Source organism: Phocoena sinus, chromosome 10 (assembly GCF_008692025.1).
Source record: "Phocoena sinus isolate mPhoSin1 chromosome 10, mPhoSin1.pri, whole genome shotgun sequence".
In the NCBI taxonomy this organism is placed as follows: domain Eukaryota; kingdom Metazoa; phylum Chordata; class Mammalia; order Artiodactyla; family Phocoenidae; genus Phocoena; species Phocoena sinus.
In genome coordinates, this window is record NC_045772.1 from 65153973 (window position 1) to 65289728 (window position 135756).

Here is a 135756-nt window from a genome sequence, read left to right on the forward strand (position 1 = left end):
GAGAAGGGAGCTGAGGTAAGGTTTCTAATGCTGTCACATCAGTGATGCACTAAACTTGAGCTTCACACTTTCCTACAATTTCTTGTCTCTTCTCCCATTTCTTCCCACCTTCTAGCTCCTGGTAACATTGGCATGGCCAATATTAAAACAAAATGTAATGGTGAATCATCTGAAGTATTTCATTCCTTTGCCTTTCTTTCTTACACTGTCCATGACTCCAGGAAGAGGGAATTTTTATCTCCCCTTAATCTCTCAGCCTTCCTTCTAGGGTTGTTTATATTTCCATTTAATCCTCTCATTGCCTGTTGACTATCCAGGCCCCTCAGCCCTGATCCAACGTAAACCACTTGAGACTTGCTACTGGATGTACACTCCTGATACCTCTGTCACTGGAAAATAGATCACTAGGCAGTCCCTTCCCCAGGACTGAGCCACTTGTGCTCTTTCTGCCCACTGATTTTTTTTTCTGTCTTAGCATATCTTGTTCCTATTTTCTTGCGAATGTATCTTAACATAAAAAAACACAGATTACTTTTTATTGGCATTAGCAAGAAGCAGAATAGTATAATGAATGATTAAAAGAACAGAGTCTGGAACCATACTTCATAAATTTGAATTCCAGCTCTGTCACTTCCAGCTGTGTGACCTTGAACAAGTTACTTAACCTTTCTTTGCCTCAGTCTCCCCATCTGTAAAATGAGGATGATAGTGGTGTCTTCTTCATAAGGTTGTAAACTGTTTAGAGCACTAGCATGTAGTAATTACTAAGTAAGTGCCTATTAAATAAATAAATCAGCAGTTTCGACAGCTTTTGAGGCATCCTCAAGGTGCACACGCTGCGGCACTCATCTGAATCACACACGCCATGAAGCTGGTGTGCAGGCCCCAGACACAGTGGTCGGTAAGCCTGCTGCAGCCCCCCGCATCCTCACCTCCACACCGCCATGTTGTTCTCTACTTGTCATTAACTATCCCGTAACTTTTATGAGTGACCCTGAAGTGAAAGCCAGTGATTAACGTCAATGATAAAAGTGGTGGGGGAGGCAGTTTTTAGCTAAGTAGAAGGTTGAACTCAAATATGGCAGGGGTTTATTTTTTTTTTAGTGCCTTTCATGGGAGAAGATAATTCGCTATTTAAACCTGGGATCTGAAGTCTTTGTAGCCTTCAAAAATTATAGGTGATGCTGAGTTTTAGCAAGCCAGCTGCTCTTCCAGCACTGGAAGATCTGTGTTCTTTCCTCCACATGCTTTCCTCCAGGCTCTCTTGTGACCTCACAGCAGATGTTTGCAGGGGGCTGACTTGGATGAACAATCTGAGCTTCTCTGGATGGTTAAAGAACACAGCAGAGCTACACGGGCAGAATCTTGACCTCATTATTTTTCAGTCTGGTTGCCGTTAGCCACGGGATACAGAGTGAGTCAGGATAAGTAAAATAATCCAAACCCTTTTCTCTGGCCAGTATATGCAAGCCGCTTTCCAATAAACATCTTTCAGAGTAGTTACGAGGACTTAGACTTCATCTTCTCTTTCTTTCCCCTTACTCTGTGGTAGAGGTCCTAGTGAATAGTAAATAAGAACGTGGAAGCAAAACCCTAGATAATGCAGGCCAGCTAATCGGTGGACATCATAGTGTCGGTTGTCTGGGGACAGTTGTTTTCCTATTTGCTCCTCAGCTCCTGTCATAGCTCCATCCTGATCACCATGACTCCCTGGGAATTACTTGTTGACCCTCATGTTCAGAATGCTACATAGCAAAGGTAACGGATAGACACATGCAAGTGTCTTTGCCAGCCTGTCGTCCTCTCAGTCGTCTATACACTGTAATGTAGTTGCTCCCCCTTTACAGGTGAATGCCCTGGATGGTTATAACCGAACAGCCCTCCACTATGCAGCTGAGAAAGATGAGGCTTGTGTGGAGGTCCTGTTGGAATATGGTGCAAACCCCAATGCACTGGACGGCAACCGAGACACCCCACTTCACTGGGCAGCCTTTAAGAACAATGCCGAGTGTGTGCGCGCCCTCCTGGAGAGCGGGGCCTCTGTCAATGCCCTGGATTACAACAATGACACCCCGCTCAGCTGGGCCGCCATGAAGGGAAATCTTGAGAGCATCAGCATCCTTCTTGATTATGGTGCAGAGGTCAGAGTCATCAACCTAAAAGGCCAGACGCCCATCTCCCGCCTGGTGGCTCTGCTAGTCAGGGGACTTGGAACAGAGAAAGAGGACTCTTGCTTTGAGCTCCTCCACAGAGCCGTGGGACACTTTGAATTAAGGAAAAATGGCACCATGCCACGAGAAGTGGCCAAAGACCAGCAGCTATGTGAAAAACTGACTGTTCTGTGCTCAGCCCCAGGGACCCTCAAAACCCTCTCTCGCTATGCTGTGCGCCGGAGCCTGGGACTCCAGTATCTGCCGGATGCGGTGAAGGGCCTTCCACTGCCAGCTTCTCTGAAGGAATACCTGTTACTCGTAGAATAGCCCAGAGGAGACGAGTGCACCGTCAGGCAGGCAACTCTGGGTGAGGTTTTGCCCTGCAGCACTGTCTCTGTCTTGGAAAACAGGGAAAGCAGTTGTTCCTGCTCTGTGGTTTCTATTTTGAGGCAACATGTCACAACAGTAACCTCCACATCACCTCCCCTCCCCAAACCAAGCAACCAAAAACGTCCCTCACTTTTGTTTCTGTTTCTTACTTACCTGGCCTTTCATATTGCACCCTGAAAAGGAAGAGGCCTCCCTAACCCTCCCTTTAGGGAAAAAGTCAACAGTGAGACTAAATTTGTCTCGGAAGATGAAGCGTATTTATAGAACATGTGTTTGGTTTTCCTTTGGGGACCTGACTAACGTTTTCAGAAGAATCCCTCTTAGAAACATTTTAATTGATCTGTGAAGAAGTTTAAGAAAATTCCAGCTAACAATTGCAGCCCCCAAATGAAGATACTACAACCTCAGATGGTGTGCAGGTTCAGAATTGGGCTGGATGATATCCCTAGAATCATCCTGGGGCATTCAGAAGGGACTGGTCCCCTTTCTCACCATCGAAGGGAAGGGCAGCCTTTGCTTCTTTTCCATGGGTGTGCCCAAGGGTCACAGTAGTTCAGCAGTATTATTTTAGAAAGACTGTCTTGCTGCTTTCCATATAGTAGAAGGGATAGGAGGTTCTAAGCAGTCCTAAGAACTAACAGTCCTCAGAACTTTTCTTCTAATGCAGTTCTTTCTCCTCCTGACAGCCAGTTTGCTCTAGTGGGCTTGACAGGCACTTCCTGCGCCGTAGGCAAAGGTGTTTGCTGTAGCACAGGAGGACGCGGGCTGGGCTGCCTTTTCTCTCTGGTCTTCTTCATTCACTCTGCTAAGAGTTTGGAATTTGTTTTGTTTTGTTTTGTTTTCAGGTGTTTTGGAAACTTTACTTTTTACTGATCTATACTAGACATTGGTGGAGGGGGTGGAGAGTTGAGGAGTGGGGGAGGAGCATTATAAGAGCTTCCTCAGAGATGACCCACCTACCCAAAAAAGATCTGTTTTAGTGAACAATACTTAGTCTACAGTACTCTCCCTTTTCATGTTCCTAAACTAGATCAAGTTGTTATTGATCCTAGATGACCTTATGCAAATGTGGAAAACGTTTTTTTTTAATTGATTGGGAACTATAAATAAAAATGAACAGAATCTGCTGACACAGCTAATTTGAAAAAGTTTGTCCGCTTTTGTCCTTTTGCTGTTGGTGTTTTTTGCTCACTTAAAAAAAAAAAAGAAATAAACGGTTCTAAAAGCTAGTTTGGCAATTTCTACTGTTCCTACTTTTCTGTACATTATTTAATTACCGTGAGCCTCAGTGTCCTCATCTCTGAAATGGGGCTGTCACCACCACCTGCATTGGCTGCTTTGAAGAATCAGTGATAACAGTGCTTGATACTAATTTTTCTTCCCCTTAAAGAACTGTACAAAGAGCATTTGGCTGCTTTAATGCTGGGCTCTGACAAGACTTCTCGGTCATTTTTTGTTTGCTTTATAAATTATTTTATTTATTTTTGGCTGCATTGGGCCTTCGTTGCTGCGCATGGGCTTTCTCTAGTTGTGGCGAGCGGGGGCTACTCTTCATTGCGGTGCGTGGGCTTCTCATTGCGGTGGCTTCTCTTGTTGGGGAGCATGGGCTCTAGGCGCGTGGGCTTTAGTAGTTGTGGCACGCGGGCTCAGTAGTTGTGGCCCACGGGCTTAGTTGCTCCGTGGCATGTGGTACCTTCCTGGCAGGGCTCGAACCCATGTCCCCTGCATTGGCAGGCGGGTTCTTAACCACTGCGCCACCAGGGAAGCCCTCGGTCATTTTTTAGAACTGTTTTTAGGGTATAGCAGTTATACTTTGGACAGCCAGCAAAAGTGAAGTACTACAGATAATCCTTTCCTCCATCCCTTGTAAAACCTCAAACTTCCGTCCTGCTTCAGCAAGCAAACGAGGAAACTGTGTAGGTTGGGAGGAATATGTACACTTGTGCCAAGAGCCAGGATCTGATTATTGGAGACTAATCTCAAGCCTGGCATTGACAGGGAAGCATCCTATCAACTGGGGGAACAGTCTGTAGTCCCAATCCTAAGAACCAACTGTATTACATGGATACTTGCTCATGAGGCAGTATGGGACAGAAAACAAATTGAGCTGAATAAGAACTGACAATTTTTCCTAATCAGTATTTCAACCAACCCACCAAACTAGGTCCAGGACTGGGTGTCTCTACTTCCCAGGCATTCAAGATGTACCTGTCTCCCCACCGATGGTGTCTGGCTTTCATCGAGGAAGGAGCACAGGGGAAAAGTTGAGAAGGAAGAACCCTGTATTGTCAGAGGAAGAGTAGAGATTGGGGGATGGCTGGAAAATAGCAACGCTGGGTAATGGGTAGATGATCAAGAGGTGAAACACAACTTCATGCTTAAGGAAGACGGGAGCATCCTGTTGGCTGCAGAGGACGCGGGATGAGGATAAGGACAGTGTCCTGTGTTTTAGGACCCTGTGTACAGAGTCAAGAGATGTCCAAGAACAGAGAGACGTACATGGGGTTAGCGCATGGGCTGCATTTTCCTAGGTGTCCGCTGGGCAGAATCTGGTGCTTGAGGCTGACAGGAATGCACTTGTGAAGATGGTAACAGGAGAACCAAAAGCACAGTGACCAGTTGGCATTTATTAGTGTAGTTATGGTTTGTCACTGTCATAAACGTAGTAGAGGAACCAAGACTTCGTTATCACAAAGAAATAAATAAAGCTTATTTTTAGGAAAATTCTAACTGAGTAACTGAAATCGAGCAGTAGCACTAGAGGAGCCCAGCCTCGTGTGACACATGAAGCTGGGGTAGAAGTCAGGATAAATTCTAACTACAAGGAGCTTACGCTTACTTGCCCCCTGCCCCAGCTCCCTGGCCAGAGCTGACCATGGCTGCAGTTACAGAATAAAAGGAAACCTAATTGAAAGTGAGCTGAGCTGAAACACTTGAGAATGCATGGACTTGGATCTATCAGGGTGAGCTGACCATGATCAGACGATCCGTTCCTCTCACTGCAAAGAGGTTTAGATGGTAGCTTCTCCGGACCGCTTCCGACTGACATGCTCAAAGTGGGCGTGCTCTGAGGTATCCAAGTCAATCTCATACTTGGCTAGGATTTTGAGGATGGGCCTCAGCTTCAGCCACCACTGTTCCTTGGGGATGCGGTGCCTACAGGGGAACGAAGTAGATGATGATTTAATCTTTAGCACCCCAATCAACTTCTATCAAAGCCTATGGGAAGAAGTTGAGCAGAAGAGGCTGGATTTGGGGCCTGGGCATCAGATCTGAAGTAAGTACGACTACAGGTGTTACTCCTAAAAGAAAAGGACTGAAGAAGGTGAGTAGCTTGGGAAGGGCAGATCTCGAAACTACCGGGGAGGGAACCACTGCAGGAGGTAGAGGTACTCACTCAAAATCTGTCTGTTCCTTCAGCTCAGTCACGGGTTGAAAGACCAGGGCCCTCTTACGCATCCCCAGAACACAGCCCGAGTCTGGGGTATTGGCAAAGATCCGCCCTGCAACAGGGATGGTCAGTCAGCTTCTATACTGGGAACCAGCTTCTAGGAAGGGGGCTCACCCTCTTACCCCACCTACCATTACGGTAACTCTCTTTGATTTTCCCAGACATCCAGTTCATAGCCTTTGCACCCATCTTAGTGGCAAAATTCCTGTCAAATGGAGTTGGGCTCCCACCCTGGAAAAAGAATCATAAAAATTACACGGGGAAGGACTCTAATGAAGTGGCAGAGAGATGGGAATACACAGAGGAAAGTTTATAACCAGAAAGAGGAATCCGGAAGTCTAACTGTGAAAGGAAATCCTGAAGCAGGGCCGGGAGCCAGGGCAAGCTGGCCTGGTGTATTTGGCCGGTCATCAGACTTCAGAGTAACTAATCGGTACAAGGGGATGACTGGTCTCACAGTCGCCTCTTCCAGCTCCGTAGCTGCATGACCCTGTTCATTTCCTTCTAGTCTTACTGGCCATTCAGTCAATTCCCTGCCCCTCTTTAGCTTAGCAGCTTCTGTCAGTCACCATCATTGATGACACGAGTGTTCCTTGTGACCCAATTTGGATGCTTTTGGTAGCACCTCAGAACAATATAAAACATGGTGCAGGGTTTCTCTGAACAAAGCAGAAGTGGGAAAATGGGAAGGAAGGAAAAACAGAAAATAGGTCGTCATACTTTATCCAATAGTACCCCATTCCTGCAGGAGCTGCTAAGCCCATTCAAACTGAGAGAATGTGAATTCATCTGTGGGTATAGAAAGGTCAAAGGTCAATGCTTAAGAGGCATCTGTGGGGACATTTGGGATGGGGTAGGCCTCAGACCACTAGTGTTATCTGTGAGTGAGGCCTGCCTTGGGTGGGGATTGAATGTGGGTGATAGAAAGGGATTCCTTTCCCCTTGAAACTCCACAGACGGAGCCCAACCCTAGCAAGGTGCCTGTCCCTCATCTCACAGGTTCCCCACAAAAGGCAGCATGCTGTGGTGGCGAAAGCACTGGACCGGCTCATTCTGACCTCATTCCAGCTTGACTAGTGGCCCTGAAAAAAGCATTTCTCCTCTGTGGCCTCATTTTCTTCATCTGAACCAGTGGTTCCCAACTGGAGACGATTCGGCCCCCCAGGGGACATATGGTAATGTCTAGAGACATTTTTCCAGTCGTACAAGTGAGGAGGGTGTGCTACTGGCATCTAGTGAGTGAGAGTACAGGGATGCTGCTAAGTAAGCAACCTACACCACACAGAACAACCACAAAGAATTTTCCAGCTCAAAATGGCAAGAGTGCCAAGGTTGAGAAACCCTGCCCTGAATAAAGAGGATGAACCACAGAATGTCTAAAGCCATTTCCAAGGTAAAGATTTCTGATTCTGTGACTGTAAAAGCCTGCAGGCCCACGCTCTGTGGCAGCCCCGATAGCCTCCAGCGGGTCGAGTCTACTGGGAGATTCAGTGACTCTTGGGGGTTATTTATGGCTGTCTGGTGACAGGCATGGCGTGTCTTCCGCACCTGCTGCATGTGGCCGAGCACATTCTTCCTGCTGTCGAAGATGCCCTTCCCCTCCTCAGAGTACAAGTTGAAGATGAAGTCAGTGGTATAGTTCTCATTGCACTTCTCATTCCTGCAGGAGAGACCGAAGCCTGTGCCGGGCATTGTCCCCCTCCCTCCACCCGCCTTCTGCCTCGGTCAGCTTTGCCCCTCCCGGTTCCATCTACCCCCGCGGCCAGGCGCTCTCCATTTGTATCCAGACTCCTCAGGGTGTCCCAGCCACGGATGCAGTCTGACTAGGGCCAAAGCCTGACTATTGCTTCTCTTCACTTAGGAGCAAACCGGGGATGAGGTACCTTAACACCAGTCCCCTCTTCACAGTTGTTTTCATCTTTTGTACCAGATGTTCCACATTCACCTGAAAATGAAACAGAAAATCCAGAGCCCGGCTGAGAGTGGATCCGGCTGGGCAGGCTCATAGATCCCTTCTTCCCCGCCAGGCATCTGCAGGAGGGAGAGGGACATGAAGAGGGCTATTTACAGCCCAGGGCCTGAACCGTGCCTAAGCCCTTTAAGAAGGTCAGTGCAGACTGAAATTAAGACTCCAGATGCAACAGGCAGGACAGGCAGAGGGAAAGTTGGACAAAGCGTGGCAACTGTCAGTTTTTGGCTCCTTCAGGGGTTTCCAGTTCTCCCTCCCTCAGAGGGCTGACCCTGCTCTCCGTGTAGGTCTCTAAACGGGTTGCGTCCGGGTCCGTGTACAGCAGTGATTCACCCAGAAGCAGTCGCTTCATTGGGCTTTGCGTTGGGGGTGAAGGAGGGAAAAGGTCACCCTCCACTGCGGGCAGGGGTTGGCTGGGCCCTTGGATTAGGGAGTTCCCTCAGCCGGCGGCCCTCCACTTTGTGGCTCTTTTTCCTTCCAATGAACGGGGATCTTGGAAAACGAGGATCATAAAGGTATCCCCTCAAAAAATGGAATGAGGACTCCGGTTTGGTAGCAGGGGAAATCTGGCGGGGGTGGGGGGGTGGGCGTGTGACTTTCTCAGTCAGTTAAACCACCCACTCAAAGTTTAGAAAGGTTTTGTAACCTCACTAAACCTTTCTGATCTGTAATATGGAGATAATAGCCCCCTTGCATGTCTGTTATGAAAATAAAATGCAAAAACGCACGTAAACTGCATACCACCCTTCAAACAAATGCTCCGGCAACAGGAGCAGCGGCCACGTACAGGAGGTTACACCAGAGAATGCCCGCCTGGTGCTCCTTCTAGGACTCCACACACAGACCACACGTCAGCTCTGTCCTCGCCTTGGGCTCTCACAGCTTAGGTCGCCATGGGGACAGTGGGGAGAGACTGGGGCGGGGAGAGGGGCTCTGGGTAGCCGTCTACCTGCAGGTCTCGAATGGTGAAGGGCTCCTCAAAAATATAGGCAGCATCGGCCCCGGCTGCCAGGCCCGCCATGGTGGCCAGGTAGCCGCAGTAGCCACCCATAGTTTCAATGATAAACACCCGGCGCTTGGTGCCTGCCGCTGACTGCTTGATGCGGTCACAGGTCTGCAAAGACAACAGGTCATAGAAAGACACGGTCAGGGGTGTGATTCTTGTCACTTTGCTGGCCCCTGCCATCACCGAACTCTGGAGCGACCTCCTCCCCAGGCCAGCGGGGCCCCTACGCCTCATCGAGTGCTTGCCTTCCGGGACGGCAGGCACGTCTGCTAAGCACAGTGTGGAACTCCTCCCCTGGAAGGAAGCTGTCCCTACCCCTCCTGTTGCTCGGAGTAGGGGAACTAGGCTGTAGGACCTCAGAAAGGAAAAATCATTTGATATGCAGAGTACAGACGCCTTTCTAGGTGACAGGACTCACAAGGCGTGGAGGATGGACACCATATGCATGGTTAAAGGCAGTGTGTGTAAATGCCGGGGCTTGAAGAAGCATTCTTCTAACGCTGTGACTTGGTTGGTACAAAACAAGTGGCTCACTTCCTAGGCCCAGACTCGGTCCAGGGATTAGAGTCCTGGCCAGAGGCTGGGAAGCAGTGGTGGCCCTCACCATGCAGATGGTGTTGAGAGCCGTGTCGGTCCCCACGCTGAAGTCCGAGCCGGGCACGTTGTTGGAGACCGTGGCAGGGATGACCACAAACGGGATGCAGAGCTCGTCATACTGCTTCCTGCCCTCCATCAGCTCGAGGCCCCCCGTGTAAGCCTGAGAAGATGAGAGCAGCGGGGGCGGGAATGAGGGGAGAGGGAAGGTGGGGGCGGGGGGAACGGGGGTGGGGGCACTCACCTCAAAGCCCCCGATGATGACAAGGCCCTGAATGTTGAACTTGGTGATGTTGGCACTGATCTGTTCGAAGCTCTTCTTGGGTAGAGTTCTAGTTGATTAGGGCAGGGGGAGGGGAATAGAATTTGGGGAAGAGACAGCAAAATTGAAGGAGAGAAATGCTAGAGTTAGAAGGCACTTTGTTTATAGTTTCTTAACTTGTGCCCCCTTCCCTACCCCACTTTCTCATCCCCGTCCGAGGATACACGCTGGGGCTCTGGGTTGCCAGAGATGCTAAGAGATGTCTGGATTGGCTCGTCTGCCCCCATGAGGCAACTGTGAGCTTGTGGGGAGCGGACCCAGAGACAGCACTGGTCAGGCAGAGCCCGACTGGATGAACTGACGCCCGCGTGCCGAGGCCCGCCTTTCAGGGCGACGAGGAGGAGGCGCTCCTGTAATGCACTGACCTTTTAGTTCCAAGTTTAGAACCACCTTGGCCAGTCCAGCCCCCAACATAGCTCCAGCCAGCCTCCTCGATCTGCAGGGAAAGGTTGCACAGGTCCGCACGGTGGCCTGACACAACTCCCTCAGCTCTGACCCCGCCCCTACACCCACCTGCCCGGACAGAGGAACGCCAGGCACCAGCTTTTCCCACCTCACTCAACTTCCTCCCCTTTCTGCTCGTTCACAAATCTTAAGTGCCTTAGATTACGCCAGGCCCTGTGCTGAACTCTGGGACAGAGAATTAAATCAGACGCGTTGTTTGCAAAGGGTTCATTTCAACGGCCTGTTCCCACTGCCCTAAAATTAAATACAGTAGTCCCCCTTTATCTGTGATTCCACTTGCCAAGCTTTCAGTTACCTGTGGTCAACCTCAGTCCAAAAATATTAAATGGAAAGTTCCAGAAATAAACCATTCACAGGTTTTAAGTTGCATGCGCTGTTCTGAGTGGTGTGATGAAATCTTGCACCATCCCACCCAAGACGTGGGTCATCCCTTTGCCCGGTGTGTCCACGATGTATATGCCACCCACCCGTTAGTACAGAAAACACACATAGTATACAGCTGACCCCAAACAGCATGGGGGTCGGGTGCCAACCCTCTGCGTAGTCAAAAGTACACGTGCAACTTGACAGTCAGCTCTCACGTCCACCGCTCTGCACTCGTGGATCCAACCAACCCCGGATCATATAGTACTGCAGTATTTGCCACTGAAAAGTTCTGGGGACTTCCCCGGCGGTCCAGTGGTTAGGACTCGGTGCTCTCACTGCCGTGGGCCCAGGTTCAGGCCAGGGAACTAAGATCGCACAAGCCGTGCAGCATGCCCCACCCCCACCAAAAAAAAAAAAAATTCTGCATATAAGTGGGCCCATGCAGTTCAAACCCGAGTTGTTCCAAGATCAGCTGTACCTAGGGTTTGGTGCTATAGTGGTTTCAGGCATCCACTGGGGATGTGCCCCCAGCAGATAAGGGGGGACTACTGTATCTACTTCTGCTTGAACCCCAAGAGGAGAAAAAGGCAGTGAGGGATGGGGGAAGGTAAGAGAACAGGCAGGTCAGCCACTACACTTAACCTCTGCACCACTGCTCCTTGGCCCCAAAGTAAGCGCCCTCCTTCCTTGTATCCCTGTACCTGACCCTTGGCCAGGCCCTCGAAGCCGTCGTGTACAACCAGCACTCGGTTGCCCTGGATGAGACCGATTCTCACGGTGGAGCGGACGGCGGCATTCATGCCTGCGGCCGGGGCCCCCACGTTCATCACGGCCACTGTGTAAGAGCCACTCTGGAGAAGGAAGCAGAGGGGGAAAGAGGGGACAGCAGTGGGGTGGGGGGACAGGTCAGTGAGGGGAGCTACACTCTGAGTCCCTTATGGTCCTGACAGCACACCCCTCCCCCAGGGAACGCCAGCACAGCCTGTCCCCTCCCCCATACGAGGGAAGAAAAAGTCTTCATCACAGATCAATAAATAAAGCTGTGCTCCCTGATCCCAGGTATCACTGCAAAATGAATAGGAGACCCTCCAGAGCAGTGTTTCCCAAAGTGGGAAACCACCTGGACCACCTGCTGTGTCAGATCCACCCAGCGAGCTTGTTAAATCTGCATATTCCTAACCCTACCCCCGATCTGAATCCCCTCTGGGGGGGGGGGGAATATGCATGTTTAATAAGCAACCCAGATAATTCTGGTATATGGTAAATATTAAGAACCACTACACCAATGGAAGAGGTGGCTCAAATACATTTAGATGTGATTATTCCAGCTTTGCCCAGAGAAAATAATACATGAGCCTTCTTTCCCATTCCTTGCATGCTATCTTGTCAGCCTTAAACTGGATGTGGGTCTTGGCTCAGAGACCTTCAGGGCACTCTAAGAACACGGGCTTACATCTGGGGTGACTGAGAGAAAATTATCTTAGTGGGGTCTAGGACTCAGCACTGAAGATTACAGGCGGGCAAAGAAGTAGGTTGTGTGGATTGAAGGTAGCACTTCATAATGGGAGAATAAGGGAAGAGAGCAACTTGCCAGTACCTTAGATACTGGGGGTCTGACATGAGCCAGAAGCTTGTATACCTCCCAGTTGTTCATGAAGCTCCTAAAAAAGTACAGAGAGAGAGAGAGAGAGAGAGAGAGAGAGAGAGAGAGGGAGGGAGGGAGAGAGGGGTGGTGTCTCCAGGCCATTCCCCAAGGCCAGCAGCCAAGGGGATCTGGTCTGAAGTTTTGCTCCCAGCGTGAAGTTCCACAGGGCAAACCTCTAAGGACATAACTGGGGCCGAGCAGGGATTGGGCGGGGCTGCAAAGAGGCCACTAACTCACCAAACACTCCCTGAGCACTCTTCCCCCCTCGCCTAGAGAAACTTATGATCTAGCTGGGTCCACATATAGAAATGACAGACTATGAAAGGCTAAGGCCAGGGAGAGAATCCCTGGGCTGAACTGAGCCACCTGGTCATCTCACAACTAATTCTCAGAAGAAACTGTTGCAGAGACAATAAGAAGAGGAGAAAGCAGAAGCTCCTATTTTGGGTCTGGAGCTACGTCGATTTTTGGCTTCATTCTGGCATCTGATTTCTGTAGCTAGTGAGCTCCTGGTCATTTCCTCACCGGCCTCTCAGCTTCAAGGCTTCATCAAATCTCCTCTCAACCATGGCCTTGGTCACGTCTTTGGTCTGGGGGACAAGCATGGCAACAGTCAGACTCTAGCAGCGCTGGATTCCCATCCCACACTGAGACCCTGCTCATCTCTGGGCTTGTGATTGGATCCTGCCCATCCTGTACCCCACCTTTTCTATGCCCCCCAAACTTTCACAGAAGAAGTATCTTTGTTTTTCCTTAATTTTCTGAGTAATGAGCAGCAAAAGAAAAGGGCTGATTCTATGCTCTATTTATTCGAAGATGGGCAGAGTGGAGGAGTACACACATAAGATAGCATCTTCCTCCATTCCACACCCAGGGCCCCAGCCTCAGAGTAGCCTCTAAACTAATGACTAAATAAAACGATCCTGCAGATAACCAGTTAGGAGGAAAGGCTGATCCCTGCCATGTGCTTCCCAACTACTGCTTTCTGCTCTGCGAGCCACGGCTTCAGCTTGGGGCTTTTAGAGATACGGTTCCAGGCAAGGCTGGAGCTTGTCTGGGCTGTAGGTCATTAGGACTCCCAAGTCTCAGAGAGAAGCAGCCAGGAGACGGAGAGCCAGCCCTGAGAATCAACCGGACACCTGAGCTTCCAGCCGCAGCATCTGCCCTGTGGTATCAGAGGAGCGATTCCTCCGTAACTAGAGCCACCACTTCCTGAGCACTCAGCATCTTCCAGACCATTTACATGCCTTCTCTCCAGTCCTTATACTCACCCTCGAGGTGAGTGTTTCTTAGTAACCTCATATTGGTTCAGAGAAACATGTTCAAGGGAGAAATCAGAGAGAGGGATAAGCTACCCAGCCAGACCTTAATAGTATTCCCCTGCTTTTAATAAGTTTGGAGAGAGACTGCATGGGTCTCATTACTAGGTAGGATGCAGAGTTTCGCATCTTCTTTAGCAACATCTGGAGGATGGGAAAACTGAGGCTTAGTTAGACAGGTGACAGCTCCTGCACAAAGCCCATCGTTTGCCTTCCCCACACGCCTCTTCCTGTGCTGCGCCACCTCTCCACCTGCCCCCGCCCTGGTAGCCTCGGCAGCTACTCTCTTTCCCCATTAGCTCTAGCTCAGAGACGGGTTTGGGGCTGGCAGGAAGGCAGGTTGGGGTCAGTACTCACCACCTGGACACACTCCATGAGGGGCAGGCGCACAGCCTGGTTACCAGAGAGGCTCACCACACAGGCTGGGGTGTCCGGGGTCCCCTCCAAGAGTGCCATCACTGCTTCCACACCCATCCTGCTGCCCTGCAGGGAGCAGAGACAGTCTGGTTCAAGCCTCTCCATCTAGTCTTGGCCTAGAGAACCTGGGCATTCAAGGCCCTTTCCAAATCACGAGTTGAGTTCCGCATTTAAGGACTGTGGCCAAGAACTCACTGGGCTTTACCTCCTGACCCAGATTTTGTCTAAAGCTTGATGACTCTTCATCCTTTTGCCACCTGAACCCCAAGGATTCTACCTGGTTCCAGAGAAACATATCCACTATAGTAATCAAGGGGATTACTGGGGCTGAATAATACTCCCTTCCTGATGAAAGTAGGATAAGAGGGTACAAACTGAGTATCTGAGGTTAGATCTTAATACTTTCACTCATGCTCAAAGCTCTAAGATATCAGACCTTAGGGGAGCATATCATTTCCCAACATTTTCTGCAACAAAAGAGAACTCTTGAGCACATGGGAATGGGTCAAGGGCCACTGCAGTCGAGTCTGGTGGCAGGGTGGCATGAGCAACGGTTGAAGCCCCTGTGCTGGTGAGGCACTGTCCTGCTGGGAAAGGACAGCAGGTTGAGGGTTCCAGAGCCCCACGACTTACCAGGATTCTGTCAAAGGCCGACGGTGTCCCACCCCGCTGCACATGCCCCAAGACGGTGACCCGGGTATCATATCCCAGACGCTTGACCACCAGCTGAAGGGATCAAGGGAGGGGCAGAGAGAGATACAGAGTCAAGGACCTAGACTTAAAGTCAAGGTCCCTAAACAAGCAGGGACCTAGATAAACCAAGGATGACTTAGCCTCTTATCTTGTAATGATTCCTGGGTGGGAGGAGACCAGGGGGCAGGAAAGCTGGGGAGAGACGTGCAGGACTCGGGGGAGACTCAGAAACCACCCGGCAGTGGGGCCAGGATGAGTAAGGCGTCAAGGCCTCTGTGGCTCCATTCATACTAACATTTTTGATGTCTTCTGAGCTGATTGGTTTCCCGTTCCTGTCAATTGCACCCTCAGCCACAATGATGATGTTGAGACGAGAACCACGGTTCCTTGTCTGGTCAAGAACAAAGGAAAACATGGTCAGTGTTACGAAACTGCTGGACAGGAAAGGGATCAGCAGCAGAGCAGGGCGAGGGGTTTCAAAGGGCGAAATAAGGCGCCGGTACCTCGCTGAGCCGGCGACACAGGTGCTCCTCCCAGTCATCATCTGGCGGACACTCAGGAATAAACACCCAGTCGGCCCCACAGGACAGAGAGGTGACAAGGGCCAGGTATCTGAGACAAGAGCCAGAAGCGTCGCGCCAGGAGCTACGCTCCACCAACAGCCTCTCCCGTTCCTGACGAGGCCTAGTCCCATAGCCACTGAAAGGTCTGAGGAGCCCCGTTTCATTCTTGGGGCGAGGGGAAGAGCCCCACTGGTCCCGCTAATCAGCGGGATTCTGTCCCTGAAGAGCCCCTCTATCCACGCTCACCTGCCACAGCGGCTCCGCATCTCAGAGCGCTGTCTGCTCTTTCACACGTGCATGTGTGGGATGTAAGGGAGGCTGGGTGGAGACGGGGACAGGCAGCCACCCCAAGAGGAGTGTGTACACCTCCAATCTGCCACCACTGGGAGGCCTCCCTGGACTCCCCGGGGAAGAGGAAAGGGCTATTGCCTGGTCCATGGCATAAACGAGCCAAGGTGGGGGATCTTACCCACAGTGCCGGCCCATCACTTCTAACACAAACGTCCTCTGGTGGCTGTAAGAGACAGACATAGGGCTTGCACAGTCCAAGCGGCCCTACGGCCAGGACCAAGCCCCCACCCACACTGAGGCCAAGGAACCTCTCCGCGAGATGCATTTACGCCGTGGGCTTTCTAGCAGGTCTCCTGAGACACTTGGAAGATGCAGGGTAAACACTTTAGCCACAGGGTGTCCCTGGCCTGAGAAAACACCACAGAAAAAGGTGACAGCACTGAGGCTCTGTGCCTGGGAAGGAGGGGGCCTGGGAAGGGAAGGAGCGAAGGGAAAAGAATCGGAGGGAGGACTCCACTAACCTTGAACCCTCCAGGACCAACCTGCAGGAGACTGTCACCCGCCCCGCCCTCCCATTCTCCTGCGCTGCTTCCCGAGTCCTGCCCTTCTGAGCAGCGGCGTAATGGCCACTACTATCTCTGTGACACGGTTGGAAAGGTTTGGGGCTCCCTGGATTTGTCTCAGTCTGGAGACAGATCATTTTTAATCATTTAGGAGACCGCACAGGTATTGAAGGCCTCAGAGCGACACATTTGGACAGTGGGTAGATAGTGGCCAGAGGCAAGTCTTACGGCATCTATAGAGCAGTGCAATTCAGTGCTCTAGGGATAATTTTTAGTTAAAAACAATGTTCTGGTCCCAGAAAACTGGTCGCTGTAGTCACCATAGCTCAAGCACTTTCACCTTCTCTAGTCCCCAGCTGGTTGGTCTGTCCCAGCGCCACCCTCCCACGCCTCCTCCCACTGGGCCCTCACCTCTGAGCGGTAGTGGTGATGGCATCTACAATCTCCATGATCCGGTGCAGGGCAGAGTCAGTACCAATGGTCATGTCAGTGCCGCAAAAGTCGTTGTCGATTGAGCCAACCAGACCCACAATGTTCAGGTACCTGGACTTTGCAGCCTCCTCCACTGTGATCTTACCTGACAAGGGGAAGCAAAGCAGGAGGCACTGGGTGAGGTCCCTGGCATGCTAGGGAGCAGGTGACTGGAGAGGAAAGGGGCTGCAGCCAATGGCAGCTGTTGACAATGGCAGATAAAAGAGGGCAAAGACGGCCCTCTGTGTCTGGGCAACAATTTTCTTCCATGGGAGGGAAAGGCGGGTGTGTGTGCCCATACGCAGAAACCACACTCACGAGAGCAACGTCTCACCTGATTTCTGGAGGTCGCTCAACAAGTCACTCCACTCAGAGCGGAAGGTGTCGGCCCCGGTGAGGCTGCCGTCACCCCCAATGACGCACAGGTTGGTGATCCCGCGCTTCACCAGGTTGTGGGCAGCTCGGAGCCGGCCCTCTCGTTCCCGAAAGTCCTTGCACCGGGCGCTTCCAATCACCGTGCCTCCCTTTGGGGAAGAGGTGGGAGTCAGCTCCCCAGGTGACGCGGCCAAATTCGGGCTCAACATGCTAAGACTGCCCTATCCCGACAGTGTGATGGGCTGGCATCACCACGTGGCTCCCTGGGAAGTCCCCTGACATCCTGAACAGTCACTGGCCCCTTCTTGTGTGTGTGTGTGGTTTTAAAGTTTTATTCTTCATGAAAAGGATGAATGAAGTTCACATGAGTTTCAAATTCCGGAGTCATGAATACTGATGTTTAACTCTGTTGTCTGAGGGTACATGATTGTACAAGCTTAGCCATTGATAGAAGACATGCGAGTCTTGATTGCCTCAGACACGTGTCTACTTCATCTGCCTAACTCCTCTGACTGCATTCACGATTGTTCACTTTATCTTAGTTTTCAGCTTGGTTTGCGTGGGCCTACCCAGAGCTTTCCCTGTTTTTAACCTCCCTGTAGTTCACTGAGTTGGTTTTTGTTTTGTTTTGTTTTGTTTTGTTTCTGGCCCCTTCTAAAGGAAGGCGAGATGGCGCTGGCTGAAGTATCACAGGGTCATTCCCATGTTCTGCTACACTTCTTAGAAGACTGCTAAGATGGGCCCATTCCACTGAAGGCTTTGTCACTGTGACTGTCCTAAAGAGACCTAGGGATACACACGTGTCTGTAGGCTTCTGAAATAATCTCCATCTTTCTCATCTTAGACGTGTAAGAAGCAGCAGCAGTGACTTCAACAGGGACAAGGCACCGCTAATCCTCTTTCCCCTTTGCGCCTGGGGATCTGTGTGCTAGTGGGAGGAGCCACAAGACCCAGGCATTCACAGGAAAAACCCGCTCTGAATATGGAAAGCCCTAAATCCCCAGGAGCTTGTAGACACCCCAAGAGAGGAAAGTACACTTAGGGTTTTCACAAATCATATGAACTCCTGGCATCCATGACTTCAGGGGTATTGATGGGCAATCCTGGCTCGTTCTCAGACCACTTTATGAAGGCACCATTGCCTGTACAAAACCTTCACAAAGTGCTGCTCATTAAATTTCTTCCCATGGATTTTTTTTTAGGGGATTGAGGTAAAGAATGAGGATACAAATGTAATGTGCAGATTTTTCAGTAAATCAGAAGATGAGTATAGAATGACGTAGAGAAAGTAGCAAAAAGGGCTGTGGATACAATAGAAATCATCTTAGATTCTTCTTTAAACTCTAAAACGCTCTCTCACTTCCTTCCTTCCTTAAAAGGTTTGGTATCAGGTCACCTCATCGCCATCACATGAGGACTGGCAAACTTCAGCTCTACTCTGGCTCTGGCTCCAGTACTCTGATGAGGTTATTTTCAGGGCCTGACCTTCCCTGTGACCCCAGAGCAGGACCTGTTACGTGCCAGTTCCTCAAGTCTTGCCTCTGACCTTTCTATAAAGAGCAAAGTGTCCCGTGATCACACCCCCAATCCTCCATCCCGCCCCAGGAAACCAGGGTGATGTTTTCAAATGTAAAGAGTAAAGGACAAACATAGCCCCTCTCTGGTCACAGAATCCCTTCTTATCAAACCACATGGCAGGGAATTCAGGAAACCACGAGCCCCAATCCAAGTAGGGGTGAGACAAGAACAGGACAAACACGGGACAGGAATCCTCTGCAACATACCAGCTGAAGCATCATGGAAACACTCTCCCAGGTGGCTTCCCTGATGTTATCTCCACCATCCACCAGGCCTTGATAACCCTGTGGGGTACATTACACCCATTCAGCCTCTGCTAGGCTTCCCCCAAACCCCCAGGATTAAGACCAAGTCCCTGGGAAGAGGTTCTCTGAGAATCAAGTCACCCATCCCGCCTCCCATTACTGACGCCTGGGTGCTCCTGAGAATAACACAGTCCAAGGAAGGAGATGTCAGCTTTTTCAAAACCCTCTTCTAGTTTCTCTCGCTCTCTAAACATCGGAATGCCCTTCCTAATATTTGATCTTGATTCCTCTTATTTTTGGTTCATCCCATTTCCTCCCAGGGGAACTAGATGACAGATGGTTTTGATAACCAACAATGGAGGAAGAAAAGAAGGGTATGTTGGAAGGAGGAAGGGAGATAAATGTGACTTGAAAAGATAAGAGACTATAATGTTTGAGAGAAGAAAGGCAGACAGACCTTATGGAAAGAAGAGTGGATAAAGGATGAGAGGAAAAGGAGAGGAGGGAACCAAAGAGGACTTAGAACCTCAGAAAGTAAGGCAAACTGCAGAAACACAGTGGGACTCTAGGGCTCTGTCCCTCCTAGGGCTCTGTCTCTGGATGTATTGAATTTGCTGTGAAATACTAACGCATTTCACCTTCTCTTCTCTTGGGGGAAGTAAAGGGAGGACAGAGCCACTTCTTACTTTAAATCGAATAGGCAACACGAGGACCCAGCTTGCAGATCCCTGGGACCCACCATCATTACTGGAGCCCCGAGTGGGGAGGGGTGACTTGTGAAGACAGGGAACCAAGACTAACCAGACACAGCAACGTAACTGGGAGGTAAGGAAAGAGGGTGGGGAGGGGAAGGAGAAACCAGAGAAACCAAAGAAAGCAGAGCAGAGAACCAACCTCATGGACAAAGAAGACACGGGCACCAGTATAGATGCCAACTCGAACCACAGCCCTGACAGCAGCATTCATACCTGCAAGGAGGAAAGTGTCAGAGAGAGGTTATCCTAAGAAAAGCAGCCCTGGACTCTAGGATCTGAGACAGTCCTTTTCTAAGGCTTTTCTCTGAATCTAGAATCCTCTCATCCAATTCTTCTGGCCTCACCACTAACACTGAATTACTTCATTCAATGTTAATATAGCACAAGTTACCTCCATTCCTCTCCCCTCCCCCCCAAACCCCATCTTTCCTAAGACCTTTCCTTGCCAGGGCAATCTGGGGGATAATAATCCTGAATGCTTATTGTGGGGTTAGCTGCTGCTAGATGCTTGTCGATCGCCAACTCATTTAATCCTATCCACAGCTCTGGAGTTGCCTCCATTCTACAGATTTGGAAACTGAAGTTCAAAGAGGTCGAGGTCACAGAGCTGGGACGAGCTCAGCTTCTAATCCAAATCCTAAATGTCTCAACCAACACTGCTGACCTCCATGCTGATCCCAATGTCTGTACGAGGCTTTTCCTTGCCTTCTGCATTGAATCTAGGTATCCAGCTTGTATAGGCTTTTCAGGACAAAGACATGGCTCTCTGGGGCTCAGTGACCTGACCATTCACAAGCTGTTCTTGAGCACAATTACTGGCTGGTGGATTCTCCCAGTCTCCACACACACACAGCTTTTTTTTAGTGTCATTGAGTTGGTGTATGTTCCAGTGTACACCACATACTGAGATTCTCTGGCTCCCAAACTACCAGAAGAGGTTGTGACCAAGTGTGCAGACAGAATTTGTGGAGACTCTATGCTCTCCTTCTCCCGCACTGATCTTCTCCTGTGACCCTGTGTGTAACATGTGTATGAGGAACTTACAAATCACACTGCCAATTATTCTGTTTCCACTGGGAGAAACAATTAGGGCTGAAACAGAGAGGAGAGCCTTTCCTCCTTTTCCCATGTGAGTACTATCCTTCTCCTGGTAGCTACTCAATGACAAGAACTCTCTCCCAAGAGTATGGGGAGGAGCTGACCTGTCTCAACACACAACACACGGTTGTGAAGACCTCCACAGTAGAAACGATGCCACTGCTTACTGTGCTCAGCACAGCCTCACTGGTGAGACATTCCTGGGTCTTGATCCTGGTAACCCTGTCTTACCTTGTAATGTGAGGAGGTGATGCTGTAATGGATCAGCTTCTTGCGAACCACTTTAATCACCCTCCCTCAGATACCCCTGTATACATTACACATTTTTGTTTCAATCTAAAATCTATTCATAGGGTCCTTAACCCTGCCTGGGGAAATATCATATACCAGCGAGCACTAGAGAAGTCAGTAACTGGAAAAGTCTGCAGCAGCAGACTAAAATCCACAACAAACTATTGCATTATCCAAAGCTATCTGGAATGGAATAGAATCAAAAAGACCAGAATGTCTGTTTTGGGGGTTTGTTTGTTTGCAGGCCGACAAAGGTTGGTATTACATGGCGACAAGCTCCAAATTAAATTGGAGGTTCATTCACTTGCTGAACAAATATTTATTAAATACCTCTCATGCTCCTGACACTATGTAGGCACTGGGTACGCATCACGGAATGATAGAGAGTCTGGGGATACAAAGATAAAGGACTCAGGAATGGTCCTCAAGACTTGGGAAGAATTATAGTGTTATTCCAAATTGGATCCATGTGGAGGGGATTTATACAAAGTGCAGCGGGGACAAGGAAAAGGAACATCTACGCTGCCAGGAGGAAGCCAGTGAAGGTGATACAGAAAACACAGCATTTGTCTTGAGGCCTAAAGGATAATTTCCTTTCAAATCTTTTTGCTAGGTGGATGAATTTGGGGAGAGTGTTATAGACAGGAAGAATAGCACAAATAAAGGTGAGGGTCAAGAAATAACCTTAGGAAATTCAGTATTATAAAGAATAAAATGTAAAATGATGGCGAGATGAAGCTACACAGATGGGCAGGCACCTGTGTGCCCAGCGAGGAAGTCTGGCTTTTATTCTGAAGGCCAGGGCTTGACTGGGGATCCATGGGTGATAGTTTCAGGGAGTCCATGAACCCCATGAAACTATATGAAAAGCTTTGTGGGCACAGGCATTTCTTTTGGGAGAAGGTCCACAACTTTCATTTGATTTTTTTTTTTTTTTTGGCCGCACCGCATGGCATGTGGGATCCTAGTTCCCCGCCGGACCTGGGATCAAACCTGCAGCCCCTTCAGTAGAATTATGGAGTCTTAACCACTGGACCACCAGGAAAGTCCCTCACTTGATTCTTAAAGGGGTCTGTAACCTTAAAAAGAAGTTGCAAGCAACAGGGAATTTTTGAAGAACTTTGAGAGCGGTGGGACATGATGAGATTTAAGTATCAGAAAGATCACTCTGGCAGCAATGTGAAAGACAGAATGAAAGAGGTGACACTAGGGTTAGATGGCAGCCTAGACAAAAACGATGAGGGCCTAGACTGGGAGAGTGGCATTTAGGAAAAAACAGAGATATTGGACAAGAGACGCCTAGGAAACAGAAGCAACAGGACTTCCATCTAATCGGCCATGTGATTAGATTTCAAGGTGTTGGAGAGGAAGGAGGAGATGTCCCGTGACTGGCTTAGGCCACGGGGAAAACGGTGGTGCGGTTAACTGAGCAGAGGCGGCTTTTGGTTCGGGAAGGTAGGGGTAGGGGTGATATATTTATATTTGGATCTGTTGAGTTTGAAGTTCTTGTGGAACATCGATGTGGAGTTGGAAGAGACTGCCTCAAGAAAATACGTAAAATTAGACGGGAAAAGGGCAAGGAATGGAACCCTGAGGAAAACCAACATTGAAGGAATGGGCAGAGAAAGAGGAGTTCCATGATGAAAACTAACACTAACACTAATTAACATTAAACTAAAACTAAAACTAACATGATGAAAACTAACAGGGGTTCCATGATGAAAATTAACTAGCAAGAAAGGCAAGAGGAGAACCAGGACTTAGCAATGTCTTGGAAGCCAAAGGAGACAGTTTTAAGAAGTGGGAACATTGCCAAATGCATCTGATAATTGATCTAAGGTGAGGACGAGAAGGTTGGGCTTGCCAACAAGAGGTCATTGGTGAGCAATGATGTCAAAACTTACCTCACACAGAGTGAAGTAAGTCAGAAAGAGAAAAACAGATACTGTATGCTAACACATATATGGAATCTTAAAAAAGAAAAAAAGAAGGTTCTGAAGAACCTAGGGGCAGGACAGGAATAAAGACGCAGACGTAGAGAATGGACTTGAGGACACAGGGAGGGGGAAGGGTAAGCTGGGACGAAGTGAAGAGAGTGGCATGGACATATATACACTACTAAACGTAAAATAGATAGCTAGTGGGAAGCAGCCGCATAGCACAGGGAGATCAGCTATGTGCTTTGTGACGACCTAGCGGGGTGGGATAGGGAGGATGGGAGGGAGACGCAAGAGGGAGGGGACATGGGGATATATGTATATGTATAGCTGATTCACTTTGTTATAAAGCAGAAACTAACACACCATTGTAAAGCAATTATACTCCAATAAAGATGTTAAAAAAAAAAAAAGAAAACTTACTTATGACATCACTAAGGCAAAGCCCCATGAAGTCTAGAAGTCTAATTGAAGGACTTAAACGAATCAAAACAAAAATCTGTAAAGGAAGGGGGCTTCTCAGAAGCTTTAGGAAAAGCCTGTGTGTATGAAAAGGTTAGAGTCAACACAAAGCCATCAGTGCTTTAGGAAAGATGAATAAACTCAACTTAAAAAGATCAGAACAGATACGAAACTATTGTTTATTTATTTTCTAGACTTTCACAAGGCCTATGGAATTCTCTTTCGGATACCTGGAGTCCCGGAGTATAAATCTGTAATCTTAAGAAGTAAGGAAAAAACCTTCTGAAACATATAGGCTGGAATGCTGTTTCCTGCTCCGTAGGTGAGCAAGAGTAGGGGAGAAAACATTTAAGGAAAACAAATCACGTAAAAGGTTTTAAGTGTAAAGCAAACAGATGGTGGACAGGAAATATCCAAATCCATTGGGCAGAAGAGAAATCCCATAAGAAGATTCTCTTTTCTCCTCCCTCTGCCTTCTCACTTCAACCGTATCAACCTCCAGAGGTCATCCTTCCTGCCTCTGAATTGGATATCTGAGTGTTTCCCTAGAAATCGAGTTTTAGGACCCCTTTTGTGCCTCTGTGCCTGTGTCTCAAACCCCTAGTTCCCTAGAAATCACAGACTGGGCTGTATAGATAGCTTACACTAGAAAGTCCCAGCAATTCTTTTTTTTTTTTTTTTTGGCAGTTCGCGGGCCTCTCACTGTTGTGGCCTCTCCTACCGCGGAGCACAGGCTCCAGACGCGCAGGTTCAGCGGCCATGGCTCACGGGCCCAGCCGCTCCGCAGCATGTGGGATCTTCCCGGACCGGGGCACGAACCCATGTCCCCTGCATCGGCAGGCGGACCCCCAACCACTGCACCACCAGGGAAGCCCCCCCAGGAATTCTCTGGGCTCTCCTACTTAACATCACTGGCCTCTTCTGGTCCCAGGCCAGTCTTTGGCTGCTCCATGTTGCCCTAAATAACCCTCTATGAGCAGCTGTCTGACTTATTAGAAGCAAGATGAAGGATAAGATTACAGGCACCATCCAGTGGGTACTCTGGGTACAGCCAGGAGGGGCTCTGGAGAGGATCAGACGCACATACTTTGGAGTCTCCAATTACAGCCTGTTGGGAAGAGGCTTTAGGGAGAACTAGGGGTGATGGGTCTCTATGACATGAGATAGAAGAAGAAACAATGTATGACTTGGTCACTACCTTTTTGCTGAAAAGTTTCTTTCTACCCTAACTGAACATTAAATAACAAATAAAGGACATGAGGAGCAAATATTTGTTAGATGTGAATTATACTTTCTGATGGATATGCAATTAAAAATTGTAAATCCTACAACAGCAATCCAGAGAGGGAATAGAATCCTGTTCCTGTGAACCTTTAAAAATAGGATAAACATGCATTTGGAATGGACTGCCTGTCTGGAGACAGAGGAGTAGAGTAGATGACTGAGGTCCTCTCCAGCAGAATATGCCGATTTCATAAGGCCAAATGTAGCATGGTTTTAAGAGGACTGGACCACTTCTGGGCTGGAAAGGGAGTTAGGATTTGGTATCTAATCAGCCCAGTTTCTGAGTTCAGGATGTCTGATTCCTGGCCACTCTTCTACTTTAAGAGGTTACTAGCCTTGCTAAGTTCAGGGAATGACAGAGCTGAGGCCCCTCTTGATCTTATAGAGCCCAAACTCACTTTCCCATGTGTCCCACAGCCTCTAGGGAAAAACCTTTCTGTGCCCTTTCCCTGTGAGAACTAGGGCCCCTCAAACCCATCTCCAGGAAGGTCACTTCTGCATTTGAGCTGCTCTCTCAGTTGGGACCTCTCAGCTCTACTTTGAGTTTTCTGTTTTGCTTCCTTCCTCCCTAGAATTCCATCCTCTACCACTCTCAGTCCCTACTGACATGCACCTGTGATGTTATGGGGATTCACAGTGGGGTGTTTCCCTGGGTACACTGTGCCTGTCACAGAATCCCATAGGTGTCAGTCCAGTTGGGCCCTCCAGAAATGAGCTTATCAATAGCCCCTGCCTCCACAGAAGACGATCCTTCCCTTAAAGTGGGTGATGGGCATCTCTAGAATAAGAGGGTCTCTCTGCTCAGGATCAGAAGCTGAGAGGGCTCTGCTGCTCTTGGACCCATGTTAAATCTTAGACCTTTTTTTTTTTTTTTTTTTAACCTCTTTCCCTTTCCAGGAAGCTCTACTTTTTCATAAATGCAGAACTCTGTGTGCTTCATCTGGAATTTTTAGCAGGCTCTCACTTCCCCTAATCTGACAATACAATTCCACAGGCCATCCTACCAAGGTTTTAGGATCAACACTCAGAGTTCCTGTTGAAGAACTCATTATTGGCATGGGATTCTTTCCAGGAGAGGAGAGAGAAGCAACAGAAGCCAGGTCAGCAGTCTCTACAGCCTCCAGGAGGGCTCTGCATTCCTAATCTGGCTCCTATTCCTAAACTCAGGCCTCTGTGCCCTCCTTCCTGTTTCCTCATTAGAGCGTTCTCCTGTTCATAATACATCACAGTTATAAACATTAGTTTAAAATATACTTAAAGTCTAGCTTAACCAATATACTAATAAGAAGGGTCAGAAGAGCAAAGATGGTGTGTGACTTTTCCACTGATGTAGCCTTAGTGCCTACCATCCTGTTTGGCACACAGCAGATGCTCAACAATTCACTTTTTATTTAATTAGTAATGCATTTATTGCATCATGTACTATTCTAAGCACTTTACTTAAATGACGAGTTCAGTTTCTTGAAATCTATCTTTTTCATGAACTTTTCCCTGGTTAATCCAACCAACGCCTATCATTTCATTACATAAGTGGATTCTACTTGGTTAAGACACACTTGATTATTTTTATTTATGTGCCTTACGTAAGAATTCTAGTAATGTATGATATCTTTCCTCATTAAAGTTCCCGAAGGAAATCAACTTCCCCACAACACACAGGACAGGGCACTAAACAAAGTGGGTGCTTGACACAAAGTCTAGGAAAGCCTAGGGAGAGTGGAGCAGAGGGAAGGGGAGGCTAGCTGACATCCCCTTCTTTCTCTCTTTTCCTCATCACAGTCTCCATGTCCTAGTATCCCTTTCAAAGAAATTCTGCCTCTCTTCAACACATCACAAATTACGATATACAAGAACGTACATCAAAGAGGGAAAACAGTAAAAATAAATAAATAAATAATAAATTGAGAAAAAAACACCACATCCCCTATCTGCCACTTCATCTTTCCATATACCTGATATTTCTGACTCCTAGGTTTCTTGGACTCAACCCAGAGACGGGTTCTCTCTGGCTTTGCTTTCTGCCCCACCCCCTTGGATATGTACTGATTAACTGCTGCTGTTCCCGTCTGTTCAAGGGTTAAAGGAATGGAAGGGGAAGAAAGGCCAGAGAATGACAGAATGACGCAGAAGTGTGCCTAGTAGAAGGAACTGTGCTGTAAGAGTGAGGCACCTAACCCTGGACAGTGCAGGAGCTCTGCAGACATCAGAACTGGTACCTGAAGATTCACTAGGGCCCACCAAATACCAATGCCAAATCTCCTCCCTTCCCCATCATTTCCAACGTACTTGAAGTGAATCCACCTACTGCCCCCTCAACAATTTTATCTCTTTAGTCTATTTCTTTCCAATGTTGCTTGAGAAAACACCAGTTTTCTAGGTACCAAAGGACCAAATGGTCCCAAATCTTCAGAGAAACTTGGAAAGATGATTTATGGAGACTTAAGTAAATAAAAGTAGAGCAAATGAAATCCAAAAGCACTGTGGACTTAGATCTAACGGAGTTTTAGGGAAGCCCAATATTCCAGCGTGAATCTACAGCAGGAGGATCTTCAGGAGGATAGTTCTGTTCTACAGGCTAGGGAAGTGAGGAAATTCAAGGCAGCCTCCAAGCCACGGCTTTCGTCTCCCCCCAAGCTGGGCCCTCCTCCTTACCTTGGGCATCGCCACCGGAGGTTAACACGGCGATGGCTTTGCCAACCCCCAGGGTTTTGGCTTCATGGTGCTCTTCATGGGTCATGATCCACTCTAGAATTCAAGAGAATGGCCAGTTAAGACACAGCGGGATCAAGGTGCTATGAGCTCAGGGAGTGATGGCTCTGTTAGACTGGCTACAGCCACCTCAGTCAGGCTCTCCCACTGCACCGAGTCTGAGCTTGGCAGCCTGGGATCTTTGGACTTCCTCCAGAAGAGAGCCACACCCCACAGAGTGACAAGCTGAAATGTCACAGAAATCAAGCCCAAGACTGCAAAAATCCTCGCTAATGCCTCCCACCCCAATTGGAGCCTACCTGGAGAATGCGCTAAGGTCAAGGAGAAGGGTGGGTGACTGAACAGAAGTGAGAAAGGAAAAAGTTAAGTTAGCCTCAAAGATTCCTCCCTTTTAATGAAGGGAAGGGCTGTTGCAGCGGATAGGAATCAGATGAGGCTTGGGGCACTGAAAACTAGCGAAGTGGAAGCAGAAAAGCAAGGGCAGGGTGGGTTATGGTGAAGATTAGGGTCGGGTGTGATGGAATTGGGCTAAGCTAGAACAGGAGTTTGAGGTTATAGAGGCACATTGGAGCTCGGGCAAAATAACGGTTCAGGCTCAGGAGTGGTTAGGGACTTTCTCTGGCTTTTCCCATCCCTCTCAGGGTCTCTGCCTCCTAAGCATCTCTTGATCCTTTATCTTCAGGCCTTGTTCCTCACACTAAATACTATCAAATGGGAAGAGTAACACAAAATCACTGCCACATATACACAGATATGTACACGTGACATGTGAACACCTTCCTATTTTTGTCTTTAGGGCTTCTCTCTCTCAAAGGAAAACAAAAGACCTACTTTCGTATCCATAAAAATGCCAATGGAACCATCACTCTCCCAGTTATCCGGGCTAAAATCTGTTATTTTTTAAATTTATCTCCTCTTTACTCTCAGAATCAAAACGGTTACCAAACCCTATTATTCTTCCTTCTTATTATCTTCCCTTATCCTTCTCTTCCTTTCTGTCCTCATTGCCTCTTTCCACCTGAATTCCTTACTACAATAGCTGGTCTCCCTCTGCTTGTGCTTCCCTTCTCCACTCTATTTGAGACACAAAATAAACCTCCATGGGAAGGTCATAGGCCCCTGAGGCCTCGGTGGAGGGAGGATTCATTCACACGAACAGGAGCTGATGACCTTTAAATACAGCTCATGTTTCTGCTGTGAACCCAGGGCAATCAGGGTAGCTGCTGATAAAGACATGGGTCACATCCACATACAGATCCACACACATGCCAATAAAATACATGCAATGAGACACTCATGAAGAAAAACATACAGAAACACACATAGTGCTGTTAACAAACACAGATTCACAGACATGCTACATATAATCAGTGCTGGCAGATAAACCCAAACTTTTTGGGTTGGCATTCAAACTTCCATGATCTAACTCTTGCCTAGAGTTTCAACCTTTGCTCCCATGAATCCCCTGCTCCGTTATCACCTGAACATTTCTTTGTTCCTCCCCACTTTTGTGCCTGTGCACACTGCATCACTTGTCCGGAAGGCCACCCTGGTTCTTTCCACAGATCAATATCCTACTCCATTATTTAAGGCCCGTCCTAGTCACATCCCTGTTAAACCTATTAAGCCCTCACTGATTACCACAGGTCAAGGAGGGCTTCTTTCTGGACCTCCTCTAATCACACATTGTCTGAAACCAGATCATTCACTTAGCACTTAATTACTACTTTATGCGATAGTTTAATTGCTTCTTACTTACTGAAAAGGTTGGACTAGATAAGGAGTCAGCAAACTACAGCCCACGGGCCAAATCAAGCCCTTCTAATGTTTTTGTATGGCAGCAAACTAAGAAAAGTCTTTACATTCTAAGTGGTGGAAAAAACAATTCCATGACATGTGAAAATTATATGAAATCCAGATTTCAGTGCTCATACCACTCACATTCTTTCGCATATTATCTATGGCTGCTTTTGTGCAGAAGAGATTATTGTGACAGAGACCCGATAGCCTGCAAAGCCTAAAACATTTACTATCTGGCCTTTAACAGAAAAAGTTTGCAGACACCTAGACTAATGATTGCTAAAGTCATTTCCCCAACTAGACTGAAAACTCCTTAGGGGGTAGATAATGTTCATTTTTTAAACTCTCCCACGGCCTACCAAAGCCTAAAGAAGTCTATGCACATAAGAACAGGAGTTCAATAAACTCTTATGGAAAGCATCAGTGAACTGACAAACAACAGGAAATGCACACAAATATAGAAAAATTTTTAAATATGCTTGGATACAGATGTACCTCTATATTCCCTCTACTTCTAACACATACAGATACAAATGGGACCTAAGAAAGAAGATAGTGACAAACAGTGAGAGGAATACAAACACACATAGATAGAAACACTCTCCTATTTAACCAGAGTTAAATAGTTAAACCAGAGTGTTCCTGTGCAAATTTCTGCAGTTCTCAAAAAAAAGAAAGACTAAGTGGTGGCAAATAGGAAGGCAAAATTTTGGAAAGAAAAGAACAAAACATGTGAGTACTATGTTGATCCCTTTTTCCCTGAGTTTTTTTCTTCTCAGCCACTCTGGGAGCTCATCACTGGCAGAAACCCATACAGGGATCTTCCACCCACAGAGGCTTCAGTGAGGGAGAGAATTCATCATAAACGGGGAAGGTTAGGAGTGCTGACCGGCAAAATACAGCTCAAATTCTTCTTCTGCATCTCTATGTTATAGAAGCACCAGTCACAGATATGCAAGCAGATTCATGAATAAACAGATCAACAGTGACACACGTAGAAACAGATATGTTAACACCTATATATAAAATCACAGGCGCGGAGATAAGCACGCGGGAGGGAGAAATACTGGAGTGGCAGCATTCTAGGTGCACTGATTTCAACTGGATGAGTGCCAGGGTAGGAGTCGGGCAGCCGAGGGCCACGAAGTCCGAATACCACCCACCCATCCGTGATTTCCAGGCAAAGGGGCAGTGCGCGCAAGCCGAGCGAAGGGGCTAGGATTCTTCACCCATCCCCCGCCTCAGCCCCTTCTTCTGATGCTATGCCACCTCTTTTTTTCCCTTCTGCTCCTTTCTGTTCTCCCCACCGCCTCCTCCCAGCACGTTCATTCCCACCTCGCTCTCAGCTTTCCCCCTCGCTCTTTACCCAAGGGCCCCTCTTGCCTTACAGCCTCAGCTCTCCTCCGCCCGGTCTTCCTTGCAGATTGTCCTTGGGGAAGGGGGGGAGGGGAGCTTGGCGAACACGGGGAGGAGCCAGGTGGAGGCAACAGGGGAGGGGAAAGAGGAGAGCCTTTCCAGCCTCCACTAAGCTGATGCTGGCCCGGAGGCTCCGCCTCCTCCTTGTCGCTTTTCTCCTCCCCTTCCCCCTCACGCTAAGAACACAGCTCAAATGTGACACCGGCTTAGTCTCTTCACTCCGCAGAGGGTTCTGGAGTCCCCGCATCTATCTCGGGAGCCATCAGCTCCTGTGTACAGTGGGAATCAGAATTTATTTAGTTACTTCCCTTGTCATCAGAGACACTTTTTTTCCGAGCGGGGGCTGCCTGAGACTCCTTGCATTCAAACATCCTCCACAGTCAATGATAAGCCTCCCTCTCTGGCCCTATCCATTGTCTCCCACCTCTATCACTCTTTGAACAAACATTTATTGGAAGTCTGTGTGCCAGGTTTTGTATTAGGTTCTGAGAGATGAAAAGACAAGTGAAACAGAATCCCTGCCCTTGAGGAACATTGATCACTGGTATTTTCTATGGAGGGACCTCAAAAACTCCTTTTACATTTACGTACCTTTCTCAGAGAAAATACGGAGAAGCTACCTAGGAATGAGAGTACTAAGAGGCAAGACCCCTGCCTTGATAGCCTCATTCTCAAGACTGCACTAGAAGCGGATGCAGGATTCTGATAGTGAACCAAGCATATCTGTTGGGCTACAAAGCAAACAGAATCCATTCTGGGAACATAGGTCCAATACTACCACAGCAAGAGGTGCAACCTTTACTCAGATCCTCTTTACTCTTTCCACTGCTCCACCCATGCCTTGTTTCAATGCCTCTCCACAGTCATCTCTCATCTCCTTGCTGTTTCTACTGCCCTTCCTCTCGCTTTCTTTCGTCTCTGCACCTGAACATTCTACAAACAATAAGAATGCAAGTGACTAGGAGATAAAACCATGTGACTACACAAAATTAACTTTTGTACTGCAAATGATACCATCAAGAAAGTGAAAAGACGGGGCTTCCCTGGTGGCGCAGTGGTTAAGAATCTGCCTGCCAATGCAGGGAACACGGGTTTGAGCCCTGGTCCGGGAAGATCCCACAAACCGCGGAGCAACTAAGCCCGTGCGCCACAGCTACTGAAGCCTGCGCGCCTAGAGCCCGTGCTCCGCAACAAGAGAAGCTACCGCAATGAGAAGGCCGCACACCGCAACGAAGAGTAGCCCCCGCTCGCTGCAACTAGAGAAAGCCCACGCGCAGCAAAGAAAACCCAACACAGCCAAAAATAAAAACAAACAAACAAATAAATAAATTTATAAAAAAAAAAAAAAGAAAGTGAAAAGACAACCCATGGAATGGGAGAAAATATTTGCAAATCATATATCTGATAAAGGACCACGTATCGAGAATATGTAACTCTGGCAACCCAACAATAAAAAGATAACGGAATTTAAAAATGGACAAAAGATCTGAACAGATACCTCACCAAAGAAGACAGATGATGGCAAATAAGCATATAAAATGATGCTCAACATCATATATCATTAGGAACCACAAATTAAAACAGAGACACCACTACAATCTATTAGAATGAAAAAAAAAAAAAAAACTGACAATACCAAATACTGACAAGAATGTGGAGCAACAAAGAACTCTCATTCTTTGTTGGTGCAAATGCAAAATGGTACAGTCACTTTAAAAGATAGTTTTGCAGTTTCTTACAAAGCTAAATATAGTATTACCATATGATCCAGCAATCACACTCCTAAATATTTACACAAATGAGTTGAAAACTATATCCATACAAAACCCTGCACATGAGTGTTTACAGCAGCTTTATTCATAAGTGCCAGAAACTGGAAGCGACCAAAATGCCCCTCAAAAGGTGAATGGATAATCAAACTGTGGTACATCCATACAGTGGAATCTTGCAATTAAAAAAAAAAAATGACCCGTCAAGCCAAGAAAAGACATGGAGGAAGCTTAAATACAAATTGCTTAGTGAAATAAGCCAGTCTGAAAAGGCTACGTACGTATGTATGATTCCAACTATATGACAGTCTGGAAAAAGTGAAACTATAAAGACAGTGAAAAGATCAGTGGTTGCCAAGGGCTCAGAGTAGAGATGGAGCAATAGATAGGCAGAACACAAGGGATTCTTAGGGCAGTGAAACTATTCTGTGTGATACTCTAATGGAGGATACATGACATTATGTATCTGTCAAAAGTTATAGAACTGTACAACACAAAGAGTAAACCCTAGTGTAAACTATGAACTTTAATCAATTATAATGTATCAATACTGGTTCAACAATTGTAACAAATATACCACACCACTGTAAGATGTTAATAATAGGGGAAACTGAGGAGAAAACAGAGAGGATATATGGAAACTCTCTGTGCAATCTGCTCAATTTTCTGTAAGCCTAAAACTTCTCTAACAAATAAAGTCTATTAATTTCAAATATATATTCTGTTCAATGAAATATCAAATAAAATTGTGATATTAAAAAAATGGGCAAGGGTTTGAAAAGACATTTATCTAAAGTAAATATACAAATAACCAATAAGTACATAAAAGGCACTTTCTTTTTTTGAAGATTATTATTAATTCCATTTCTTTAATACATATAGGCATATTCAAATCATCTGTTTCTCCTTGTGTGAATTTTGGCGGATTGTGTCTTTCAAGGGATCGGTCCTTTCCATCTAGGTTATCAAACTTGTAGGCATAGGGTTGTTCATCGTATTCCCGTATTATACTTTTAATTTCCATGGCATCTGTAGTGATGTCCCTGCTTTCATTTTGGGTATTAGTAATCTGTGTCCTCTTTCTTTTCTTCTTAGTTACCCTAGCTAGGGATTTATTAACGTTATTGATCTTTTCAAAGAACCAGCTTTTGGTTTCATTAATTTTCTCTGTTGATTTCTTGTTTTCAATTTTATTGACTTCTGCTCTAATTCTTTTGGTTTTTTTTTTTTTTCCTGCTTACTCTGGATTTAATTTACTCTTCACCTATAGTTTCCCAAGATGGAAACTTAGGGAACTATAAGAGATTTAGATCATCTTCTTTTCTGATATATACATTCAAGGCTATAAATTTCCCTCTAAGCACTGCTTTCTCTGTATCTAACAAATTTTAATAAGTTGTTTTTCATTTAGTTCAAAATATATTTAAATTCCCTTGAGATTTTTTCTTTGACTCATGCGTTATTTAGAAGTATGTTGTTTAATCTCCAAGTATTGGGGGATTCTCCAGTTATCTTTCTGTTATTGATTTCTAGTTTAATTCCACTGTGGTCTGAAACCAGCCATCGTATAATTTCTGTTCTTTTAAATTAGTTAAGATGTTTTTTATAGCCCAGAATGTGGTCTAGCTTGGTAAATATGTTATCATGTATGTATGAATGTATGAATGAATATGTATGGGTGAATCATGTGACCCTGAGAAAAATTTATATTTGGCTGTCGTTGGATGAATTGTTTTTTACGCTTTTTTCCTGGTAATTGATTTCTAACCTCATAGCATTGTGGTCGGAAAAGATGCTTGATACGATTCCAATTTTCTTAAATTTACCAAGGCTTGATTTGTGACCCAAGATGTGATCTATCCTGGAGAATGTTCCGTGTACACTTGAGAAGAAACTTTAATCTGCTGTTTTCGGATGGAATGTCCTATAAACATCAATCAAATCTATCTGGTCTATTTTGTCATTTAAAGCTTGTGTTTCCTTATTAATTTTCTGTCTGATCTGTCCATTGGTTAAAGTCTCCCACTATTATTGTGTTACTGTCAATTTCCTCTTTTAAAGCTGTTAGCATTTGCCTTATGTATTGATGTGCTCCTATGTTGGTGCATATATATTTATAATTGTTTTATCTCCTTCTTGGATTGATCCCTTGATCATTATGTAGTGGCCTTCCTTGTCTCTTGTAACATTCTTTATTTTAAAGTCTATTTTATCTGATATGAGTATTGCTACTCCAGATTTCTTTTGATTTCCATTTGCATTTTCTATCCCCTCACTTTCAGTCTGTATGGGTCCCTAGGTCTTCAGTGGGTCTCTTGTAGACAGCATATATATAGGTCTTGTTTTTGTATCCATTCAGTAAGCCTGTGTCTTTTGGTTGGAGCACTTAATCCATTCACATTTAAGGTAATTATCGATATGTATGTTCCTATTACCATTTTCTTAATTGTTTTGGATTTGTTTTTGTAGGTCCGTTTCTTCTCTTGTGTTTACCACTTAGAGAAGTTCCTTTAGCATTTGTCGTAGAGATGTTTGGTGGTGCTGAATTCTGTTAGCTTTTGGTTGCCTGTAACGTTTTTGATTTCTCCGTCGAATCTGAACGAGACCCTTGCCGGGTAGAGTAATCTTGGTTGTAGGTTCTTCCCTTTCATCACTTTAAATATATCGTGCCACTGCCTGTGGCTTGTAGAGTTTCTGCTGAGAAATCAGCTGTTAACCTTATGGGAGTTCCCTTGTTGCTTTTAATAATTTTTGTCTTTAATTTTTGTCAATTTGATTACTATGTGTCTCGGCGTGTTTCTCCTTGGGTTTATCCTGCCTGGGACTCTCTGCGCTTCCTGGACTTGGGTGGCTATTTCCTTTCCCATGTTAGGGAAGTTTTTGACTATAATCTCTTCAAATATTTTCTCGGGTCCTTTCTCTCTCTCTTCTCCTTCTGGGACCCCTATAATGCGAATGTTGGTGTGTTTAATGTCCCAGAGGTCTTTTTGGCTGTTTTCATTTTTTTTTTCTTTCTTCTGTTCCGCGGCAGTGAATTCCACCATTCTGCCTTCCAGGTCACTTATCCGTTCTTCTGCCTCAGTTATTCTGCTATTGATTCCTTCTAGTGTATTTTTCATTTCAGTTATTGTATTGTTCATCTCTGTTTGTTTGTTCTTTAATTCTTCTAGGTGTTCGTTCTTTAATTCTTCTAGGTCCTTGTTAAACATTTATTGCATCTTCTCGATCTTTGCCTCCATTCTTTTTCCGAGGTCCTGGATCATCTTCCCTGTCATTATTCTGAATTCTTTTTCTGGAAGGTTGCCTATCTCCACTACATTTAGTTGTTTTTCTGGGGTTTTATCTTGTTCCTTCATCTGGTACATAGTCCTCTGCCTTTTCATTTTATCTGTCTTTCTGTGAATGTGGTTTTTGTTCCATAGACTGCAGGATTGTAGTTCTTCTTGCTTCTGCTGTCTGCCCTCTGGTGGATGAGGCTGTCTCAGAGGCTTGTGCAAGCTTCCTGATGGGAGGGACTGGTGGTGTGTTTCTTTGGTGGGCAAAGCTCAGTAAAACTTTAATCCACTTGTCTGCTAATGGGTGGGGCTGAGTTTCCTCCCTGTTGGTTGTTTGGCCTGAGGCAACCCAGCACTGGAGGCTATAGGCTTTTTTGGTGGGGCTATCCAGGAGGGCTCATGCCAAGGAGTATTTCCAAGAAATTCTGCTGCCAGTGTCCCTGTCCCCACGGTGAGCCACAGCCACCCCCCATCTCTGCAGGAGACCCCCCCAACCCTACCAGGTAGGTCTAGTTCAGTCTCCTGTGGGGGTCACTTCTCCTTCCCCCTGGGTCCTGGTGCACACACTACTTTGTGTGTGCCCTCCAAGAATGGAGTCTCTGTTTCCCCCAGTCCTTTGAAGTCCTGCAATCAAATACCTCTAGACTTCAAAGTCTGATTCTCTGGGAATTCCTCTTCCCGTTGCCAGACCCCCAGGTTGGGAAGCCTGATGTGGTGCTCAGAACATTTACTCCAGTGGTGGACTTCTGTGGTATAATTGTTGTCCAGTCTGTGAGTCATTCACCCAGCGGTTATGGGATTTGATTTTATTGTGACTGTGCTCCTCCTACCATCTCATTGTGGCTCTCCTTTGTCTTTGGACGTGGGGTATCTTTTTTGGTGAGTCCCAATGTCTTCCTATCGACTGTTCAGCAGTTAGTTGTGATTCTGGTGTCTCGTAAGAGGGTGTGAGTGCATGTCCTCTATTCCGCCATCTTGAACCAATCTTTCGATGAATTGTTGATGTCAGTAATATTCAGTTCATTGATGGCATTGAGTTTAACTATGTCTGTACTTATTTTCTGTATGCTACGTCTGTCCACTCCTGAAAGATGCTGAAGTCTCCATTTCTGATAGTCAATTCATCTATTTCTCCTTTTAGTGCTATCAGTTTTTGCCTCATGTAGTTTGTGTGGCGCCTTTAGGGACTTTCCACCCCCTCACTTGTTCCCGTAAACCAACCTCTTGCGCCACTCCTTCTCCCTATCGAAACCAATTCTTCTCCCTATCGTGTGCCACTCCTTCTCCCTATCGAAACCAATTCTTCTCCCTATCGAAACCATTCTTGGAATTTTTCAGTTGACCGGGACTTTCCAGCCAGCGGGTAATTTTCCAGTTGCCCGTAACAGGTATACGCCCTAACCGCCACAATGAACGAACAACTGTAACGGCCAGAAGGTGGGGCAAAAGTTCCTAAGCCAATAAATTCAAAAGTCACCACATTTACCCAATCATTGTGAGAATATACCCGCCCTATGAGTAAATAAACCTATAAAAAGTATGTGATTCCGCTTTTAGGGGTTCCCCATCGGCCTCCTGTGTGAGGTTCAGGGAACCCCGGTGCATCAGCTCCTAATAAACCTCTTGCATGTTGCAGCGGCTCTCGACTCTTGGCGGTTCTTGGGCGAGTTGGAATCCCTCGTAGACCGTTTGGGTCTAACATTTGGGGGCTCGTCCGGGATCCCCACTCGCTCCCGGGTCACAAGAACATCGGGAGTCGGAGGTATCAGGTAGGCTTAAGCCTAATTGTCTGTTTGTTTGTCGTTTGTTTGTTGCTAGCCGCCATTAGGAAAAAGCTGTGCGAACCGGCTTGCTGTGAAATCTGTATTGGACTCCTGGCTAGGCAGACGTGCGATAGCTGGTGTCCACGGGCCCCGGGGGACGCCCTGGTGGTCCATCTGGAAGGAGAAACAAATTTTGTCTCCCCTTCATCTGGTTCTGGCAGGTTATATAAGCTGCCATCTGAATTTGAGTTGGTTTCAGTTTTAAGTTCGCGGCGGCAATATCAATGTGTGTCTTTTGAAATTTTATTGTTTTTCTGTACTATTATCTTTCTTTTGACGGACGACAATGGGACAAACTATGACGACTCCTCTTTCTCTTACCCTAAGCCACTGGACCGAAGTTAGGGCTAGGGCCCACAACCTTTCAGTAGAAGTAAGGAAAGGAAAATGGCAAACGCTGTGTACCTCTGAGTGGCCTACATTTCAGACAGGGTGGCCACCCGAAGGATCTTTTTTGTTAGATAAGGTCGGGCCAGTCAAGTCTAGGGTCTTTAATACAGGACCCCACGGACACCCAGACCAGATACCATATATTCTGGTCTGGGAAGATCTAGTTCTCTCCCCGCCTCCGTGGGTCCGGCCCTTTGTTTCCTCAACAGGCACGTCTGCATGCGCTCCAGCACAATCGGAGATATTGGCCCTGAAGAAAACCCCAGACACGGAAAAGTCACCTGCTGCCCCGGACCCGCCAAAGGCGATATATCCTCACCTGCAGTCTGATTTGCTTCATTTAGATCCCCCACCTCCTTATCCTCCGGTCCTAAATCCCATGCCGCCCCTAGGACCCCCAGCTTCACAACCCTCCGCATCAGTAGGGCCACCTGTTATGGCGGAAGGGGGGGTCCCTCGGCGGGCACCAGAAGCAGGAGGGCTGTTTCCCCGGATTCCACTGCTTTACCCCTTAGAGAATATGGCCCCCCCGATAACCACGGGAATAGGCCCCTTCAATACTGGCCCTTTTCCTCTGCAGATCTTTATAACTGGAAGATGCATAACCCTACTTTCTCTGAAAACCCACAGGCTCTTACTGCTTTAATAGTCTCTTGTCTTCTCCCACCAACCCACCTGGGATGACTGTCAACAGCTCCTCCAGACTCTCCTCACAACTGAGGAGAGACAACGAGTTCTCCTGGAAGCTAGAAAGAATGTGTTAGGCGCCAATGGACAACCTACCCAGTTGCCTAACGAGATTGATGCCGGTTTTCCACTCGTCAGGCCGAATTGGGACTTTAATACCCCGGAAGTTAAAAAGCCAGGAACTAATAATTACCGACCGGTACAAGACCTACGAGAGCCTTACTTTGCCTTCGAGTGGAAGGATCCAGCCTCTGGGATGTCAGGCCAGCTGACATGGACTCGCCTGCCACAAGGATTCAAGAACTCCCCCACCATTTTTGATGAGGCTCTCCACCAGGATTTGGCATCTTATAGAGAATCCAATCCCCAGGTAACTCTACTTCAATATGTCGATGATATTCTTTTAGCTGCTGAAACCCAAGAGGACTGCATCAAGGGAACTGAGAGGCTGTTAACAGAACTGGGAACATTGGGATATCGGGCTTCAGCAAAGAAAGCACAAATATGTCAACGACAGGTTAGTTACCTGGGGTACTTGTTAAAAGGAGGACAGAGATGGCTTTCGGAAAGCAGGAAAGACACTGTTGCCTGGATACCGGCCCCCAAGAGTCCCAAACAAGTTAGAGAATTTTTGGGGACGGCCGGATTTTGTAGGCTATGGATTCCGGGGTTTGCTGAATTAGCAGCCCCTCTATATCCTCTGACCAAAAATGGCATCCCTTTTGCTTGGGGGGATAAAGAACAACGGGCCTTTGACCAAATTAAACGAGCCCTGCTATCAGCCCCAGCTTTGGGGCTACCAGATATCACTAAGCCTTTTCATCTGTACGTGGCCGAGAATAAAGGTATTGCAAAGGGAGTACTAACTCAGAAACTGGGCCCCTGGAATCGCCCGGTTGCGTACCTATAAAAGAAATTGGATCCTGTGGCAGCGGGATGGCCCGCCTGCTTAAAAATAATCGCCGCAGTGGCCGCCTTGGTCAAAGATGCTGACAAACTGACTTTGGGGCAGAACTTAACGATAACAGCCCCCCATGCATTAGAAAGTGTGATTCGCCAGCCACCCGACAGATGGCTAACAAATGCCAGAATGACTCATTACCAAGCCCTGCTGTTAAACTCAGATCGTATTAAGTTTACATCAGCCACAGGACTCAACCCGGCCACCTTGTTACCCGACCCTGACCTGGAAAGCACTACCGTCATCCATGATTGTCAGGAAGTACTGGCTGCAGCACACGGTAGCAGACCAGACTTGATGGATCAGCCCCTCCCCAACGCCGACGTTACCTGGTTTACTGACGGAAGCAGTTTCCTAGAGGAAGTTTTTATAGATACCTTCTCAGGATGGGTAGAAGCTTTCCCGACGAAGAAGGAGACAGCTACTGTGGTGGCCAAAAAGATCTTAGAAGAAATTTTCCCCCGGTTCGGGGCACCAAAGGTAATAGGATCAGATAATGGTCCCGCCTTCGTCGCCCAGGCTGTTGGGACTCCAGTTGGTCCAAAAGGAGGTGTGGTCCCAGCTGGCAGAGGCTTACCGACCAGGAACACCAGCAGAGGCTCATCCCTTCCAAGTTGGAGATTCCGTGTACGTCCGTCGGCACCGAACCCAGACTCTAGAGCCTCGGTGGAAAGGACCATACATCGTCCTGCTCACCACCCCCACGGCTATAAAGGTAGACGGCATCGCTGCGTGGATCCTCGCTTCACACGTGAAGGCCGCACCAGCATCTGCATCATCGGAATGGCGAGCCCAAAAGACCAGCAACCCGCTCAAGCTCAAGCTTCTGCGATCATCAGACTTATAACTTTAACTTTGTTACCCCTACTGACTATGAATACGAAGGCAAAAGAAGGTTTAAGAGAGAGCCCATAACCCTCACCCTGGCTGTACTCCTAGGACTAGGAATGGCAGCCGGGGTAGGAACAGGTGCAACAGCCCTCATTCAACAACCTCACTACTATGATGCCTTGAGACAAGCAGTAGATGTCGACCTCCGGGCGTTAGAAAGTTCCATAACTCAGTTAAAAGAATCCCTCACCTCGCTTTCAGAGGTGGTAATGCAAAACAGGAGGGGATTAGATCTGCTGTTCCTTAAGAAGGGCGGACTATGTGCTGCACTAAAAGAAAAATGCTGTTTTTATATTGATCATTCTGGGGCTATTACCAAAACTATGGACAAACTTAGGGAGCGCCTGGACAAAAGACAACAGGAAAGGGAAAATCAAAAAAGGATGGTTTCAATCATGGTTTGATAAATCTCCCTGGCTTACTACTTTAGTTTCCACCTTGTTAGGGCCCCTCATTATTTTATTGTTGCTCTTAACTTTTGGACCATGCATTCTGAATCGCCTGATAGCCTTTATTAGAGAACGCATTAGTACGGTACAAGTTTTAATGCTAAGGCAACAATACCAAAACTCGCAAAAAGAAACTGAAATTCCATGATTGAAATTAGTTACAAAAAAACAAAAGGGGGGAATGTGGGGCCTTTAGGGACTTTCCACCCCCTCACTTGTTCCCGTAAACCAACCTCTTGCGCCACTCCTTCTCCCTATCGAAACCAATTCTTCTCCCTATCGTGTGCCACTCCTTCTCCCTATCGAAACCATTCTTGGAGTTTTTCAGTTGACGGGGGCTTTCCAGCCAGCGGGTAATTTTCCAGTTGCCCGTAACAGGTATACGCCCTAACCGCCACAATGAACGAACAACTGTAACGGCCAGAAGGTGGGGCAAAAGTTCCTAAGCCAATAAATTCAAAAGTCACCACATTTACCCAATCATTGTGAGAATATACCCGCCCTATGAGTAAATAAACCTATAAAAAGTATGTGATTCCGCTTTTAGGGGTTCCCCATCGGCCTCCTGTGTGAGGTTCAGGGAACCCCGGTGCATCGGCTCCTAATAAACCTCTTGCGTGTTGCAGCGGCTCTCGACTCTTGGCGGTTCTTGGGCGAGTTGGAATCCCTCGTAGACCGTTTGGGTCTAACAGTTTGATGCTGTGTGTTAGGCACATAGACATTAAGAATTATTATATCTTCTTGGAGAATTGAGCCCTTTAACATTATGCAATGCCCTTTTTCAACCCTGGTAACTCTTCTTTGAAGTCTGCTCTGTCTAAAATTAAAATTATCCTGCTTTCTTTGATTAGTGTTAGAATGGGATATTTTTCTCCATCCATTTACTTTTTATCTATAGATATCTTTATATTTAAAGTGGGTTTTTTTGTAGATAACACATAGTTGGGTCATGTTTTCAGATCAACTCTGACAATCTGTCTTTTAATTGGTACATTTAGACCACTGACATTCAAAATGAGTATTGGATTAATATCTACCATATTCATTACCATTTTCTATTTGTTGTCCTGTTCTTTGTTCCTATTTTTGTCTTCCACTCTTTTTCTGCCTTTTGTGGTTTTACCTCAGTATTTTATGTGACTATTTTCTCTCCTTTCTTAGCATATCAGTAATACCTTATTACTTCTTTTAGTGGTTGCCCTAGAATTTGCAATATACATTTGCAACTAATTCAAGTTTCAAATAATACTATTTCTGAAGATTTCCATCTCTCTGCTTACATTGCTTGTCTATTCTTACATGCTATTTTATCCATTAGAACCCTTAGCACATTAATCATAGGTGTTCAAAATTTCTGGTCTGATAATTCCAACATCACTGCCACGTTTGGTTCTGATGTTTGCCCTGTCTCTTCAAATTGTGTTTTTTTGCCTTTTTATATGCCTTATAACTTTTTCTTGGCAGCCAGACATGACATACTAGATAAAAGAAAATGGACTTGAGGATATGGGGAGGGGGAAGGGTGAGCTGTGACAGGGCGAGAGAGAGTCATGGACATGTACACACTAACAAACGTAAGGTAGATTGCTAGGGGGAAGCAGCCGCATGGCACAGGGATATCAGCTCGGTGCTTTGTGACTGCCTGGAGGGGTGGGATAGGGAGGGTGGGAGGGAGGGAGACACAAGAGGGAAGAGATATGGGAACATATGTGTATGTATAACTGATTCACTTTGTTATAAAGCAGAAACTAACACACCATTGTAAAGCAATTATACTCCAATAAAGATGTAAAAAAAAAAAGAAAGAAAGTGCTGTAAATAGGCCTTAATGATGTGGTCTTAAATATGGAGGGAGGGAAAGCATTCTACAGTCCTACGGTTAGATTTCAGTCTTTTACAGTGCCTATGCCTCTGGACTATGAATTTCACAAGTGTTTCTTGCTTTTTTTTCCTCCCCACCCCCCTTAGGTGGGATAGGACAGCTAGAGTGGGCTGGAGTTGGGTATTTCCCTTCCTCAGGTCAGTTAGACTCTGATAACTTACCCCAGTAAGTTAGGCTCTGGTTAACTAGTTTCTCCTGAAGGCAGGCCTTGTTAAGAAGAATAAAGTACTCTTGTAACAGGCAGGAACAAATCTGACTCCATATTGGATCTATTTCTTTTACTTTAACCTTTGTAGTCTATTCCTTTTGCTACAAGTCAGTCACTAATGGGATGTTGCCTATAAGCTTAAATTATACATAATGGTCCATCTCTGAGAACCCTGCCTCCCATATAATGAACGTTAAGCTAATATACTTTGTTTACCTTACAGGAAACCTTCTGACCAGGTCCACCTGTGAATGGCTGCAGGGAGGAAGAAATGAACATATGTAGGAACCAGGATTTTACCCCCCCTTTTAGTATAAAAGAAGCCTGAATTCTAACTCAGGGAAGATGGTTTTTGGGGACACTAATCTACCATCTTCTCAGTCTGCTGGCTTTCCAAATAAAGCTGCTATTCCTTGCCCCAACAACTCATCTCTCAATTTACTGGCTTGTCATGAGTAAGGCAGTACAAGCTTGGACTTGGTAGCACTCTGGTTTAGTTCAAAATGGTTCCTCTTCTCCTCTCCCTGCTGGAAGCCCAAGGAGATTTTTCTCTGATATTTACTGTGGGAATCTGGTCAAACTCTTGGAAGTAAATCTCACAATATTATGAGGTCTTCCTTTGATTAGATCCTCCTATAGTTTTTTACTCCTAGAATTGTGTGCACTGAGCCTCCAGTAATTTATCAATTACAGTTCAGGCTTTCCTACCCCTTCACTGGTTCCCGAGGTTTCCACTCCTGGGTCTCTGCTCCAGTAAGCTGTGATAAACTGTATTCACCTGTTTGTCTCTCCAATTTTGGGGTCAACAGTTTGCCCTTTGTCTTTCCCTCTCTTACAGATTCAAGAAGAGTTGTTGGTTTTTCAGTCTTTTTACTATTACTTGCTGTTAGCACGGAGTATGACTTCTAAGCGCCTTACATGGGGAAACTGGAAGACAGAAGCCCAAATTATACATATTAAATGGGTGAATTTTATGATATGTGAATTACATCTCAATAAATATGTATTTAAAATTTGAAAAAGGAGAGGCTGGAAAAGCTCCCCATACATTCTGGGGTTTTTAACTCCAAAAATTAATCTAAAGGCTGAAATTTAAAAATCAATCCACCCCTTCCCCTTTCTACCCACTACAGACTCCTATATCTTCATTGAAAGTGTTCTTAATGAATTGCTACATTAATGAGTCTACCTTAATTAGGTAAAGACAAGGAAATGTCACTCACTCATAGCCTTATCCCAAGATACTTGATCCTTTAGATCCCTTTTTCTGTCCAGGGATCAATCATCCCTAGGAGTTCCTAGAAAACTATATGAGCACAATTCAAAGGAATATCATCTTAAAAGGCACCGAGGGAACTTTCAGGTCAGTTGGAGGTTGGAATCACAGAAAGTACTTAGGCCTTGCCTATGGTCATCCTGGTGTAATACCCAAATTTGAAGATGTTACTCTCTGAGAGCTAAATTAGTAAAAAAAACCAACCCAAAATAGAGAGTAGCTAATGGAAGAAATACATCATATTAAGAAATGGCTGTAAATGTCTTGTTGATAAGAATTTTGAGAAACCCCTATTCATTATTAATTTATTCATACATTCAACAAATATTTATTGAGGACTCATTATGTGTCAGCCACTGTGTCAGGTACTGAGGTATAATAAGCTCTCAAGAAGCTTATCTAGAGGGGCTATCAAAGGTTCATAGGAAGCTTATATTTCATTGGACCTGGGATATAATTGAAGAAGTCAATAACCCAATTAACAATTATAATATATCAAATTCTTATGCCATAAATATATTAGTTGAGGGAAAATGGAGTAAGAAAAAAAATGGGACCTGGATAGTAAGAATTTGGCAGTGTTTATTTAGTACTGTTTGAGAGAAGAACACCAATGGATATACATATTCCAGTATTAGAGAGATGGATGATATGATAAGACCATGACAGCTCCTTATATGGATTTTCCTTAATTTTAATCTTAAACTCCAAGACCATACATTTCACTTTTTCATAATTTTCTGTTTATCAAAAAACTTAAATTTCAAATATAGTTTCCCAGGAATCTTAACAACTTGGAAGGGGCATTTTAGTGAGCTATGGTTGACTTATGAATCAAAATTTGGATGTATAATTTGATGGTGGAATGATGACAGAAGGGAATGTTTGAGATCTGGGAAGTTCTAAAAACTATGGTATATATCCAATCCTCGGGCCTCTAATAGGGGAGTCTGAGAAGCATCCCTCAGGGCATGGTGCTGGTATGTGACGCCTACAGGTAAACATAGTATGGTGACTAAGGAAGAAGAGGTTGAGAAAGGGGTCTAAACATTGTCATACAAGCTAGGGTGCCTAAGGAAATTGTCAGGAGTAAAGCACACAGCTTAGCAGAGTTAAGGACCAGGAGTCACAAAAACAAAGCAGCAAGTTAGGCAAACAAGAGATGGTACCCCCAAAAAATCTTGAGGCGACGAGACTAAGCCAGTAGCTGAATTTGCCCTATTACAAGATTATTTTCATTACTGGTATGGTTTAATGGGGCTGAAAAAGGACAGACACCCTGGACCCCTCTTCCAGAGGAGAAAGCTAAAATGTCCTGGGTTTGCACTGGAAAAAAACCTGGGGTCCTCAAATAGGCTTCTCAAGGGGGGCTTATGCCCATTCTAATGACTCAATGATATGAATTAGCTAGGGTTCTGCTGGAAATCTAGAACTTTGTCCAAAATATAATCAGCTTTCTTCAGTTGTTGAGGTTGGTAGCTAGAATTCAGGCTTTAGGGGACTTGGCAGAGAGTGAGGGGAAAAAAGACTTGAACCCAAAAGAAGAAAGTCAGTTGGACCCAGAAGGCCATGTGGTTAAAGTCTACTATTTCTTCTACCTTGTACTATCTGTTGGTGGTCTTCTTGTTTTCAGCACATTGGGTAAAGCTAATGTGCACAAAGGAGAGCCACCTTATACGTCATACGCTGGTACCAAGCAATGAACGACATATTGTTTACATAGATCCTCATAGTACAGGAAGACATTTAGAAGGTCCTCTTAGACTCCCCAGAGCTTTCTAGGTATTAGACAGCTATTTGGGATATTGGCATGAAGTCCAGGCTAATAATAGGGGCAAAAATTATAATTATCACGAAATAAGGCATTCTGGGGGAGAGAAGTACAAGAAGATGTTTAAAGAGAATTCTGCAACAGCTAGATAGGAAGAGCACTTGAGTAAACCAGCTGAGGTATCCTAAAGTACTTGGTTCATATGCTCTGCCCATTAACCCTGTTAAGTAATGGTAGTTAAATAAACATATAGAGAGCTTTGGAGAGGACCCTCTAAACTAGGATAAAATTAGACATTACTGCCAGGAAGTTGAGTAGTTCATGAAGACAGAAGATCTCTTTCACAATGATTACTAAAGGCTGGTATAGATGAGGGGCAATAAAGAGGATGTTGTATGCTATACTCATGAGTCCATTCACTACCACTAGGATGATATGAGAAGATAAAGATTATGTTGATAATGCTAGTGATGGTGCACCAGGACCATCATTTAGGCATGAGAAGTAGGTATGTCAGTCATCCAGGTGTAAGTCTAACCCAGGAGAAGAGGAAATAGCATACTATAGGTTTCTTGTGTTCAGTCAACAAATATTGAGCACCTATTACATGTTAGGCACTGTTCTAGACACAAGGGGATCCAGGATTGAAAAAAAAACCTGTCTATCCTTATGGAGCTTAAATAATAGTGAGGAAAGCAGGTAATGAACAAGTTAGTCAATTAGTGATAAATGCTTTGAAGAAAAATAAAGCAGGGCAAAGAAGCAGAGCAACAAGTGTGCTATCTGAAGTAGGGTGTTCTGGAAAAACCTTGCTGAAACGACATTCTAGGAAGAAGTCTGAACAAACAGTAGAGAAAACCATGCTACCAGTTGGAGGGGCAGCTTTCAGATGGGGAGAATAGCAAATGCAAAGGTTCTGAGGCAGGAAGAAGTTAGGAGTATCATACCCGAGGATCACCAAGATTTCCTTTGGACCAGAATCAGAATTGTAAATGGGTTACTATGACTTGGTGGGTTCATATTGTGAAACATATGTAGCACTTAGGTATGGGTCTCTCTCTGGGTTGAAACAAATATCTGTCTGGTCCTCTCACTTCTACACAACCCCTGGATCTCATCTAGTCCTTACCTGACTAATAAGCTATTGTGTGTTTGCCTCCACTAGAATGTAAGCTCCCTGAGGACAGACCCTGGGCACAAGCATGAAACCACTGTCTGCGCTAGAGAGTCATCTTTAGCTCTAGTTGGCATAGGATGACCCCTGGAGACCCTGCAGCCTCTACTAGCAACAAATATTAAAGTTTCTGACACAGTGCACTGGCTTAAGACAAAGCTTCTTGATTCCAGTCCAGCAGATTCAGCATCACCTGGGTCCTTGTCAGAAATGAAAATTCTTGGGCCCTACCTGGAACCTACTGAACCAGGAACTCTGGGGCTGAGGCAGAGCAATGTGGTTTAACAAGCCCTCCAAGTGATTCAGATGAACAATGAAGTTTAAGAACCATTGTTCTAAGTTGTGGCGGTCCAGGAACACCAGTCACTTGAAGAATAAATCTGCATGTCTCAAAGGCCTGGGGGGTTCCTATGGAGTCATTTCTGCCAATGAGGATCAACTTCTTGAGAAAGCTAGCTCAAGAAAGAGGTTACAGGTAACAAGATGACCCCTACCGCAGGCTGAAGCACCACATTCAAGTCTTGATAAGGGCAGAGGTAAACAAAGTCTTTAGCCGAGGTGTGAAGACTCAAGCTTGGACCAGATACACTTTTTCTTTTCTTAAAGAAGAAAGTTTAGGGGGATATCAGAGAAGCGAAGACAAATAATCATTATATAAGACAATATTGGGAGTGAGTCTTCTACTTCAGATCTTCTGCTTTACCTCATCGAGCATAATGTGAAAGGCCTAGCTGTTTAGCAAGTCCAAGGGATATATCTTCAGGCTCTTATACACATTTCCCTGGGTTAACTGAGAGGCAGTTTAACAGGGGGCTCAGAGTAGGGTGGTCCAAAAGGATAAATAAGATCATTTCTATTAACCAATGGAAGATGCAAAAAAGGGTTCCACAGGTCTACTGGTATCCTTGCATACTTGACTGGAAGAAAAGCATCTTTAAGGCTATTTTCCTACTCAATGATCTTTCCAATTTAGTTGATGACATTATAAAAGCCCTGAAAATTTTAGCTTCATGAAAACACAAGTTCCTTGGAGCTGGTCCTGAGAGGTTGGGATCGGGAGCTCAGTGTTGAATGGTGACTAGGTTGAGATGAAGGCAGTCTTGATAGAGGCAGAGCTCCCACTGATTTTCCTTTAGCAAGAATACAGGTTCTTACAGCTTAGAAGTGGTAAGACCCAGAAGGCATAGCATGATTTGGCTCTTCTACTATTTTATAGTTGGCTCCCCAGCTACTCCTCCCCTCACTCAAGTTGTACTGGCCTCTCTACTCCTCCAATGAGCCAAACTCCTTCTCATCTCAGAGCCTACTGTCCCTTTTCCCAGAAAGCTTCTCTTTCCCCTTTGCCTGGCTAATGCATACTCATCTCTCAGGTCTTCCCAAGAAAGGGTCTTTCTGACTTCTCAGGCCAGGTTAGGTGCTCCGTTTTACACTCTGATTACATGGTATTTTTTCCCTTCATTGTACTTGCATCATTCTAATTATCTAGCCACACGTGTGATCATGTGATCACTGTCTTCCTCCCACAAGACCATAAACCTCACGAGGGCAGGCAATGTACTGATTTTCCTTACTTTTTTCCCAGTGCCAAGTACAGTACCTGACATAATATGTGCTAAACAACTTTTCTTGGAAGGAACAAAAAGGAGGGAGAGAAGGAGGGAGGTAGAGAGGAAGGAAGAAAAGGAAGGGAAGAGGAGGGAATGAAGGAGGGGAAGTAGGCAGGGAGAAAGGCGGAAAAGGAGGAATGGAGGCCCCAGTGGGGCAAACTGGGAAGATATTTGATTCTCAGTCTCTAATGGGAGAGTTGGAAGGGTTAAATGTAGCTCTTACCTGAGGCCTCAGTGCTTAAAGGCAGAAGTTGAACATCAAAATTTTGTCCCTGGGATAATGCTGAGTTCAAACCACAGAAGCAGTTCCAAATGGGTCATCAGAGCAAAGGGGGTCTGAGGTGAGTATTAAGTATAGAGCAAAATGAGAATGGGAAAAGCAGGGAAGAAGAGGGCAAATAAGAAATAATCTATACAAATTCGGGAAACTGCAGGACGAGTCCACCAGCTGGGCTTATTTCTTTACCTAGCAGCTTTTTATGCATGGGCAAAGCAATGTCTGATTAAAGGGACACAGACCACACACAGTTGCCATATATAGATATGTATTCTTCCAACAGCTTAATAAACAGGAATTCTTGCACACAAACCATTTTCTTGTGAGTCTGGTTAACCCTGGGTACACTAAGGGGACCGAATTAAGTTAGAGTGTATGCCATTTCAAAGCTTAGGACTGGATCCTGGACCATGGTGCCCTGCTACCATGCTGGAGCTCAGTGAAACTCTACCTAAGCAGTCAGCTGGCCCCTCCCTTTCCTACATCTCCAAGGCATCCTCTTTTCAAATTCAACATTTTTGAACCAAAGTTATCGAGCTCTTAATTTATTATCTCCCTTCTTGATCGTCAGCTCCTGGGGGAGAGGGAAAGCATCTAGTTCATTTTCTCGTCTCCTACTGAGTCTAGTACAATGACTTCAAATAGTAAGTGCTCAAATATTATTGAATAAATATTGCTATATACTTCATAGGTGCTGGGAGTAATTACTCCAATGAATTTGTTAACTTCTTGAGGAAAACCTTTTTAGACCTGAATTCCTTCTGGAAATATAAGGAGTTGGACTAAAGAAACTCTAAGGCATTTCCAAATTGTAAACTACTGGGACAATGACAAGGTTATGTTACAACCTCTCTTATCATTTCTAGCATATTTTTGGGTACGTAGTGGGAACTCAATAAATGTTTGCAGTGAACTGACTCCAATACAGATATATTTAAGTTGAGAAGAAACACAGAAATGTGTTTCTGAAGTTTTATATAAATTGCCTAAGAGTTGGACACTACTTAAAGAGAAATTTGTTATTAAGTGGATTCTGAAGGTGCATACTTTTTATGATATTTGGAGTCACTTTGTGATATAATGACTCCTTAATTTATTTTTTTAAGTTTCACATTTTTATATATCAAGGTTCCTCATAATAGGTTAAACCAGATTAGCAGCTTACAGTTATGAGGGAGCCAAATGACTTACTATTGAGTAAATCAAGCTATTCTTCATAGAGGGAACTGTCCCTCTTTCTGTAATTTTACAGATTTCTCTCTCTCTCTCTCTCTCTCACACACACACACACACCAACTTTCTCCCCTGCGTCTTAACTCATATTTTGAATTCAGTAAGTCTATCCTAATTTATAATGCTACTCATAAATTTTTCACTTTCCAATACTTCTTTCCACATTCCTCCCCCTTGTTTAACCACGTGCCTCACCATTTTTAAAAATAGGTATGCCTTCCACGGCGTCTGGATCATCCATAGTATCTAGACTCTTCAAGGCGTCTGTCTTGGATGGTGGCTTTTGTATGAGCATGCTGCAAGGTGAAGCTTCCTCAGCTGAGAAGCAATATTTCTAGGTCACCCTCAAGGTGGGATTCAGGGAGGGGAGTGCTCTTTATTCTCTTTCACTTTCTCTAAGGCTCTCAGTTAGCTTTCCAGGGCATTTTTCACATAAATCCAGTGACAAATTAGAGAAGTGATGACTCTTATCAACAACTATCTTACCTCCAAAAGGTTCTACTATTTTGACATAAATGAGGTAAAAGCAGAACACATAACTAGAAACTTTAAGACTGGGGTGGAAGAGAAAGCCATTTTTCTTTGGGACTCTATTTATCTTATAGGTTTTGGAGTGTCAATTCCAATGGCAACAAGGACTCCCACAGATGAACCTGGAAAGGTTGAAATAATTCACAAAGGACAGAGAAATCAACTACCAGCTCATGTGCTATAAGTCTTGTTCTCCCTCAACTTCCAAGTCCTCCTTACCTGCCTGGGGCCTATCCCCACACATCAGGCCAAAATCTCACCTGATACTTGTACAAGGAAAAGACAAGCCTCAGTCATAAACATTTTAGCATAGTGGGGATGGAAAAACAAGGTCAGTTGACTGCTAAAGCCTGCCTCTACACTAGTAAGTCTCATATCCTGTACTGCGGTTCCCTGCAAGAGAACCCATTCTGTCACTTGAGTATGATCAGGAGACACTGGTACCTGTTCTCTGAGGAGTCCTGACTAACTGGCGAGACTGAATCACACACATGAAAACTTTCAGATGCAACTCCTCTTTATGCATAGTTGTCTCCTAGAAATAGAGACAGAGTTTAATGCAAATCAACAGATCTGTGGAATGATTAAGATGGACAAAAGTGACATGGACCAGGTATGTTCAATACTAACAGGCCTTAGGACCTGACAGTATAAAATGTCAGCATATGAAGTGATACATATAATCCACTTTTATACATTTGACAGGGCAAGATATCCTGAACTCAGCACGCATCTTCTCCAGCAGCTGGGAGTAGCTAAATGGCTGGGGGCCTCCAGCTCAGCCAAGTCTGACCTCAGACTGTGGCTGTCATCTGGGTCTAGAGTGCTTACTCAGAAGCATTTCTCCAAGACTTCTAGACAGGGCTTGGGTCCTGAGGCCCGCCAAGCTGAGGGACTTGGTAACAAGTCTAAATGAACAAACACATTTCTTCTCATTATTTTCTCTTAAAAATAAAGATTAAAGGTTAATCAATTTGGTCCCAGGAACAACAACATGGCCATTTAGTTCTTCAGAGGGCAGAAATCTGGGTTTGACCCCAGATAGCTTTCCTCACACCTCCTGGAGGAGTGTTTCAAACTCCTCCAGAGTTCTGGAAATTTCTACACGTTTCTAGAGTCCAACCTAAGCCAATCCCAAGCTGCTCCCCACCCCCTTTTCCCCAACGGCCAATCAAGCATGATGTAGTGCAAAGAGTATAGGGTTGCAAGTTAAGAAACTTGTTTACTAGGCCCAGATCTGCCATGTACTTTGTAACTTTGGGAAAAGACTTCACATCTCTGAAACTCAGACTGAATGATCGCCAATAACCTCTACAAGCACTAACGTTTTGTGATTCTCAATAAAACATGAATCTAGCCTGAGTTAGATTTAGCTCTCAGGTCAACATCTGTCAAGGTGGCCACAGGTTCCCACAGATCGAGGGCCACAGCAAGAAGCTGCCATGGAAACCAGAGCGTAAGCAAAAATCGCCAGAGCGGAACCAGAAGGCAGCAGGTAAGGGGGCCGAGGGAACAGAGAAAAGCGAAGGACGAAGGGCAAACTAACAGTATTCTAACAACGAGAACGAGAAAAAGCCAAAACTGAAAGAGGAAATTATAACCACAGCCTCAGATGATCCCTTGGCTTCTCAGGCCTCGCCACACTGCGCAGGCGTTGCGCGGGTCCTCGACTCTGCTCTTTGACCTCTCACCCCACCCCCTTCCTCCGCTGCCACCGAACAGCTCTTCCGGTGTTGTGGAGGCGGTTCCGGTTCGCGGCGGTTCCCGGGTTTTGCTTTCCGCGCCCGGCCGGAAACCCCTTCGCATAGCAGCCGGTTCCGGTTCGGTGAGTGGCGGCGGGAAGCTGGGGGAGGGGTGAGGATGGAGGGAGCTTGGGCCGGGAGGCAGTGCGGGCCCGGGCCCGGCAGCCTGGGCTGGGCTGGACGGAAGCGGGGACGGCTGTGGGGACGGCGCTTTTTCCTCTGCCCCGCCCCCTGGGACCACCTCCCCTCACCCGTGCTGTCTGCCGGCCGCGATCTGGCCGGTGGCCGTTAGTTAGGTTTCCCGAGGCCGTTCCTTGAGGCCTCTTTCTCCGGGGTCGAGGAGAGGCCGTCTCCCTAAGGTCACGGCCGGCCCCATCTCAGCACCCAGCCCTACGTGTGAGGAAAAGGCCGGTTGGGATTTCGGGGCTTTCCCGCCAGAGCAGGTTTTCTCTCAGGGGAAAGCTGTTTTCACCGGGAAGCTCAGCTTTTCTGTTATACCTGCTTCACCTCCCGCCTTCCTTGAGACGTGAAAGATATTTCTCGACTACTTCTGCGCCTCACGTAAACATTTCTCCAACTCTTTTTACTCTGTGGTGTCTCCCCGAGATGTCATACCGCTAGTGCCACCACCAGAGAGAAACGTCCGGACCCTCCTGCCCAGGTTATGAAAATCCCCTTAACCGCCACCGTTTGCTTACCTGGCTCATCGCCTTCTGGTAATTCCCTTCAACCGTCTCTTTCTTGGGGTCCCCTAACGTGATCTCTCTGGATATATGCCCAGTTTCTCTTGAGCTTGGTGATTTCTGTTTATCGGTGCCTCTGCAGTATTTCCACTATCTTGTTGGCAATAACTTGCTCCTTTATCACTTTCACGTCAGCCTTGTTAAGTCATTTCACCTCACGTTTGGTTCACTTACATTTGGGGTGGTGGTGATTCTTATGAAATTTATATAAAGCCTTTTATAGGCCACTAACTATTTGATTTAGGGTCCCTCTTCCAATTGGATGTTTTTGGATGGAGTAGATCGCATCATCTCCTAAATCTTTCCTCTTTATAAAGATAATTTGTGTTAAGGACTCGTGTTGAAAGATAGATTACACTGAATTTGAAATTACAGTTACCGTGAAACCTTAAGCATCTCTTTAAGCATGATCCCTTAACCTTCCAATTTAGAGTTTCCCTTTTTTCCCTCTAGTCCCATTTTGGAAGCCTCATTTGTTTTTATCTTGAGAAGCCTCATTCACTCTTAACCTAATTCCAATTAATTATCCCAAGTGCAAAGATGGTCTTCGTATCACCCATCTGATGGCAAATCTAGAGGGAGCAAATGGATTAAAAGACAGGTTCTTCTGCCTCAAGCTAAGGTGATGTCACTCTTGACTGCTGCTTCGGAAGTCTTTCCTTTTCTTTAGCTGACTCCTACACCTCCTACTAATTGCACCAGCTTTATTTTATGGCTGTAATATCTATTGATGAATCTGGTTTCCTCCCGTGGACAGTAAGATTCTCAGCAGCAGGGACCAGTTCTTATTCATCTTTGTATCACCAGTCCCCTGTATGTTATTGGTGCACAGTAAGTGTTTGTGTATGAAAGAAAGTGCATCTTTGGTGTTTAAAGTGTTAGAGTCTAATTGGAGAGATTCCTTGTAAAAATATGAAAAACAACAACAAAAGTACATAATGATATGGTACAAACTGTCTCATAAACATAATTTCCCAGAGTTCGTAGTAGGGTAATTCACATGATCACTTCCACACCCTTCTCATATCATAAATTGTTCTTACTACATCTTGGTCCTGCATAAAGCTAATTGTATAATGCCTCTCCTCAATATATACTTTCAAAAAACTTCATCATAGCTCTAAACATTCACTTTTATTATCACCTCTTTGCATGTATGTAAACTTATAAATGTTTTACCATACTCATTACATTCTGTTATTGCCAGGACTTTGCCATCTTTTTTTTCTTTCAGATTTCCTATTATCTTGTGTTCAGCTACTTACCTGACTTCACCTGAATACCTGTAACTACTTATGTTCTTTTAATAAATTAAATGAACAAAGTGAAGTAGAAAATGTGTTACTAGAATGCTCTTCTTAGAGGGAAAAAATTCTTACGCTTGAAAGAATTTGGTGGTATCAGAGGTTCCAGGTCCAACATTTCATGTTGAATCTTGGGGTAAAATATTCCTTCTCCCATTGTATTTGCAAAGTGGCAAAAAGGAAGTAGCACACTGAAGAAGCTGGATGTATTTGTATTAAAATGTAAATGTGGGACTTTAATTCTTAAAATTATAAAAAAAGTGTGGATTCCCCAGAATTAGCTAGGGATTACTTTTATCTTGCCAATGTGTATGAATCCTTGAATAAGGATATGCTAAAGGATGTGATTTTGTATTGTTTATTGAAAGAACATTTGCTTGGAAGTGAGGGTGCCTGGATTTTTGTCTTCCCTTTGCCCCATCTTTGTGATTTCAGGCAAGTCACTTAACCACTGGACATAATCTCTAACATTCTTTGATTTGCTTGCTTCCCTCTTCACATCTATCTCAGCAATGCAAAGGAAGTTAACATGGGATTGTTCTAATGGGCACCAGGCTTTTAAATTGGCATTCTTCTTAACACAACAAAAGAGACTAGTGATGACTCCTGGCCCATGGGCCCCCAGAGCTGGGGGTGGCTGGGGGACAGGGAGAGAAGAGAGGCAAAGTGTCCTAGGGAACCTTTGGAAGTGCTGAAATGAGTAGACAGTAGAAAATGAGCAAATATTTTAAAACTAAACCTGAAAAAAATGTCCCCTCACCCCTCCCCACCCAAGCCAAACAGGTGTGTTATGAAACTTTAAATAAATATTAAAAGGGTAGGTTTGTTAAAAAAAAAAAAAAAAAAGACTAGACTAGCGATGACAGTTACGGGATGACCTGAAAGAGTGAAATGTGAAAAAGCCACTGCTAGTTTATTGGTTGATAGGATTTTTTTTTTTCCCTTAATGGGGGACCCAGGGAATTTGGCTTTATTAAAAAAGAAAGAAGCGGAAAGAATAATGTGTAGAATTACCAGATCGAAACCTTTTAGTAAGTTGAGCATTTGGAAATATATTTGAAGCCTAAATCTAGGGCTTAAATTCTTTGGGAAACCTCCCTGGCAAGACTAGGTAATCAGATGATTACTCAGCTTAGTCTGTACCTATGCCAGGAAAAGCTCAAGCAGCCTTCCTTTATGTGTGCACTTCGTTATTGGGGCAGTAAAGAATTCCTGTTATCATCATGCAGTTTCCTTAGATTGAAGCTCAGATAGTGCTATGTATTTGGTGAAGTGCTCAATCTTTTGAAAAATATGTGATAAGATTATGACTATATATATGTACCATCTCTAGTCTCCTCCTATTGTAAATGCCAAGAAGCCTGTGTCCAAGGGTACATTTATTAACCTAGTTCCATCAGTTAGACTTTTAACTTCTTTTTCTGGGCAAATTAGATATATCGAGGAAAAAAATAATTTCACGTAGGCAAAGGGGCTTTGGTTTGCAACTGTTTGAGTAATGATGGGGGAAAAAGTACTTAGTACAACTGCGAAGTGTTCCTTGATAACTTTTTGTTTGGCTGCTAAGACATATGGAAGAGAAGTCCTAACAGGACTACCACAAGATCTGTCACTTGTTTATAAAATGGTTTAGTGGGACTTCCCTAGTGGTCCAGTGGTTAAGACTTTGCCTTCCAATGCAGGGGGAACCCTGGTCAGGGAGCTAAGATCTCATGTGCCTCGGGGCCAAAAAACCAAAACATAAAACAGAAGCAATATTGTAACAAATTCAATAAAGACTTTAAAAATGGTCCAAATAAAATAAAATAAAATGGTTTCGCGTGAGGTAATAGAAAGATTAATGGATTGGGAAGAATGTTTAGGCTGTAATTTCAGTGCAGTCACTAACTTTATGATCATATGCAAATTAATCTGCAAAGGGTTGGCTTTCCTAACCTGCTTTGTGCTGTAATCTGTGATTCTGTGGGTAGTCCATAATTGCTCTTTAGTATTACACAGGTTGCAGAAATGTTTGGAACTACCTCAGGCTAGTTTTAGTTCCCATTCTCTTCCCATCAACTTGCCTTACCATGTTCTATTTTTCTCCACTAAGAATACAAGTGTCACTTCTGAGTGGCTTCCTGTTGTGTAATGACATGAAAGAGATGTTTCAGAATGTAACATTTCTATTTTCTGTCTTCTTTTATAGGACTTTGTATCTTTGCTGAAGTCAGTGATGTGAAAATACCTGACATGGGTAAGACTGACTATGAAGTAGTGTTCAATCCTTTTAGTTACTCTGATTAGATAAGCTGGAGTGAAAGAATATTTGCATCTTTGTGCTTAATAATATTGTCAATATTTGTGTCTTTGTGCTTAATAATAATTTTAAAGGAGATCTCATCCTAATTATATAATATAGTATACCAAACAATTTTCTTTTGGTTGGGATATTGTTTATAGCAACATTTTAAAGCACTTTCTCATTCATTGTGTTGAAAAAGCTAAATACACAGTAGCAAGCATTTCTGTGTGCAAGGACTTGCTTTTTAAGTACTTAAAATACCTAATAGAGTAAGTCCCCTACATACAAACCTTCAAGTTGTGAACTTTCTTTTCAAAGATGCGAACATGCGTTTGCATGTCCAGTCACGTAAGTTAATTCACGTGTCTGGTGTACGTTGTCACGTGTGTGCATCCTCTACAAGTCCTTGTGCTTTTGTGTACTTTACAGTACTGTGTAGAGTACAGTAGTACGGTGTCTTTATTTCAAGCCCAGGATGTCTGGAAGCAAGCGTGAAGCAGCAGTGATGTAGGTGGTACTGCTAAGAAGCGCCAGCCATTTTACTGCGCTGTACTACTGTACTTTTCAAGGCACTGTAAGATTTTAAATGCTTTCTTTCTTTGTGTGTTTGTTTTTTATGTGTTATTTGTGTGAAAAGTATTATAAACCTATTATAGTACAGTACTATATAGCCAATTGTGTTAGTTGGGTACCTAGGCTAACTTTGTTGGACTTACAAACAAATTGGACTTAACGGACGCGCCCTCGGAACGGTACTCGTTTGTATGTAGGGGACTTACTTTAGTACCTAGTAGGTACTATTATTATCTCCATTTTGTTGACAGAGAAACTGAGACACAGAGGTTAAGCAACTTGCCTAGGATCACACAGCTATAACTGGCAGAGCCAGGATTTAAACTCAGGGACTGGTTCCAGGGTCCTTGTTCTTTAGTACTGTTATACTGCCCTCTATGTGATAAATAATTTGATTAAGGTAAAATTTAAATTTCATTTAGCTAGTGGCATTGAGAATTAATTGTGATTGGAACATTTTCTGCTATTCATAGTACTTTATGTCTATAACAGGGAACAGTATAAGGTCAAGACTAATAGTCAATTTAGGAATAGGTTGAAAAATCTATACAGTTCGATCTTATAATATCCCATAGGCTCCTCTTAAGTCCACATTAGTCTTCCCTCTACTGTTTTTTCCTTTTGTTTAGTCTACCTTCTTTCTCCTGGTCATTTGTTTCCCTTTTCTCTCATTGCTGATAGCAGTATAAATCCCTGAGTTCCTTTGCTCTCACTTGTTCCTATTCTAACTCTTTTATGGTAACAAAGGTCTCAAAAATGGTAATAAAGTACAGTTCTGCCGCAGTATACAGTAACTGAGCTGATATCTGTTAAGAGCTATATGAATAAATTACGCTTTTTGCAGAAAAAATTTTCAAGTGGATTACATTTTAAAGCACCTTGTTGAGTTGAAACAGAGGAAATAAACCAGGGTTAAGAGTCTTTGCTTTGAATGGTGGAATTTTTCCCCCTTTTTTTTTCTACAGTTAAAATTAAAAAATTTTTCTTTTGGGAAAATTTCATTATTTTTAAAACTTTGAATTAAGCTCTTTTTATTCTTGTACAAGTTTTGAACTGTTTAGTAGATGATCTCGATTCCAAATTAACCAATTTCTGCACATGGGCCTGTTTTTTTTGACAGTGACATTTTGAGATTTCTTGCCAAGAGTTATGAAAGAGTGGTTTTATTTGACTGTAGAGGTATTTGGGGGAAATCATTTTTATTAGGTGAAAAGATTGGTTCATAGGAAAGTAGGTATTGAAGAATTATGTGACTTGAACTAATCCGGACTCTTTCCCCAGATGATACTGCTGATAGGATGAGGATGGATGCTGGAGAAGTAACTTTAGTGAACCACAACTCCATATTCAAAACCCATCTCCTGTCACAAACAGGTTTTCCAGAGGACCAGCTTTCACTTTCTGACCATCAGGTTAGTAATAATTTTCTTTCCTTAATTAATGAATTATTTTGGCTTAAGTTTTCATCTGATAGAGTTTAAATGCCACACTCAAAAGCACAAGAATATATGTAAACTTTTTACACTCAGTAATGCTAGTATTTGGAATTCTGTTTGATACGTTAAAGTTAAATAAGAGCCAGGCTATGTACAAATTCTTGGAGAATGATACCTTTTAGAAACTCTTTATTATTCCTCTGAATATTACAATTAACTAATACACAGATCAGCGTTCTTTTAAACTGGTGTCTTAAAATTGCTGAGCATTAAATGGGGGGAAACTATGAAAATATACAGTAGCTCTGAAATTTCTCTGTTCTATAAAGCTTAGTTTCTCAAGGGACCAGCAGCAGCAGCATCACCTGAGACCTTATTAGAAAAGCAGAATCTCAGGCTTTACCCCATACCTGCTGAATCAGAATCTGCAGTTTAAAAAATCTCCAAGGTTTGAGGACTGTTAATAAAACAGTCTTTCTCAGTAGGCAGCCATTACGAATTAGGATGAGACCATTCTTTGCTGTGTGCAGAATGTTTAGCATCCTTGGGCACTGAATCCCTGTAGCATCTGCCCCCAGTAATCATTTTGATAACTGAATATATATCTACACATTTCCAGATTTGTACTGGGGTGCAGCAGCACCTCTGATTAAGAACTGTCCTGTAAAGTTATCAAGAGAATCAAAACCAGGTTGATTTTTCAGCTGCTTTGATATGTGATACACCTGGCTTTGAGAACAGGCTATATTAAATACGTATTACCTTCTAATGAGCATTCTTTGAATTAAGTTGTATAACAGATATTTTGCCCATTTTTCCCCTTGAAGCCTTAATCATTTCATCATGTTTTCCTTTCTTACTAGTATGTAGCTTAATTTATTTATAATATATATAATTAATTGTATTGCATTCTGAAATATGTCATAATCTTGTTTAATTATATATTTTTCCTAGTGTAAGTTTTTGTTTTATTGTAAAAAATATGGTTTAAGAAAGAACTTTCGTTTTGTTTAGATTTTACCTTCCAGGCGAGGAAATTTGGACCGATCGTATACTTGTTCTACAAGAAGTGCAGCTTATCCAAATTATTATTCAGGTATGACACATTACTTGGAGTCAAGGCATTTCTACCTTTCAGACTTCTTCCTAGCAAGTTGTTCGTGTTTACTGTCTCTAAAAGTGAAAACATTGTCAAAAGCAAAATGGTATTTTCTCCACTAAAACATCATTTTAATGAGCTCTCTGTGTATGGTTGCTATAATACTTCACTGATCTAGTCTCAACCAGATATTTTTTAAAGGGAGATTTTTTTTTTAGAATCCATTCTCCTACTTGTCTGTTATGCCCTTGTTAAAAGCAATACAGCTTTGTTTTTGGCTTTTGATTTTTTTTTTTTTTTTTTTAGATATGTGTATGTGGTGTAAAGGTTACTTATACTGATTTGAAGCACAGAGCTAGCCTATTTGTATTCTGCTTGAAATCATAAATACTGAAAATTTATTTCTACCCAAGCTTGTCCCTCCATTAGGGCAGGAAATGTTAACTACATGTTTCTGTCTAGCACCTGCCACAGCCATGCTTGCATATTCAAGGGCTTGCCTTTTCAACTTGTGATCCATGACAGAAGTCAGCATTCTCTAGGCTTTTCCTAGCCCCTGGCCTGCCTGACTTTTCATCTGCCCCCTTTCTAAGGTTTGGATTTCCAATGATCTGGCTCTGTCTTGGGGAAACTTGAGAGTTTTTTATTAGTTAGTCTCCTGGCAGTATGACCCAGGAAGATTATAGTGGTCTTCCAAAGTCTTTTCACTCCTCATGCTTTAATCTCCTCACCTGACCCAAGTATGGGAATATTAGCCATACCGTTGAACCTGTTTCAATGGGATTTTTATAAGGATAAGTTGAGATAATAAATATGAAATGCAAATAATAATTATTGTTGTTATTTGGCTTCCTCAGGATTCTTTGTCAGCAAGATGAGATCTCCTCCCCTAAAAAGACGTTAGTATGATGCTCTTTTAGATTTATATTATATTTAAATATCATTTAGGTGGGTGGTACTTTACCCTGGGCACTGGATTTCCTCTTCTGGGGTGGGAAATGGTGTCCACATAGTATGTGCATAATTGTATAGAAAAATCAGTTACTTTTTTCAGAAAGTTAACTCTGCCATCATTATTGTTGAAAAGGCCTTTCTGATGAGCAGAGAGCCTGAAATATGGCTTGATAGCTTATTAGTATTGATCATAGGGGAAGGACAGTTGAGTGGAAAATATTTTCATTTGAACTCAGGCTGTGTTTGCTTGTAATTTTGTATGCTGATTTACCATTGGACAGAATATTTGGTTTTTGTTTAAAGTAATTGCTTAATAGTAAACAATCATATATAGAAAATTATAATCAAGGTCTCCTGGCTAACTCAACTCTTACTTAACCCTGTGGTCTTCTCTGTTTTTTTATCTGAGTATATATCTATGTATACATTGTATGATTCGAAATATGATTTTTTTTTTAGCTCAATATATATTTTTAAAATTTTCTATCTGCTTACCTGTTATTCTTCTTATTTACCTTTTTCTGTTGATTTCTCATAATCCATGGAATTTATATGCACATTCACAATCCTTTATGTGCAATTCCAAAATCCAAAAAGCTCTGAAAACCAAAGAATATTTTCATAATTTATTTGACATCAAAACCTGACCTGAGCTCAATTCATTACTTGGCAAAAGCTACACGAACTGACATTTAACTGACATTTAAATGTTTTGTCTTTTATTTATCTCTGTAAATATGAATATTTACACATTTTACTGTAGACATATCAGTATGTTTGATAACAGGGTGCTGCTTCAGGTTATACTTAGAAGTGCTACATAGTATATACCAGGTTATCTTTGTAAAATCATCAAAAATTTTAATGTAGAAACACAACTGGATCCAGGGGCCTGTGATTTAGGATAATGGGCCTGTGTCTTCATTTCCTTCATTTTGTCTATGGTTTAGGTCCCATTCACCCTCTCCATTTTCAGCTATTATAAATAACATGACTTAAAATAATTTGTTTTAGCTTTTTTCTTTTAAATTTCAGTGGACCCTTGATAGACTCACAAAGGATATTTCTGAGATCATCTCAGGTCCCTATATTTTTGACTGTGGTGGTATTTACCCAGAGTGCTGGCTTTCTACTCAGTTACATGATTCTTGAGGGTTATATTTTTTCTGTTTGTCCTCATGCCACAATTTGATCCCTATATCAAAATCTTATGCCAGAGTTTTTATCTCTCACTTGAAGTCCATTTTTTTGGGAAAAGAAAAAAATTCATAACAGTTACTTTATACATGGTGATGACTAGAGAATACCAACAGCAAATAATAAAACCATATTGAAATGGGGTTGTTGAGCTATTCGATTCATTCTCTAAAATACAGCCTGAAGCAGAGGATTCAGATTTATGCCTCTACCAAGTTTAGCGCCTGACCAAGCAAGCTTAGGACATGCCACAGACCTTTTAGGTTGCTCACGGACAATCAGAACTTTCAATCTGTGAATGCCAAGGGTCTGTATACTTTTTTCTTATAATAAAGACTTTAATTCAGATCTTTTTACTGTGTACTTTTTTAACTTTGTTCCTTTGCCGCACCCATTCTTGTTCATTACAAGTCCTGCAGAATATTGTCTCTTAGCTCCTATTCTTTTCCAATAATTTCCACATTGATTTCTGTGGTCAGTCACCTTGAGACTTAACCTCTTGATTGGACTAGGTGTGGGTCCCCAGTTCACCTGCCACAGCCTCCTCATTCTGACTGTACTGGTCTTTGTCTCCTCTCCTACCTTACTATCCTCTCCTCCACTAAGATGAAAACAAACACAGGAAAAACTCAAACTTCAGAAACTAGAGTCTGGAGCTTCCCATTTATACTTTACTAGATCTGCCTCTCTGTATCAAGCTTTTTAAATATTTGCTTCTTAATCTCAAGATTAGACTGTTAAAAACATTTTTTTTAATTTAGAAAGCAGAGAAAATGCAACATTTTCACTTTAATAACTTAGTGCTGGTCAGACTTGAAGACCTCTTGATTTTATTAAGGGCACAATTGAAAAGAAAATTAAAACATTTTAAATCTTAAAGAAAAGTAGCTTAAGATGAAAAAAAATGATTTTGCTCAAGCTTAGAATCATTGTCAATGTCTTATCTTTGGAAAATATGTTAAATTAGGTTGCCAAATAGGCATTTAGTAGGTAAGATGAATTAAAGCATCCTGTATTCATAATAACTAAATAAATCTGAAAGTTAACAGGAGCAACTGATGATTACTTTCATACTAAGTGATTGCCTGACACACTTTTTTTTTAAATATAAAATTTCGTTATGTCCATAAAATTACTGCCTGTCCTTGTAGAAAATTTGTAGAGAAAAGTAGAAAAATCCCCATCATTCTATCATTGGAACACAACCAAAGTTAAAATTTTGGTGTATTTCCCTATAGTGCTATGTGTGTGTATGTACACATAAGTAATCTTATTTGTGACATTTGCAATCTGACTTCTTAATGATGACAGAATACTGGGTTAAACTGTCAACTAAAAAAGAATGAGTGCAGCCTCCTGTTGGTCCCTTTCTAGCTTTGCTTGATCCCATCAGCAGTAGAGCACTATTCAGTGATTTCATTGAGTGGGGATGGAACCACCTTATTCTGGTGAAACAGATTGCCTGATCCTGTGCTTTTCCCTTGAATTTTAAAGCCCAAACCTCTGTCAGATGCCATTGAGGAGGCTACTCTGGTTTATCCTTGGTCTCAAATTTGCATTTTTTGGTAGACTTATTCCTCAAGTAGACACCTCTAGTTAGATCATTCCCTAATCAAATTTTAACCAAAAAAAAAAAAAGTATGAGAGAGGAAGATTTCTACTGTTATTACTTTGCTTAAAGATAATGATTTTCTGGTCCTTTATTGAAACTCATTTTCATTAGCCTCACGTCTCTTATTTTTACATTAATAGTAATAGATATCAAGCATAGTTGTTGATTACAAAGGGAAAAGGTTGTAATTCATTTTGAAAGTACATTAGGTCAACCACTGGTGCATCAACTGGTACTAATACCACCCCTGACTGCTGCTTTTTTTCCATCTTATTTAGCCTAAATTCTGATAATCCTGATCAGCTTAAAAAAAAAAATTCCAATACAATACAAAACTGATACTTTTGTCAGCTGCCAAACTTTTTGGATAGAGTATCAAAAGCTACGTTAAATAGTTTAAATAACATAAATACATAATATTGTGCAAAGTTCCATAGTAATATGCTTTGAAAGAGGATCCTCAAAGTGATGTTGGCATTAGACAAAATTCAGGGAGTAGAGAGTTAAATTTTTGTCTTTCTGCTGGTGCTCCTCAGTTACATAGCCTAACATCTGAAGTTATTTTGAAGGTGTTGCTTTAAATTGTCCCATCCTGCTGATGGAGAGAGGAGGCTATAAAAATTATTCTACTCCTAGCTGAAACTTACAAACTTACACCCCAGTTTGTAAGCCACAAGTCAGAAAATTCAAATAATAATTAAACCTCGCTTAGTCTGATTGCAACAGCAAGCATCCGAGTATTGATATGTCTGATGATTATAACATTAAGTGACTGAAGGTTATCATACCAGAACCAGATGCATAATGACGGGTCATTCCTGCCATAAGCCGGCCAGAATAAGCAGCAATTAGGTTATCTCTGCTCTTAGACAGAGCCCCTGAGTCGTGAACACGGTAATTAAAACAAGAAAGTGACACCAGCTGCTTATTAAGCAATAACTGTTGTTCATTTGAATTACAATTCTCCTTGGCCCTCCACCTGCTTTCTTACTGGTCTGGCCTACCTTCTTTCAGGCCCAGGCCTGGGAGTGCTTGCAAGATATAGTTGGGGTAAAATGTTGACTTTTGGTGGACACCACGGAGTCACATTGATGCAGATAAGGCACATGGCTGTGGCAGGATTCAGCTCCTTCATCAATTTTCAGGTTAGTATGGCTGAATCAATTATAGTTTGTAGAAGTTCCCTTACTGCAGACTTTACTGGCAGTTGAGACCGGGATCTTTCTTCCATTAGAGACATGGTGATATGCCACATTACTTTGGAATACAATGTTGGACATGGTTGCAGTCATATGGAGAACCAGTATAGGTATTTGTTTAATTTATTCAAACTTTTATTCTTCTAGACAACCCTTCCTCAGACAGTTTTCTTGGCTCAGGAGACCTAAGAACCTTTGGCCAGAGTGCAAATGGCCAGTGGAGAAATTCCACTCCAGCATCAGGTTCAACTTTACAAAAATCAAGAAACAGCCGAAGTCTTTACCTCGAAACCCGAAAGACCTCAAGGTAAGTATTCTGGCTGCTCAGTTCACAAGCTCTTCCTCCAATATAAAGGAAAATGGCTATAAGATAGTTGTTACATTGGCATTTTTAAAAAGTAACAAACACCACTTTTGAACTTTAAACCATAGAGATACGGACAAATTCATTTTGAACTTTCAACTTTTAATTTATCTTGTGCTGGATTTTGGTGACAGCCAAATCTTATAATTAGAGGGAGAGAATTTTGAGGGAAGTCTTGGTGGATATGAGTGTATTGGGACCCTTCAGAATCAATATGGCTATTTTGAACCTTAAAGTGAAAATTGATCAATTTCTGCAACTTCGGTAGCAAAGAAACCAGCACATTTTGTAGGCTCTCATGTGAGCGGAGACCTGACTTAAACCAAAGCAACCTTACACCTTAGTCAACTACTTCTATTGTAAAATTAGACTCAGAAAAAACTTGATCATATTTAGCCTAACTTATAAGCCTTGCTTATTCCCTCACCAAACTTCTACTGATTTTTAAAGGCAGATGAAGTTTGGCTTAGAAACTTTTCCCTCAAGTACTTTATTATATTAGTAAATATTTCTTCTTTAATATGGTATTTATGACTTCTTAAATATTACTCTGGTGATGGTTTTAGGCATGTGGGATCATTCAATTTCCTGCTTAGTCAAAGCTAAGCTTTCTGGTGCTGATTAAAACCAACAAGATGGTTTTTATTTTATTTTATGATTATCAGCACATGGACTCTGGAAACATGTGTGAGTACTCCCAGGGATTGTCTTCCCCACTTCTTAATATTTTTAAAAATTACATAAGTATTCATTAACACAGTCACATTGTAAAAGTTAAAACATTGCCAATAAAGCCAAAGATCCCTTGACCACTACTCACAATCTTACTCCCTTCCCCTTCATGTGTTTCCTTCCAGATCTTTTCTTATGCTTGTTTCTTTTCACTTTCTCTTGCTTAGATATAGAATGATATATATGCTGTGTAATACTATAAAATGTATAATATGTTATCTTCATTAAAGATATTCTGTATGCATCATTTGGCAAGTTGCTTTTTTTCCTCAATAATGCCATGCTGTTATTTTTTTAAATAATGTTATTACAGAAACAGTGCGCATGCTTTGTACAGAATCAGAAAATACAGATAAGCACAAATAAACAATAAAAACATCATATTCCCACCAGTCAGAGGTCACCTTTGTAATGTCTTAGTACATGTCCTTCCAGATATTTTTCTGTTTGCACACATTTTTTTCCAAAAATGAGTTCATATTGTGCATACTCTTCTGTAATCTTTTTCAGTCAGTCATCTTCTCTTTTTCATTCAGTAAATTTTATCTTATACACCGAATAAGTTATATTTAAGTTTTCCTAGTTGACCCCAAAGTATCCTTTACAGCTAGTTTGTCCAAAGCAGTATGTAGTTTAAAATCGCATCTGGTATTTATCACCCTTAAGTCTCACAATCTTGAACAGCACCCCCGTTTTTTATGACATGACTTTTTTCTGCATAATGTTCCACCTTTTGGATTTGACAAGTTGCTTTCCCATAGTATCATGATTTTGTCCTCTATATTTTATATATATTTATATATATTTTATAAACTAGATTTTTGACTTTAATAAAAGCTGATGCTGTGTTACATCATATTAGAAAACCTACAGTCCTATCATTAGTGATGCTGGATTGACCTTTAGATTAGAGTGATAGCGCTCTGGTCCTTAATTGTACAGTTAGGTTTTCTTCCCCCTTGTGACTAGAATGTAATCTAAATGATGTTACTTTGGCATTTTATGAACGACCAGTTTCACATCAGCCTAGGAGTTATTAATATCAGTTGATAATCCTTAGCTGATAGCACTTTTTAAATTGAGGTATAATTGACATATAACATTATATTAGTTTCGGGTGTGCAGCGTAATGATGCAATATTTGTATATTGATCACCACAATAAGTTTAGTTAACATCCATCACCATACATGGTTACAAAAATTTTTTTCTTGTGATGAGAACTTTTAAGATCTACTTTCTCAGTAACTTTCAATAATGAAATACGGTATTATTAACTATAGTCACCATGCTGTACATTACATCCCCATGACTTACTTGTTTTATCACTGGATGTTTGTACCTTTTGACTTCCTTTGACCTGATAATAATTTTAGTGTTAGTGAAGTAGTAGTTTTCTAATTTTATCATTTCTTTTACACTAATTAATTGGCACTCTGCTATAAGGGAGAGCTTTTTACCTCATGAATTAGGGCTGTTTGGTCACCCTGAAATAGTTTTCCTACTGGGAAGGCAGGGTATGTGATTAGATCTTTCTTCTGCATTACCAATTTTCAAAGTAAGTTTTTTTTTTTTAATCACCACTTGATGTGGTTCAAATGAATTTTTCTGTTCTTTTTTCAGTGTCATGGATTCAGTGTGTTTTAATCCACTACTACAATCATTATTCTTTGAATGCTTACATTCTCACAACTTTGGCTAGTGGAAGTTCCTTCAGGCTTATGTCTGTGTCTGACTCAACCTCATTAGTTGTTGGTAGCACCCTTGCTTTCTGGCATCGCAAATGCCCTCATACTGTTTCTTTAGGAAGAAGAATCTTTTGCATTAAACACACACACACACACACACTCTAGGAAAAATAAATACAAAAGACATTGTGGGGAATTCATTATATCTTTACCAAGCAAATTATATTGCCCTTGCCATTTTTTCCTAGCCACATCTACCCATCCTAAGAAAAGAACCGTGTTTCTGAAATTCCAAGTTCTTGCTCCTTTCCCCACTCTAACACACATAGGAAACATTAGAGATTGAAGAGTCAGAGGGAGTAGATGTACTTTTTAATTTTCTTTAGACCTAGTCTGATTTCATTTGGATCAGACCACATGTACTGATTTAAAGAGTTCATTTCTATAAGTTCAGCTTAGTCAGCTATGTACTTTACTCTTCAGCCTCAGCAGAAAGAAAGAAAATTAATTATATTGAGCACAAGTACCTGTGCTGGGTAATGATATTTGAAAAAGAGCACATAGAAAAAAACTTTAAATTATTAACCTAACCTTAGAGATATAATTAGATTTTGAGTCCACAAAAATATTTTTCTTGCCAATTTTTCCCATTATTTGAGGCACATATGGTATAAAGAAACAAAGCAAAATTCTCCTTCAGAAGAGGTAGATAGTGAGGGCAGAAGGAGCAGTCACAGCGATGCAGCCTCATAAGCCTTCTAGTTTTTTTTAATGGAGGACGGGAGCCCTCTGTTGGTCTTTTAGGAAACTTAAATTCAATTGAAAAACAGTTGAGAAGCTTCAGCTTTATCCACCTTTGCATATTTAATCTTAAAGTAATTCCCTCCAAAAGGCTGGGAGAGGGGACTGCAGGGAGTAAATAGAAAGTGTGTGCATATTAGCACACCTAGAACCCAGGTGCATACCTAGAACCCAGGTTTTCTGAAGAAGTCTAATCTGATAGGCTTTTTGTCATACCACACAGGTCTATGGTTCCTGACCAAAGGAACTTATAGATGGCGAAGCTAAGAAATACAACTTTAGGTGTTTGATAATTACATAGTTTGGCAGTTTAAGACCTCCTAAGTGGCAGAACCTAATGCAGCAACTCATTTCTTGTGTATTTCCCTCACAGGGTACATCTGTCATTCTGCTAATTTTTGTTTTTGTTATTTCTTAAAAGTGAAAATAATCACCTGGTTAGACTTTTACTTACTGTTCTTGTCTTTTACAAACTTTTTTTTTTTTTAGTGGATTATCAAACACTTTTACAGGAAAGTCAAACCATCACTGTCATGTGTCTGCATATGAAAAATCTTTTCCTATTAAGCCTGTTCCAAGTCCATCTTGGAGTGGTTCATGTCGTCGAAATCTTTTGAGCCCCAAGAAAACTCAGAGGCGACACATTAGTACAGCAGAAGAGGTAAGGAAAACCTGCAACAAAAGCTTCTAAAAGGTAGACTCTCCCTACATTCAGCCATGTGTTCCCTCTGACTTAGATGTTTATTAACCATCCCATTAATCCTTTCTGTGTTTTTTTTCTTTCTTAATTGCTCTTTTTGAGTGCCAGCGTCTCTTCTAAAGAAAGTAAGGAGATATTTTAGCAGGACTTCAGTATTTTTCTTACCATCTTCTATTCCTGTTGGACAGCACATTTAATCTTCAGTATTGTCTGAGTGGCTTCTCATACATCAAACTATCTCTGTTCTCTTTTGGACCCTTATTAAAGCTCTAGTTTCATGTGGCAAAGCTGTTAACCTTGCTGGATTTGATACCTGCCCTTCTTACTAGGATAATTTTTCCTCAATATAAAAGAAAAATCAAGAAGCCAGCTAAATAATTTACATCCTTTCATTTGAGTAAGATCTTTGAGATCATAAGCTTTCTCCACAAGAAAGATGTTGTGTTGACACTATGTTATATTCATTCAGTAAACTTAGGAAAAAATCAGTTCCTTATATATAACATATAATTTATACAATAAGGAGATGTGCTTACACCTGTTCAATTAAATATTTATTGTGCATCCAGTCAGCTTTGGACTGGTTGCTGTGGAGATACAAATAAATAATAATGACCTCATACTTATATAGCATTAGAGTTTCCAGTGTGCTTTCCACATGTATTATTGTTTTGAATTCTTTTAACCTTGTGAAATAGGTAGAGATGAGGTAATAACCACATTTTACAAAGTTGAAAAGTAAAGGTCAGAGGTCACACAACTAATAAATGGCCAGCCTGCAGCCCAGTTCTTCTGCAGGAGTCTAGAAGGTATGCTTTCTGTTATACAGCATGGTTATGTGGTTCCTGTCCACTGGCGCTTACAGACCGTGGAGTCAACAATATAGCATTATGTGCTAAATAATTATGTAATTTGGCGGTGAAGATCTCTTAGGTGGCAAAACTTAATTATTTGTTACATAGTTTAAAATGCTGTATATTTTTTGGTTTTAAATTTGTATTGAATCTAAAATATTCAAGCAGAGGATGACAGAGCTCGTAAATCATAATTATCCGGGGGAAGGATAGACAAGAAACTGGCCCCAGTTGCATTTGGTGATAAGAGCTGAGCAACAGTTATGAAAGGGCGATTTATTTTTCACTGTACCTTTTGAAACATTGAATTTAGTACGATCTGCGTATCAGTTATTACATACATAAATAATTCTTTTTTAGTTACTGGAGCTGTGGGGGTTGTGCTTGTGCTAGAGTGCAGGCAGCCAGCAGGGTACCGAGAGACTTGTGGGGACCAAGACGGTAACAGCATGGCAGCTGGTACAGGCCTCCCAAACCTGTCCCTGCCCCGTGTGGCTGCTGCTCGCATCACCAGTGCCCTTTAGAATGTGTTCATTGTAAGCCCCCCATTTACCCACTAGCCAGCCAGTCCTTGGGACCATTCAGCCCCTCCTCCTTTCACCTCCACTTCCAGCCTGAAGACTTGGGCTGACCCAATACTTTCATCCTTCCAATCCACCTTCCAGGCCACAGGCTGGGTCAAGGGAGGACATGAAGCTGGTTCATCTTTCCTTCTCCAGTGTCAAAAAGATGCCAAAGATTGAATCTATCCTATGGAACAAGAGATGCAGGGAATTTTGCCTCAGTTGTTTTTAGGTCTATAATCTGCTGTGAAAAGCAAGTCACCTGTAGTGTAGAAATAAGGAGTAACCCGTGTTATATGCACGAGACGAAATATTGGACCAAACTTTATTAAATGAAACTCTCAACAGATTATTTAGATATTTAGTCTTGGATATTACAGATAATCCAGATTGAAATGTTACTTTTTCCCCCTGGATTAAAATATTGATGGGAGCTTATAAGCTGGAGGAAAAGTTATTTTCCGTGGAAATATTGGGATCTCCAAGAGACATCTGTTGCTTATGTTAAGGAAGGAGAATTGTGTATGAATCTTACTTCTGGAGTTGTCTAACACCTTCAGGAATATGAAGCTATCTGCGGAATTAACATGTCACCACTGTGCTGTTCAGTCTTACGACGGGTTTGAAGATAATACATGAGGAAGAAGAATTTGGAAATATGCAGGTGGTGGCTGTACCACCACTTGGCTGATGGCTGGTTCAAGGGCAACATTAAAGAACGATACTATCCAATAGGGCAGGGGTCCCCAACACCCTGGCCACAGACCGGTACCGGTCCCTGGCCTGTTAGGAACCGGGCTGCACAGCAGGAGGTGAGCAGCAGGTGAGCAAGTGAAGCTTCATCTGTATTAACAGCCACTCCCCATCGCTCACATTACCGCCTGAGCTCCGCCTCCTGTCAGATCAGCGGTGGCATTAGATTCTCAGAGGAGCTCGAACCCTACCGTGAACTGTGCATGTGAGGGATCTAGTCTGCGTGCTCCTTATGAGAATCTAATGCCTGATGATCTGAGGTGGAGCTGAGGCGGTGACGCTAGCGCTGGGGAGCGGTTGCAAATACAGATTATCATTAGCAGAGAGGTTTGACTGCACACAGACCATAATCAATTGCTTGTAGACTCACAAAACCCTGTCAGTGAGTGGCAAGTGAAAACAAGCTCACGGCTCCCACTGATTCTGCATTATGGTGAGTTGTATAATTATTTCATTATATATTACAATGTAATAACAATAGAAATAAAGTGCACAGTAAATGTAATGCCCTTGAATCGTCCCCAAACCATCCCCCCTCCCCCCATTCCAAGGAAAAATTGTCTTCCACGAAACCGGTCCCTGGGGCCAGAAAGGTTGCGGACCACAGCAGTAGGGTTACCACCAGCCACGTGCACTATTTAAGTTAATTCAAATTAAATAAAAGTGTAGTTTCTCAGTCACATTAGCCACATTTCAAGTACTCATTAGCCATATATGGCTAGTGGCTACCATATTGGACAGTACAAACAGAGATCATTTCCATTATCACAGAAGGTTCTCTTAGCACTGTTACAGAGGATGAGAGTTTCTGTTTAGGAAAGAAAAAAATATTAGGGACAATAGAAATGTTAAATAGTAAAAATACAAGTAGTTTATTTTCAATTATATGTTGTTTCCAGACATGCTTTTCTGCTACATATTGAGCAGCATTTTAAAATGTTAGACTGCCTTATAGATGTCACTGATGGTTTTCTTCTTTTTTTTGTAAGAAAAACATACTTTACTAATTGTCCTTATACTTACTAAACTTTCTTTTGTCCTCTATTAGGTTTGAACCATAACGTTAGCCAACTTCCTTTAACATTTTATCCAATTATAGCTTCCTTTCCTCTCAATTTCCTAATTTGCTTTCTCAGTAGAAAATAGTTTAATGTTATGTACATAGAAAGAATTTTTTTTTACATTATAGTACCAGATGCGCCAAAAAAGGATTATGTTTGAAGTTTCAGGTGCCTTATCTCCTTGCATCTTGCATTTGCTTTTGGTAAAGCCAAATCTTATGTGTTCTTTTTTTTTTATAATTTCAGTTTTTCCTTTTTTTAAAATTCTTTTTTTAAAAAAAAAAAACCCACATTTGTTTATTTATTTATTTCTTTTGGCTGTCTTGGGTCTTTGTTTCTCCATGCAAGGGCTTTCTCTAGTTGTGGCAAGCGGGGGCCACTCTTCATCGCGGTGCACGGGCCTCTCACTATCGCGGCCTCTCTTGTTGTGGAGCACAGGCTCCAGACGCGCGGGCTCAGTAGTTGTGGCTCATGGGCCTAGTTGCTCTGCAGCACGTGGGATCTTCCCAGACCAGGGCTCAAACCCGTGTCCCCTGCATTAGCAGGCAGATTCTCAACCACTGCGCCACCAGGGATGTGTTATTTTGAGAGTTGCTTAGACTGTTCTTTCTTGTCCGGAATGGTTCTAAATAAAATGTAATATACCCAGTGTTTTATTGTTTAATGAAGCCCCAAAAAGAAAAGTGCCTTGCATCATTTAAAAAAAAACATAAATTCTTGTAACTTCCAAATAAACATGTAGAACAGTGAAAACTTCTTAACCTTTTTTCTGTAATTTCTTTTTTTTCTTTTTTTTTTCTTTTTGCGGTACACGGGCCTCTCACTGTTGCGGCCTCTCCCGCTGTGGAGCACAGGCTCTGGACACACAGGCTCAGCAGCCATGGCTCACGGGCCCAGCCGCTCCACAGCATGTGGACCGGGACCGGGGCACGAACCCATGTCCCCTGCATCGGCAGGTGAACTCTCAACCACTGCGCCACCAGGGAAGCCCTGTAATTTCTTTTTTAAACCATAAATCAGTTTAAACTGAAAGTATGGGATTTGAAGGAGTTCAGATAATTATTTGGAATATGGATTTATTTCTGTTCATTTTATGTTGTCTAATGACTGAGGTTGTTCATGCTCAGACAGAAACTTTTCTTTGAAGATACTGGGGAAAAAGATTTGTGGGGGACTTTTGTGTGTGTTAAAGTATTTTTAAAAATCAACTCTTTGCGTTCAGTTAATCTAGATTTCTTGTAATTTGCATTAGCTGAGTTGCTTAATGGCTCCTTGGTTTATTCATGTTTTATTTATAAGTATAAAAAAATTTTTTTTTGGCTGCGTTGGGTCTTTGTTGCTGCACGCGGGCTACTCTTCGTTGCAGTGTGTGGGCTTCTCATTGGGGTGGCTTCTCTTGTTGCGGAGCACGGGCTCTAGGCGCACGGGCTTCAGTAGTTGCAGCTGCGGGCTCAGTAGTTGCAACATGTGTGCTTAGTTGCTCCGCGGCATGTGGGATCTTTCCGGACCAGAGATCAAATCCATGTCCCCTGCATTGGCAGGCAGATTCTTAACCACTGCGCCACCAGGGAAGTCCTAAGTATAAAAATATTTTTCAAGAAAACATTTCGCTATGTGATATCAGGAAGGAGGGAAATGTTTCTAACTTTTTATGGTTTAAGTCTTTTTAAAAAATTTTTTATTGGATTATAGTTGATTTACAATGTTGTGTTAGTTTCAGGTTTACAGCAAAGTGATTCAGTTATACATATACATATATTTATTCTTTTTCAGATTCTTTTCTCGTATAGGTTACCACAGAATATTCAGTAGATTTCCCTGTGCTATAGAGTAGGTCCTTGTTGGTTGTCTATCTTATATATAGTAGTATATGTATGTTAATCCCAAGCTCCTGATTTATTCTTCCCCCCACCTCATGTTTCCCCTTTTGGTTGAAGTGTTTAAGGTACCACAAATAAAGGTCCTTTCTATCTCATTATTCTTGGTGTTCTCTGGAGGTCTTTAAGTGATGGGCATATTTTTTATTTTCCCTTGGTATGCAGAGTAACCTCCTACACCAGTTTATCTGCTTTACTTTCCTCCCTATGTTATGATAATACAGTCAGAGCTTTTTAAGATGTAGTTTGTTGGGTCAGTGAAAATGAACTAAAATGGTTGAGTTAATATCCATGACTCAGGTGTGGTATTCCGCTTACGGTTTCCCTTCCCTCCTTCCATTTCACCACCCCTGAAAGCAACATACTGTTAACCCCGTAGTATTGTGGATTAGGTTACTTGGTGTAGTGGGAAGGTGGAGTCAAGATTTACATGGAGGGGTATTCAAAATTCCAGTCATTAAAGTGCCAGATAACACAGCTTTCCTGTATATAGATCACAGTGGAGTTGGTTGGCAAAGATCTCTCTTACAATCTAATAATCTGTAATGATGCTTCATTCTTCATATTACCTACTTGAAGAATTTTCATAATAGCCAATTTATGTTTTAATAAAGAGGCATTTATTTTAATTATGGTTTTTAATACTGTAGACAGTCTTTTCACAAACACTAAAAAAGAAGACCACCATCATCTTGAATATAATATTAATGTCTAAGGGATAAAATAATGGTGTGTATTTTCTTCATATAGAATATTGCAAATTTGTTTTTTCTCTTGGGTCTATTTTGCACCAAATGCTCAACTAGTTCTACCTTTTCTGATCACTCAACTATTCAGATTTAAGGATAGCTCTTTCTCATAAGGAGTTGTCATGCAGCACAGTACAAGGTGTATCATGTTAGATCAGTAACGTTACACTGACAATGTAATTGAAATTTACTATGTACAAAAAACAAGATTCAAGAAGAAAAAATTTAGTGTCTCTTTACCTTTGCATAGATAATTGCTTTATTTATTGTGCTTTTTAAAATTAATTAATTATTTATTTATTTTTGGCTGTGTTGGGTCTTCGTTGCTGTGCACGGGCTTTCTCTAGTTGCGGCAAGCGGGGGCTACTCTTCGTTGCAGCGCACAGGCTTCTCACTGCGGTGACTTGTCTTGTTGCGGAGCACGGGCTCTAGGCACGTGGGCTTCAGTAGTTGCAGCACGTGGGCTCAGTAGTTGTGGCTCGTGAGCTCTAGAGCGCAGGCTCAGTAGTTGCGGCGAACGGGCTTAGTTGCTCTGCGGCATGTGGGGTCTTCCCGGACCAGGGCTTGAATCTGTGTCCCCAGTATTGGCAGGCGGATTCTTAACCATTGTGCCACCAGGGAAGTCCCTTCACTGTGCTTTTAACAAACATTTGAAACTGAATGAAATGCTTATGTGCATATTGAAATGTCACAGTGTAGGATGTTGCTAGCACTGGCACAAAGTATTAAAATTATTTTGTGAAGATTGATGCTTGTATTAAGCTCTATATAAGATTTTGAAAATGCTGGGGCATGTTATTTAATGAATGCAGCCCATTGCTTCAGGGGATCTGTGCAGAGTAGATGCTTTACCATGATTATAGTTACAAGTCCTTATGTAATCTGGTTCTCTGCTAAGTGACCTCATTTCTTATTATTCTTCTCCTGATTCACACTGACCTTACTATTCCTTGAACACATCAAGCATATTTCTGTCTCAGGGCCTTTGCATTTGCTCTGACTCTACCTGGAATACTGTTTATAAATTTCTATGACTGATTTCTTCCTTTGATTTAGGTTTTTATTGAAATATCACCTTTTTAGAAAGGTCTTACCTGTTCTTGCTGTTCCTCCTCCATCACTTTCTATTCTTTTATCTTTCATTTTCTTCATACTACTTGACTAGTTTATTTGTCAGTCTTTCAACTGTAATGTAAGCTTCACAAGGGCATGGACTTTATTCAGTGTGGTATCTTAGTGACTGGAGCACAGTAGGTGTTTAAGTCAATAAGTGAATTATGTTGTAGATGTAAAGTATGTGCTTTTCCCTAAATTCAGTGTTGGGACTTGAGGGGGGAAAAAAGTAAATAATGAAAACCATCTCTGGAAAATAATTACACTCTTAAAAATTGGATAGACTAGGAAACTTTAGCAAGATATCCCACTTGACTGTTCTGGTTACCTCCTCGTGGTTTTTCTAACAGGTATTAGGAGTCAAGGGATTTGTTGGAGTCCTATTTAGAGGTCCTCAAATGTTTTATTTCTGGCACTCTATAAGTCACACAAAAGTGGCCTTCTGTTTTCATATCCTGTAGTTTCTCTATGCTGTTATTTACGTATATGCCCCATAATTTTCCAAAATATACTGTCTGGTATTTGCTTCACTCAACTCCTCTTATGTATACTTTATAATTTTCTAGAGTATTATTAATGAACCATAATTCTTAATTATCGTGAGGACACTGCCAGAGTTTTGACAGAGCTTCTGGGAGTCTAGATACCACTTTGGGAAACATTTGCCTCATTGCATGTATTTAAGATTTTTTTTTCTTTTATAGACAGTTCAAGAGGAAGAACGAGAGATTTACAGACAGCTTCTACAGATGGTCACAGGGAAACAGTTTTCTGTAGCCAAACCCACCACACACTTTCCTTTACACTTGTGAGTCACGGAAACGTTCTTCAAATGAATTGAATTCTACGTTTTGTTATTTGATATTGAAGTTTTATTCTTCTCTTCCTAGGTCTCGATGTCTTAGTTCCAGTAAGAATACTTTGAAAGACTCACTGTTTAAAAATGGAAACTCTTGTGCAACCCAGATCATTGGCTCTGATACTTCATCATCCGGATTGGCCAGCATTTTAACTGCCCAGGAACAATTGTCCCACAATGTGTTTTCCATATCATCTTATACCCCAGATGTTGTTGCATTTGGATCCAAAGATTCTGATCCTCTCCATCAACCCCAACATCACCACTCTCTTTCACATCAGCCAGATAACTTACCAGCTTCAAATACACAATCTGAAGGTAAAAATGGTGTGTTGTATAACTGTATTTTGAACCCTAATAGCCAATTAACAGTTTATTGGATCCATGTGAATTATAGGCAAGGTAGTAATACACATGTAACTTAATTAAGATATAAGATACAAGATACCTTACATACATTTAATTCAGTTAGCTGTGCCACGAATAAATGAAGCATGTAATAAGTAGCTTACTTTTTTCTTACGTGGAGATGCAAATGATTTCCTATAATAATTTATTTAAAAGATTAACTTCCTGAGCAGTCTTGTGTCAGAGTATATTAAGCCCAATTACTTCAGTACTGTCTCTGTTTCTAGTACTTTACAATGAAAATTAAGCACTCTGAAGTTCTAGGAGTTTTGGAACATCAATTAAGAACTAAAGTAAAAGTTCTTATACAAGTACTACTTACAAAACCTGTATAGTAGCCTTATGCATTTTGGAATGGTCATCGGCAAGTTTGGAAAACAAAGTTTCCTACCTTACTTTCAGCTAACCAAAATATTCCGTCTCTTAGCATTCCAGTTAATTAAAAGTTTTGCTCTGGTAGTTTTTTTTTGTTTGCTTAGTTTGCCCCTTCTTTAAGTATGCGTTATGTGTGTATTTATGGTATGTATATAGACATGTAACTCAAAACAAGTTTTACGTTAAGTGGTTAGCCATTAGGGATCTTTTGCTAGATCAGTCTCTAAGGCTCTCCCCTCCTTCTTCAGGTCATTTAATTTTTTTTTTTAATCTATTCCTCACTTTCTTAAAATTCTCACTTGGGGATTAAAATTATTGGTGACATCATTATATAGCTACACATATTCATGAAAACTTAAATTTTGTGAGGTGATTTACTGAGAACTATTATTAAAATCTGTTAATTTCAGAAGCATGCATTGTATGGCAGATGCTTAGATACAGCTAAACTGGAACAAATATACTACATTGAACTGTTTAATTACTTTCCTTGTACCATTTATTAAATATTCTAAATGCGATTCTAATCATAGTGCTTTAGAAGGACATGATTTCTTCCTCTATCAATAGAAAATAAATGGTAGAATAATAGAATTTATACTCTTTAGAGTCTGCTACTTCTCACATAGCGGTTGCTCTCTTTCTTTCTGCCTTCCCTCCTCTTCTTGTCCCCTCCCCTCTCTTCCCTTCCTCCTTCCCCTTCCCTCTTTCACCTTATTCAGTCTTGTGGTAGCTCATGAACTAAAGACTTTTGAGAAATCTTGGCACATTCTTGTTTCCCAGGAATAGAAAGAAGAAGCACAGGGAGCAAGCTCAGCCCAGGAGGAGATGATGAAGGGCATATATACTTTCTTTTAGAGTGATTGCTTTATTTGTAAGGCAGGCTCTTCACTAAGCCCTATTTATGGCTCAGTGAAAATGGACCTGCCCCTCTTTCTCTTCCATCTTACCTTTATCCTTCTGCTGTGTTACGTTTATGGAAATAGAATATAACAAAGTATAGGAACTTAAACTACAGACATCTAGAAGGTACAGCCATGTGGAATTTTGTTAATAATGATATGCTCTTGTGTTTTATTGTTTAGGATCAGACTCTGTGATTTTACTCAAAGTGAAAGATTCCCAGACTCCAACTCCCAGGTAAACTTTGGTTAAAGGACATTTTTAACATATTGTTCTCCCTCTATTTAATCACCGTTTCTTCACTAAGATCTAAGTAATATAAAATGGCCTCAACTCAGACCTCTCTTATATGTTGTTTGAATTATTTCAGTAACTTCCTGATGAATCTCTTCTCCTCCAGCCTCCATTTTGTTCTTCATTCCATTTTCCACCATGTTTTCTAATCCATTCTTTGCCTTGTTCTTTAGTCCATCTTCCATTCTGCAGAGTGATCTTTCTAAAATGCTTATCTAATCATTCATTAAACTCCCTTGAGGGTGGCTTATCAGACATAGAATCAAGCCCAAACTCCTAGTATGGTATACACCACCCTTCCTCCACAAGTCTTGCTTCCTATCATGCGTTCTTTCCTTTAACAAGTATTTATTGATAGTCTATTGGGTGCCAGGTACTAGTATAGACATTGGAAATAACAGCAGTGGACAAAATGAAGTTTCTGCTCTCAAGGAGTTTATATTCTAATTGTAAGGGGTGTAAGGGGAGGGATGGGGGACAGATAGAGAACAAATGGGCAAATAAACACATGCCTGTTGGTGATAAGTGCCGCAAAGAAAAATAAAGCAGGGTAGTATATAGACTAGGGTCTGGGGGTGCTATTTATCTAGGATAGTCATGGCAAGTTTCTGATAAGGTGACATTTGAGGAGAAACACAGTGGAGGTTAGAGAAGGAACCATGTGTAAATACTGGATTCTTTCATGTGTTTATTAGACGCTGACTTATAAGATGATAGGTATTTTCTTACTTTCACATTGTGTGCCTTCTGCCTGGTATGCTCCCCTTCTCCCCCCTCCACTTGTCTATCTGGCAGTAGTCTTTTTCTTATCTTTTAAGTCTCAATTCAAATGTGATCTTCTATATGAAACTTGACCCCTCTGAGAGGTACCAAGTAATTCTTCCTCTGTAATCCAGTAAGTTGCTACTCAGATTGCTATGTCTTTGCCATATCTGGCCTTAGCAATTCAATTGCTAGAATAATAATGGTATCAGTTTTCCATTGAGAAGATTAAGGATAATAAAATGTTCTTTCTCATCTCAGTTCCTCTGTGTCTTTGCAGCTCCCCTGTATGTTCTAAACTTTAGATATTTTAAAAAATTCTCCTGTTGTTATAGTTTCTCAAGGAGACTTTATAGTTTAGATGCTTTATTCTTTATACTTTTTTATTTTTTTGAGTTAGACCTGGGTTCTGATCTTGCCTTTTCCAGGCTTCATGTAACTGTGGACAAGTTACTCTTCTAAACCTCAGTTTCCTTATCAATAAAATGCGAGTATTAATACCTTACTATTGAATTGTTGTGAAGATTAACTTCCAGATAAAACACTTATAAAAGTGCTTTACATGTATGTGCAAAAATAGGTGTTCTTTCTTGGGAAAAAGTTGATTTCATGTAATGGGTGCTCTCAGTTCTTCAGTTCTTTACTGAGTCTGCCTTTCCTTTATGGAGAATTTCTCCTAGAGATGACTGAAGAGTGAGATGGACAAGAAATAGTCTTGGGTAAGGCTTATTGGATGATGCTGTTTATCAAAGTTGGAGCCTGCTCTCCCAAGGCTTGGTTGATTGATTGGCTCTTTATTCTTAATCTCCCAGCGTTCCAGCTCGGTTAAGTTCCAGCAATGCAGATCTGCCCTTATTTCCCAGAATGTGCCATGTGTTTTATGCCTTTGTGCCATTGTACATTCCAACCCTTCCCCTTCGGCCTGGAATTCCTTTTCTCTCCTTGTCCACTTGTTACACTCTTATTTTGCGTTTCAGAATCTGACTCAGGTGTTAATTTTTTCTCAGGACATTTCTCTGGTTTCTCCTGATAGCATTAGTCTTTCCTTCCAGTACTTCTATCTCTGTACTTTGTTCGGTACTAGTACCTTTGCACTACCACCTGGTGCCCATAATAGTGCATGGCACATCATGGGTACTTAGTAAATAAATCTGTATTAAATAAGTGAATTTCCTAGAAAGCCTGAAATACCCTCTTGAGTAGCCCAAATACTCATCATCTCCATTTTGGCTTAATACTTTGGTTTATTAGAAGATACTTTATAATAATAGAAAGAATATAGTCTTTGGAATTGGACATACATAGTTTCTGATCCTGGCTCTTCCAAAACAAATTATTCTTTTGAACTCAATTTCCTTTTCTGTACAGTATAAGTAATATTTCCTTATTATACATTATATTGAGTCTTAATTTTTTTTCCACTGCCTCAGGTTCCTTTGTCTTTATTATTATTTTTTTTTACATCTTTTTTGGAGTATAATTGCTTTACAATGGTGTGCTAGTTTCTGCTTTATAACAAAGTGAATCAGTTATACATATACATATGTTCCCATATCTCTTCCCTCTTGCGTCTCCCTCCCTCCCACCCTCTCTGTCCCACCCCTCTAGGTGGTCACAAAGCACTGAGCTGATCTCCCTGTGCTATGCGGCTGCTTCCCACTAGCTATCTGTTTTATGTTTGGTAGTGTATATATGTCCATGCCACTCTCTCGCTTTGTCACAGTTTACCCTTCCTCCTCCCCACATCCTCAAGTCCATTCTCTGGTAGGTCTGTGTCTTTATTCCTGTCTTACCCCTAGGTTCTTCATGACATTTTTTTTTCTTAAATTCCATATATATGTGTCAGCATATGGTATTTGTCTTTCTCTTTCTGACTTACTTCACTCTGTATGACAGACTCTAGGTCCATCCACCTCATTACAAATAGCTCAATTTCGTTTCTTTTTATGGCTGAGTAATATTCCATTGTATATATGTGCCACATCTTCTTTATCGATTCATCTGACGATGGACACTTAGGTTGTTTCCATCTCCTGGCTATTGTAAATAGAGCTGCAATGAACATTTTGGTACATGACTCTTTTTGAATTATGGTTTTCTCAGGGTATATGCCCAGTAGTGGGATTGCTGGGTCATATGGTAGTTCTATTTGTAGTTTTTTAAGGAACCTCCGTACTGTTCTCCATAGTGGCTGAACCAATTCACATTCCCACCAGCAGTGCAAGAGTGTTCCCTTTTCTCCACACCCTCTCCAGCATTTATTGTTTCTAGATTTTTTGATGATGGCCATTCTGACTGGTGTGAGATGATATCTCATTGTAGTTTTGATTTGCATTTCTCTAATGATTAATGATGTTGAGCATTCTTTCATGTGTGTGTTGGCAGTCTGTATATCTTCTTTGGAGAAATGTCTATTTAGGTCTTCTGCCCATTTTTTTATTGGGTTGTTTGTTTTTTAGATATTGAGCTGCATGAGCTGCTTGTAAATTTTGGAGATTAATCCTTTGTCAGTTGCTTCATTTGCAAATATTTTCTCCCATTCTGAGGTTTGTCTTTTGGTCTTGTTTATGGTTTCCTTTGCTGCGCAAAAGCTTTGAAGTTTCATTAGGTCCCATTTGTTTATTTTTGTTTTATTTTCATTTCTCTGGGAGGTGGGTCAGAAAGGATCTTGCTGTGATTTATGTCATAGAGTGTTCTGCCTATGTTTTCCTCTTAAGAGTTTGATAGTTTCTGGCCTTGCATTTAGGTCTTTAATCCATTTTGAGCTTATTTTTGTGTATGGTGTTAGGGAGTGATCTAATCTCATACTTTTACATGTATCTGTCCAGTTTTCCCAGCACCACTTATTGAAGAGGCTGTCCTTTCTCCACTGTACATTCGTGCCTCCTTTATCAAAGATAAGGTGACCATATGTGCGTGGGTTTATCTCTGGACTTTCTATCCTGTTCCATTGATCTATCTTTCTGTTTTTGTGCCAGAACCATACTGTCTTGATTACTGTAGCTTTGTAGTATAGTCTGAAGTCAGGGAGCCTGATTTCTCCAGCTCCATTTTTCGTTCTCAAGATTGCTTTGACTATTCGGGGTCTTTTGTGTTTCCATACAAATTGTGAAATTTTTGTTCTAGTTCTGTGAAAAATGCCAGTGGTAGTTTGATAGGGATTGCATTGAATCTGTAGATTGCTTTGGGTAGTAGAGTCATTTTCACAATGTTGATTCTTCCAATCCAAAAACATGGTATATCTCTCCATCTATTTGTATCACCTTTAATTTCTTTCATCAGTGTCTTATAATTTTCTGCATACAGGTCTTTTGTCTCCTTAGGTAGGTTTATTCCTAGGTATTTTATTCTTTTTGTTGCAATGGTAAATGGGAGTGTTTTCTTGATTTCACTTTCAGATTTTTCATTGAGTCTTAATTAATTTGAGGATTATTGTGAGGCTTAACTAATATGTAAAACCCCCCAAAGAGGGTTTTATACATAAAGCACTAAGTAGGTGCTCAGTAAGTAGCTGTAATTATTATCGCTTCAATTATATGAGAAGTAATGTATAATCTCTGAAAAGCAAACCGATTTTGCTTTTTACTCTGCATTTTGCTTTCCTGCGCCAGCAGATACCTTGATCCGTTAAAGAGGAGTGCTCGGCCCTTACATTATTTAATTTTTCAGTAAATACTGACTGCCTGCTATGTGTCAGGCACTATCCTTGGTGCAGAGGATACAGTAGTAAATACAAAAGAGAAAAATTCCTATCCTCATCAAGTTTATATTCTAATAAGGGGAGCAGACAAATTTGAATAGCATGATCCGGTACCATGAAATTCTGTGTGATTCTTGTCACTTAATGAAGTCACTTAATATTGTTCAATAAATGTATTCTCACGTTCATTTGTTTTTAGTATCCCACACTAAGTAGTTCCTCACAGTGCTTCCACTGATCTCTGTGACTTTCTTTCTTGGCTGTTACATCAGTCGTTCACTGTGTTAAGGAGGTAGGCTACCGACAGTGTGGAGGTAATAGAACAGCAAGTTTGTCACCAAAACCCAGAACTAAGGATGATTGGGAATACTAATTCTCAGAAGTTAGGCTAAGGAGCAAGGGGATAATCTCTGAGCCCTTACTCTTGCCTTTACAGGACAGACTGTAGAAATTTAAGAACTGAAAGGGACTCTAATCTCCATGTTTACAAACCCAGAAATTGAGGCCCATGGAAAGGAAGTGACTTGCTCAAGGTCACAGAGCAGCTCCAGGAGATACTGGTCTCTTAAATGCCAATTTGATGCTCTGTTTACTTGTTCTACATATCTGAAAGTTTTCTTTGGAAAACTGTTCACTCTTCTTTAATTTGGTTCTATGAGAACTCCTTCAGTTAGGAGCAAGGAGATAAGAAAGGAGACAAGAAAGTCTGAGAAGAGCAAAAGGCTCTAGAACAGAGAGCATACCTGTGACTCTGCTAAGCACTATTGACTTGGGTTGTCAGCAAGAGCTGCATGGAGTAGAACTAACCTTTCATCTTTGGAATGGAGTTGTATTGCTGATTATCCGCTTTGGTTCATTGGCTCATTATCCATTTGATATGGGCTGTTCTGTGGCGGGGGGATTTTCAGTATCTAACGTGATGTGGTTGAATGTATTTTTACTCAAGTAGACCTACGAGAAGTCCAAGAACCCATAAGATTTTTTTATACCATTAATAAATCTGTCAATCTGAGCCATTTGGAAAGAGGAACGTTCTAGCTTAATATATTGCCTTGACAAGTGATGTACTCTTTCACATCATGTTGGTCTCTCTTCCAAGTAAGGAGCATGCTAAACTTAGTTTCTTGGCTGAATGTTGGGTCATCTTTTTAACTGTACGTGTGCAGATGACTCATATTTGTATTCCTTTACTTCCCAGTTAGAATTGTTTTATGTAATTTAGGTCCTTTTATTTATTGCATAGTTGTAAAGCATTTTTATAAACTGTTTAAATAATTGGTTTTCTTGATGAAAATATTTGATTTTCCTTTACGTCTCCTGCTCATTTGTCACATTTTTCTTTTCCCACCCATAGTCCTACTTTTTTCCAGGCAGAGCTGTGGATCAAAGAATTGTAAGTTATTATTTTTGGTATCATTTTTCCCTCTCTATCACTTTCTTTGCAGTTAGAAGAAGTCAATTAGCCAATCACCCTACCTATTTTTAGTCAGTAAAAATTTCCTATGTTTGTCTATATAGAAAATAACTTTTAAGTTATTGGGTTTTAAAGGTTCTATTGGAGTTGGGACATATCTATGCTCAGGTTTATTAAATCTGTAACAATTGTTGAAGCTCAACTGAATTGGAAAAATATTTCAAAGTTAGCTATTATATAGAAAGGAAAGTAAGTGCCTTTATTTTCACATTGATAAAACTAATTTAGTGAATAATCTTTATTTCTGGAGCTTGCAAAATCACTGAAAGTTTAGTCTCTAGTTTCAAGGACTCACTTTGAGTTATCCAAACCCCCGGTCTAGTTGATTTTTTTTTAAGAAAAAAAGAAACCCATATTTCTTCTTCTGGATCATAAATACAATATTTGAACTAAAACCTCAATGATATCTTGTATTATTCTCTTCTTTGGGATTCAGTTTCATTTTTGGATTTCTAGAATGACGCTTCACTTTTTCCATAATCTTAGAAGCATGTTTTTTAAAAAGGACTCCACATTTACGAACACAACAGTCACTTGTTCATGTTTAGCAACAAACTAGTAATTTTCATTATTTCAACAAAAAATAATAGGATAATTTCAGTAACACCATGTGGTTTCACTCTGTCTTAAAGTAAATGTAGTGATAAGTTAGTATAAGGATTTTAGACTTTCTCTCTGAGGGTTTTATATTTAATGCTCATTGTGCGTCAGCAATGTTCTTGACGCTGAGAGAGTGGTCTGCATTTGTGTCACATTCCTTTTCATTTCCAAGGACTAGTGTTTATGATTCTCGAGCACGGGAAAGATTGCGCCAGATTGAAGAGCAGAAAGCACTGGCATTACAGCTTCAAAACCAGGTAAAACAATATTTTTGAGATAATAAATGAATAGTACATCCAGGTTGAAACTAATTTTAGAAGGTTACCTGGATTTGGGATCAAAGTTGTTGTAACTGCAAGATAGTGTGGTAGCGTAGCATTGTATGATAAGTGGTCTATGTTCTTGGTCTCTTCAGCTAGTACTACTTAGTGTACATAGACAAATAGTAGATTTCTTTATTCCACTTATTTTGAAGCTCTGTTTTTCAGAGACTGCAGGAACAAGAACATTCAGTACATGATTCAGTAGAATTGCATCTTCGTGTGCCTCTTGAAAAGGAGATTCCTGTCACGATCGCCCAAGAAACAGGAAAAAAAGGTCATAAATTAACGGAGAGCGAAGATGAATTTCCTGAAATCACAGAGGTAAACTATATACTCCAAATTCCTACACTAGCAAGTGTTGTGTTTAGAGAGAACTCTTTGGACAAATTACAAACATAAAAGTAATCTGGTATTTAAATTGTATTGCATACTCCTGCTTTCATTTGTACTGCATACCACTCTTGGCTTTATTTTTATTTTTATTTATTTATTTATTTATTTTCTTGGCTTTATTTTTAAAGGATTATTGAAAATTCAGGAAAGAATTATGGGTGACTTATAGTGACTTCAGTAAAAAAGCATTTAATAAATTTGTGTTTCATTTCATGTGCACTTTTACTTAATGCATGTGTCTGGTACTTTGATATCAAATAGTAAGTTGAGCCTTACCTTTTTTTTTAAGCAATAAAACACAGAATAAAAATTTGGAAAATACATAAAAGTCTGCATACATTTAAAAATCTGTTCCTTAATTCATTCTTCTGTTTGAAAAACTATCATATAGCTGGTGAGTGTAACACATTTATTATAGTTGTGCTGAATTCCACAGTTTTACATTAAAAAAGTAAAACAAATTTTTCTAGGAAAATGTTTCTAAAAGACTTCACTACCTTTATTTCCTTATTGCCTTTGAGAAAGATTCTATTTCTCAGGAAATTGTTTGGACCAAAGATATAAAATATAATTAGGTCTTCTCATGAACTTAGGAAATTTGGCAGCAAAAGGTTATTTCAGACTTCAGGAATAATATGAAACAAGGGTCTGAAATGTACTGATACAGAGAAGGGAGGACAAGCTAGGATGGAAGGAAGTAATTAGGGAGGTTACTGGAAGGAATAGAAACCAAAATGTTAGAAGTAAATAGTTGATTTAAGTCTAGGGATTTCATGGAGCTTGGTGAGAGATTGCTATGTCTAAGGCCATATATGCTTGATCTCTGACACTTCTTGGTTCCCTAGGAAATGGAGAAAGAAATAAAGAATGTATTTCGTAATGGGAACCAGGATGAAGTTCTGAGTGAAGCATTCCGCTTGACCATTACACGCAAAGATATTCAAACTCTAAACCATCTGAACTGGCTCAATGATGAGGTAATCTCACACTTGTTTTTATATTCAAAGAGTAAGTGAACATCAAGTGGAAACGAAAGGTATTATTTCACTGTTTCTCAAAGTGTGGTCCTTGGATGACCTGCTTCAGAATCAGCTCTCACAGCCCTCTCCATTCTCCTGAATAAGTTTGAGGCAGTGTGGTAGAGTTATGTATTTTAAACAAACATCTCAGGTGTTTTTTTAATGTACCTTAATGTCTGAGAACTGCTGATTTATCTCTTTTTTTTGACATCTTTATTGGGGTATAATTGCTTTACAATGGTGTGTTAGTTTCTGCTTTATAACAAAGTGAATCAGTTATACATATACATATGTTCGCATATCTCTTCCCTCTTGCGTCTCCCTCCCTCCCACCGTCCCTATCCCGCCCCTCCAGGCTGTCACAAAGCACCAAGCTGATATCCCTGTGCTATGCGGCTGCTTCCCACTAGCTATCTATTTTACGTTTGGTAGTGTATATATGTCCATGCCTCTCTCTCGCTTTGTCGCAGCTCACCCTTCGCCCTCCCCATATCCTCAAGTCCGTTCTCCAGTAGGTCTGTGTCTTTTTATGTGTTGAAGATTTGGATGCTAAGGGAGAGGACATTCGCTTATTGGTATTCTCGCTCTGTTTAAGGCACCACCCGCCCTGCAGTTCACATCTTTTGAGCAAATATTTAATAGCTGACCATGTTGCAGCATCAAGGAATACTTTGGGATTTCCATATAGGAATCCATTTCTACTACCCTTGCTGTCTCTACTTAGGTCATTTACGTTATGAGTGGGAAGCTTTCTAAAATAGTCTACATTTATACGTGTTATTTTTTAAACTGACATAGAAGTTACATTATTAAATATTTGATGTATTGAGTTAAAAAAGAAAAAAGGGTATGGCTCTCAGCTCCTGAGAGTTCTAATTATTTTATGTAGGTCAGTTACATTAGAATCTTTAAACTGATTTGTCCTATTCCTAAACCTGTAGGAGCCTACAGGCTTAGGAAGGATACTTTCACAGCAAAAGAGAGCTGGGTTGGGATTTTCTCCCTAAGTACCTGCCTCCTTTCTTAGGCCCACTAGGAGCATTCCTGCCTGATAGCTTGGGTGTACTCAAGCTTCATAGCTATGGATACGTTTTAGATGCTCAATATAGTAAGCAGTAGATATTCTAGGTACCTGTATCCTGGCCTTGTATGTTTAAAACCTTCCAAATACTAATATTGACCAACGTCTGCTGGGCATTTACCTCATGTTATGCAGTATTTTTTTTTTTGAACTCAAATACCTTTTTTTTTTTTTTTCCGGTACGTGGGCCTCTCACTGTTGTGGCCCCCCCTGTTGAGGAGCACAGGCTCCAGACGCACAGGCTCAGTGGCCGTGGCTCACGGGCCCAGCCGTTCCGCGGCATGTGGGGTCTTCTCGGACTGGGGCATGAACCTGTGTCCCCTGCATCGGCAGGCGGACTCTCAACCACTGCGCCACCAGGGAAGCCCCCAAATACCTTTTTTTTAAAAACCATCTTTATTGGAGTATAATTGCTTTACAATGGTGTGTTACTTTCTGCTGTATAACAAAGTGAATCAGCTATATGTAAACATATATCCCCATATCCCCTCCCTCTTGTGTCTCCCTCCCACCCTCCCTATCCCACCCCTCTAGGTGGTCACAAAGCATCGAGCTGATCTCCCTGTGCTATGCAGCTGCTTCCCACTAGCTATCTGTTTTGCATTTGGTAGTGTGTATATGTCAGTGCTACTCTCTCACTTTGTCCCAGCTTACCCTTCCCCCTCCCCGTGTCCTCAAGTTCATTCTCTACGTCTGCATCTTTATTCCTGTCCTGTCCCTAGGTTCATCAGAACCATTTTTTTTAGATTCCATGTATATATGTTAGCATACGGTATTTGTTTTTCTCTTTCTGACTTACTTCACTCTGTATGACAGACTCTAGGTCCACCCATATCACTACAAATAACTCAACTTTGTTTCTTTTTATGGCTGAGTAATATTCCATTGTGTATATGTGCCACATCTTCTCTATGCATTGGACACTTAAGTTGCTTCCATGTCCTGGCTATTGTAAATAGCCAGTGAACGGTGTGGTACATGTCTCTTTTTGAATTATGCTTTTCTCAGGGTATATGCCCAGTAGTGGGATTGCTGGGTCATATGGTAATTCTATTTTTAGTTTTTTAAGGAACCTCCATACCGTTCTCCATAGTGACTGTATCATTTTACATTCCCACCAACAGTGCAAGAGGGTTCCCTTTTTTCCACACTCTCTCCAGCATGTATTGTTTGTATATTTTTTTGACGATGGCCATTCTGACCGGTGTGAGGTGATAACCTCATTATGCTTTTGATTTGCATTTCTCTAATGATTAATGATGTTGAGCATCCTTTCATGTGTTTGTTGGCAATCTGTATATCTTTTTTGGAGAAATGTCTATTTAGTTCTTCTGCCCATTTTTGGATTGGGTTGTTTGTTTCTTTGACATTGAGCTGCATGAACTGCTTGTATATTTTGGAGATTAATCTTTTGTCAGTTGTTTCGTTTGCAAATATTTTCTCCCATTCTGAGGGTTGTCTTTCGTCTTGTTTATGGTTTATTCTAAGTGTTTTATGTGTTCTACTCATGTCATAGTCACCACAACCCTTGAAGGTAGATACTGTAATTTTATCATCTCCATTTAATAAAGAAACAAGGCATAGAAAGATTAAGAAACTTGCAAGGTTACATGACTAGTAAGTAGCAGAGCCAGGATTCAGACTCAAGCATTGGGTCTTATCTATTATGTCATACTGCCTCAGAATCTTAAATTGGATCCCGTTTTAGGATTAGATGTATAGGATTTGAGAACCATGTCTTGTCCAGTAGGTTGATTTTCTATGGGGCCAGCTGAACTAACCCTACCATCTTTGCCATTGGTGAGTTTATAAGATATAAATTTCAGAAGTTCATCACTCCCTGAATAATATCTTTGACAAAGAATAGTAAAGAAATTATGGTTTGATACTGTCTTGCTTTAGGGGAAACATCCCTTGCTTCTTGTGGCTCAGAATAGTGATATTAGAACATTGGGTCAAATAACAGGGGAAAAAAAGAGCTCACGAAATCAAAGGGCAAAATGAAAATCAAGAACAGTCATAAATATCCACCAATTAAGTGTTTTTGATTTGGAGATATTAATCTGTGGTCTTTTACCGTTTCTTGACTGCCACTGCTAAATGGGAAAGAGTCAGTTATTCTATAGGGATTGTAGCTCGTGTTTGTTGTAAATTATACAGAACCTTCTGGGGGCAGCAATGAGTAGGATATGAGCTGAGTTCTTGCTATATATTCTGGTATTACCTCAGTGAGCTCCCTTACAGAGGCAGCATTCATCAGGACATATTTTCCATTCCCTGGGCCCACCAGAGGCTGGATTTTTACCAAACAAAGTTCATGGAAATTACATTACTTAGAAGAGACAAGGGAAAGGAAAGATTCCTTGCCTACTTTATCTCTACCACACCTACCCATAACTTTTGTAAGGAGTACTTGTCTTCTGAGTTCAGAATAATGCTAACCTTGAAAGCAGGTGCAAATTCATATGTCCATGATGATGATGAGAACTGTTATAATAAGTACTTTAATGACTATTTTAACTATTTTAAAAAGCACCATTTTCAAAGTACCACATTTCTCAGGCTTTTAGAATTACTGCCCTTGAGAAGCTAATACCATTCTGAAGGGGAATTAGTAGATATCCTTAATTATTCATAATCATTTTAAAATACTTAATTCCATTTCTCAATTGTGAACTCTCAATCTTTTGCAAGTAATTTGCTCTCTCTTCAATGCTATTCTCCTTCCCGCAAACAGATATTTTCATTAATAACCATTTCTTTTCTTTTCATTTCTCGTGTCAGTTTTATAGGCTGCATTAAAATTTTCTCCAAAAGAAGGTGGTTGACACGTTATTTCTACTGTTTTATAGACAAGGAGTATAAGGTCCTAGAAATGAAAGGGATCAGGTTTAGTTTATAAGGGAAGTAAAATCCAGAAGTCCTGTCTTTGGGATATGTACAGAAAGCCATTGGGCTACCCTTTCTCTGCTCTCTTTCCTAAAAGAAGAGTAGGCCACAGTGCCTGTTCACACATTAGGCTTTCTAACATGTTTTTTTTTTTCCCTTAACATCTTTATTGGAGTATAATTGCTTTACAGTGTTGTGTTAGTTTCTGCTGTATAACAAAGTGAATGAGCTATATGCATACGTATATCCCCATATCCCCTCCCTCTTGCGTCTCCCTCCCACCCTCCTTATCCCACCCCTCTAGGTGGTCGCAAATCACTGAACTGATCTCCCTGTGCTATGCAGCTACTTCCCACTAGCTATCTGTTTTACATTTGGTAGTGTATATATGTCAATGCTACTCTCTCACTTCGTCCCAACTTACCCTTCCCCCTCCCCATGTCCTCCAGTCCATTCTCTACATCTGTGTCTTTATTCCTGTCCTGCCCCTAGGTTCATCACAGCCATTGTTTTTTAGATTCCACGTATCTGTGTTAGCATACGGTATTTGTTTTTCCCTTTCTGACTTACTTCACTCTGTGTGACAGACTCTCAGTCCATCCATCTCACTACAAATAACTCAATTTCGTTTCTTTTTATGGCTGAGTAATATTCCATTGTATACATGTGCCACTTCTTCTTTATCCATTCACCTGTCCCTGGACACTTAGGTTGCTTCCATGTCCTGGCTATTGTAAATAGAGCTGCAATGAACATTGTGGTACATGACTCTGTTTTTTATTTTTTACTTTAAAATATTTTTATTTATTTGTTTTTATTTTTGGCTGTATTGGGTCTTTGTTGCTGTGCTCGGGCTTTCTCTAGTTGTGGTGAGTGGAGGCTACTGTTCGTTGCGGTGCGCAGGCTTCTCATTGTCGTGGCTTCTCTTGTTGCAGAGCATGGGCTCTAGGCACAAGAGCTTCAGTAGTTGTGGCTTGCGGGCTCTAGAGTGCAGGCTCAGTAGTTGTGGCGCACGGGCTTAGTTGCTCCGTGGCATGTGGGATCTTCCCAGACCAGGGCTCGAACCCATGTCCCCTGCATTGGCAGGTGGATTCTTAACCACTGCGCCACTAGGGAAGCCCCCACGACTCTTTTTGAATTATGCTTTTTCAGGGTATATGCACAGTAGTGGGATTGCTGGGTCATATGGTAATTCTATTTGTAGTTTTTTAAGGAACCTCCATACTGTTCTCCATAGTGGCTGTATCAATTTACATTCCCACCAACAGGACAAGAGGGTTCCCTTTTCTCCACACCCTCTCCAACATTTATTGTTTGTAGAGTTTTTGATGATGGCCATTCTGACCAGTGTGAGGTGATACCTCGTTGTAGTTTTGATTTGCATTTCTCTAATGATTAGTGATGTTGAGCATCCTTTCATGTGTTTGTTGGCAATCTGTATATCTTCTTTGGAGAAATGTCTGTTTAGTTCTTCTGCCCATTTTTGGGTTGGGTTGTTTGTTTTTTTGATATTGAGCTGCATGAGCTGCTTGTATATTTTGGAGATTAATCCTTTGTCAGTTGCTTCGTTTGCAAATATTTTCTCCCATTCTGAGGGTTATCTTTTCATCTTGTGTATGGTTTCCTTTGCTGTGCAAAAGCTTTTAAGTTTCATTAGGTTCCATTTGTTTGTTTTTGTTTCTATTTCTCTAGGAGGTGGGTCAAAAAGGATCTTGCTGTGATTTATGTCATAGAGTGTTCTGCCTATGTTTTCCTCTAAGAGTTTTATAGTGTCTGGCCTTACATTTAGGTCTTTAATCCATTTTGAGTTTATTTTTGTGTATGGTGTTAGGAAGTGTTCTAATTTCATTCTTTTAAATGTAGCTGTCCAGTTTTCCCAGCACCACTTATTGAAGAGGCTGTCTTTTCTCCATTGTATACTCTTGCCTCCTTTATCAAAGATAAGGTGACCATATGTGTGTGGGTTTATCTCTGGGCTTCTATCCTTTTCCATTGATCATTATTTCTGTTTTTGTGCCAGTGCCATACTGCCTTGATTACTGTAGCTTTGTAGTATAGTCTGAAGCCCAGGAGACTGATTCCTCCAGCTCAGTTCTTCTTTCTCAACATTGCTTTGACTATTCGGGGTCTTTTGTTTCCGTACAAATGGTGCAATTTTTTGTTCTAGTTCTGTGAAAAATGCCAGTGGTAGTTTGATAGGGATTGCATTGAATCTGTAGATTGTTTTTGGTGGTATAGTCATTTTCACAATGTTGATTCTTCCAATCCAAGAACGTAGTATATCTCTCCATCTGTTTGTATCATCTTTAATTTCTTTCATCAGTGCCTTATAGTTTTCTGCAAACAGGTCTTTTGTCTCCTTAGGTAGGTTTATTCCTAGGTATTTTATTCTTTTTGTTGCAATGGTAAATGGGAGTGTTTCCTTAATTTCTCTTTCAGGTTTTTCATCATTAGTGTATGAGAATGCAAAAGATTTCTGTACATTAATTTTGTATCCTGCTACTTTACCAAATTCATTGATTAGCTTTAGTAGTTTTCTGGTAGCATCTTTAGGATTCTCTATGTATAGTATCATGTCATCTGCAAACAGTGACAGTTTTACTTCTTCTTTTCTGATTTGGATTCCTTTTATTTCTTTTTCTTCTCTGATGGCTGTGGCTAAAACTTCCAAAATTATGTTGAATAATAGTGGTGAGAGTGGGCAACCTTGTCTTGTTCCTGATCTTAGTGGAAATGGTTTCAATTTTTCACCATTGAGAACGATGTTGACTGTGGGTTTGTCATAGATAGCCTTTATTATGTGAGGTAGGTTCCCTCTGTGCCTACTTTCTGGAGGCTTTTTATCATAAATGGGTGTTGAATTTTCTTGAAAGCTTTTTCTGCATCTACTGAGATGATCATATGGTTTTTCTCCTTCAGTTTGTTAATATGGTGTATCACATTGATTGATTTGCATATATTGAAGAATCCTTGCATTCCTGGGATAAACCCTACTGGATCAGGGTGTATGATCCTTTTAATGTGCTGTTGGATTCTGTTTGCTAGTATTTTGTTGAGGATTCTTGAATCTATGTTCATCAGAGATATTGGCCTGTAGTTTTCTTTTTTTGTGACATCTTTGTCTGGTTTTCGTATCAGGGTGATGGTGGCCTTTTAGAATGAGTTTGGGAGTGTTTCTCCCTCTGCTATATTTTGGAAGAGTTTTAGAAGGATAGGTGTTACCTCTTCTCTAAATGTTTTATAGAATTTGCTTGTGAAGCCATCTGGTCCTGGGCTTTTGTTTGCTGGAAGATTTTTAATCACAATTTCCATTTCAGTGCTTGTGATTGGTCTGTTTATGTTTTCTGTTTCTTTCTGGTTCAGTCTCGGAAGGTTGTGCTTTTCTAAGAATTTGTCCATTTCTTCCAGGTTGTCCATTTTACTGGAATAGAGTTGCTTGTAGTAATCTCTTATGATCCTTTGTATTTCTGCAGTGTCAGTTGTTACTTCTCCTTTTTCATTTCTAATTCTGTTGAGTTGAGTCTTCTCCCTTTTTTCTTGATGAGTCTGGCTAATGGTTTATCAATTTTGTTTATGTCCTCAAAGATCCAGCTTTTAGTTTTATTGATCTTTGCTATTGTTTCCTTCATTTCTTTTTCATTTATTTCTGATCTGATCTTTATGATTTCTTTCCTTCTGCTAACTTTGGGGGTTTTTTTGTTCTTCTTTCTCTAATTGCTTTAGGTGTAAGGTTAGGTTGTTTATTTTAGATGTTTCTTATTTCTCGAGGTTGGATTATATTGCTCTAAACTTCCCTCTTAGAACTGCTTTTGCTGCATCCCATAGGTTTTGGGTCATCGTGTTTTCATTGTCATTTGTTTCTAGGTATTTTTTTATTTCCTCTTTGATTTCTTCAGTGATCTCTTGGTTATTAAGTAGTGTATTGTTTAGCCTCCATGTGTTTGTATTTTTTACAAATTTTTCCATGTAATTGATATCTAGTCTCATAGCATTGTGATCAGAAAAGATACTTGATACGATTCAATTTTCTTAAATTTACCAAGGCTTTTGTTGTCCCAACACATTTGTTGTCCCAAGATATGGTCTATCCTGGAGAATGTTCCATGAGCACTTGAGAAGAAAGTATATTCTGTTGTTTTTGGATAGAATGTCCTGTAAATATCAATTAAGTCCATCTTGTTTAATGTGTCATTTAGAGATGTGTTTTCTTATTTATTTTCATTTTGGATGATCTGTCCATTGGTGAAAGTAGGGTGTTAAAGTCCCCTGCTATTATTGTGTTACTGTTGATTTCCCATTTTATGGCTGTTAGCATTTGCCTTATGTATTGAGGTGCTCCTATATTTGGTGCATAAATACTTACAATTGTTATATCTTCTTGGATTGATCCCTTGATCATTATGTAGTATCCTTCTTTGTCTCTTGTAATAGCCTTTATTTTAAAGTCTATTTTGTCTGATGTGAGAATTGCTACTCCAGCTTTCTTTTGTTTTTTTGGTTCGGTATGCAGGCCTCTCACTGTTGTGGCCTCTCCCGTTGCGGAGCACAGGCTCCGGATGCGCAGGCTCGGTGGCCATGGCTCACGGGCCCAGCCGCTCCGCGGCATGTGGGATCTTCCCGGACCAGGGCATGAACCTGTGTCCCCTGCATTGGCAGGCGGACTCCCAACCACTGCGCCACCAGGGAAGCCCCAGCTTTCTTTTGATTTCCATTTGCGTGGAATATCTTTTTCCATCCCCTCACTTTCAGTCTGTATGTGTCCCTAGGTCTGAAGTGGGTCTCTTGTAGACAGCATATGTGCAGGTCTTGTTTTTGTATCCATTCAGCCAGTCTATGTCTTTTGGTTGGAGCATTTAATCCATTTACATTTAAGGTAATTATGGATATGTATGTTCCTATTACCATTTTCTTAATTGTTTTGCCTTTGTTTTTATACGTCTTTTCCTTCTCTTGTGTTTCCTGCCTCGAGAAGTTCCTTTCACATTTGTTGTAAAGCTGGTGTGATGGTGCTGAATTCTCGTAACATTCTCGTAACTTTTGTTTATCTGTAAAGGTTTTAATTTCTCCCTCGAATCTGAATGAGATCCTTGCTGAGTTGTGTCATCTTGGTTGTAGGTTTTTCTCTTTCATCAGTTTAAATATGTCCTGCCACTCCCTTCTGGCTTGCAGAATTTCTGCTGAAAAATTAGCTGTTAACCTTATGGGGATTCCCTTGTATGTTATTTGTTGCTTTTTCCTTGCTGCTTTTAATATTTTTTCTTTGTATTTAATTTTTGATAGTTTGATAGTTTTTCTTTGTATTTAATTTTTGATAGTTTGATTAATATGTGTCTCAGAGTGTTTCTCTTTGGGTTTATCCTATATGGTTCTCTCTGGACTTGATTCACTATTTCCTTTCCCATGTTAGGGAAGTTTTTGACTGTACTGTCTTCAAATATTTTCTCAGACCCTTTCTTTTTCTCTTCTTCTTCTGAGACCCCTATAATTCGAATGTTGGTGTGTTTATGAGACTGTCTTCAGTTCTTTTCATTCTTTTCTCTTTATTCTGCTCCCTGGCAATTATTTCCACCATTTTGACTTCCAGCTCACTTATCCATTCTTCTGTCTCAATTATTCTGTTATTGATTCCTTCTAGAGTATTTTTAATTTCAGCAATTGTGTTGTTCATCACTGTTTGTTTTCTCTTTAGTTTTTCTAGATCCTTGTTAAATGTTTCTTGCATTTTCTCTATTCTGTTTCCAAGATTTTGGATTATCTTTACTATCGTTCCTCTGAATTCTTTTTCGGGTAGTTTGCCTATTTCGTCTTCATTATTTGGTCTTGTAGGTTTTACCTTGCTCCTTCCTTTATAACATATTGTTTTGTTGTTTCAGTTTTTGTTTTTTTTTGATGGTTGGTGCTGTATTCCTGTCTTACTGGTTGTTTGGCCTGAGACGTCCAGCACTGGAGTTTGCAGGCAGTTGGATAGAGCTGGGTCTTTGTGTTGAGATGAGGACCTCCAGGAGGTCTCACTCTGATTAATATTACCTGGGGTCTGAGGTTCCTGTTAGTCCAGTGGTTTGGACTCAGAGCTCCCACTACGGGAGCTTGGGCCCAACCTCCACCCTGGGAACCAAGATCCCACAAGGTTTGTGCAACAGTAAAAAAAAAAAGAAGAAGAAAGAAAAAAAGGAGCAGTACAATATCAAAGAATAAAAGATAAAATAAAAGTAGAAAGATAAATATATTAGGAAAAGTTAAAGTATAATTGAAACAACTGCAACAAGGCAAAATAAAACCACAACAGAAAAAAGGAAGAAAAGGCAAAGGCAAAAGGAGAAAAAGAAAAGGCAAAGCCAAAAGGAGAGATCACTAACAAAGTATAAAGAATAAAATAAAATTAGAAAAATAAAAGATTTATTAGTAAAAATAAAAATATAAAAGAATCAACAACAATGAATCAACAAGGTAAAACAGAACCCCAATCTAAAAGAGGAAAAAAGGAAAAAAAAAAAAGCCTTGGCCATGGGGGCGGAGTTTAGGCTGGGGTGGCACTTAGGCAGGGGCGGTGTTTAGGGTGGGGCAGGGCCTAGGCGGGTGGGGGGTGACATTTGAGCATGGGGTGGGGCCTAGGTGAGTGACATTTAAGTGTGGGGCGTGGCCTCTGCTTAGGACCTGTGGGGAAGAGGAGAGGCAGCATGTCGAAAGGAGGGCCTCAGGAGTGTGAAGTTCCGGAGTTTGGAGGTAGGGCGCTGAGTGAGGGTGTGTGGGTGGGGTTTAGGCCCAGTTCATTGGAGGGGGTCTCCGAGTGTAGAGTCAGGGCCCTGGGTGGGGGTGTAGGGGTGGGGCTTGGGCTCTGCACTGCAGGAGGGAGGCTCCGAGGGCAGTGGATTAGGCCTGGGAGCCCAACAGGCTTCCAGGTGCCTAAGTGGACAGGAAAGTACTGGCCCTGTTCCCTTCCGTTCCTTCGTGCCCCTCCCCCACTATCTCCCCCAGGGTCTCCTGTTGCTCCTGGACCCCTAACCGTGGGTGGGTCCCGCTGGTTGTAGGAACTCTTCCCCTCCCCCAGTCACCCCTCAGGGGTGCTGGTCCTGGAGGTCCGGCCTTAACTTTTGCTCCCCCTTCCCTCCCTCCCACTCCCTCAGGACCCGCGTGGATGGAGGGGGCCTCAGTGGGCAGAGGATCAGGCCCGGGATCTCAGCAGGTTCCTGGGGGTTCAAGTGGGCAGCGGAAACCTGGCCACACTCCATTTTGATCCTCTACCCTCCCAGTGGTTCCCCGATTTACCCCTTCTCCTCCCTCAGCCACCCCTCGGGGCACCAATCCCATCCTGCCTCCACCTCTACTCCCCCTTCCTTCCCCCAATGACCCACGTCCTACCCAGTTGCTGGGGGTTCCTCCCACCCCCTTAGGTGTCCGTGGTCCCCCACTGGTGCCTGGTAGGTGCCCTACTTGTGAGGAGGCGTGAATTCCGCGTCCCCCTAGTATGCCATCTCGACTCCGCCGCCCCCAACATGTTTTTAAGAATGGATTTTTTTTTTTGCGGTACGTGGGCCTCTCACTGTTGTGTCCTCTCCCGCCGCGGAGCACAGGCTCCGGACGCGCAGGCTCAGCGGCCATGGCTCACGGGCCCAGCCGCTCCGCAGCAGGTGGGATCCTCCCGGACCGGGCACGAACCCGCGTCCCCTGCATTGGCGGGTGGACTCTCAACCACTGCACCACCAGGGAAGCCCAAGAATGGATTTTTGTATAGGTGAATAGTTAAATTCTATACAGCTTCAAAGGACTAATGATTGACAGGATTAACATTTTACCTTACTATAAGAAAATGAAACTTCTCAAAATTGGAATGTGGGAAGTGGCTGCCTTGTAAAGAATAGAAGATGAGGCTGGAAAGCTAATAACATATAGATGGGGATTTCTTTACCAGGTCTGGTGATTAGTTATTAAAAGAAATTTCTAATTAAGGGAAGGAAGACAGGGTTAAAGAGAGGAGGAATTAGTTGCAAAAGTAGATTGAAAGTCACAATTAAACAAAAGGAAATATTTTTAAGTGTATGTCAGTACTAGAAATTATTATTTCCTGGAGATTGAGTTGAATAACTTCTGGAATCCAAGTCTAAGATTTTAGGTTAATGATCCTGAGGAGAGGACTACTTTAGGCTTTGTGTTTCTCTTTATGGCCTGCTAATTCTGCTTCTTAGAGGGCCTAAAAGTTGTTTTATAAAGCATCAGATAAATTTAGAAATACATGGAAATTATTTAGGCATACAAGTAAATGAATCTGACTTCTTCTGGTCTTGATAGAATAAAATGGATCAGATTTACTCTTTCAACTTAACTAGAAAACTAGATAAAACATCAAGCAAGAATTTTCAGACATTGGATAACAGTGATTCCTGAGAGAAGGGAAATGAAAAGGATGAGCCTATGATTTCCACAGCTTACTGGGGTGGTGTGCTGAGGGGAGAGAGCTGGTAAAGCCTGGCAGTGCCTGGCAGTCTTGTGAGTGGAGGAGACAGAGTTCAGGGAGGCCAAAGTGGCTAAGGTTTGTGAGATAAATACTGGAGGGGAAGTTGCTGAACAAAGAGAAAAAAGCTCCAGAGATGTGCAGTGGGCCCCTCTCAAATCTTTGGCTGAGTACTGATCTGTACATATATGGGAAGAAACTACCAGAGCCTGGAGAAAGAACCACCAGGAAGAAGGAATCAGAACAAGCCTGAGAGCTAACACAGGTGCCAAGAATAGTTCATGTCCCAACCATCTAGAGTAGAAAAGTTGTGGGGCATTGAATAGAGTCCTCAAAAGGGCATTGCTTCAAGAGTGGGGCCAAAGTGACCCTAGAATAAAGGCCGCCTGAACCCATGGTAACAAGCTTAAATACAAGTCTTGAAAGCTTGAAACTGATCCAACTAACTTAACTATATCACAGAACAAAGCCCAACAATATTTAAAGGAACACAGCAAATTCTGGTAACAACAAAACCCAACAACATGAAATTCACAATGTCTAGCATCCAATTAAAAATTCTCAGGCATGCAAATAGAAGAAAAATATAACAAAGGGAAAAAACAGTCACTATAGAAATACCCAGAAAAGACAAAAATGATAGGATTAGCCAAGAAAGATATTAAAACAGATATCATAAACATATTCACATGTTCAGGAAAGTAGAGGAAAGTGGACATTATGAGGAGAAAAATGGAAAATATAAAAGACCCAAATTGAACTTCTAGAGATGAAAAATACAGTATCTGAAATGAAAAATACATGAGATGAGATTAACATATTAGACACTGTGGAAGGAACAGTTAGTGAACTTGAAAATAGAGCAATAGGAACCGTTCAAATGAAATAGAAAAAAGGCTGAGGAAAGATGACTAGAGCTTAGCAAGCTCTGGGGCAGTGTCAAGCCTAAGCATGTAATTGAAGTCCCAGAAGGGAAGGTGGGGTATAAGTGGTATCAGAAAAAAATGTTTAAAGAAATAACGGTGGAAGATTTTCCAAATCTGGAAATATACTGACAGATCCAAGAAATTCAGCATACCTCAAGTAGAAGAAACACCATAGTGAAATGTATAATAATCAAATTGCTAAAGACCACTGATAAAGAGAAAACTAATGAAAGCAACCAGAGGAAAAGAGACATATCATGTACAGAGGAACAAAGATCTGTCAGAAACCATGTAGGCCAGAGGACAATATAGCTATATCTTTAAAGTTCTGAAGGAGGAAAAAAAAAAAAGCTTGGCAACCTAAATTCTATACCAGCAAATATATCTTTCAAAAAATAAGGCTATACTTTTTTAGGCAAACAAATGCTGAAAGAATTCATCACCAGCAGACTTCTACCATAAAAATGTTAAAAGATATTTGTCAGGCAGAAGAAAAATATGAGGTAAAAGTTTCAGTCTACACAAGGAGTGAAGAGCAGTGGAAATGCTCTCAGTTTTAAATATCTCTGAAAGACGATTGACAAGTCAAAAATAAAACAACATACTGTGGGGTTTATAACATGTTGAAGTAAAGTATATGACAATCATAACACAAAGGAGGGGAAAAATGGAAGTACATACTTGTTTAAGGCTCCTATACAATACATGAAGTGGTATAATGTTATACGAAGGTAGACTACAATAAGTTAAAGACATATAAATCCTAGAGCAACCAGTTAAAAACAAAAACAAAAAACAGAGGTATCGTTATAAGCCAGTAATGGAGATAAAATGGAATTAAAAGATACCCAATCCAAAGGAAGGCAGGGAAAGAGGAAGGATACAAAGAACAGATGGGACAAATAGTAAAAGAAGAACATGATGGTGGATTTAAAACCAGCCATCTCAGTAATCACATTAAATGTAAATGACCTAACCCAGCACACCCAGTAGAAATATAATGTGAGCCATCTATGTAATTTTAAGTTTTCTAGTAGTCACATTAATAAAAAGGTAAAAAGAAACAGGTAAAACTAATTTTATAATATATTTTATTTAACCCAATATATCCAAAATATGTTATTTTGGCATGTAATAAATCTGAAAATATTGTTAATGAGTATTTTACCTTCTATTTAAAATGTGTGTATTTTACACTTACAACACAACTTGCATTAGTCATATTTCAAGTGCTCAAGAGTCACATTTGGCTAGTAGCTACCGTACTGGACAGTATAAACATCCTGTTAAAAGGCACAGATTGTCAGATTAGGTTAAAAAATATGTCTACAGGGAACCTGTTTTAAATATGAAGACACATATAGGTTAAAAGTAAAAGGATGGAAAAAATATACCGTGCCAACACTAAACAAAGGAAAGATGAAGTAACTATATTCATATCACACCAAGTAGATTTCAGAGCAAGTCATATTACCAGTGATAGACTTTTCATAATGGTAAACGGGTAAGTTCATCAAGAGGATTAACAACCTAGATATGTACACACCTAACAGAACTTCAAAATAGATGAAGTAAAAACTGAGAAAATTGGAAGGGGAAATAGACAAATTTATAATCACTGTTGAAGATTTCAGTACCTCTCTCTCAATAATTAACTGTTTCCAAGGCGAAGTTAAATCTAAGTGATGCTTGGTAAGAGAGGAAACATCTTGCCAAACATTAAGCCCAACTAGACAAACCTAGCACAGGGAGTAGCTTTTCCTTAGGAAATAAAAACTGCGTAAGAAGGGAAAAAAATCAGAGAAAATGAGATAAATTAGTTAAGTGAATATGATGGGGTCTACGATATGCTCTGCACTCTAACATGTGGAATAAAATGACCAGAATGGAAGTTATAGTGTTTCTAACATGACTCATGGGAAGATTCCACATCATTATAGTTTACCTCTTTAAAGTGTTTCTTAGTAGAACTAGTCCTATTGATAAACCAGGGATTTATGTGAGGTCACAGGGAGAATAATTACAGTTGTCATGACCCCATAAAAATAGATGTTGCCTGCCTCTCTTTCTCTAAAACCTTGGCAGTAAATCTAATAATTTGTTGCTTGAATTTGCATGGACACAGTGAGGGATGCAGTAACATAGAGCTTACCTGAAGTCTGCCTTCTTGGTTTCTATAATATTATTAGATTAGATCTTTTTAGGAGTGAGTGACCTTCTGACTCATAATATTCAGGGGTTGTTGCTTGGTTAGTCTTTCGGGTTTTCTGGTTGACAAGGATAAGTCTAATTTAAAAATCAGAATGAGCGAGACTTCCCCAGTGGCGCAGTGGCTAAGAATCCGCCTGCCAATGCAGGGGACACGGGTTCGAGCCCTGGTCCAGGAAGATCCCATATGCCTCAGAGCAACTAAGCCCGTGTGCCACAACTACTGAGACTGCGCTCTAGGGCCTGTGTGCCACAACTACTGAGCCCGCGTGCTGCAACAACTGAAGCCCGCGCGCCTAGAGCCTGTGCTCCACAACAAGAGAAGCCACCGCAAGTAGCCCACGCACCACAAGGAAGAGTAGCCCCCACTCGCCACAACTAGAGAAAGCCTGTGCGCAGCAACGAAAACCCAACACAGCCAAAAATAAATACAATTAAATCTTTAAAAAAAAAAATTCAGAATGAGTATGTAGAGGGGAAAATCTGGAGGGGTAAAATAGGAAAACAGCTTTTTTTCCCCCTGAAAGTTATCTTGGTCTCTGCTCAGGAACACTGTCATGCTCAGGACTTTTAGAACATTTATTTCCTAAGTCAATTATAAGGGTTCAAAGTGTGAAATTGGAAAGGGTTAAAGTCAGGATTGTATTGTGAAATGTTTTACTTCTATATGCATGAGAAAACAATAGTTTGGCTGGTTTACTGCGTGAGAAGGAGGATACAAATAACAGTCATTTATGTCATTGTGGTAACATACAGGAAAAGGATTGAGTCCTTAGTTTGAAAACATGGTAGGCTTTTCTTTTAAAGAGAAGCTTTTTTCAGCTTCAACCTGGCAGCTCTTCAAATAAAATCACAAAGGAATAAGACACTATAAACAACCATTCCACCCCCAGACAGGGCTGCATAGACAAGTAGGCACTCATGTCCAAAGCTGCGAAGGCAGCAGGAAGGGCAGCTCTTCAGGCACCAGGAGCTGCAGCAAGCAGAGGCAAGTGTGGGCCCCCAAAAGAGGGACAAGTGCAAGACAAACAGTAGGCATAGGGCTGACTTATTACTCCTAGCCCCCTATTCCAAAGGGAATTGAAGATCTTCTGAAGCTAAGAGAGTCCTGTGTGCAGAGAGGCTCTCACCATGCAAGGGGAGGGACCCTTGTCTTCACAAAATACAAGCAAATGCTCTGACCATCACTGCTCCTCTTTCATCTTAAGCACTGTGATCCCTTCTCTCATTTCTTTTTCCTTTATCTTCAGCCCTCTGTGAGATGACGTGTAGGATTCTTTTTGTTCTCCTAACTCCTAGCTTGTTTTTTTGGTATGATTGTGTCTTGGCTGAACTATGGCAATTTTCCTCATTTGTATAGAGTAAGAGCTGAAAAACTGAGGAGAAAAACTCGGATCTAAATTCTGCCTCAGATGTCAGATTACATGTCCTCAGTTAATGGGAGGGAACATTGAAGCCACTAAACTCCCTCCTACTGAGATACAGTAGAAATGAAAAAGAACCCAGACCACTCCATAGAGCTAATTAATGAGCTGACTTTGGAGGAAGCCATTTCCCTCTCAGTGGAGAAACCTTGGTTGGAGGCAGAACTGAAGCAGTGGAAGAGGGATTCTTAGTGTGGTGTCCTGATCACTAGGTCTCTGTTCCTGTTCAGCTGGCTTGGTCTTTAGCTTTATAGGTCCATTCTCTCAAAATAACAAAATGAAATAAGAAGCCAAACAGCTCAGTCTGTGTAGGTCCAGCTAAACTTAATTGGTTTCTGGCACTCTTTCCTCCTGAAAAATAGGATAGTCGTGTGTAGCATGACACTCATTTATGTCATCCTTTTCACTTCAGGGTAACGATCCCAAAGGTGGTATACCCCTCTGATGGGCACCTGGGGGAGATATATCTCCGTGGCTTTCATGTGCTTGGCTATCCTTGTCTCTCTCTGATTTCTTCTACTTCCGTCCTAAGTCCTTGTTGCCTGTTGTAATATATAACTTGTCTGGCCCCTTGGAGGGTTTGGCTTACAGTGACTGACATGTTGTCTGCCTGTTCACTTCACCCCCTGGATTGAAGGGTTTATTTAGCCTCATAGCATGGCTAATATTGTGGGATAGAATGCCAGAGGAATCAGTCCCTTCCTGCTGATTTTCTCTCACTAGAGGATGTAGATTATAGCTGTGAAATCTGTGCTTGCTGAGAAGATCCTCCTGCATTCCTGGCTGCCTTCACAAGCCGAGAAGCATCCTTTAGCACCATTATCTTCGGGGGCAGGGTTAGATTAAAAACCTGGATTGGAGAAATCTGTGATCCTAATTGTGTCATAATTCATTGTCATTATTGTAAATAACTGAGCTCCAGTTACCTGTTGGGCATCACTCAGCAGAGAATTAACCACAACCTGAGTCCTCTGGGCCTGTTGTTCTGTTCAGAGATGCAGGAAGAACAGTGTCTTTCTTCAGTCCTGGCTCTCCCTCCCACCACCCTCAGAGCTCTGCTTCATGGTGAATGTGGTTTCCCTGCAGCTGCTTAGGCATCCTCGTCTATAGGCCCTTTCTCTGGTCTAGACCACGCTCCGGTGTGTTCCTGGCAGTGTTCCCTGCTGCCTCCCCAGTATGTAGTTGCCTACTATTGGGCAGTAGCTCACTGCTCTGGCATTCTAGTGTGTAAATATTTGTCAAAGGACGGTGGTGTTTTCCCTTTCCCCAAAAAGCATTCTGAAAAATGTGCCTGTTTTCTTAGTCATATTTCCAAGCTTTGGATCAGTTAGCCCATTCATTCCTTGCAGTTGACAGACACTGGCCTGACCTCAGCTGGCCACATAAAGTAAGTATGCAGTAACTTCCGGCACAGTAACTTTCAAGCTTTGGTACCAAGGAGTCCTGGACTTAAAGGAACCATGGACAACATAGTCATTGTTAGAGAACACATTGTTTCATTAACGTATCTCCTGCATCAAGCATTTTAATTTCTTTCACTTGTACTTGATATTGAAGGCATAAATGAAATCAACAAAAATGAGGCAGCTAACCATATAGTTTCTGGGGGAGAACTTTACTCTTCATGTGTGTCATTTTACTTTCAGGTCTCATGTAATGTAGGTTATACTATATCCATGTCTGCCTCTATAAAGGTGACATTGCTGAGCTACTGCCAGTTTAGAGATGTTTTTCCAGTATAGTTGATGGTTTATTCTGTCACTCAATTCTACTTGAGGCCAAAACAGTTTGCTTCTGCTACGTGGCTTGTTAGGCTGAAAATGCAATCCTTAGTCATGGAGCGGAATTTTCTATCTTTGTGCAGAATCAGGAGACCTACATAGGAGGATTGAACTACTGATCTTAGCTTTATTAACACTAGACTCTGAGCTCAGGATTTATTTAAATTACTCGCACAGTCCCGATAGATTAAAGGAACTGCTAGTGTGTACCTCATTAAACTGCCTGTACTCCTTCCTTTCCTTTTCTCTGAGTCTCACCTTGTACCACCCCTTCCTCCTCATTTTCCAGTTTTTTTAACCTGATCTTCAGTCTTCTACAAGTCCGGCCAACATCTTCCCATATGTATCCGGACCCATATATATACACATATGTGTGTGTGTGTGTGTGTGTGTGTGTGTACACACACACACACACACATCAGCTTTTTCTGTTTTCACTGTTTATAACCACCTCAACCCCTTCCTCCCTTCTAGTCAGAATTTGATATAGGGACATGAGGCTGTTGGGTGTTGAAGTCATAATTGAATTGATTAGGAAACTAACCTATGCTGTGCAATATAGCCGCTGTGTTTCCTTCTCACAGCACAACTATTTTGAAAGGCTGGAGTATCTATTTTAATACATATACTTTCTTCCCACAGATCATCAATTTCTACATGAATATGCTGATGGAGCGAAGTAAAGAGAAGGGATTGCCAAGTGTGCATGCATTTAATACCTTTTTTTTCACTAAGTTAAAAACGGCTGGTTATCAAGCAGTGAAACGTTGGACCAAGAAAGTGGATGTCTTTTCTGTTGACATTCTTTTGGTGCCCATTCACCTGGGAGTGCACTGGTGTCTTGCTGTGAGTGCCTCTTTTATCACTGATAAAATTTAAAAGAAATCTATATAATTATAGAATACACAGAGAGTAGTGAATATTAGTTCTACATTTTCACTAGATGACTGACAGAAAAAGTAGCATTTAGTTGTCTAAAAATTGGATAGATCGGTGAACTCCCTGTCAAGAGTGGGAGATACTTAGTCTTGGAAGAAAGCTGTGGAGTTTTCCTTTTCTGGAAATATTTTAAAAGGGAGTTATAAGTCAAAGCAGGCTAAAGGCAAGGCATGGGGAGTAAAAGTGACTTCTTAATGATGCTGCCAACTCAGATTCTATGACTGTTATTTTCTGCCTAATCATGACTTGTCTTGCATACTTGGTAATTTAATATTTTTTATGACTCTGAGAACATGGATACATGAGCTTAATATATTAATAAAAGTATAAAAATATTTCACAGTCTGTTTTGAGTTACCTTTGAAAAGCATAAGCCAAAAGGAAATTCTCCAAGTAAAGAAACAAAACCTAGACTCTTTTACCATCTTTCAGAAAATGTATGGAAATTATCTCACTCGACTTACGTTCTCTGAAGAGCATGTTTTGTCTTCACTGTTACCCACAGTGCAGATGGAGAACCTGAATACTAGAAAAAGGTTTCAGGGCAATTACTGGAGCCACCAGTCAATTAGCCCCCATTGTAGTTCTGAGTAAATAATCCCCCTGTTCTCTCCTCTGCAGATTAAGCATGGTATAATGCTAAGCATCCATCAAACTTGTCATGATATCATAGGAAATCTGGCAGAAGGTTCCAAATTCCAGGGAAGGAAAAAACTGAGAAACCAGTTTTCTTCACTTCATAAACACAGATTTTTTTTTTTTTAATTCCCAGGTTGTAGACTTTAGAAAGAAGAATATTACCTATTACGACTCCATGGGTGGGATAAACAATGAAGCCTGCAGGATCCTCTTGTAAGTAGGGAGTTGAGGACAAAGAGTTTGATGTTGGGTATATGTTATGTTTTTCCAGCTATTGAACTCAGTTCTCTGATCCCTTCAATGTAGTGATTAATAAAGGAAATCTTTATCTTGAATAAGAATGGGTATTTTCCATCTAAGTAAGTAAAGCTTAATAATAATATAATACTAAAAATACACCCTAATGGGGATAATTACTGTCCCAGTGCTCTAAATATACAGTGGATATATACATATAGATATAGAAACTACTTAGAAATCATCTACTCCAACCTCCTAAATTTTCAGATGAAGAAACCAAGACCCACAGAGGTAACTTACATTTGCTCAGGTCCTACTAGTTAGTGGCTCAACTGGGAACCAGAATGCAAATCTCTTTATATCCCATCTGTTTCTCTTTCCAAAATGTCTATTCCTCACTGTACCATTTTGGCAGCCAGGAGGGGGCTGGGTTCCAGAATGGTGAGCAGTTCACACTTAAGAAGAGTGCTGTATATGAGGTATGCACTCAACAAATTGTTGATTTGGATTGAATTTTCACACAGGAGAATCAAGACTATAAATAAATAAATACCTCAGTGTTGCTGGAGAAACATTTTTCTTCCATTAGATTGAGTTCTGTAGGCCCATATAAACCAAGGAGAAGAATCAGAACTTGTTCCTCAGGACGGACAGTAGGTAGAAAGAGCCTGGGTATCAAAGGCAGATGTCATGCTTCTCTTGGGTTGACAGGGCAGGCCTGAATTGTGGGACCTCCAAAGGAAGCTTAGCAGTCCAAAGATTCTCTGCCCAGTAGTATATACTGTTTTCCTTAGACGCGCAGAAGAAAACTCTTCCTAAGGATTGTCAGCCCCATTCTTGCAGTGGCAGCTGTCATCACTGCTCCCCAAGCTCATCTCATTCTCTCCCAATACCTTTAGGCAATACCTGAAGCAAGAAAGCATTGACAAGAAAAGGAAAGAGTTTGACACCAATGGCTGGCAACTCTTCAGCAAGAAAAGCCAGGTACATTTCTCCTTGATGAGATGGAAATCCTGAGACTAGGGTATTAGAAAGAAAAGGATTTTACTGCTTGGTCCCCAGAGGCCTTCTTTGTTAGTGTCTAGCCTCACCTCAGCTTGGTCGTTTGGTTCCTTGGGGAAGATAGAGTAAGCTATCTGTGGGAAACTAGTATTGTGTTTCTTATAAAGAACTAGGTTTTATAAATGCCCAGCTATTTTGCTAAACTTTCGTCTATGGGAAATGTTTGCAGATTGTTTGGCCCTTGTGGGAGGGGCCAGCTTTTACACCCTTGGGTGTCATGGAAATCTAAGATAGTCTCCTGTGTGATTAATATGAAATAACACAGGCTGGACTGAGATGCTGAATTTTTTTCTCTGAGCCTTTGTTGTTCTGAGTGGGGGACCAGGGTCATCTCTTCAAAATTCAGGGAAACCTGTAAAATTTATATCCTTTGGCTCTTACTTATAATCAAATAAGAAAGAAGGAAGCTTGGAAAGATGTCACTTTTTTTATTGTTTTTGGCCTTTCAGGAAATTCCACAGCAGATGAATGGAAGCGACTGTGGCATGTTTGCCTGTAAATATGCTGACTGCATTACCAAAGACAGACCAATCAACTTCACACAGGTGAGCCAAGCCTTCAGGAGGGAGCTCTATGACTACCCCATCTCCAGGCTGCCAGATAGATGTTTTTCCCTCCACTTGCTCCACTAAGGGGGCTCTGCTTCAGCTTGTGGCTCATAACACGGGTGGTTACTGCCTGTGCCGCCTCACAAGAAAAAGGGTAGTGATAGGCCACATCCTGGGTTACCATATATCACATATTGTGATGTATGGGCAGAGCCTTCTTCTCCGCCCATCTCTCCCACCTACCTCAAATCCTGTGAGAAGCAGAGAACTGGGACCAGAGCAAGTTTCCTATAGTTTCCCTTTATTTGGGTAGCAGTTAAGTTTTGGAACAGGCCACACCTGGATCTAGTATAATTTGTTATGCTGCCCTCTTCCCCTGCCCCTCACTTGATGCAGCTGGTCAGTCTTCTTATAGTTTGTGATTGTTTATTTCTGTCCATGTGGTCCTTCGGAGACCAAGGTGGATTGAGACTAGAGATTGGGGGTTATTCTGTGTCCTTCACTTAACTCTTTACTTCTGTTTAAATCAATGGCTTTACAAGATTTTTCCACCATAGCCCTTGGGTGGAGCTCACTCTTGCAGTTCCTATAACATCTCCTGTAAAAAGTGAGTTTTTGATTTTCAAGCTCGGATCTCATATCCTCTTAAAAGTTTAACATAGAGGACTTGATAGACACCGTTCTCAAAATTCTTGGAGACATTTGGGTGTACCCTGGGGACTCCTGGCAATGCCCAACAAAACTTCTAAGGTTACAACAATGGAAAATAGCAATAAAGATAGTAATAGAAAACAATAGAAAGAAAAAAAATCACATGTGATAAAGAATGAGCCATTTGAAAGATCAGAAATTCAGCTGAGATTATTTTAGTTGAAAACCTCAAGACGGAAAGGAGTGTTAGGTCTGCATATAAGAAATGAAAATAAGGGTGTCTCTGTGTCCCTACAGCAACACATGCCCTACTTCCGGAAGCGGATGGTCTGGGAAATCCTCCACCGAAAGCTCTTGTGAAGACTCTCTCAGTTAGCAGACGTGGACTTGTGGGAGACCAGCTCTTTGTTGTCTACGGCCAGAGACCTTGGAAACAGCTGCTCCCAACCCTCTGTTCTTGTAAAGTCCTTGATCCTGGACCAGGCCCTGGAGAGATGCACTCACAAGCACATCTGCCTTTCCTTTTGTATCTCAGATACTATTTTTGCAAAGAAACTTTGGTGCTGTGAAAGGGGTGAGGGACATCCCTAAGCTGAAGAGAGAGACTGCTTTTCACTTTTTCAGTTCTGCCATCTTATTTTCAAAGGGCTCCAGCCTCACTCAGTCTCTAATTAGGGGCCTGAGAGAAGCTTGGAAAGACTCTTGATTTCATGTAAACTCTTGTTGTTAGGCCTTACTAAGAGGTAGGAAAGGACGTGGGCAAAAAGGTAGGGATGAAAACCACCAGCATATACACGCACACATACATAAACACAGGATTTTCAAGATATGTCACTGGGAAAGTGACTGTAAACTGGACTTTGGGGCACCTGCGTAATTCCCTCCTCCAGGACTTTTCCTATTTATATGCCCCTTTGTGAAATCCGTCTGCTTCTGTACAAGGCTGTTTTATCATCTGTAGCTTCTTCCTCTCCTGAGGCACAACACGTGAGCCCTGGATGGACCCCAAAGTCCCAGGCAGTCTTTTCCTTAAAAGCAGAGGCTTGCATGTGCTCACAACACATGACATGGGGAAGACCCACCCAGGGAGCAGTTTAGTGGAGCGACAAGGCACCACTTTTACTGCTACCTACTTCTGACCAAGAAGAAGGACCTCAGTCTTTAGCATAAAATTCCAGCATTGGATGAATGCAGGTCTAGTTTGGTCTGTGGCTAGCTAGTTTAAATATGTTTCTAACCACAGAGAATTTAATATATATATATATTTCACAGGGATATGTTTTTGTTTTTTTTTTTTGAAGGCTGAATGTGTTCACCATTTTAGCCTGTAGGTTTATTACCATTTTCCAAATTTAGCTCCAGCACGCACAGATCCCAGCCCCTATGTGTAGGGTGTTTGTGGACTTCCTAACAGAATATTTTGATTCCTGGATGGATTTGGCTTAGGGGTAGAGGTTACAGAGGGAGGCGAGATTTTCAACTGGAAAACGGGTGGAATTTGTACTGATCAACCTGAGAATGAAAAACTGCTATTCCTTTTGTTCTATGTGGCATCTCCCCACCCTCTGAGCGCTCCTCAGGCTAGATAGTGAAATGATCCAATGCCAGTGTCATTTTGTACTTAAGTTCCAAAACAGGAACATTTTATACTTTTTTCTGTATTGTAATAGGTAGTTTTGTACGAAATCTTTTCTTCTCTTCCCATGTACCTCATCCTTTCCAACATTGTGCTTTCTCCCTGGGCTTATTTGAAAATTTTACTCTGTTTTATATCAAGCTTGTTTAGTACATTTTTCTATGTGTTACCACAGGTTACAATTTGAAAAGAAAACTATTTTTTTTAAATATTCCATTGTTAACTGAATGTTACTGTTTTCCACTCCAGCAACTAGACGTCCTACGTTTTCCATACTGCCTGCCTTTAGGGGGAAGACCACCTTTTGTTTGTTTCTTTTTTTTCTTCTTTCTTTCTTGCCTGTTTTGTTTTGTTTTGTTTTGGGTTTTTTTGGTGTTTTCTATAGGAAATAAATAGCTTTCTATATATGAGTTCCTGGGACTTTCACATTCTCGTTTAGAGAGCTATGGCATGCAGGCTCATTGTGGGACTCCTGAACATCGATTCTTGGTACTTAATGTATTTAAGTGACAACTTGAAAGGTGACAATATGGTATAGATTTTGGACCATGAATCAAAAAGACCTGAGTTTTTCAGGCACTCTTGCTATTGTCTGGGGGACTCAAAACAAGATACTTCTCTGTATTTATTGTTTGTCCATTTAGATAACATCTGTTTTACCTTCCTCACAGACTTTTTGTACAGACCAAAGCAACAAATATTTATTGCCATGTACAGCAGAAAATGAAACATGCAACAAAAGCACTTTGAAAAATATACAAGGAATTGTTAAGCCTGTCTGAATTTGGCCCCACTTTCTGACCAGTGCAGTTTTGTACAAGGTGAAGTTAGTGATCCTGAGATGCCCTGCGTGAGTGGGCCAGGCTGAGACACAGGTTGTGGTCCAGGGTGGGAACCAAGTAGACTTAGCATAGTGGGGGCTGTTCTTTCCAGAGAGCTGCCCAAGAAGAGCAGGACTAACATCTGGAAACTTTCTTCTTCATTTAAGGGCGGACCTTGATGACAGGGGGAAAAACTAGGACGTTCCTGTATTCCATGGCCAAGGGCATGTTACCAATGTCTTGTTTAACCTGCTTTAAACTAAAGCCTATTGCTTTCCTTTTCTCTGATCTTCCCCTCTCCTCTGTGTCCAGTGCTCATAATTACCTGCCTCCCCTAAAAAAAGGAACACTTGATGGATGATAAGCTCTAGATGCCAGATATGAAGCCTTCAGCAGAAACCACAGTCTCAACAATCACTCCTGGACCCTGTACAGAGAAAATCAGACCATTCCTGCCCATTTGAGGATACATGGTGCGAGGCGCAGAGGCTAGTTCCATCCCATTTGTCACCTGGGACCCACCGTTGCTCCCGGGAGCCCTGTTTAGGGTTGAATGTAAGCGCTTTTCCCTCATCTGGCCTGGATACTTTGTGTAAACTAACTCCTCTGTATATGAGGTGCTACATATTTCTCTGTGGTATCAACTTCTCTCTTATTTTGCCCTTGTAATTGTGCTAGCCTCTTCTACCCACTGCCCCTAGCAAGATTAGCCCCAAAGTTTTAGTGTTCTGGGATAGAAACAGGTTGCCTGGAAAAGCACTGCCAGCAGCCATATTCCATAGTCTGTCCATCACCACCTGGTTCTACGTGGCCCATAAAAGGCTCTAGTGGGTAGAGAGGGAGGGTTCACTTCAGAGCCCCAATGTTTTTAACGTTTCAGCTTCTGGTCCTTCTCCTGTGCCATCCCTCCAGCTCTCAAATATGTCTTAACCCAGAGTAAGAGAGACAACTGACACTTCATTTGTCTTCTCCCTTGCTCCACCTGGATGGGCCACAGGGGTTGAGGTAGGGTGGAATATGAGGCTTTCATCCTGGGAGCTCACATACTCAAGAGAGTCAGAAAAGGACATGAAATGCTATCAGGCCCTGTCGTTGACTCAGACTACATGCTGAGCTCCTGGCAAAGTGGCCATATTTCCCTACCCAGGAGCAATCTGTCCACAGCTTCAAATTCATCCTAAAATTTGGGAAGGGACAAGTAAGGCTCAACCCAACAGCTTTCCTAATAGCCCAGGCCTTATTTCACCTGTGCTGAATCCTAGTATCTGTCTTTTAAGAGCACATAATTCCTATTCCCAGCTTTGGGGGTGGGGAGTGACGTAACGTAAGGGTAAATGGGGTTATGCTGGTCACCACTAAGAGAAGAGTACTTAGACATGCATCCCCTGTGGGAGAGAAATGGGAAACTAGGAGACTTTTAGCTACAAGATAAACCTCGAGGAAACCTTAGTGCAGGCTGCCTCTCTGGCCTGTCAGGGAGAGGGTGGGGAGAATTCCAGTTGGGAGTGGTTGAACCAGATGTCCAGGGTCTGGTCAAAGTCTAAGATTCTGAAATGTTATTGAGGGTCATAATGCTGCTTGGAATAGAAATTGGTCAAGGTAGAGATTCAAAGTCAAGTTTAAGGCCAGTGTTAACACTGGCTTGATCTTAGAGTTAAGGCGCAGGTCAGTCTTTCCTAATGGAACGGATCATAGCTGCTGACTTTTCTCCATTCTAAACTGAGGAGTAACCATCAACTGCTTGACTTCTGGAGATTGTCCTTCCTTCCTTCGCAGAACTTTAGCGCTGGGAAAGGAAAGTTGTCGGGGAGAGGCACACAAGGAGCCCAGAGTCTTCAACCTGTTGGGCACCCCTCATCCAATTTACTCTTACTGCTTTGAAGAATACACAGCGCACACACACCCAAATCTCACCCCCTTGAAGCCTTCCCTGATTACATTAAAATCTCTTATCTGGACATCTGGAGCGCTTAGAAAATAATACAGCTCCACATGGCATATGTATTGTAATCTGTCCTTTACATCAAGAATGGACTGAGACCTGTGTTGCCAGTGAAGGCAGGTGAATGATCTGGTGCTTTTTTTCCAGGCCAGGAGTGCAAGCTGCTTCTCCTTGGCCTGCTAGGGAGGAGTAGGGGTGACTGACTAAACATTTACTTAACCAGCATTGCAGGAGTCCGGGGTAGAAGGTCCACTCACATCAGCCTGCATTGAGGCTGCACCTCCTTTGTGACCCTAAACCTAATGCCTCACTCTGCCCTTAACAAAAGCCCCTTCCTCAGCAGTTTGTCACGTCCTTCAGGGGTTTCAGTCTCTGTGCAAGGGGCCTAATCAAAGTATTTTTTCCCTAACCACATACCTTTCTATTATATACAGTTTTCTTTATGTTTTTTATTTCCAGTGATGTTGTACATCCATTATGGATTGTGGGTCCCCTTCTGTCTGCCTTGTCCTTTAAATGGACTGTTTTACATGCTGGCTGTGTCTTGTCTATTAGCCAGAGCTAAGTTCCTGGAGGGCATTTTCCCCATCTAATACTTCTGGGGAGCCTCTTATGCTAGGTGTTTAAAAAGCCTGTGTTTAAGCACTGGGCTTGGGGGCCCTGGAGGGTGGAGCGAAGAGATGGTTTGACCATCTGGTGGAAATGGTTTGACCATTTGGTAGAAATAAAAGCCACCCATCCTCAAAGACCTTAGAGTCTAACTCATGTAGGAGGCCAGGCAGATACCAAGCAATGGACCTTATCAAGAAGGCAGACTCATAGGCATATGGTCCAGTTTGAAGCTGGGTGTAGATGATGGAGGGGCAGAGGTGGAGATAAGTCATAGATGATGTTGCCTTTATCTGACTATCTATGTGTGACTCTCTCCCTAGTTTTTAAAAGTTGATTTATTTTAAAATAAATTCTGTGGATTTTGCTTTCTTGCTTTGACTTGGAAACTCCCTGGTAAAAAAGGACTCGATGGTGTTTGTCTCTCTGACTGTCTCTCTGTCTCTTTGACTGTTTGTTCTGTCTCTGTCTGTGTCTGTGTCTCCTGATCCAAGCTGGATCAGTGATTGGATCCTCAGTGTGGTCTGGATTCCGGAGTCCACGCCTTAACCAGGAGTCTGAATACTGTTCATTCATTCATTTCATTCCACATACCTGGAATTGAAGTCTGAAACGCAAATAACATGCAAATCTGTGGCTCCTTGGCACTTTTTAAAACCAGACCTGTCTGTGGAGCCAGCCAGAGAGCCCTCCTGAGCCAAACACACCAGTCGGGATTTCCAACCCACCCTGGATACCTAACAGCATCCCTTGTCTCCTTGCCCCCTCCCACACCCCTTTCTCCTCACCATCTAACCTCCAGGAAGTGCTTCCGCTGGTCTACCTGTAAAACTCGCACTCCACAGAATAAAACAAGAAAGCACCAACTTCTGATAAATCTTCCACTATCCTGGTGAAACAGTTTTATCTGTGTTGAGTTAGAAGAGCTGCTTGTCGTCTCCAGGACATTCTTTTTTTTTTTTCAATAAATTTATTTATTTGTTTATTTTTGGCTGCTACTCTTCGTTGCGGTGCGCGGGCTTCTCATTGTGGTGGCTTCTGTTGTTGCGGAGCACGGGCTCTCGGCGCGTGGGCTTCAGTAGTTGTGGCACGCGGACTCAGTAGTTGTGGCTCCTGGGCTCTAGAGCACAGGCTCAGTAGTTGTGGTGCATGGGCTCAGTGGCTCCAAGGCATGTGGGATCTTCCCGGACCAGGGCTCGAACCCGTGTGCCCTGCATTGGCAGGCGGATTCTTAACCACTGCACCACCAGGGAAGTCCCTCCAGGACATTTCTTGAGTTCTAACATTCTTCTGACACAGTTAAGATTTTTCAGCTGTTTGAAAATGGTTGGAGTGAGGAGAGAAACCTTCAAGCCACCCTTGTTTTCTGATTCCCCAATGTGGTTAAAGATAGCTGACAATTGCCTGGGTCTACAGATGGGGAGAAGACTCCATCACAGTGGGGACCTGGACCCAATCGTGAGTCAGAGACAGCCTCTACCCCCAGGTGGCTGGGTTGGTCTTGGGCCCCGCAGAAGGTTACAAAGGGAAGGGGGGTGGAATTCACGTTCCTTAAGGAATTCGTGTTCCAGATGCGCTTTTTATTCTTTTTCAGATTCTTTTCCATTATAGTTTATTACAAGATACTGAATATATAGTTCCCTGTGCTAGATAGGAGGACCTTGTTGTTTATCTATTTTATATATAGTGTTTGTATCAGATGCTCTTCTGAAACCCAGGAAAGAAAGTTTGCTTCCTTGTACACCTGAGCTCCGTTTCCGGTCAGCCCACCACCGGCCAATTACCTGTGCCTACACGGGCCCACGAGGCCCTGCACGGTGGCTCACCACCTTTCCAACACCTTCCCCCATCACTCTGCCCCGGCTCCTTGGTCTCGGCGCACAGGCCTGCTTGGTGTTCGTGTAACAAACCCACCTTGCTTCTGCCTCAGGGTCATTCTACTTGCAGCTTCCTGTGTCTGGAGGGCTTTCCCCCAGACACTCTCCCCCCGCCCCTCACTCACTCACCTCCTCTGTCATTCCCACACCCCAGTTCTCACACTCCCTAGCTCCCTTCATGTTTTCTCTGTCGCATTTCATATCTGACTATATTATTTACTCATTTGCTTTGTCAGTCTCTTGCTAAAATGTTCTGTTTATGCTGCATCCCAGGTGCCTAGAACAACGGAAGGAGAGAATTGTTGGAGGAGTGAACGAACTACAGTTATTCAGCATCTCTGAGCAGTGCCTACCTTCCGTATTGAGAGCCTCCACCCTATCAAGTCCTCACTCACTTCCTCGTGTATGGTTGAGAGGGCAGCCTCCCCCAGGGCCTCTGGCTTCAGATTCATCACCCACTTAGCACTTAGAGCTGTCTTCTTCCAATAATAATAATAAGACTCAGCATTTATTGAGGCCCTGGCCCCAGACTTTATGTGCCAAATCTTTATATACATTACCTCATTTAATCCTTACAAGTGTATGAGGTAGGTACTTTATCCCCATTTCTCAGATGAGAAAACGAGGAGCATAGGGATTGCATAAGTTGCCCAAAATCTCACAGATTGTCAGTGATAGAGACTCCAAGCCAAGAGCCTGTGTCCCCGAATCCTGTGGCCTCACACAGCCAGCCCTGCTCCGTCTCACTCCGCAGGGGTCACGGGGCTCCACCAGCATGAAGCCAGTGAGAGCCTCCGATGAGGTCCACAAAGGCCAAGCCTCCCTCTGTTCCGTCATGAGCAGGATTGAGGCCCTTACTTGTCTCTTCACCTTAATTTGGAAGGTCAAGTGGAATGTCAGGGCACCTCTCCTTTGGGGTTCATTTCCTCTTGACTTCTCTAGCGAGGGGTACCAAGGAATTCCCTCACCCCTCCTTCGACAGCTCTTTCTCCAACTGCCCTTCTTTGTGCCTCCCACTCTTGTCCCCAACTCCAGGTTGCCCATGCTAGCAACACTTGTCCTTTGAGGCCTCTGGTTCTAATCCCGAAAGGGGCAAGGCTGAGGATTGGAGGGTGGTGAGTAGGGAGACACCAAGCAGATCCAGCGCATCCCCACCGATTCTCAGGGATCGAGGGCGTTACGTGGGGGGACACTTGGAGACATTTTGGGTGCTCCACAGTGCTCCATTTTATCTTTTCACTTTTGTCTGTGTCTAGGGCTCTGTCCCCTCAGTATGAAGTTTCCTCTGCCATTCCGTTCCGACTGGTTTGAGAATCTCAGGAATGCAGAGCCCAGTGCCCTCCTGCTCTCCCCTCCCACCTCCGGACAGAGAGCCCCTGTAGAGGCCGAGGGGGAGGAGTCCTGCTGTCTTCCTGGAAAAGAAAGACAGCACACACTCAACCCTTCCTCCCACCCTCTGTCTCTGATTTTTTCCCCAAAATCAGTCTGCCACTTTCAGCTTCCTCTTAAACAGACGGCCTTTCCCACCCTCACCCCTCACTGGGGGCCTCTCTTGATGGTAATTACTCCTAATTGTTTCCCCTTGGCGCACGAGGTCTTTTCTTGCCTGCCCTGAGCCAACAGTTCTGTGTCTGCTCAGAAAATGGACTCAGCACAGACCAGAGGCAATCCCCCTCCGGCCTTAAAACCCAGGCTTTCTAGGTCTGATTCAGAGGGCAGCTCTGACCATGCATCTACTTTAAGGGAAGGCTCTACTTGGACTCTCCCAAAACAAATTGCAGCAGGGAAGAGTGATTAAACTCCAGGAGCACATCCCGGCAACAAGAGCCCCTGAGGAGCTCTGAGAACTTCCTTCCATGAAGATCTCAGCACCAGAGAAGATCTACTGGATCTGGCCTGGGGACAGGACCCCTGAAGGGGGTCTCCAAGCCCCACAGCACTGGCCTTGGTGGTATGGAGTCGCCCGTCTCCTCAGTCAAGCCCCGTCGTCACGGCCACTCATGCAAGCACACATGCACTCATGTACACACAGCAGCTTTGTGTTGCTCCCTCCTGGCACCCCCAGCTTCTGGATCAGTACCATGATAGCTAGTGATGGGGCTGGAGGAGGAGGATGAAGGAGGGGGGACCATGGGTAGCAGGGCTGGGGGTGAGAAGAGTTTGGATGGGGGCAGAGATGCCACTGTCCCTTTTTCCCTCGGCAGGGCTGCTGACCCTGATTCGTTCTACCCTCAAAGGAAGGTCCTTAGTGGCCTAGCGCTCTTGAGTATTCTCTACACCTTTTGGAAAATGATTTGGGGGTGTTATCTAGAGAGAAAAAGACATAGGAATGTTTTATTCATTCATTCAAAAAAATACAAGTGCTTGCTATGTCAGGCCCCTGTGTTAGGTGCTGGAAATGTTCTCCACCTCCTGGTCCAAGCACATAACAGTCTGCTCTAGCCCCAGCCTAAAACATTTTGTGCCCAGGGTCCTGTTCCATGGCACCCCCGTCAGCCTGAGCCTCATCTCTGCCCATCTATCTCCTCCCTAACTCAGTGCTGCTTTGCCCAGCTGCAGAGCACCTTTTCTAGTGGCAGAGAAGCCTCTGCAAGAAGAGGCCTGAAGCAAAACATGAGGATGGAGAAAAGGCCAGTTTCACCCAACCCCAGACCTCCAGGGGAGTCTCAAGGACACGCTGTAAAGAGTCTGGGAAAAGAGATTTCCTTTAGATTCAGGAATAAGTTGGCTGCACCTTCTAGACCTAGGTTTCTCCTTCCTTGTGTCCCACGTTTGGACCAAGAAATCAGATTAGGTTTATCAGAATGTCTACTTGGATCTAAGCGTCTTCATTTATTTATCTATCTTTCTACCCATTCACCCATCTACACATCTACTTATCCATCCAACCATCCAACATTCACTCACTCGCTCTTTTAGGACCTACTCTGTGTCAGGCACTGGGGAGAGAGGGACGAATATGGTATGGTCATTGGTCTCTGTGGGCCTATTCTTTGGTCCCCAGGGCATCTCTCTCAGCCTCAGCTACTTCCACAGAACCCAGATCTCCCTTCTCTCCTCACATAAGAAGCCAGACTCCTACTGAGGAGGCCTCCCAATGGATAACTAGAAGTCCTGAACCAGAAGCCACTGGTAACAAGGGCCAGTGAGGGGAATGGAGGCCAGGCTAGTGGTGGGAGGGATGAAGAAGGCTCCCAGCCAGGCCACTGAGCCCAATCACTGTGGCTTGGCTCTTTTTGGTGAAAAAAATAGCAAGTTTGGACAAGTGTCTCCCTGTGTCCTGAGCTCTGGGTTGCTCCCGACAGGAGTCACTCCATTAAACAAACCACAGCCAAGGGCCACAGGGGCCCAGAGAGGACTCGAAGGGGGAGGAGGAACATGGGGCTCAGGACAGGACTTGGGCCAAGCCCATCCATCACAGGCACAACGGTGCAAGTGAGGCCTGCTGGCCGAGTTGGAGTTCTGAGCGCACATCGCGGGAGCTGCAGGTGAGGCAGGGGAAAGAGAAGCCACACCTAGACTCACAGACAAGGAGAAGACAGGCACACACAGTACGAAACTGAAACCACCCCAAAAGCAAATAGGGTCAGGTCTCTAGAATCTGTTTTAGGGTATTAGCTAAAGATCCTTCCCCCAGAGTACCCAGATGTGTAAAAGGAGGTTGACAGTAGGGTTGAGAAGAGGAGGTTATGACAGGGCACCAGAGCGCGTGTGTGTGTGCACGCCTTCATGCGTGCATGCTCTATTAATATATGAGTTTGGGTCAGTATAATTGTCTTTCTTCTGTGGCTTCTACTTCATTCTAAAATCAGAAGGACTCTGAGTGGTTTGGGCTTCTCCAGGTCTCTCCTCCCCTTTCCACATGTGGCCGAGGGCGAGTTAATGGGACTGCACACACAGAGACTCACACAGCCTTGAAGACAGAGACCCATTCATCCCAGGACACTGCGGCACCTCTCTCCCAGGCTGGCCTGCGGTCTGTAGCTCCCACATGCGCGAGTGAGAGACGTGCGCCTTTGCACACGCCACCTTGCCCTCGAGCACACACACAGAGCCACACTTGGGCTCTGTTAACCCTTCACCACCACGTGCGGGGGGCTCTTGGCTCCCAGCCTGGGCTCTGGCCTTGCCTCTCTCAATCCCTTTTACCCAAGCCTGGCCACACCTGAGTTAACCCTTGAACGACCTCCTCAGGATCCCCGGGGAGCCCACCGCAGGCCTGCAAATCCCCCGAGTACCCGGGAGGAGAAGTGAACACACTCTCGGCCAAAGAACTGGATGAAGGCATTCCTCCCCATGAAGGAAGAGAAAGGACTCTGAACATCTGGGTTCAAGTCACAGCTATGCCGCCTGCAAGCTGCGGTCCCCAGGCAAGTCAGTCAGCCCCTCTGGGCTCCAGTCTCTGACTGTGAGATGAAGAGAGGCCACCCTGAGGTCCATAGAGAAACCTACTAAAATCATACGCAAAACATGTAGAAGTCTATATTTTGCTGGAAAGAGGTTTCATGAGTTTAGCCAGCTTCTCATAGGTCCGCTGAACTCCCTCAAAACCAAAGAATCAGTGAATTTCTTGACCATTCAGGGCTCTACTTGTATGAGTCACGTGCTTTGCAAGTGACACAGAATGGCCATTGTAAGTCCCCTCAATCATCTAAGGTCAGTGTCAGCCTCGCCCGACACCTACTGTCTGAAGTTCTCCCACACGACCCCCATTCCCATACCCCCATACCCATCACCTCCGTGGAGAGTCTAGCTCAGGCTCAGACTGAGGTGCTCTCATCTGACGGACCCATTTGCTGGGCTGGGGTCATCAGTTTGGGAGGGTCAAGCCTGGTGGTGGTCATGGAGCAAGAGAGAATGGAGGATGGGGTGGACATTCGGAATAATACCCATGATACTAATGTCTATTGAGCGCTTTCTGTGTGCCAAGCATTGTGAAACCAAACAGTGCAGTGAGTGATACCGTTATTCTCATTTTGCAGGTGAGGAAACGGAGGCTCAGGGACATTGCGTATTGCTCAGGGTCACTTGCCTGATAAGTGGCAGAAACTAACACTGAAATCAGGACTGTCTGACTCCAAAGTCTTTACTCTTGAAAGAGAAGGACATCAAGGGGATGAACCCATCCCTGGTGACATTTCAGATGAATTGGGCACAGCACTCTTCAGCATTTGGGGTACAAAGCTACCTAAGGAATCCCCTTTGGAGGGAAGGGACAGAGCCAGAAGTCTGTCTGAGTCAGACCTTGGGAGTATGAGGGCAGCAAGAAGGCCCTGGGCCAAAGGCACTGGCTCTTCAGAGCTTTTGCCAAGGCCTGGTTCAAAGCCCTCTTTGTTCACTGCTCTGACTTCTACAGGCTCCTCCATCTCCATCCTCAGGGACCTTGGGCTGCTTCGCCAACATCCGGGGGTCTCCAGTCCCTCCCACCCTCAGCCGGAGAACGTCCAGCCCCATCACGCTGAGGGGTCCCTAAGAGGGTGGGTGGCCAGGGGCAGGGCTGCTCAGGAGATGGGGTGGGCAGGAGGGACTCTGTCCGGGAGAATCAGAGCGGAGGGACTGCATGCCCGCTGCTCCCCAAACAAACAGGCTTTACTTCTTTTGAGGCAGAGAATCAAAGACTTATTAGCTGTTTATTTTTCTATTACTTAGAAGAGTTTTACAAATTCTTATTAATTTGCTACTAAAGGGCTCCGGATTCCTCCAAACGCTTGTTAATACAGCTCCCCTATCTTCTTCTCCCTAGAACCCTTCATCCCCCTTCAGCCTCTGCTGAAGTAACAAAAAGAGAAGGGAAGATGGGAAAATGTGCCAGCCGGATTCTTGATAGAGAGCCCAGAACTTCATTTCAGCTTCCTCTTCCCCAGACCGGCGTCTAGAAGGAACCAGAGAATACAGGAAGGAGCCCTAGCTCTAGGAAGCTCTGGACGATGGGGTCCGCTCCACTAGGGAGTGGGGAGTCGGGAAATCTCCAGCTCCTTTCCTGGTCCCCTTGCTGGACACTCCTAATACTCCATTCTTCTCACACTGTTACCTTGGCCCTTCCGGATTTGAGCTCCATCTCCCTCCTGAGGGTAGCGATGGTAGTCATGGCTGCATTTCCCAAGGCCGGGAAGAATATGACTGACAGCTTTGCAGGAGCCTCCGTGTCTGTGGCCTCGTTTCCTTGCCCTATTTGCCAGGGAGGACGTGAGGCTGTTCCCAGACAGGGCTTGTTCCTCCTGTGTACCTGGGTCCCCCTCAGGGAGCGCCTCCTTCAGGTCTCCCTGTTCTCTGCTTAGCAGCCAGGCATCCTGCTCCGGTCCAGGCATCTTCCTGCCCTGTTCACAGACAATTCTAGAGACTTCCTCTCAGTTCAGAGCAGCGTGTAGCCTGGGGGCCCAGGGACCTGTGATGGTGGGATGTCCTCGGAGCTGGGTGGTCCAAAGGTGGGCTAGAAACTACTCGGGACACCAGTAGGGCAGGGTCGCTAAATAAAAATTTAATCATGTAATCTCTGCTATCTGATTTTTTTTTAAGCATACAGGTGGTCATCATGGTAAAAGCCAAAACTTTGTTGGACTTCTTTATACTTACTTTACCATTTGAATTGCTTTTATTTGAATATCAATCTTTTCAAAGTTGGCACTTGTAAAAGTTTTAATCCAGCTCCAAGGGCTCTGCATTGTCCCTAAGCAAAAGGAAAATCAGCCTGGAAAAGTCAGTCCTATGTGGCCCCCAAAATGGGGGTGGAGTGAGGGCAGTGTGCCAGAAATAAGGGTATAGGCTTTGGGGCCGAGGGGCTTAGGTTTGGGCCCCAGAGCCATAATGTGCTACCTGAGAGACCCTCAGCTCACCCTGTGTTCTCTCCTCTCTAGACGGTGCAGTATTATCTGACTCTACTTCAGTGGATTGAAAAAGAAGGTCAGTAGGACTGCAGATGCCCGGGCACGTTGAAAATAGGCACGGCATCAAAATCAGTCATCATTAGAGCAAAGGGTGGAGGGAATGTCCCAGAAAGACCATCAGACGCTTTATGATGGCCTCTTGTCCACCTCTTGGCTTCTAGTCCAACCCAAATACACACAGGGAAGGAGACCCCAGGCCTTCTCAGTCTAATTCTGGCCTCACCACACTGTGAGGGTGGTCTCTCTCTCTACTGCTGAAATAAACACCTTTGGGTTAGTAAACAACAACAGTTTAATTCAAGGTAAATTTCCAAAAGGACTCCCTTTGCTAATTACAAACACAACGCCACCGGGCCTGCAGGGAGAGTGGACCCCACCGTAAGGAGCCCTGTCCAAGTAGGGCTTCTTGGTCCCTGTGGTGTCAGCGGGGACTGTGATCTCTGAGTTCACCCTCTTCCTTCTGGCCAGGGCCGAGTGCAGCCCCGGGTGCTGTTTCTATCGTGTGAGCGCACTGTCACAGCCTACTAGTTGAAAATTGGCTCTCCTTGGATGGCCCTCAAGCACTGCATTTTTTTCCAGCAAGTCTCACCAGACCCACAGATGAATTTATCTTCCCTGCGTGCTCCATTCGGCTGTTTCTGTTTCAGGAACTGCTAGCTCAATGAGAGCCACTGTTCTATGGAGCTGGCCAAACAGCCGTGGCTCTGTTCTCTCCGCCAAACCCTGGGCCCTGGAGTTCTACCTCCGGGAATTCCAGAATCTGAGAATGTTAGAGCTGGAAGACACCTCAGCCCTCACCTAGTCTTGCCCCAACCTCTGTACAGATGGGGAAACTGAAGCCTAGGGAGGGGAAGTCCTTCAGGGGCACAGAACGTCAGCCTTTCCTTTAAGCTGTGCAGGTACCACTTTCCCTGGCCTGCTGGCCTCTCGGCCATGGAGAGCTGGGACCCTCCCAGGCAGCCCACTCCATTGCTGGAACACTAGGAACGTTCTTCCTAACATTGGGCTAAAACTGACCCCCTGACTCCCTTTGTTGTTCATCTTTTTGTGCAGTCTCCATGGAGAGACAGGACCGACCTATAAGGAACAATTAGGAAACCAGTTCATCCTCGAAGGGCGTGGAGCAGACCGGCCCGGGTCTTTCCCAGGCAGCCTCTGCCACCAGATTGGAGAGAAGGCCCAGCATCCTCATCACAGATGCTTGGATTCAAATCACACTCGGTAGCTTAAGAGCTATGTGATGGTGAGCGTGTTACTTAACCTCAGTTCCCTCATCTGCAAAAATAGGGATAACGGTAGAATCTACCTCTAAAGGCTGTTGTGAAGATGCGACGAAATAACATGAGAAGTGATTAGGCACAGAGATGGTCTATGGTCAGAAGGCGAGCAACGTGGTTTGTTGATGCTGTTGGAAGAGCACAGGCTCCGGGTTCATATCGCTTTCATTGAAATCCCAGCTCCTTCACTCCTTCATTTATGTATCATACTTGACTTCGAACAAGTTACTTAACTTTCCTGGGCCTCATATTCTGCATCAGTTTGGATACTTGCAAGTTACAAAAAAAAAAAAAAGAAAAAAAAATTCCAACTCAACAATCTTAAATAATAATGGACTTTATTAATTCACATAACAGAAAATCCTAAGGTCATAAGAGTTTCAGGAATAGTCTAATCAGGGCTTCAGCGTGTACTCTGTGATTCTCTTGGTTTGGCTTGGCTTTGCTGATATGTTGGTTCATCCTCAACTATGATGATGGCTCACCTATGATCCTAAGATCGCCACCAGCAGTCCTCACACTTGCACATATACGGTCTAACATAAAAAGGAAAGAGGAGAGCAGTATTTTCTTTCCTCATCATTAAATCAACTTCTGCTCTACACTTTGTTTGGATCAACCTGAAAGAGTTGCCCGGGCATGAGTGATAGGATTACCCTGATTGGCTCAGATCTACCAGGTTCTACCCTTGGAATTGGGCATGGTGTCGACCCTACCAAACTGCAAGTTTGCTCCACAGTGGGGGTGGGGTGTGACGGATGCTGAGGAAGTAACCACCATGTCCTCTGCAGAGGACATTTGTCAGGGCTGGATTAGATAAGGTATGAAAAGTGTTCAGAGTAGCACCCGACCCACAGGTTTTTTGGTTGTGTGTTCGTTTGTTTTTGTCAGTAGCACCACGCGGCATGTGGGATCTTAGTTCGCCAACCAGGGATTGAACCTGCGCCCCCTGCAGTGGAAGCACTGGGTCTTAACCACTGGACCACCAGGGAAGTCCCAGTGCTAACCTTTTTTTTTTTTTTTTTTTTTTCCGGTACGCGGGCCTCTCACTGTTGTAGCCTCTCCCATTGCGAAGCACAGACTCCGGATGCGTAGGCTCAGCGGCCATGGCTCACGGGCCCAGCCACTCCGCGGCATGTGGGATCTTCCCGGACCGGGGCACGAACCCGCGTCCCCTGCATCGGCAGGCGGACTCTCAACCACTGCGCCACCAGGAAAGCCCTTGTGCTAACCATTTTCTATGAACTATCATTGTTATTAGCGTCCTGAGCTCATGCCGTGAATCAGTTTTCAAATGCATTTCTGATGGCCAGTTTGGGGTACAGTCCCAGCAGCATCACCAGGCCTATTCCTTTCTATTTCACAGCAGCCATGTTGCTGCCACCCTACTCCTTGTTTCTTTCTGCCTTAGGACTCTGTTCAGCCTCAGGCCACTGGGAACCCTTTAGGTCCTGCAGTGCCAGCAGTCTGCTTGTGATTAGGGCTTCTGTAGCTCCCTAGCCCTCTCCTAGCTTTGCTGGACAGCTGTGCTGCATGGCTCTTTGTTCCCAAAGTAGAGCTTCCTTTATAGTCTTTCCACATTTTAACTTCTCCCTCTAAAAGTTGCTTTAAGGCATCCAGGACCCCAGTTTTATTCTCCCCTTTGATCTGTGTCACACAAAGTACACCAGCTCCAAGTCCCAGGGAGATAATATGTCCCCTCTGCTGGCCCCATAAATTATCTCAGGAGAGATTAACCTTCCCTCCTAGACAAAAGTTTCAAGGGTGTCTTCAATGGCACGTGTCCTACCAACCTCCGATTTTAACTGGATCAATCCCAAGTTTGGGTGATAAAAAACTATGGGAGGTTTCTTACAGCAAAGGACTTCACTTACGTGGTTAATATTAGAACCTACTCTTCTCCAAATGGCTGATGCTGGAGGCCCTTCTTTGACCTTCCGGCTGCAGAACAGAGAGCCTCTCCTGCAGCTTTCAGGTGGCGTGAGTGGTCTGGTTACTAAGACTCTAATGACGTCTAGGTCAGCATCAGCCCGTTGCCACTGCCTGGAGAAATGGGTCATCCCCTCTTGTCATCTTGCTGGCACCGTACAGCTTAGAGAGTCCATTGGACACCCTTCTAGGGATGTGCCCAGTGGCAGTTGGGGATGGCGGGGGTTAGTTGTTATTTTTCTAGTTTACAGAGAAGAGAATGAGGCTGGAAGACTTTAAATGGTTTGTACAAGACCACTTAGCTCAAAAGTGGGAGAGCTGGGACTTGAATCTAGGGCCTCTTGAACCCAATGCCAGTGTTCTTTTTACCCCTCCAGATTCGTTTCTTGCCTTTGGACCTGTCTCTGGGTAAGGAATACCCTGAGAAACCTCAGTCAGGCTTGTCTTCCTGCCTCGCCCAGCCTGAGCCAGAGCAGGAGCTGGTGCAGCTAAGCAGGAATGGGCCCTAAGGCCCAGCTCTGTCCCTGCGCGGCCTTCCCTTGGGGCTGGGGGCACACACAGTGGGGATCCCAGGAATTGGACCAAATCCTTCGTTACATCTGTAAACATGGCGGCAGTCTCTTCCGATCCCTCGTGGGTGAACATTTCTCACTGTTTTCTTTCTCCTTTAACTTCAGCCTCCTCCCCAGGCCTCCTCTCCATTGAACTTGATTTTCCTCTTAGTTTCTCTCTTGATATCCAGCGTGCCTTTATCTTTTTTTTTTTTTTTTTTTTTGCGGTACGCGGGCCTCTCACTGTTGTGGCCTCCCCCGTTGCGGAGCACAGGCTCCGGACGTGCAGGCTCAGTGGTCATGTCTCACGGGCCCAGCCGCTCCGCGGACCGGGGACTGGGATCTTCCCGGACCGGGGCACGAACCCGCGTCCTCTGTCTGCATCGGCGGGTGGACCCTCAACCACTGCACCACCAGGGAAGCCCATGTCTCTTGTTGATTTCTTCTTTCTGCCTTTCCTCTCCCTCCTTTTTCAGAACTTCCTGGGTTAAGCAGGCAGGGAGCTGCTTCAGCAGTGCTAGGGGACAGAGGCTGCTGAGCTGCCTTCCCCTCCCCCTTCTCTCCCCCTCCCCCACACCATGCCCTCCATCGGCAGCTGCCCTGCACCCCTCTCACTTGGGCCCTGGACCCTCCTCACCTTAGCCAGCTCCTCCTTGATGTGTGGGGCTGAGACGAAGGTACACGGGGGCCGTCAGAACCACTTCTCTGGGTACAAAAGCTTCTTTCTCCCCTTCAGAGATGAGGTTTCCAGGCAGGTTATTTTTATAGCAGGGCTCAGGCAGGAGCCTTCAGAGAAAATAAACAAAGTCACACACACCAGTCCTTCACACTCCTCAGCCCCCTTCCCTGGAGAGGGGCCCAGCCTGGCTGTGCCGACACAGGGACACCCACCTCCCCAGAGGGGCCACGGAAGCTACTGCCTGGATGGAGAGAGGCCGGGAGGTCCGTGTGGGGGGAGGGGCTCCTGCGAGGGAGACAGACAAAAGCCCTCTGCCGCTGGTCCTGGTCGTCCAAAGGGGGTCCGGGAGGAGAGTGTTGAAACCCTGGGGCCCCATCTTGCAATCTGGGCCAGGGTCTTGGGTTCTGCCTCTGTAGGGGAGAGTCAGATTTAAATTCAAATCTAACCCCGATTTTCTAATTGCCCGCCAAAGCCAGTCACTGCGCTTGGAGCTTTCAAAAACATTTCATTTATTCCTCATCACTGCATCCAGTAGAGTTCAGCTCAACAAATTGTCACTTTGCATCCACCGCTACGTGCCCTGTTTCAGGCGCCTGAGAGACAAGAATACACGAGACGCATAGAGGCGAGTCCTCAGAGGGCTTTCTGGACTGGGGAGAGGTGCAATATGGGACTACAAGAACCTGAGGGAGGTACTGTCATGCTCACTTGGCAGATGAGAAAACCGAGGCTCAAGTGAGGTAAAGTGGCTTGTCCAAGGGAAGCCCGGGCCTTGGAAATCAAGGGCATCGGGGATTTCTCGGGGCAGGTTTCTGCTAAGAGGATGAGGAGGACAAGAAGCCTTGAGCAGGGGTGGAGGACAAGGCACAAGTCCACGTCCAGTTTTCCCGGGGTCCCCGATCCTCACATCCCAGACCTAGGGTGGGGCACGCACAGTTCCCAACGCTTGAGGGCAGGCAGGCGGGCAGCAGTGCCTTGTCTACCAGATCCCCAGAAAGGAAGGCCTTTCATAACTAGGTTCCCTGAAGTCTCCTCAAAGCTCCTTTATGAGGAAGCATCAGGTTAAAAAGGCTTCATAAATCACACACATTCCCCGTTGGGAAGGACAGAAATATACAGCCCCCGAGCATACCTGCCCAGACAAGGCAAACAGCTCACGGCAGTGGTCCGGAGCCCACCCAGGCCGGCACCGTCCCCGCCCTCGCAGAGCCTGACTAGGGGCAGGCCCTCGCCGCCCCCAGGACAGGGAACTCCAGATCCCAGCATTCACACTAATGACCCTTCAGGAGGAGTGAGCTTCAGTGCTGCCTCAGCTCCAGTGCTCGCTCAGCCTTTTTATGACTAATAGTGGAGTGAAGGAACGTGTCCCCAGTTCAGCCGTCTCGAGTGTCAGGAGGTCATGTTCTAGTGAGTTCCTGAAGAGCCAGGGGAGCCCCAAATAACACATTCTGGTATCTGTACTCCCTTATCTTTGAAATGGAGCCAGTGATACTTGGGCGGTGGGGTTCCTAAGAGCTTCTAGATAGGCAGTGCTTAGCACAGCGCCTGACGCACCAGAGGTCTGAGCTGTTGCCGGCCCCGCCCCCCAGGACCAGACTAAATATACATTCATTCATCAAACGGATGTTGAGCGCAGGCTGGCGCTGAGTACGTGCCAGTGCCGGGCACTGGGGGTTCAGGGTCCCCTGAGGCCCAGCCTCCGTCTCCAGATGTTCACATAATGGAAGCTGTTCAGACCTCACCTCTGGGACCCTTAGGATCAGGCAAGAGAAGCTGGCAGCCCTTCCAGGACCCAGGGCCTCCCCTTCCTGCCTTGAGCCCGGGGCATCCCCTTTTAATGGCCCCAGTTCGCGTCCCACCCCTCTCCCAGGTCGCAGTTGATTATTTTCATTCGACTGCGGGCTGACCTCAGTATGGTTTACTGGCCTTTTCCTCCTGTGGCCACCCTCATCTGACACCTGGAATGCCGCTCTGAGCTGCTTCGCGCCTTTCTGTCTCTGCTAATGAGGCTTTCTAACAAAGCCCTGCGTCACCGGAGTCTGCTCACAGAGGGACCGCTGGAACGCCGCCTGGGGACCCAGGCTCTGTGGGTGGAAGGGGAGGGCTGAGGGAACACAGCATTTCTTTTAGAAAAGGCTGAGGCCTGGGCGGGGCAGGGAAGGCGCGCTGCTTCCTCCAGGCCGGCTCCAGGGTGGCCACGGGCCATTTGCTGTAGAATTCGTCCTAAGCCCCAGGCTCTGGGACTGTCTCTATAGCCAACCTGAGCAAGGGCCGAGGGGCCAGACCAGGGAGCAGGGCCTGGACCTGCAGGGGGCGCCCAGCACAGGGCCTGGGAGGAGTCCTGGGTGGGTGTGGGCTGCGGGTCTCTCTCCCCTGTGCACGCAGGTGGCCTTGCACGTGTCCAGGCACCGTCCTGTCTCCACCCACCTGCTCTGGGGACGCTTTGTGCTCCACCTCCACTGGCCTCGCCCACTCCCGGGAAGACTCCAGCTATTCGGCCAAATTTGAAGGATAAGAGGTAGATGGTTCCACAAAGAGCCCTGGAGGCTAAAGATTTGGTCCAGAGAAGAGAAGGCCATGAGATGGCCCAGGAATAGATGCTCTTCAAGCCTCCAAAGGGTCCTTAGACCCAGGAAAAGGAACGCAGCTCTCAGGCTCCATGGAGCCCACTATCAAGAGAATGTAAGAAAACACATCACGGGACAGCCACGATCAATCAGCAAATGTCTATCAAACACCTACTCCCTGGAAAACAAGTGCCAAGAGGCTGCTCTTGGCAAGAACTAATTCAAGGAAGGTGAGGGGTCAGAGGATGCAGGAATCCCTCAAGAAAATGAATTGACCCAGAGTAAAATGGTGGTACTTGGTGAGAATTCTCGATATAAGACAAAGTTTCAATTAAAGGACACCTGACACTACTTCTACCCTGCAAATTGACTCAATCCCACTCAGCCCTTTGACCTGGGCTGGACACTGAACCCTGAACCTGTCTCAAATTAGGTCCCAATTCCAGTCTCAGAGGACGCCCCTGTCCCAGCTACAAACTAACCTCGAGACTGAGCCCTGGTCCCAGCTACAGGTTCTTCCCAACAGTGCCTCATGAGCCCACAGATCTCTGAAAATAGGATTCACCTCAAAGAATCCAAAGACCAGTAGGATTCCTTAAAATGGTAGAATAGTCCCACACCTCTGAGGCCTGCTGGCTTCTAGAAGCAGCTACAAAGACCCGGGCTGAATCCCTCTCAAAGCCCAGAGCAAGCGGACTCTCCCCTCCCTGCTGTGGGAAGGTCTTCTGTTCAGATGTGGCCCTGCGCCATCCTGAGCTCTTTCCAACATGAGAAAGAGAACCTGAAAGGAGGTCAGTGGACCAGGGGTTAACCTGACCCAGAGTCAAGAGGCTGTTGGAGACAGAGATACAGACTGTGGTGAGAGCGTGTATCTGGTGCTATGCCAGGAGCATCTCACTCGGTTCTCCCAACAAAACTGGGAGGAGGTAGATGTTGCTGTCATTACCCACTCGTTACAGATGAGGCAGTTGGGTAACAGAGAGGGTAACCGACTCAAGGACACACAGCTGGTAAGCAGTAGAGTCAGGGTCAGGACTCACAGCCTGCCTGTGAGCATTACGCTGTAGTAGCTGTCCCTCCTCAGGGAGGAGGAGGTTTGGGGGCCTCAGAGGGGGTTGAGAAGGACGAGGACGGGTTGGAGGTGGGTGGGCAGTTCACCTCGGTGGAGCAGCATTAGCAGAGGGGAGATCAAAGGAAGGACACCAGATGCCTGGGCAGTGAGTGCCCTGGGCCAGGGGCAGAGGCCAGAAAGACGGATTCAGAAGGGCTTCGAGTGCCAGGCTGAGGAGTCGGCCTCCATCCTGCAGGCAATGGGGGCTTACAGAGGGCTTCTGAGCAGTTCGACGGAAACTCCATGAGAGTAGCATTTGAGGACAGCAAGTCGGGCCAGGTGTGCAGACCACAGCGGGCAGACAGAACCACCATCCAGGGAGGTGTGACATGTCACCAGAGCTCTTTGGACATGGAGCAGCCCCTCTGTCTGCCCAGCCCAGGGTAGGACCCTCCTGTTTAGATCAAAACCTTGTCCATGTCTAGGAAGCTTTAGGTGAGGGTTGAGATCAAGTATGCAGTGTTCCCAGATGGATCTGTCAGATCTGAGGGCCACCTGCACTACTGTTGATTTAATAGTTTCCTTAAGTCAACTCTCATTCTCTTTTCCTTTACTCAAGTTTACATGAACTGAAAACTCTATATCATGGCATTGATATTCTACCTTTTCCTCCAAGGCACATTAAAATAAATACATTACAAAAATGTATAACTAATAAGACGAAAAATACTTACCCGTGTTCCACCTAAAATCACCCCAGGGACCTCTGCACTTAGGAAATATTGGTGACCCTCCCCCGGCTCCCCCACTTGAAGTGACCTCATTCAAAGATTGAGGTCACATTTGGAAAAAGCAAGTCAGAAATCACAGAGCCAAGGGAGGGGAGGAGGCCAGACATGGGGGGTGGGGTGCTCTGTAAACCAGGCCCGGCCGGCCGGGTGCTGGCGGGTATGAGACTGAGGGGCTGGGGGCAGCAGAGCGAGCTGCCCGGGGAAGTGAATGAGGTCTTGTTGAGAGCCGTGGCAGCTAGGCAGTGTGCAGAGACCAGGCTGCAAGTGTAAAGTTTCCAATAACTTTTACGGATGGTTTCTTAATAAACATTTGAGCCATCTGTCTGGACTGGAACATCCATTATCCCAGGCTCCTGGAGATGGGGCTGGGGGAGGGGCTGCTGTCTCATGCATCTCTCCCACTATGTCCCCTCTCCCCATCCTCGACTTGTCCCCTTGTCCTTCGTTTTTGTCATAATTGGAATAGCTTCTGTTTGCTGAGTGTCGACTGAGCCCAGCGCTGTCCGTTGTGGTCTACATTCTGCCTTATTTAATCTTCACAATTACTTTATAAGGCAGGTGCTTGAATGGTGCCACTTTTACATGTCCAGAAACGTGTAAGCACATCAGGTTGCAGAGCTGCTAAGGGGCAGAGCCTGGCTAGCCCTTTGGGCCCAGATCTGTGTGACCCCCAAGACCATGCTCTGGGCCTCCTGATAACTCTTTCTCGCCCATGTCAGCACACTGCCTGTCCTTTCCTCCTCTACTTCTCCTTTCAAAGCCAATCTCAGCTGGTGCCTCTCCTCTCATATATCACTAGGGAGATACCTCCCCCCCACCCCAGGTGTCAGAACGGGCATCACTCATGAATATAGCAGGCCGGTCCATAGGGCAGCTGACCTTTCTGCGATGGGACTGATTCATTAAAAATCAAACGCAGAGAAACCTTCTGAGCCATTGAAAGCCACTTGCATTATTGACTCTGGCTTCAAATAAACAGGATAGATAAACTTCAGCCAAAAAAGAAATGGTTCCTGGTGCCTTTCTCTGAATCTGGTGCATCAAAGACAACCGAGTTCTAGTTGGAAGCATTGATCTTCTTACAAGCACCTTCCGGTGGTGTCCCTTGCTTTGTTTAGTTGATGTATATGAATTGATAATAATGTAAAAAAATATTATAGATGCTTAATGGCCTTGCTGAACCTATCCACAGATAGAATGTTATAGGAGAGGAAAACATCTCAAGAAGAAAGGTTCTCAGATGTCAAGAGGCAGAAATGGCGGCCTTGAAGCATTCCATCCACAGCCCTAGTAAACCCTCGACACACAGCTCATAACGAATCAATCGGCCTGTTGCGTCTAGTCCACTAAAACTAGCCAAACTGACTTCAACCCTGTATTTCTTGGGTCTGGAGTTTTGCAGGGCCCCTTTGATCTGTGAATGTATAATTAAAAAAAAAAACCCAGTGAGGAAGCAGCCAGTTGGTAGTTATAACCCATGAATAGGAGGTGCTCTCATCCTCTGTGCAGAAAAAAAGTCAATGTAGATTATTCAAAACTCTGGATCGACTGATGCATATATGTGTGCACAGCCATGACCTCTCTCACTTTGTGTTTGCACGCAGATTATAAGCTTCCTCAGGGCGGAGACCATGGACCAGGGAAGTCCTTCTCCTTCTAAGATGGAGACCAAGTCAGAGAGGTCTTCAGGGTCCATGGGATGCCATGTCCATGTGTCACACTCTGATTAGCATTTGGCTCGCAGGGCTGTGGGCCTCTGGGCTTTGTTCTACTCTAACACAATCAAGAAGGATAAAAGATGGAAAGATAAAAACATTAGCTAAGGAATCTCAGCGGCTGATGAGACCAAGTACCAGCCATCCAATGGATGGGGGTGAAGCCCTGGGCCAGGTGTCAGGCCTGAGAACTGGTCCGGTTCCTCCCTTTGCCTGGTCTATGAAGGATGCTCAGAGGGAAGAAGCATGGACCCAGGCTCTGGACAGCTTCACTGAAGGACAGAGAACACTTGTTACAAGCAGTTCTTCAGGGTTGAAATTCCACTTCAGGTCTCAGTACCTAAAGTCATTTTTCTTCCTTATTTATGTTTCCTGTGGAAAGTCTGAAGAAAAACCTGTGGAGCATCTTTTGAGCGTGCATTTGGAAGGGAGGAAATATGTTCCCTCTCTGCTGGGCAAACAGCAAACATTGGTGCTTTCACAACTCGGACACAAGCTGGTTTTCAAAGCCTCCCGCTTGGCAGCCCCGAGGAGCTCGTCGGAGGGGTGAGGGGGGCAGCACCTGGGCCGAGGAGGTTTGCTTTGGAAGCAGAGCTTGGAATCTGTGAGTCTTCTACTCCGAGCACATCCAAACGGAGCAGCCACGGACCCCTTCGGCACAAGCTCGCTCAGGCAACTGGGGCTCCGTCTGCCTGGGGAGGGGCCGGAGGGCCAAGGGCCTCGGATGACCGGCTCCCTGATCCCATGAAGCCTATGCTGGGGTGTTGGAGGCTTAGCAGAGAGGATGCAGATAAACAAAGATGGCCTCAGGGACTCTGGTCCCCCTCTCTGGGTGATGCTGAGGAGAGAGGGTGGAGGTGAGGGCGAAGGGGACATGCTTCTGCACCCACAAATATTTCCAGGCTTCCAAACACTAATCAGGGAAACCACGGGGCAGCAGCTGTTCCTGTAAAGCTAGAACTGTGAGATGGCAGCTACCCACTGTGGGCTGTCTGGTTTTTTCAATGTGGTCTGCAGCAAGGGTTTCCTTCCTCCACCCCGCCCCGCCTCCCTCCCTCCCTTCCTTCTTTCCTTCCTTCCCTCCATCATTTCTTTCATGAGAGAATAATATAATAAACTCCCAAGCACCCATCAATAGCAATGATCAACTCATGGCCAATCTTGTTTCACCTATAACTTCACCTACCCCACCCACTCCATGGCCTCCAACTGGAATCTATTGAAGTAAATTCTAGACATTATCTGATCCAT

The 135756-nt window shown here is 43.5% G+C and overlaps 3 protein-coding genes across 18 annotated transcripts in view; 2 read left to right on the top strand and 1 right to left on the bottom strand.

The window, feature by feature from the left end:
- The window catches only part of ASB8 (ankyrin repeat and SOCS box containing 8), an 8125-nt gene extending 4355 nt beyond the window's left edge, over positions 1–3770 (top strand). For 6 of the 8 annotated variants that reach the window (XM_032644608.1, XM_032644601.1, XM_032644606.1 and 3 more), the window contains 2 exons: positions 1–15; positions 1848–3691. The exon at positions 1–15 is cut by the window's left edge and continues 90 nt beyond it. In XM_032644608.1, coding sequence (XP_032500499.1) covers positions 1–15; positions 1848–2480 — 648 coding nt within the window. In that variant the 3' untranslated portion in view covers positions 2481–3691. Of the gene's footprint in view, positions 16–36; positions 1415–1674; positions 1759–1830 lie in introns of those variants that run through there. The other 2 variants (XM_032644609.1, XM_032644602.1) reach the window with 2 other exon arrangements.
- Positions 3771–5136: 1366 nt separating this feature from the next.
- Positions 5137–53436, bottom strand: PFKM (phosphofructokinase, muscle). Of its 6 annotated transcripts, XM_032644591.1 has the most exons (25): positions 52434–52569; positions 51277–51367; positions 50497–50619; positions 27356–27448; positions 19771–19844; positions 18838–18915; positions 17013–17202; positions 16619–16784; positions 15823–15867; positions 15294–15402; positions 15086–15181; positions 14731–14823; positions 14038–14163; positions 12887–12951; positions 12314–12377; positions 11418–11567; positions 10251–10321; positions 9808–9895; positions 9574–9726; positions 8913–9077; positions 7878–7939; positions 7543–7654; positions 6126–6225; positions 5941–6046; positions 5151–5699 (listed from the first exon to the last, which is right to left on the bottom strand). In XM_032644591.1, the coding sequence occupies exons 2-25, from the start codon at positions 51356–51358 to the stop codon at positions 5555–5557; spliced, it is 2556 nt and encodes an 851-aa protein (XP_032500482.1). In that variant the 5' UTR covers positions 51359–51367; positions 52434–52569; the 3' UTR covers positions 5151–5554. The 6 variants fall into 6 exon arrangements, with proteins under 6 accessions (XP_032500483.1, XP_032500482.1, XP_032500485.1 ...); XM_032644592.1 differs by lacking the exons at positions 50497–50619; positions 51277–51367; positions 52434–52569 and adding an exon at positions 30596–30773 and having other exon boundaries at positions 5137–5699; XM_032644594.1 differs by lacking the exons at positions 50497–50619; positions 51277–51367; positions 52434–52569 and adding an exon at positions 53273–53436.
- SENP1 (SUMO specific peptidase 1) lies at positions 52620–112587 on the top strand. Of its 4 annotated transcripts, XM_032644598.1 has the most exons (20): positions 52620–52657; positions 53181–53290; positions 56810–56857; positions 58760–58890; positions 59929–60010; positions 60871–60912; positions 65123–65282; positions 69049–69220; positions 76934–77037; positions 77120–77406; positions 78957–79011; positions 84885–84923; positions 85777–85861; positions 86093–86248; positions 87166–87297; positions 106740–106943; positions 107809–107888; positions 108815–108899; positions 109427–109522; positions 110474–112587. In XM_032644598.1, the coding sequence occupies exons 2-20, from the start codon at positions 53239–53241 to the stop codon at positions 110534–110536; spliced, it is 2073 nt and encodes a 690-aa protein (XP_032500489.1). In that variant the 5' UTR covers positions 52620–52657; positions 53181–53238; the 3' UTR covers positions 110537–112587. The 4 variants fall into 4 exon arrangements, with proteins under 4 accessions (XP_032500489.1, XP_032500488.1, XP_032500491.1 ...); XM_032644597.1 differs by lacking the exon at positions 52620–52657 and having other exon boundaries at positions 52672–53290; XM_032644600.1 differs by lacking the exon at positions 52620–52657 and having other exon boundaries at positions 52672–53235.
- The last annotated feature ends 23169 nt before the right edge of the window (positions 112588–135756 follow it).

Bases quoted from the DNA above. Each gene is read 5' to 3' on its own strand.
- PFKM (XM_032644591.1), bottom strand. From the start codon at position 51,358: ATGCATAAAGAGGAGTTGCATCTGAAAGTTTTCATGTGTGTGATTCAG. The intron at 12,952-14,037 runs GTGAGTACTGAC...CTTGTCCCCCAG, and splicing joins TCATGGAGTGTGTCCAGGTG to ACCAAAGACGTGACCAAGGC. The intron at 10,322-11,417 runs GTACAGGGATAC...CTTTCCCTGCAG, and splicing joins AGGGCCTGGCCAAGGGTCAG to ATCGAGGAGGCTGGCTGGAG.
- SENP1 (XM_032644598.1), top strand. From the start codon at position 53,239: ATGAAAATCCCCTTAACCGCCACCGTTTGCTTACCTGGCTCATCGCCT. The intron at 60,913-65,122 runs GTTAGTATGATG...TTATTCTTCTAG, and splicing joins ATCTCCTCCCCTAAAAAGAC to ACAACCCTTCCTCAGACAGT. The intron at 77,038-77,119 runs GTGAGTCACGGA...TTCTCTTCCTAG, and splicing joins ACACACTTTCCTTTACACTT to GTCTCGATGTCTTAGTTCCA.